General features: G+C 38.2%; 7 protein-coding genes and 1 pseudogene across 7 annotated transcripts in view; 1 reads left to right on the top strand and 7 right to left on the bottom strand.

Annotated features, from left to right (window-relative positions):
- The window catches only part of LOC145785558 (uncharacterized), a 10,163-nt gene extending 5,393 nt beyond the window's left edge, over positions 1 to 4,770 (bottom strand). The window contains exons 1-3 of the mRNA XM_082597255.1: positions 4,638 to 4,770; positions 4,154 to 4,304; positions 1 to 670 (exon numbers count right to left, since the gene is read on the bottom strand). The exon at positions 1 to 670 is cut by the window's left edge and continues 359 nt beyond it. Of these exons, the coding sequence (XP_082453381.1) occupies positions 1 to 670; positions 4,154 to 4,304; positions 4,638 to 4,716 (900 nt within the window). The 5' untranslated portion in view covers positions 4,717 to 4,770. The remainder of the gene's footprint in view (positions 671 to 4,153; positions 4,305 to 4,637) is intronic.
- Positions 4,771 to 32,144: 27,374 nt separating this feature from the next.
- On the top strand, positions 32,145 to 54,248 carry LOC145769336 (translesion synthesis protein REV1-like). The gene is made up of 19 exons (XM_082580949.1): positions 32,145 to 32,389; positions 33,695 to 33,900; positions 34,621 to 34,705; positions 34,908 to 35,015; positions 35,369 to 35,439; positions 37,588 to 37,813; positions 38,326 to 38,466; positions 38,537 to 38,751; positions 38,959 to 39,102; positions 45,095 to 45,231; positions 45,798 to 45,905; positions 46,423 to 46,632; positions 46,932 to 47,041; positions 47,393 to 47,436; positions 47,633 to 47,733; positions 49,485 to 49,586; positions 52,544 to 52,802; positions 53,146 to 53,290; positions 53,721 to 54,248. The coding sequence occupies exons 1-19, from the start codon at positions 32,145 to 32,147 to the stop codon at positions 53,959 to 53,961; spliced, it is 2,898 nt and encodes a 965-aa protein (XP_082437075.1). The 3' UTR covers positions 53,962 to 54,248.
- Positions 54,249 to 54,671: 423 nt separating this feature from the next.
- Positions 54,672 to 70,170, bottom strand: LOC145769344 (uncharacterized). Its single transcript, XM_082580958.1, has 12 exons — positions 70,030 to 70,170; positions 69,229 to 69,271; positions 65,191 to 65,269; positions 64,777 to 64,895; positions 64,481 to 64,538; positions 63,765 to 63,855; positions 62,814 to 62,832; positions 61,929 to 61,969; positions 59,492 to 59,547; positions 59,071 to 59,136; positions 55,319 to 55,426; positions 54,672 to 55,145 (listed from the first exon to the last, which is right to left on the bottom strand). Exons 1-12 carry the CDS (start codon positions 70,119 to 70,121, stop codon positions 55,105 to 55,107), a joined length of 813 nt encoding a protein of 270 aa, XP_082437084.1. The 5' UTR covers positions 70,122 to 70,170; the 3' UTR covers positions 54,672 to 55,104.
- A 3,004-nt stretch (positions 70,171 to 73,174) lies between these two features.
- On the bottom strand, positions 73,175 to 75,921 carry LOC145785462 (uncharacterized). The gene is made up of 3 exons (XM_082597147.1): positions 74,994 to 75,921; positions 74,145 to 74,655; positions 73,175 to 73,313 (listed from the first exon to the last, which is right to left on the bottom strand). The coding sequence occupies exons 1-3, from the start codon at positions 75,919 to 75,921 to the stop codon at positions 73,175 to 73,177; spliced, it is 1,578 nt and encodes a 525-aa protein (XP_082453273.1).
- A 249-nt stretch (positions 75,922 to 76,170) lies between these two features.
- Positions 76,171 to 77,367, bottom strand: LOC145785363 (uncharacterized). The gene has a single exon (XM_082597053.1). It carries the CDS (start codon positions 77,365 to 77,367, stop codon positions 76,171 to 76,173), a length of 1,197 nt encoding a protein of 398 aa, XP_082453179.1.
- Positions 77,368 to 84,176: 6,809 nt separating this feature from the next.
- On the bottom strand, positions 84,177 to 100,304 carry LOC145774559 (tRNA-dihydrouridine(16/17) synthase [NAD(P)(+)]-like). Its single transcript, XM_082585830.1, has 12 exons — positions 100,098 to 100,304; positions 94,746 to 94,902; positions 92,718 to 92,830; positions 92,159 to 92,292; positions 91,268 to 91,404; positions 90,828 to 90,946; positions 90,267 to 90,362; positions 88,924 to 88,997; positions 87,611 to 87,674; positions 87,330 to 87,437; positions 86,258 to 86,393; positions 84,177 to 86,003 (listed from the first exon to the last, which is right to left on the bottom strand). Exons 1-11 carry the CDS (start codon positions 100,296 to 100,298, stop codon positions 86,259 to 86,261), a joined length of 1,338 nt encoding a protein of 445 aa, XP_082441956.1. The 5' UTR covers positions 100,299 to 100,304; the 3' UTR covers positions 84,177 to 86,003; position 86,258.
- A 4,609-nt stretch (positions 100,305 to 104,913) lies between these two features.
- Positions 104,914 to 106,704, bottom strand: LOC145785269 (general transcription factor II-I repeat domain-containing protein 2 pseudogene; annotated as a pseudogene).
- Positions 106,705 to 140,851: 34,147 nt separating this feature from the next.
- Positions 140,852 to 144,179, bottom strand: part of LOC145785167 (2',5'-phosphodiesterase 12-like) — an 11,939-nt gene continuing 8,611 nt past the window's right edge. The window contains exons 10-11 of the mRNA XM_082596892.1: positions 142,533 to 142,687; positions 140,852 to 141,942 (exon numbers count right to left, since the gene is read on the bottom strand). Of these exons, the coding sequence (XP_082453018.1) occupies positions 141,820 to 141,942; positions 142,533 to 142,687 (278 nt within the window). The 3' untranslated portion in view covers positions 140,852 to 141,819. The remainder of the gene's footprint in view (positions 141,943 to 142,532; positions 142,688 to 144,179) is intronic.

Here is a 144,179-nt window from a genome sequence, read left to right as displayed (position 1 = left end):
GTCATTGTCAATTTGAGTTTCAGAGCGACTGCTTGTGGAAGATAAACCGTTGAGTTCCTTGCCACTAGGTGAGGACCGCAAGTCAGTTAAACCGACTGAAGAAGCATTGGAACCTGAAGAAAGCGAGCCACTGCTGGTTTGGCTTCTGCAATACAGTGTTTTAGTTAAACAAAAGTCTCCATTCTTGCTATACATGCCCTTATTTTCCAACACTCCAGAACTAATTGACTTTGGTGCGGCCAAAAATACATTTTCTTTTAGACGTTCTTCTTCAGTTGAGCTTATTGTGGCTCTCTTAAGATTTAATTCGTCACAACTGTTTCGAGTTCCACGGGACACGTAAGGTAATTTTTTCACGTTTGGATGCAGCACCATGCTGCCATTCGAAGTTTTGTTGTTATTTTTCTCAAGTTTCCTACCAAATTCTTTGAGCATCTTCACAGTACTATGATCAGTGCTTTTCTTAACACAGTAATTGTTATTTTTCTCGTCAAATGCATTAAGTGACGTCTGTTTGTCTTCAAGCTGATTGGGTAGATCTGTCGAAAGTAATGGAATTGCAGTTCCGTGAATGCCCACCGGTATCTCTGTGTTTGGAGAATTGGATTTTTCTGTGCAGTTTTTATCAAGGCCACTGAAGTGTTGTAGTGAAGTGGCATCTAATCTGCAACTGAAAAATAAATTGAACGTTTAAACGTGCATGCACTTCTGAATGTGTTGCACCAAACAATTGAAAACCTGAGTTGCACAACTACTTAAATCACATTTTGTGGAAACATGAGCTATTAACAAAAATATGCTGTATGATGGTCAGTATGTGTCTTTGAGAAAAATTTGACTAAAAAAACGCTCAATTTTTCTAAAACACACGCTGGTGTTTACATAGAAATAAAAATTGAACAACATTGAAAGAACTTTAACTTGCTTTATCTCAAAAGCCGTATTTTGGACTAAAGTGCAGGCCTCGAAATTCACGGCGGACACGGCGGACATGTCCGCCGTCACAGCATGTGATGTCCGCGGGAAGTACCCTCTAGATCGGTCATATTTGTCCGCCGAGAAATATCGCAGAAACTAGCGATACAAATCGTCATTGCATAGCACGAACAACTGTTGCAAGAATATAATTTGCGCTGGGAATGCGAAATTATCGCATTCCAAGCGCGCATCTAGAAAAAGTTAATACTGTATCTTTTAGCTTCCATTCAAGCAGAAAAACTTTCGAATTTTACGTTGCTTTAACGATTGATGACATTGAATCAGCGTAACAAAGGTGAATTTTTTGCTAAGAATCGATGGGAGTACCGGTACTTCTACACTAATCACGCGCAACTTAGTTCAAGTCTTACGTCACAATGTCTGGCTTTGATCTCCGAGTAATATTGATAAGGCAAGGTTGGTTACAAAGTTAGATTATAAGAGTAGGCTACTACAGCAAGATGCAGCAAAACTTAAGTTTTGGTATTACAGTAAGAAAGAAAAGGCCCAGGGAAAATTCTGAAAGTGAGAATGAGGGCGATGAACCTACTACTAGGAAATTTAGTGGTGATAGACGCATATATTAAATGAACAACGAATGTAAGGATTAGCTTTGTCCAAGATCACAACATATCGTTTACCCCAAGCCATCAATTTCCGATCATCAAGGCCATCAACAATATGAGTGACAACGAAAAAAATCAAAAGAGGTTGTTTGAAATCGCATATTTCATCGCTAAAGAAGAGCTCGCATTTACGTTTTTCCCTCAACTAGCCGGTCTGGAGAAAAGACACGGAATAGATCTCGGTATCACGTATCTTAACGACAAGCACTGATCTCGTGGAGATTGGCGCACGTCTTTGAAGATCGATGCTATTGAAGCTCTCATCATAAGCATATGTTTGGATGGCCTTGATTGCGCTGATTATAACTCCGAGCCTGCCGTGGTCTCGTGGAATACTGATACTATTTTGAAAAGGCGACCGCATCATGGAGAGGGGAAAAATAATTGTGCTTTTTCTAATGTTTTGTTTATTCTTTTCGTCACTTTCGCTCACATAACATGTAAAAATAAACCTAAAGAAAAAAGCCTATAGTGAAACTTTGCACATCAGAAAATAGTAGCGTTACGCGTTAGAGTTTTCCGACTCGTGCCCAGAGCATTGTGACGCAAGAAGCCACACGACCTCGTTCGGCGGAAGTTAATCAGTTATGCGGCGTATTATTTTTTTATTATTTATTTGCATCAGACACAAAAAGTCCATAGAATTCAAATTTTTAACAATCATCATCATCATATTTAGTAGCTACACGGCGTCAAGCGCACGTTGTTGGTCTGATGAAAGCCTTTCAGAGTAACTTTGCTGAAATTTTAAAAAGCCTAAACCGTAGCTATGATTCTCAAATGGCGAAGATTTATCAAGATAAAGGGATTAAGTATGACGATCGACGTTAAAACTGGTGTGTCCGCCGTGAGACTTAATTTGTCCGCCGAGATAGCTGCTCAGACCGGACACGTTTGTCCGCCGTCAACAAAAACGAATTTCGAGGCCTGAAAGTGGTTCTTCATCTCAGGTCTTGAATTTCATTTTGTACTTTTTTCATATCAAGGCTTTTGAGCGGCAATATCAAGATATGAACAATACTTCAATCGTTAAGTCCAACTGAAGTATGTAATTAAGTGTTATGCCATGTTTCTGTTGCATAACTGCAAAATATGCAACAGAAATAAAGAATACCTGAAAATCAGAAGGGCCCAAGTCCACATTTTTGCCAAAATGAGTTATACCCACTATCGTAATACTAACGCCTAGCGCTACCTTATGAGCAAATGAAAGATCCAAATCCACGCTTTGAAACGTGTTATCGAAGGCAAATAAATTTGTATGATTAGCAGAATGGCCCAAGTCCAGGACTTCGGCCATTCTTTCATAATAATTTTTTTTATATCTTACATTTTTAGGCCATATACATTCTTATTCTTAGACCATTCTTTCATAAATTGACGTTTCAAAGAATATGATGGGACTCGTTCGAACTAAATTTCGGATCCTTAAGCCTAACGCTCTTCCTACCTTAGAAGCTAGTCAGTGCTATACTAGCCAAGTACCGATTAAGGCTGCGAAGAAGCAAGATGTTATTAAAATGAAAAAATACTTGCGCCAAGAAACAAGAGACATGATAGACCAACTCGTTACAACGGAAGATGCATTCTTTGATGCACAAAACTCGGACTATGAAAACTAAAGAGTTACTTTTTACACAAACTGCTTTTATCTTACGCAATGAACTGAAAAACTGCTTTTACTGTACATAACAAAAGTCTCAGATTTCTTTCATGATGAATGTATTTTGATATGACAATGGGGAAAGGTCAGTGGCGTACCTAGCGAGAGCGCCTCCCCCCCCCCCCCCCTGCGTGGCTTTTGTCACTGCATCTTCAGCTAAGAAACGCTCCGTTTTTTGTCCCCAAAAAGTTGTTTTTCAAAACAAAAAAGGTCTTCAACCTCGAGAGGGGCCCCTTAAACGTGGGGCTCTTTAAGTGTGGGCCCCCTGCAATTGCAGGTATTGCAGGGAGTTACTATGCCAGTGGGCAAGGTGCTATCTATCAATATATCCAAGCAAAGCGCAGTGCATTACCAATTTGTGCGGTCCTGAATATAAGAAGGGTCCAAATCCAGTGAGTTTGATGATCCGCACCGCATTAACTATAACGCACAGCAACACACAATACAGCTTTTTTGTTGTCTATTCCCATGAGTAACTACCCACATTAACCAGGCTTTGATATCTTTAACAAAAAAAAATTGTGAAGTTTTTTTTGATTTTCTCGAAATAGTATCACTTGGACTTGGGCCCTTCTGATTTTCAGGTATTCCTTTCCAGACAGGATCATCAGGAGAATATGGCAAAGTTAATGGTAGAAAAAAAATGCCGCAACAAGATAAAGATTCATTTTCTATTTTTAGTCAAATTCTGTGACAAAAACAAAGTTTTCAAGAAACGTTTAAGTTTGAATGTGTGTAATCAATAAAATAACATCAGGAGTCAACAAACTACTTTTTCAAGTGACTACATTTTACACAGGGGTCTAGCAATATCAGCAAAAAAAACATCACAATCAGAAATCATTTTACAACAGCCTTTAGTAGTTTAACCTGTGGTAAGTTGTACCTGTCATCGTCAGAGAGATTGGGAAGATGATCTTCCACTGGATCTCTCAATTCCTCGTCTGAAGAACTGTCGTCAGAGTGAGAACATCCATTTCCGTTTAACTGATCTAAGCGATTTGTGGAGGAAATTAAAACTGTCTGGCTGTTTAAATCTGTGGTAAATCAAAGAAATTGAAATTAGTATTTATTTATTGGTACTTTGATGTTTACAGTCTGTGGAATTGAGTTGGATCAGTCTACAGCAGAGTTTCAACTTTGTAAAAGTAGGGCGACATTGTTTGACACATTTAGCGAGTAGCCTAGTGAAGCTAACTGCTTAGAAAGTTGAGATTAAAGAAAAAGCCACATTTCTTTTGCATGAATTTAAAAAACTATTCGGTGAAACAAATCAGCTCTTTCTAAATATCTTTAAACAACAAAAACAAAGTTGTAAAATATCAATTTTGCTTTTTTCCTAGAATATATTTGCTTAACGTGATTCTTACCTTTAGATTTGTGTGACGCAATATTCACCAGTGAAGAAGCAGTGGAGTGCTGCTTGTAATCTCTAAGCTGCATGAGCATCAGTACACAATGTGTTAGTTTATGATATAAATTAATATAGAAAGTACGGACGAAAAACCTAAAAAACAGATGAATTGGTTATATTTTATAGCTAAGATCTAACTAATTTTTTTGAAACGAGAGTAGAGAAGAGTTTGTAGAATCTTTTTGTGCACGTCGCAGGCTACTCATTCGGTGGAATCTTTACTGGTTCAGTGAGAATGGTTCCCGTGGTGTTCTGCCTTTATGAAACCTTGAATGTTGAAGCATAATGTTTTCAATCTTATGACCTTGAAGGTTTCTATAAAACAGTGGACTCTCTGACGTCGTTTGAATTCAATTTTTATGGCGATGGTAGGCCTAATGTTTGCTCTTTGAAAGTGACCTAAAAATCCTGATCAAGTTTCACTTTGCTGCGTGTGGCATATATGCTTCGAAGACGTCTGGTGAGGCCAATTCGTGCGATACGAGATTGTATTAAACCACGCTTACAACCTGTAAATATCAGCACCAGTATTCTGGCTTGAACAATGAATTTTATTTGTTAAAGACATTATGTTTAATGTTAAAGAGAAGTAAGAAACATTACACTCTTTATTTGGGTAGACAGCGATGGAGCAAAGCCATGATCGTTAGATATCTTAGATACGACAAACTCTGTTTAATTAATCTTAGCTGGACTGCCTAGAAGCCAGAGCATTGGCGTTCAACTCACCAACGATTTGTTTCAATTGTTTTCCTACTTCTTTGATTTGATTTACATACAGCAGTGGTACTTTCCATTGGAAACTCATTTAATGTTGGTTTACATATTATGTCTATCCACAAATCCCAGCCAGTAAATCAGACCATTTTACATTGATTCAACGTTTGCAGGCGTTGTTGAAACATTATGAAAAGCTTGATTTGCTGGTTGAGAAAGTCTAACATTCCTTGTTGTTTGAGTTAATTTCCTAATTGTTCACACAACAATTAATCACTTAATTAAAAGGTTATCCAACAAGGACACAGGAGGAGATTGCAATAATGCATATAGAATTTTACTGGACCCCACTGCAGACAATGGGACAAGCTTTAATCAACGTTTCTTTGTAGTGTGATAAACAACCTATTTTTCTTTCAAAAAGTGATATTTTCGTGTGAAAAAGATTTTTCTCACTGAAGCACAATGCCCTGCTAGAAACATTTCAATTTGCTTTTGTTTTCCTCTGAATAACGTCATTCACCTTAATTGCTTTGTTGTCATCATGTCTTTGTGGTGAAGCAAAACGTCTACAATTAACCGATCAATATCAAACGACCCTTTACAAGCAAGCATATCACAACTTATTCTCTTCTTCGGTTGAATCTCTAGGGCAAAGAGTCTGCGGTATCTAATTTCTTTTTAGGATTATTGATTTTACTTCTCCAGGTGAACTACATCATAAAGAGAATGCTGAAGTTTAAGTGTAACAATCATTGGTTCACTAATTACTAAAGATTAAACAGCCAATCACAAGTTGTTAATAGCGACTCAGTGTATGGTGGTATTCCAGAAAATAGGCAGCATGATCTCCGAAGATAAACAACACCCATTCGTCCAACGCACCTTGCTTATGTTTAACATCTTTGAAGCCGATATTTCATCTGCTTTCTTAAAATAAACTACTTCAAACTAAATGTCGAACTAAAAACCAACGTATTTATTTTTGCAACTGTAAAATTACTTTCCTTGTTTTCCTAAGCTATCACTGTTTGTGTGTTTGCCACGAATTTTGTTTGGGCGCATTTTTGAAATTTTGAATTATTATTTCAAAAATATTTTACGTGGTTTTTATAGGCGATATACACCAGTAAAATATAATGTATGTAAAATACTACACATCACACCAGTTGAAGCATTGGTAGTAGCCTAGAGGGCGTTCATATTTTATTACACAACTGCATAGCAACGCTGACGGGGAGGGCCCTAGGTTATCCGACCTGAGACAATCTTTGGAGTGCTCTTTCTTTGAAAAGTGTCTTGTTTGTACCAGACCCAAATTATCTTAACTCTGAATCTTCAAGTTCACTTTGACAAACCATGATTGTAATGCAGCCATATTTGACTGTTACTAACACTGATTATAGCTTTACATATGGCCGAGCCATGTGTTACTTAGGTCCAGTAGCCTAATCAAGAAATAACCAACGTGCTATTTCAAATAAAAAGTTTTACGATGCATGAACGTGGTTACAGTTTTTGTCCTTTGTCTTTTTCTAATAACCCAATAGTATTGTCTGTTTTCAGCAAGGTCGATTTACTGTCATTGCTGTCCAGGCCTACTGCTGTCATCTTATTTATTTCGAAGTCATTGTGGAACTTATTGTTAGTTTGTTGTGTAGGGTAAAGCTCCCTTATATCAAGGTGCACATTCGATGAAGCTACCCTCAGTTTGTTTTGTGTAGCCTTACCATAGGTGCTATTTCAAATAAAAGTTTTGAGGTGCATGAACGTAGTTGCAGTTTTTGTCAGTTGTCTTTTTCTTATAATCCAACAGTATTGTTTGTTATTTAGCAAGATCGATTTACTGTAAATGCTGCTCAGGCCTACTGCTGTCATCTAACTAAGCGATAACACTAATAATACGCTGATCAAAGTCTTAAGGTGAAACATGCTAGCACAAACAAATTACATTTCACCACTAGCAAAATAGGTGCTGTCGCAACTTTCTCTATTTTTAGCATGATAATCTACAGAGTTGTTCAAAAATTTTACACAACATTATACTATGTGTGGTTTTGCACTGTATGAGCGTCCTACAAAGCTAAAGGTAATCGATATAATCTTCAATAAATCTCTCGGACACACAGATTAACACTTTCCCACAAAGATCGTGTGATGTGACGCCACCATTGAAGAGTTCAATTGAGCATCATCACTTAACAAAGGTGTTTTTACATTTACTCAACGTCAGAAAATGCAAAGGTTAAAGTCACAATATCACCTGTTGCCAAACACAAAAGACAAGGCCCAGCCTGCAAATCAGTCTTTTTTACATTGATTCAGAGTCTGCAGACGTTGAATTAATGTAAAAAGGGGAGGTTTGCTATAAAGAAGATGACTTTAAGATTTCCAGTTGGGACCAGTTAACCACAGGAAAGAAGCTTTGCAGAGCCAAGTAAGTGACTCATTACGTAAAAATAGTGTTTGCTGTAACTTACATCATCGTTCCCAGCTAATCTTGGTCGTTTGGGTCGCTTGAATGATTTAGCAAAAAAAAAAACTACATAATTCCAGTTGGGACCAGTTAACCACAGGAAAGAAGCTTTGCAGAGCCAAGATTATACCCCAAGGTGTAAAACAACTGAATAAAAAGCCGTGATGACTTTACATTCTATTTCCTGCCGACATGAAAGCTCTTTTAGCTAACAAGATTAACTAATAATCTTCTTGAAATAAACAGACCTAGCAATTAGAGGAGATTTAAACTGTTACCGTGCCAGAGATCGATAATAACTCAAACGACTGACCCTTGAGTTGAGAGACGAGTGTCAACAAGGTTAAAAGATGTAATCTGTCATAGTTTTGTTAATTTAACGTTAAAATAGGTTGCTTTGAGGAAATTCTGAAAAGAGCTAATCACTAAAAAATGACACACCTGCAAATAAAGTTAGTTTGTATTTGGTTAGCGAGACTCCACTGAGCAATGGGCAGCAGTTTGTTACTTGAGCAAATAGACTTGTTTACATCGTAGGGTTGTACGTCTGGTTGACATCAAACTGCGTGCTAGAAGGGTAAAGTTTGCTTGGCGATTGGTGGGTGTCTCACAAGACCAAATTGCATCACAATTTTATCAGTTAATGTTAGAGTAACTCAGTGTCTGTTATTTTTTATGTAATTAAATTGTTAAACACAAGAGTCCAGTCCAAGTAAATGCTACAGGACGCGTTTAGTAAAATTATGCTCTGCCTCTCTTCAGCTGGGTAAACGAGCAGCATGCAGTAGAGTGTCTGGAACAAAGACACAACAAAAGCAGCTGGGAAGGGCATTGAAAAAAATCTTTTGATTTCGATTTCATTCAGAAAGGACCAATTGCCGTTCTATGGTATCTTTGTTGGATATTTATAATTCGCTCTGTGAAAGTGTAAATTTATTTCGAAAACATTGGAACGTATAAAAGATTTTGACATATTTGTTTGTTTTGACAAAAACTAAAATGAATGCTATTGTTTCGAGCGGCTCTATTTAAAGCATCTTGAACTCTACAACTTATTTCATGATATTTTTTCAACATCATAGAAAACCACTAAAACCAATTAAATTATCAAGCACAACAAAAATTGTTTAGCTCGAAATGGTAAATAACTGGCAAAAAACGTTTCAGTTGCATCCCAGACATTAAAATCCGTCATTTCTACATTGATTTAACGTCTGCAGACACATTAAACATAGCAAGTGACTTTGCAAAAAACTTTGATTACTTTCAGTTATAATTGCGCAGAATGTTTAGCTATTAAATTTCCCTTTCCTAGTAACGACGTTTCGTGTAAACATCTTCCAATTTCTTGCTACTTCATGCTTTATGGATAACTTTGTAGTGTCAATACTTAACACACCACCATCTATTCAATCAAGCAAGGCCATTGGCCATTGAGAGAATAATTTAGGCCCAAAATCAAGACATATCTAAAAAAACAACGCACTATAGGCTACATAAAGAATACTCGTTGTTTTTTTCAAGTTTTCGGACTCCTTCTCTCCTTGGATAAATCACGTGCCCCAAATATCAAAAAAGTACCACAAAAGTATCACTTGGGCCCTCCTGTCAATGCCATTACAACCAAAGCCACTGTAGAATTCCTGTTATCATAAAGCACCATTGTTTTCTATTGGTCACATTCGTCTACAATCCGTAGCTGCTTGTGGAAAGCACTCCTATTTTGTTTCACTTTTATTTCCGATTGCTTAGCTTAACCTAGAGCAGATTAAACCTTACAAGAACAATATTCTCCTTCAAGCAATGCACATATGCTGGCAATGTCATTGTACCATATTTCCATAAAAACAAGGTCAAGCTGGCCTCACTGCACCCCCGACCTTAATAAGATGACACGACCAAGAAAGTGTTTCTTTACATAAGCCATCAAAAATTATTGCAAACTAGGGTACGTTCTGTTGCTGATTTTCTACATTTCATACGCTTGACTATTTTACTTTTTTAATCAACTTTTGAAACAAGTTTAATCACATTAAACTTGTTTCAGTAATTGCACAGTAACTTTAACGAGATTACTTGAAAAATTGCCTCATTTTGAAGTTTGATTTTTGTAAACCTACGTTGACACTGTTTTTGTATCAAACAAGATGTGTTTGAAAACGTTTTTTCTCAAACTTTAACAGCACTACAAAAGTTGTAGAAATTTATAACTCGAAGTCTACCAATTAAAATATTTGAAAAAACTTTTATTTGGGTGAAACAAAATTATTTACAAGCCTAAGCAACATATTTTAAAACTAAATAAAGACAAAAAAACGTCATTTGAAAACAAAACCAAACCTTGTTGAAAATGATGACAGGCTACTTTGAAGTTAAAGCTTAACTGATTTTGGTGCCAATACTCACTGCAACAAACCGTTATGTAAAATTGTGAGGTTAGTTCTATAAAACCTCATAATAAGCAGTTAGTGATTATTTGCACTGACTTCACTGTTTTCAAAGGCCAAAATCTCGTCTTGTTACCTCGATAATGTATTTCAAGTAAATATTAACGACTCCACAAATCTGTCGCGTACTATTTCTAACTGTCTTTGTAGCTAGAGGCAATTGCTTCACCAAATGGTGGCGACATAAAATGTAATTTCGGGTTAAAGTCTTTTCTCCCGCAAAAGTCGATGATTTTGTTTAATTCGCAACTGCACGACAACGCTGATCATATCAATTGAGCACAAAATTATTTCGTGTTTTTGCAGGTGCGCTTCGTGAACACATTTCAATCTCATCCACTACGCAAAACATTTGCCTAACCGCTTCCTTTAGTTTAGAACGAATTCATGAGAGTTTCCAAAAGTTCAAATTCCATCTTTCGACCATAGCCTACTTTTACCATTTTAAACGTAACGCGTAAAATTTGAAAGGTATAGAAAGAAATGTTCAAAATGGCTTGCTTCTTTTCGCAAAAACCACAAATTCTAATAAGCCTAGTTTGCCTGCATAAGTAACTAACAATTATTAAATATAATTACTAGATAGCAGCGGTTACCAAAGCAAAGTAGTCACAACTTGGCACAATTGTTGACACAAATTTCACAAAAGTGATCGAAGTTACTACTGAGCACCACTTGTACGGTTACAACAACCTACTTATCAAGTCGGATGTTATTACCAGTTCTTTGTTATAACTAAATTTACTTCATCAAAAGGCTTCCTTAAATAAAATCGTCCCTGTTTTGTTTTAAACGAGGGCAGATTACAGTTTCTCTGCTTTTTGAATCTGATTGTCTTAGTTCAGTCGCCGGAATCTCGTCTGCTTTTTCAGTGATGCTTTGCAAATGTCTGTCTACTTTACAGGACTACTATCTAAATCTCCCCATCTTTTACAGCATTTTCATTTCAACATGAGTTCAATTGTAGCCTAATTAATTTCAAGCGCTTTTTTACAGAGATATTTTTACTAAGTTAAAAAATCAATTTCAAGGTTTTGATAAGACAGTGACAAGAAGTTCAATCGGTAAATAGCAAATATTTTGAGATTTAACCTAATGAATTTTCCACTTCGTAAAAGCTTCCGTTGTGCAGTACTGTGAGCAGTAATTAATACTTATTTTAACAGTAGCCTAATGCCCGCGCTCGTATCTCGTATGCCAATCCCGGTTCTCCTTCGCGCTGTCAAAATTTCTTGGCAAACGTTCGTATCTTTAGAAAACAACTGCCTGTGGATAACTTTCTGAAAACTATCTGATCTATTTATTGTCAGTACAAACTAACTGGTCAAAAACAATATCTACATTTACGACTTTGTACTGAAAATTTATTATTCGTTTTTGAAAGCTTATGTACGGTAAATATTCTTTAATGAGATACACCTAAGGCTGCTTTAAGGATTGGTCAAAGTTGTTTGTTAAATCAACTTAGTTCATACTTAAATAAATTACATTTTCAGCTAAAAATATGTTTTAAGCTCATGACTCTACTGTTAATTAACTTAGCTGAAACATCTCATATTTTCGTCAGTGTTTCTACAAAATGCTTGATTACTATTTAAATTCAACAAGACAACAGGAAGGAACGCTTGAGTTGGGAGGGTTTTTAAGAAAAAATGGGAGAAAAAGACGAGTGGCTCTTGGTGAAAATTGAAAAAAGGGATTTTTTTTTCTATCTAAAAAGAAAGCTAACGCAGTAACGCTGTACTTTGACATCACGAAAAGACGAAACGTAGAATTGAAATCCTGATTAAACTATATTAGTTTGTAATCGAAAAATGATTTCTTAAAATAGAATCAAAACAGATTTTGCGGCTAGAAATCAGTCCGAAAGACAAAAACATTTACAGGATCTATTACAAAAAAGGGTACTCTTGTAGCCTACGTTTCTTTAACAATAGGCCTAGCTATAGAATTATGCCTGGACGACACAATGACACATGAAACAACTCTACACCCAAAATAGCGAAGCATTGTATTTGGCATACATTCAGTTATTGAAATGCCTATTATTATTCAACTATGCCAGATAGAAAATATAGACCGACAGATGGGCATTGGGCAAGCGCTTGCCTGAATCAAATTTGTTTAACAAACAGCATTAGGGTTCACTTAGTGGTTGGTCCGAAACATTAAACAATCTTAGTCACATCATGTTCACATCTATCTTCTGCTTGAAGGTTCAGTATTGAATTACGTAATAATCAATACATGACCAATTTATCATTCACGAAACTCAATAGCATCTTATCTCTTTAGGATAACGTTTTCGATTCAATTACAATGGAACCAACGCGTAGTTGAAAGCAAATCGTTAACTAGAGTAGGCTAAGAGATTTTTAATAAAAAAAAAATTATCATAAAACTTTCAATTTTGTATTGTTTTTATATCATTGTTGAGTGAAAATGTTCCATCATTTTTTCATTCAACTATTGTTATTTTTTACACCGGCGTAAACTTAATTATAAAAATGAAGTGTGTTGTCTCTGTCTGGTTTTATATTTATAGGGTACTGTACACCGAATATCTTCGTTCGACTATTCGCTTTCTATATGTTTCGGAAGCGGGATTCTATTTTTCATACAATTATACAGATAAATGAGGTTATGGACTTGTAGTAAATTTATGTCACTTGGCAACACCTAAGAATTTCATCATCTGTTCACTTTATCTTTACATCCTTTCTATGGTCACATCCACAATGCTTATGCAGCTTATCTTTAACGTTTTCACAAGAAAGAACATAGGCGGTAACGTTGCAATGTACTAATGTTATAACTTTGACCTCAACGAGAAACTCACCAAGCTCTAACGAGAAGGAATGATTCGGACAATAACTAGTTTTCCTGCAAGGTGATCTTCAATCTCGCAGTTTCATTAAGGCCTGTGAAATCAATAGATTTATATCCATTTTATTTGAATAAGCTTGACTTGAAGATAACCTTACAAACCGAAATCGGCTTCTACGGTGGTTAAACATACCTGAACTAACACTGCCCATAATAGATTTTTTTGTTGTAAGGTAAATACCCAGACAGCAAAAACCTTTTTAATGCAAGAATATGTTAAAACGAGGAAAATCAACTTTTCTGTTTCGTATAAACACTTTTCTGTGAAAGTTTTGGTTCTTTGTTTCCCTCAGTTGATTAAGGCAGTTATCCTGACTGCGATTTCTTCGTGAGCACAGTAATGTCCTTAGTCAGCTGGCCTACACTGATGGCTTAAAACATAAATCAAACCTATATTAATGATCTGCATCAAAAGAAAGATGTTAACGATTTTTTAAGACTTAGTATTGCAATCCGATTTATCTGCTACTCGAATCAAAGAATAAGCTTAGTCACTTAAAAAAATAAATCAACGATGTTTCGACGTCCAGCGACCTTTAATCTATGTAATGAAATGCTTTGGCACATTTCACTATCAGCTAAGACTGAGCTGCTAAGTGATTTGGTGCCGTGAAATGATATTGCAGGAGTTTGAAAATGCTGTGGCTGCGGCAAGCACAGCAGGCTAATTCTGGGATCCGAGATATATATAGGTAGGCTACAGTATTGACCCATTTCAGTGCTGTTCTCCTTTCAACCTATTTTTCACTTTGTTATTTTTATTGCTTTTTTGTTTTGTATATAGATTTAGTTTTCTTTTTTTAATTTCATTCCATAGTTTTTCTGATTTCATTTATTTCATTCATTCTTCCTTTAGTTTCTCTTCTGTGTGAGCCAGATTGACAGTGTCATTTGCGTAGCGTATGTTAATCACAGTTTCTTTTTTGCAGGCTACTTACAATGCGAAAAAACTTGAAAGGATAATTTGGGCCCGGTACAAATAAAATCTTCGGACCAAAAACCAAGACACTCCTTAGAAAACGCACTATATTAAAAATACGCAGTAACTTCTTCAAGTTTTCGGGCTCCTTAGAAAGGTTTGATGCCCCATAATCATCTTGGGCCCGGGTCCAAAAATGCTCCCTCGGCCCCCCTGTCAACGCTACTGATGATGCATATGTGGAAAAGTAATTAGTCGCCCCATTGTTTTGCATGAGTTGTTCCGTCTGGTCTATCCCAAATATTAATCACGACAACAAACAACGATCTTAGTACTGACTCTTGAAAGTTACTGGTCTTCCAATTTCCAAAACATGATCATCGATGCCTCCCTTCCAGATACGAGCCGATTCACACGGCAAAACTTCCATTTTGCTACACTCGACTGCCGAGAAACAAAACCTCCCTTAGTCAAATTTTCATCAAAATTGCTATTTTTATTTTATTAATCAAAAATGTGGTTGTAACCTGCTGCTACATTTTCTTTTCTTGCCACCAGTCTCTTATTTTTTTAGTACGGTGTTTCAAAAATGGTAGTTTGACCATCTATGGTTTGACACAGTTACGCTTATTCTGCCATTAGCGCGAAAAACACACTTGATGAATAATTTAGGAAAGATTTGCAGACTCGCGTCCAATTTTGCAAATAAACCAAAAGATATAAAAAAAATCATCGCTCTTTGACACATTGGGTCGAATCGATGCAACATGAATAACCTAATGTTTGTCTTTTATGGGCGGTTCCAAGCCCTTAAGAATAAACATGACTATTTGCACTCCTTGCATAACACATCAAGAATAGCACACAACAGTAAAAAAGAAGCCGTATGCTCAGCTAATGCGGCACTGTCACACGCATAGAAAAGCATAATTTTTATCAAACAAAAGAAAACTTTACTTGCTTTTATGCAGGCAGCTGCTGTCAAAACATTTTGAATCGGCTTGAGCTACCCGATTGGCAAATGATATCTTTTGTTGATATTGAATGTGCTGTAGAATGGTGATTACAAAAACCTAGAGTTCAAAGAAAGGGTTGACATTCACTTTTGCAGTGTGACTAGCGTTTTATCGACTCAAGTTAGCTTAACAAGCATGACAAGGACGCTTTCCTCTCGAGATTGCAACCTAGAACAGTGATACTTCAGCTACCGGTACCTCAAAGGAAATGAAAAAAATGTCTTGCAAATAAAAATCCTGCTGGTAAAAAAAATCCCATAGTGCCTGTTTTCCTAAATGCAAATACTTTGTTTTACACTTGTATCATGACATGGGTAATAGATTTTTTATATTGGAAATTGCATCATGGGTGAATTTTTATAGAATATTTTCATTGCATTTAATTCCTTTCCCGGAACTATAACTTAGGTGTTTATCAGCTAACATAACATACAGCAACAAAACTTGTGGCACAGAACAAAAACTTCACTGAGCGTACAGTGCAAGGCAAAAACTCTATGAATAGCTGAACATTTTAGATTACAAGGTGTAGGCCTAACATCTCTTTCAGTCATGTCGTATTCCGTTTGCTTTCAATTATGTTTCTGCTTTATTTCAGTCTCGAACGCGTTTTTATTCTTTATGTTTGATGATGTCAGTTCTGTGTTTCTCTTTAATTGTAGTCTTTTTCTGTATTTATTACAACTTTTTTAATGACCAAGAGTAAAACAAGACTCGAGGAAGGACAAGCAAGATATTAGAATTTCCTTTTATCCTATCAAAGGATGTGATCCAAACCGTGTGTAGCAACCGCAAGAGAGACTATCTACTATCTCTTATTACACTGTTGATATCTGCATTACATCATCACTGTAATCCACTCCCCTTCAAAAATCAAATAATCTTCAGCGTTATCCTCAGAGTAACGTTATAAGACTTTAAATCAATGTGAATTAGATCAAGTTGTGGACTGTTTCACTTAGCTTTGTGACTCCATAGCCTATTTGTTTTGAAGCTATTGACAAAGAAAACTCTACACCTAAAAACCATTTACCAAGATCAGCAAAACTCAAGTAATAGTAATCTAACGATCAAACAAGTTTTATCAGTTTTAGTGGGTGACTACTAAAACACAGATTAAGTCTGATAATGGACGCTTTGCAATCAAACTAGTAGTTCTGATATACTTCTTGCCAACTCAGTAGCATCAGTTTTGACCCCACTATTGTTTACTTTAACCCGATAACTTCAAGTAGCGATTAAGCCGTGACATCATGACAAACAAAAGACAAACGCTTGATAAGCGTCAATGTGAGAATATGAAATACAACGTAGGAGGCCTATCTACACACGGTTTTAGATGCTGTCTGTACCATGGCTACCTGGAGATGGCTACCTGTATCTTCATCATAAATTAACTTTGCAGTTCATAAGTTCTGCCGTGTCTATTTCAGATTACAAATAAGTTCTTTTCGAAATCGATTCAAATCCTGCAAACATTGAATCAATGTCAGAAATAACTGATTTGATATCTGGGATGCCTGGGGAAATACACCAAACGCTTTGTCACTATTTAAAGAAAGTTCTATAGGCCTATTGGTAGAACAGTGCAAATAAAAAATATTAATAGAGAAATGTGGACTGACGAACATGCTTGTGAATACGAATACGAGTAGGCTACACTTCCAAATTGCCTAATGCTCCTTACAATAAAAAAAATCCGGTTTTAGGAGTTTGGAACAATCACACTGAGAACTATTTAACCTTAGGGTTGCTCGAAATAATATATTTTCAAATGGTGTTATTTCGTTTCGATGCCAAAGTTTATGCCTTGACTTCAAAATACGTTTTTATGAAAACTTCATTATTATAATTCAAGCTACTGTAGTTCGATTTGTTATGTCCTCACAAAGATAGAGTAAGAATCGCAGGAAGTCAAAACTTCATATTTTATAATGATCTTGCGACATGTTTTTCAAAGATTTAATATAAGAATTTCCACAATCAATCAATGTGTAGTACAAATAATGCAGTATTAACATTATTATCTAAAATGGTTTGCAAGGAAAGAAGTATTGAAAGTCGCAGACGTATAATGCTTCCAAATTAAAAACTAAAGATGTTTTTTGTAAGAATGAATTTTCGAAGCTTAGCCATAAACAATAAACAGCTTGCTAACTTCGCATAACGGAGGAGAATATTTTGAGATAAAAATACATGGACTTTGAACTTTCTTGGTTTAAAAAAAAATTGGTTATTTGGACAATAAAATCTGTTACCAAAAGCAACTAATACGTTGACATAACACATAAAGACCTGCTTTGTGATGACGAAACTTCAATTAATGGAACCGTTTGAAGCACATCACAGAATTTCTTAACCAACCGATGAGGTCAATCGATCTTTCACATCTGTTTGTTCCCAATAAATTAAATATAAATTCGTTCAACAGTGTTTAAACAAAATTCTATTTTAAACTAATTTTGCTAATCGAAAAATCCTTTGCAATAATCTTCGTGGTAGGACAATTGAACGGCTACTTGTAACACTGCCAGAAAAAGTCTGTATTTTATTGATATTTTTCTATTTTAATGTCTCTTTTATCGGTCGCTGCACCACATCCATCTCTTCAATCAAAATTTGAAAGAGTTAATTAATTTTAACTTTTAAAAACATGTGGTGAGGAGTTAGAAATAGTCGACTTTATCAACCGAGTTGTATTTGCATCAAGTTTTCATTTGCACAAGTTAACTTAGCTTATAAAGTAAATCAGTTTAGCTATCATCAATGTGAGAGTAATTATCTGCCGCCTTAATCTGGCAGCTTTGACCTACAATAACCTCTTCAAGGCAAGGAAACCATCAGAAGAATGACTGACTAAGTTACAAAAGTAAAGAAAGCTTTTACAACAAGCTGATGGCTTAAGACGTTATATTGATCAAAAGTTAAATACAATACAAGTATCTGATTACTTAAAGTTCTTGATTAAAAACAAAAAACAATGAAAACGATTGATTTAATTTGAATGGCTCAAAGAGTAGTGCTTTAACTAGTCATGTCTTTATTGAGATACAGTCAAATATTTCACTCTCAGTTTCACATCTATAAATTCTATTCATTTTCATTCGGTCTGGCAAACAAATTCCTAATTAGGTGTTAACGTTTTAATTGGTGATGTTTCGTTCTTGACAAATGCAAAAAGAATTTCTTTGAACGGCAGGATTTGTAGTCACAAAGTACTGAAACATCTTTTTCTAATTAAAACTAATTTACAGATTGCAACGTTTAAGAAATGTTAAAAATTGTAAATCTAACGCTATGAAACAGTTGGTACCGAATGATAACGATCAACGTACCTGCCTGGAACTAAGCATGAGCTTTGTCACCGAATTCTCCACTAACACCCCAATTCTTTAGGCTACTAGGTTTTCCCAAAGTCGATGTTTTTTAGGTAAAATAAAGCAAAACATAATTTGCAACGAAATGAAACATTTTTTTTTTCTAAACTTTTGGTGTTTTTTCCACGTACGTCCCAGACTGTCCGTTTCTCCACGCTCACAACGAAATGAAACAAAAGCGTATCCAAGGGAGCGCTTAAATCAGGTGCCCCTTAAAAGCGAGAAAAATACATGTATGTTTTGTTGTTGCAAAAATTTCTCGTTCGCTTCGCTTTGAACTACGTTGTGCCGTAAAGTAAACGTAAGTCAAGGAATAGGCTAAGTTATCCAAATCCTTCTGCGGTCGTAAAAAAAATTCTTCAAAACTTAGCTTCAGTTTTAACCACACTTTGTAATCGAAACTTCTATAAGAATCTAGTTTTAATTTGATACACTGAAATTAAGACTTACATCAAATATAGTTATTAGCCTACTTTCTAAAACCTCTACAGCGTGTTTCATCCTAAAAGGGGATCATTAGAAGGTCCTTATGCAAATATAAATTAAGATTTTTATTGTTTAGATATACTTTATATAAAATATACTGAAATCTTTTAATACTTTCAAAAATCTTTATTTTTGTTTTCATGAGTTACTTAAATTCTATGATAATCCCAATAGTATTCTGTCATTTGATTTGTTTGTTGCAGACTGTACTGACGAAGCCACACTTGTGTGACGAAAGCTTTAATTTAATAAACTAGAATTTGTAGATTTAGTGTGGTAGCTTACTGTCTAATTTTTTAATTTGATAAATTTGGCCAAATACAAAGTGTACGTTTTGAACAAAGCAAACATTACAGGGCCACAAAGTATATACGAAAAGCGATCACAATTTTCCGGAGAGCAAGCACTCAAACATGCTATAGAGTATAGCATGTTACTGGTGTCACTCTATTGCTGTAGTAAGCTACACACTTATGCCCCTATCAATTAACTATTTTCTTCTCAGACTTTGCGGCGTTGCTTAAAGCTCCAATAGGCCTACTCTACTGTGTAGTGTGTAGAGTGTAGCCTACTACAGCAATAGAGTAACACCAGTAACATGCTACTCTAGTACTCTATAGCATGTTTGAGTCAATATCTACAACCAGATAAGCGCCAATTTGATAGTCCAGTTTTACAAATGCTTCAAAACAAATTTGATAAAAAAAATCGTTAACACGTTATGAAACGTTCCATTGCTATTAGTTTTCAAACACAATTTATCGACACAGCAGCACTTTCAAATTCGGCGCAATTTGCCGCCAAGTGGTTCAACACTCAACAGTTTTAAGGACGGATCTAACGGTAGGCTACTATTTCCTTATTGAGCCAAGTAGCTCACTGGTTTTATAAATAATACTTGCAACGGCTCAAACTCAAGCAAAGGCTCAAACCTAATCCTACAGCTGAAGTCAGCTTGCAATTGATGGAAAAGTGGTAGCCTAAATAATTTATGCCACTGCTGGTCTTGCCATTACGTAATAATAATCACACTAGTAAAAATTGGCACGGTACATTTACATCAAGCGAGTAGCAGCATAGCCCAATATAGCCTATATAATTTTGTCCATGTTGTGGCTTTTTGGCATTATAGGCTATACCTCTACACCAAAGGCTAGGTTATTGCAACAATTCGCACATATTCAGTTGATTTGATTGATTATGAGAATCTTTTTCCTCAGACTGAGAAAGCTTCTTTGCAAGCTTAATCCTCGTAGGTTCATAACGTACTTGTAGACAGTTTGACTGACGTAGGCATGTGAGCGTTGAAGTTTAAAAGTGTTGTTACCTGTGAATTGTTCTATCCAATTAGGTACCGCTGACCAGAGTCGAAGCGCCCCTTGATTTTGTTGTTTTTTTCTTCGTGCAGTCGAGCACCACCAAGTGAGGTATTGTAGAGGACGGTACAAGTGATTGATGGACCATCTTTTCTCAAACTGTTAGGTTTGATAGCGTGTTCAATGATTTTAATTTTTAGGCCTTCCAGTTTAGAACCTACTTTATAGTTTACACACAATTACACATGTAGGCCTACTAAAAAAAACACTGTGGATTTTCCCCTTTTATTTTTGCATTATTGCTTTTATGTCATTGTTAGTTAATTAGTAATTTCGAAATTACTACATAATATTTACATATTATAATAATATTGTATTTACTACATTATGTAATATACTATTTTACTATAATATACTAGTAGTTACTATAATACTCTATATAATATCATTCTCTCAAGAAACAAGTCTACGATCAATGCATCCTTCCAACCGCTACATATGGTGCAGAAACTTGGAACCTTACAAAGAAATTAACACTTAAACTAAAAACTATGCAGAGAGCACATGAACGAATCATGGTGGGTTTAACATGGCGAGATAAAAAGACTGCCGAATGGAAATTACGAGATATATTAAGCACAATCAAGAAACTAAAATGGTCCTGCTGGGCAGGTCATTTAGCAAGATATCAGGACAATAGATGGACTAAAAAATTAACAACATGGACACCACGAGAAACCAAAAGAAAGAAAGGAAAACCAAAAGTGAGATGGAGGGACGACATTGACAAACAATGCAATACAATCAATTGATAGCCTACCAACTAGCACATAATCATGTAAATTGGCATGAAAAGGGGAAGGCTTACGCTCTGCAGTGGGCTCTCACAGGCTGAAAATGATGATGATGATGACTATAATACATTATATTATGTACACATATTATGCTATATAATATTTACATTCAAGTAAGCTAAAAAAAAAAAAATTAATGTTTTATACCAGTGGTTCTTAAACTTTTTGAGACACGCCTCCCTTTTACAATTCTAACAAAATTCGTGCCCCACCTTGTTTCAAAATCAAAAAACCTTAAGCAGAACAGCAATTCGTTTCCAGGTGAGTTGCATTAATGCGAAGGGTGTAACTGCTTTTTGGATAGGCTACTAAATGTTTAATTCGCGGATTAGTAGCAGAAAATGCACATCTCAGATCGGCTTCACAGTCAAGTTTGTGTCTAGATTTTGTGTTTATGTTCATGGGAGTAGAAAAAAACATTTCCACACAAGCAAGTGGATGAAAATGGAAGAAGGGTGCGTATGGCCACAGCACCCATCACACTCTTGTAAATGTCTGTAGGCTACATGCTTCACCTAGAGCTCAGTTAATGGCATTGCTTCAAAGTCGTCCCTTTCAGTAGAATTTCATGCTAGCTCCAAGAATTTCTCTTGTAAATTGTCTGTGGGGTTTCTTCTACGGAGCTATCATGTGAGCAATTCCGAAAGACGCTTCTACAACTTCCGCCGCCGACTCTTGGCGAAAGCACTCGCTACTTGCAATCTTCATTTTTTTAAAAGAGTCTTTCTTGCATTGGAAAAAAGCTAAAGGTTTATTTTGATGGTCAAGGTGTTTTTTTTTTCAAGATGACGCTGCGAACGAGTTGGTCTCAAACCGTCGTTGCTCAGATTTTGAAAACATATGACGCATTGTGGTACAACTTGGTCATTTACTTATTAACTATGGTATCTATAAAGTCAAAATTCAGATAATCTTCGTCAATACCCTCTCTTTTTCCACTCATTTTATTTCAATAGAGTTGATTAATTAAAAATAAGCCTAATTCGTCATCATTAAGTTCCTTCCTCTCGTCGAGGGTTGAAGGCAATAAGACGCCAAGTTTCTCTGTTGTGAGATTTTTTTACTGCAGTTTTGTAATTAAGTCCTGACCAGTCTTCTATAATATATCATTAGTCCAAATTCTTGGTGGTCTGCCCCTATTTCGTTTGCCGTTCATTTTTCCTTCTAGTAGTTGTCTTTGAATAGAATTATTGCGAATCATGAGGCCAAAATATTTCGATTTTCTTGATTTAATTGTTTGTAAAATTTCCATGTTGGTTTGTATTCTGGATAGTACATCTTTGTTTGTGATTTTATGCTTCCATGAAATTTCAAGCATTCTTCTATAAATCCACATTTCAAATGCCTCAAGTCGTTTAACCATTTGTGATGACAGTGTCCATGTTTCTGCATTGTAAAGTAACGTAGTCCATATATAGCATTTCATAATTCGTTTTCGAGTGTTGATGTTAATTTTGCGTGTTGTTAATGTCTTTTTCATGTTTACGAAGCCTAATTAAATCAATGTTAAAAAATTTTTACGCATGGTGCTGTTGTAGAGTTCGGGATAGCTACTGCTGCACTTCTAGCTGCTGTCACTTGTCAGTCAATCGTTGCCATTATTATTACAATTAGAGCTCGTGGCTGCTGTGCCCGAAAACCGTTGTGTTACGAGAGTTAAGGTGTCGCAGAAACATTTAGCAACGCCTAAAACATCACAAAGAATGCGAGATGTGACAACAACACGCTCTACAAACACTGTGCCACTGTGACACTAAGTTTCATCTTCAACAATCGACTGTCCAGCGTAGTTGTGAAGATATGTTTAGTAGGGTGGACCGTCGGAAACAGATCGCTTAGCAACTCGAGTTTCTTAGGAGGTTTGTCGATTAAATGGCGAAATCGAAAACCATTTTTTAATTGAACGCCAGGAAGACGGCGCACAACTGGGACCTAATCGGTGAATCACCCCATTCCAGGGATATTGACAGGGTTGCCATAACGTCCTTATTTCGAAGATTTGTCCTTACTTTGAAGAACTCTATCTTAGAAAATATTACTGTCCTTATTGCTAGGAAATGTCCTTCTTTTTGACTTGAGTCCTTATTTTGTCTTATTTTCAACAATTAGTGAATAAACTTAGTGGAATGACAGCCAAATCCCTACTACAGTAAAAGTAAACCTAGACCTGAGTTGTCTTGAGATGCACAAAGTATTTTTTTACGAACAATGAGTTGCTGGAACACATTGTTTCTGGCAAACAATATGGCATGTGATATATAATGGCTCGTATAAATGCTGAGGTTTGTTCAAAAACGTTTGTTTTACTTTGTATGAAAATTTAATTTTTCTGTTGTCCTTATTTTGGGGTTTATGTCGATGGCAACCCTAGATATTGCAGTGGCGTATATTCAGAGTTTGTGTGCCGCACACCCATCAAACATGGTTGATTCATCAATCATCATACAGTTAAACATGCAAGTAGGCTACTTGGTAGCCTATATAAATGGTGAAGGCAGGGTATACAAGTAGCCTAAGTACTTGGTAGCCTATATAAAAGGTGATGGCAGGGTATACAAGTAAGTAGGCTTCTTGGTAGCCTATATAAAAGGTGAAGGTTTGGTATGCAAGTAAGTAGGCTACTTGGTGATGATGAAGGCGTATACAAGTACGATAGCCTAAGATGATGAAGGCGTATACAAGTACGGTAGCCTAAGTACTTGGTAGCCTACATAAAAGGTGATGGCAGGGTATGCAAGTAAGTAGGCTACTTGGTAGCCTATATAAAAGGTGAAGGCATGGTATGAGCATTGCAGATAAGGTAGATATAAAAGTGAAGGCAAGGTAATATGGACTACTCACAGTACTCAGGTATCAGGTATATATTAGTGCTCAGAGAAGGCAAACAGGTAGGGTATTGGCCTACTGACTGAAGCAAGTATAATTGGGTTCTGTTTCAGTGAAAAGTTTATTCACAATAGTGGAGGGAAATTTAAAACAAAATTCGCAATTTATTACAGGTATTCAGTACAGTAATTCGTAGTGGTGGCGGTAGCCTACGTCGAATTTTACATTGATTGATTGAATACAAGTAATCAGTAGGCTACCGGTGGCAGTTTACCAATTAATTGCAGTTAATTGGTCTGCAATAGTTATAACATGGCCGCATATACTCGATCTGCTGATCCGGTGTTCGGCTTTGCCAAAGAAATGAATGAACTGGTTCTTCCCACCAGTGGTGACGTTCTCCGATATTGCGCCCAAGTGAAAGAACAATACAAAATCATGAAGAAGAAGGACACCGGAGATTGCAAGAAGGAAATGGGGCTGCGCGAAATGGCGGAAGCAGTGGCGACTAAGATAACAAGCATCTACAATTTTGCCACAGTGGCGATCATTACGCGTGAGGGAGTGATCAAGAAGATTCTGAAGCAATGGGCCATGGTTAAGATGAAGAATAAAATCCCCACGGCGAGAAAGACGGCTGAATGGAAAGCTTCAATGAAGGCCAGTCTTTGCCTCGACACTCTTTTCGACGTCGTTGACGACAAATCGCTGCATTCACGCGAGGTTGATTTTGTTAAAGACCAACGCGGAGCACGCATTGGTTTCATTGAAAACGTCGATTGGAAGGCGGAAAAATCTGAGAAGAAGAGGGACGAGCGGAAGGAGCAATTGCTTTTGAGAGAGAAGCGAGAAAAAGAGCGGGAAGAACGCGAAGAATGTACTCAAGACTCGGATGACGACAATACAGAAGAAACTCCTAGAAGGCGCTTCCCTTCAGAGTGCTCGATCGGCAGAGAAGAAATCGAAGAAGAGCAGGAGCGATGTACTTTCGATCTTCGTACAGTTGCGCGTGAGGCGGAAAGGTATGGAATTTCGAGTAGAGCAGCAGCTGCCCTCGCCACCGCAACATTACTGGACACAAAAGATGATTTCAATCGGATGATGGTAGTGGATAAAAACAAGCTCGTTCGTGCACGAAAACGGCTTCGTTTAGAGATGAATCACTTTGCTTCAATTTCGCTCGGCACAATAGTTGAAGGCCTTTACTTTGACGGCAGAAAGGATAAAGCCCTTACATTGAATGGCATAACTGGCTATCGTCAAAAATCAATCGAAGACCACTACGTGATGCTGAAATACCCAGGAGGTGAATATATCGACCACGTTTCCATTCAAGGGCGTTCAACTGGAAACAACATTGCCAAAACGATGTTGACTGCTCTTGAAGTCAAGGGAATTGACGTGAAAGGCATTCAGGTCGTTGGCTGCGACGGAACTGCCGTCAATACAGGTAAGCACACAGGAGCCATCACCAGCATTGAGCAACATATCGGGAGTGCGGTACAATGGTCGATTTGCCAGTTTCACCTCAACGAACTCCCGCTTCGGCATCTCTTCGGCGAGTTGGACGGGAAATCATCAGGACCGCAAACCTTCAAAGGATTTATTGGCCGTGTCGTCGCTAATGATAAGTACAAAATGGGAGAATTTGCAGTCGTCGAGTTCGAGAAGATAAAATCCAACCTGACAGAAGTCGATGAGGTGATGGATATTAGCGGCGATCAAAAGTATCTGCTCGATATCGTGTTGGTCATCGAGGGAAGTCTGCCTCCAGAAAGCATTCGATTCCGTGATCCAGGAAAACAGGGTCATGCACGATGGCTTACTCTCGCTTCAAGGATATGCCGACTTTATATCTCGGAGCCAGAACCAACAGAGGCGCTGATAGAAATGACGAAGTACATCGTTAAAGTTTACGCTCCCATGTGGTTTACTATCAAGCGAAACAATAAGATTCACTTCGCTGCTCGGTCTTTCCTTCGGTTGGTTAAGCTGACTCGCTATCTGACAGGCCAATTAAAAAAAGTCGTCGACAGTTGCCTACAGACAAACGCCTTCGCTGCGCATCCGGAGAATGTAGTGTTGGCTCTTCTGCATGACGAGTCTAAGCCAATGCGTAAGCTCGCAGTTCATCGGATCCAGAAAGCAAGGGACGATTACACGGGTGGGATACGTCGTTTCGAAATTCCCAAAATAAACTTTGAGTACACAGACTTGACAACAAACTCGTTGCTCCGGTGGAGCGAGCAGAAGCTCACTGAGCCACCAATTTTACGCGATTTCAGCATCCAACAGCTCACAGAGCTTTTCGTCGAGACCGATTTTCCTACATCGATTGACAGTTTTCCGTGCTGCACACAAGCAGTTGAGCGCGCAATCAAACTCGTCACCGAAGTGAGCGATGAAGTCATCGGCCATGACCGCAGACATGAACTCATTCTGACGCGAACTGCTGCTCGCTCACAGCGTTCACGTTTTGAGTCAAAGAAAGATTACGTTCTGTGATTGTTTTTGACTGTGTTTACGTCGTTTTGTGTATTTTTTACTTTTTTAATTACCGCACTTTTTTTTTTTTTTTGGAAAAAAAAACCGTTTTTTATTGTATTTAGGTGATATTGATTTTTTGTGCGGCGTCTTCCCGCCGCCCGATCTAAAAAAATTTTTTAGATTAATTGTTTGTGACCTAAGCCTCCTATCTGAGCCGAGTTGCTAAGTGATTTGACAAAAAAAGTGCATTGACGGCCCACCCTAATGTTTAGTCATAATTCAGGCAGAGTTTTTCAATTTCTTGCGCCCCCCTTGTGAGCCTCACACGCCCCCCAAGGGGGCGCGCCCCCCAGTTTAAGAACCACTGTTTTATACAATGATAAATAGTAGCCAAAAGCTGGAAAATTGTTCTGTAGCTTAAATATCAAAATAAGCTAGTATTTGCTTTAACAATGCAACAGTCTGTGGCGTACGCAGGGGGGCATTGGGTCATGCCTCTCCCTTTCAAAAAAATGTTGATTTCTTTTAGCGTTGTAGTGCAAGCATGTTATTGTTTAAGAATGATCTTGGGTAGCAGAGCCGTAGTAACCGCCCCTCGTATCCTCCCGGGAGGAGGGGCCATGCTGTTTAGGGGCCCACCGCTCCTTAATTTAGTTTAAGTTTTTTGGCTTTTTGAAATGAAAAAATGTTGTAGCCTAAATATTTTTGCAGAAGCTCGACATTCAATAGCTTACATCACTCAAGGCTCTATTTACCGTTTCCAAAATCCTGGCTAGTGGGCGCACATCTCTGTTTCTGAAATTTTAAATAACAAATGTGACAATACTGCTAAAAAAAACTTGACATTTTATAGCTTAAGTTGCATCCATTGTTACTGCATTGTTGATCATCATTTGGAATGACTATTTTAAATCAGCGAAACCAGTATAAATCTATGCTATATTTTTGAAGTTTACAGAAGAAATAATAGCCTACTACGCTCTCGCTTTCCTGAAAAGTGTGTTTCAATGGTTGATAGAATAAGACTTGTCCAAAACTAAATGCTCACCAAACGACGAAGATGTCCAATAATGGCATCCAGAAGCGTTTTCAGGGATTATCCAGCGTATGCGTTTGCACTCGAAATGATTTTTTTGATTAAAAAAATTTTTAGGAGCGGAGGCTTGCATAAGGAAGGAAACTCCAGGTGGCCACATTTTTTTCACTAAGTTATAACTTACGGTACCTTATTTTCATTTTATTTTTCAAGACAAGCACTGAGTGATTCTTTTCCCTAGTTTTTAGTTTTTGTGAAATATGAAACAACAGACTGGTAGGCCTACCGTATAAAAGAAACACATGATCGACTAGATTGGCAAGAAAAGGGGAAAGCCTTCGTTCAGCAGTGGACTACCACAGGATGAAAATGATGATCATGAAAATCTTTTAGTTATTTTAGTTAACTGTGGAGTGTGGAGTCACTCCGATGTTTTTGATCCAAATTCACAATCTATGGCTTGAAAAACATTTTACATACCTTTATTAAAAAGTAGACACCTAGCCTACTAGTAAATTGTGGAGGGGGCGAGATGGTGCTCACACAGCCCTGTAAGGTAGGGCTTCTTTTTCGTTAGGCTATATAATATATAGCCTAACATAAATCAAAATATAGTTATTACTATCTGAATTTTTAACAGCCTGTTTCACCTCAAACGGATCATCAGAAGGGTCTTATTCAAATAGAATCAGCTCATTCAAAGTGAAACAGGCTGTTAAGAATTCAGATAGTAATAACTATATTTTGATTTAATTCGCTCTGCTTTGCTTTTTTGCTTAGCATTGAGCACTTTCTGTAGTATTAATAGTTTTCATTGTTTTAGCCTAACATAATATGTTATATAGCCTAATATATAACCAGTGCCGGTCTTAGGGTATTTCAGGCCCTGTGCGGAATATGCTTTGCGGGCCCCAATGACAATGATTCAATTCAGTAGCGTAGCTAGATATTGTGAAAGGGGAGGGGTGGTTTGACGGTCAGCGGCGAAGCCTGACGGCGTGACCGCCGAAAGCGACACCCAGCGGCGGGGGGTCTGGGGGCCTTCCCCCAGAAAATTTTGAAAAATTGCTTTGAGTTTGGGGCATTCTGAGAGCATGTTGAAAACTTGGGTATGAATATTACTGTAAAATGGTGCTGTCCGGTGGCATAGTAAAAGGATAAGATCATGCATTCTTGGACATTTTTCGGAAATAAAGCCATTTTGAGTCTAGAACTCTAGATGCAACCTATTTCGTCCCCTGAAAAACTCGTATCCCAATTTCGCACCCTGAAATCGGAGTAACAAAATCAAATTTCGACCTATTTCGTCCCCTGAAAAGATCGAGAGAAATTTGAAATGCTTGCGGTAACTCCGATCAGCAACTTCGGCTATGTTGTGTTTTTTTTCTCGATCTTTTCAGGGGACGAAATAGGTTGCACCCGTTGAGTCTCTATATTTTCTTGTTGCTAATTCCTTTGTTGAATTTTTCTATTGGAAATGACAAAATTACTGCATTTTCTGAGTAAATTGCGGGCCCCCTAATTTGCGGGCCCTGTGCGATCGCACGGTTTGCACACTCCAAAGACCGGCACTGTAGCCTATATAACATATTATGTTCAGAGTGCAATAACTTTTGTTTTAATTTCCGGTGGCGTAATAAATTGCATACGATATTTAAACTTCCACAGGTTCGATTTAAGCTTTAATCTAAAAACATTGCCAAAGCATGCCAGTTTAGCATGTTTGTGGAGGCTTTTGACTCAAGGTCGGTTACTGAGATTGAGGTTTTTCAATAGTTGAAGTGTTATTGCTGGAAATTTATTCTATTTATTCCGAAGAATGGAGAACAGTCCTTGAAATGCGTTGCTCAAGCGCACACCGCAAGAGACAAACTAGCTCCGCACCCGGTGCCACTTGATGTTGCGCCGGGTGAGTAACCAGCACTAAGCTAACCAGGCGGACTCTTGAAGACAATAGGCTAGTTGATTTCGCAATTATCACGCAGAAATGATTCTAACTTTTCTTGCCGGCTTTTCTCTTAATTGTCTATACGAAAATGCTATCTTAGTTATTTTTTTTAAAATGGAAGTTGAATTCCGGTTGAATTCTTATGATTTCGGTGTGCCTGGGGTTCAAAAATAACATTATAGCCGAGGCTATTGTGAAACAATAGGCGCGGACCATACAAATAGCTCATCACGGGCCGGATTTGGTAGGCTACGCGGGACGAACTTTGGACACTACCGGTAGCCTACTCCTATTCTACAAGTTGGCTAATGGGACTGTATGTAAAACTGCTGGGATTAAGCTCTCGAAGAAGCTTAAAGAATGATTCAAGTATTGTATTGTAATAAGTATTGCGGAATAAACTAACAACACTAAATTGTTTCAACTGCTCGCTGCTTAGTGAATTGTTTTAACTGCATACCGCCTTTCGTAAAACTTGACCATTTATACCATTATGATGTCACCATTGAGAGTGTGAAGTGACTAACCCACAGCGGAAACATTTCTCAACTCTGAAGACACGTGTTTTCTCCTCGGATGTCAACTAACCTACCCAGACAACAAAATCCGTAATTTTTACATTGATTCTACGTTTGCAGTCGTTAAATCAGGGTAAAAATGACAAGTTTTGTTGTCTGGGTAGTTCTCCTTTTTAATAACGATTCAATGTCCGACAACATTGAATCGACATAAAAACGACAATATTGCCAGCCGATGTAAATTAGCACTTCGGATTAACACTTTGTTAAAATAAACGTCGGGAATTACAAACAATTAAGACTTATAGCTGGTGATCGCAGCTGGATATTTTGCATAAGTTACAATAGCAAATGTTTCCGCACAATACAACAGTGGTGATTATGACGCGCTGACCTAATTCTGCACCACTCTTTGATACTACATATTTTCGACAGTTAATCCACGATCATTCTATTGCGAAATTAAATAATTGGCTAGAAGAAACCGGCGGCCGAATTGGCCGACTGAGGAGGTAGCACCGGCGGTCATTCAAGCACTACTTAGCGGCCATGGCCGCGATAGCCGCCGGCTGCTTTAAGGCTTAGGTCCCTCGCCAGACATCACGTGGAGGTTCCCATTTCTACTGTTTTTTTTCTGCTGAATTTTTGCAATAATGCATTAGTTTTGCTGCAATCCGCCCCGATAGCTCAGTTGGTTAGCGCGTGACTTCTGGAACAAAGAAGCATCAAGATCAAGCGGCGCTGGTTCGACTCTCGGGGTGTGCGCTTGAGCAACGCACGTTAAGAACTGCTCTCCATTCAGCGTCGTCTAATGGATGGAATAATTCCCCGGCAACAAGACTTCAACAATCGGAAACTTCACTCTGTCAATCTCGGTGACCGGGCCTGCGTCAGTGATTCAAAGCCTCTACAAGTATGCGAAACTGCCAGGATTAAGCTCTTCAAGAAGCTTTCCCAATCCGAGGATAAAGATTCAATCAATCAATCAATCAATGATGAGAAATATAACTGAACTTTTGTTATTGTTTGGTTGAGCAAAGGCAGAGTTGCCAGTTTTACTATTTTCTCACTGGAATGGCCAAATTTTATTTAGAAAGCACTTGAAAATTTTTGCATTTTCGGCTTTTGTCTCGTTGATTTATTGTTGGATACACACCTGTAATTTTACGCGAAGGAACTGCAAGATCAAGCAGCACTAGTTCGGCTTATGAGATGTGAGCTTGAGCAACATGCAAGAATATAGATTGTTCCCACAATTCATCATTCATTTCGTAACGAGTAATGCCAATTGACATTCACAAAATAAATGCCATTTATATTCGGGACTTTGCTTCAATGGGACTAAGACACAGAGTAAAGTTTCAGATTTTTACTCAAAAAGTATTTGTTTTGTTTTATTTTGCACAACTTTCTCAGTTTTTGACTTCTTTTGGGCTTGTTGCCAAATTGTCAATAATCAATTTAGGTCTTTGTTTGAGTGGGAAACTGGCAATTGGGATGACAATTTAAAAAATGTTTTTCAACAAATTGCCAAGTATCCTTAGGTTGGTGGGCAAGGAGTTAAGTTACATGGTAGCCTACCTCTGGACAATTCAATTTATTTCCCATGCAATGTAGGCTAAATTTAAAGGATATGTCGATGAAAGTATATTTAAGCGCGGCCACCAAACCTAACAGTTTAAAATAGATGAATTAGTTGAAAGAATCAGTTGCATCTACATACCTAAAGCAACTGGAGGTGTGGCAGTTGATAAAGCCATGCGGTATTTGTATTTGCGGTATTTGTACGGAACGGAATTGTGTTTATTGTGACAACAGTAGAGTAGGCTACTGTTTAACACATTTTAATGCAGTTGCAAGAGTCTTGAATTTCAAAGTGTTTTCAGAATTGCATGTTACTGTATTGCACTAGTAGAGAGAAGCTGACTTGCATAAGGTCTGGCTTCCTCTTTCATTTCAGTAAACTATGTACGGTACCAGTGTGTTATAGTGCTACTTTCCGAAAAATAAACCGGTGATTGATAGATGGTTACTAATTCCAGCATTAGGCTTTGTTTTTTTGTATATGTATTAAAGCACTTGTGCCTTTTTTATTCAGTGTTGTTCAATATTGAAGGATTTATCTATGTGCAACTTGATAGCCTTTCTGCTATAATGGGAGGAAGAGGAGATTTTAAGGTAATGTCTGATGGGGGATGGAGTGGCATGGGTGGATATATGAATGCTAAAATACAAAAGCTAGATCATCAGTTTACAGAAAAAAGTAAAGGTTTGGAACAGCTTTCAAGCCTTTTTGATGGAGTTGCCATTCATGTTAATGGCTACACTAATCCCACTCATGATGAATTAAAAACGATCATGGCCCAACATGGAGGAAAGTTTCATGCATATTATTCAAGGTATGATTGCTTGTTTTTCTTTATTGTAAAACTCGGAAATATCAGCTGTGAATTAAAACCTAGAATTTAGAAAACAATATTTGAGTGGCAACCATTGGAAAGTAACGGAATGGCCCGATTCGATGAGTCCGATCCCTATTCAGTGATTTTTTTAATTATTTGGTGCCGTAGCCTAATTATCATTGCCGTTTTAGGGTTAGGTGTTAGAGGTTAGGAACTCATCGAATCGGACTCACCGAATAGTAGCAGACCCAGAAAGTAATGCATCATGTCTCAAATCAAAGCCTACTTTCAGTTTAGGCTAGTTTGTAAAGTTAAATTGTTGGACAATTGATGTAGACCAAGGGTCTCAAACTCAAATTGCTCTGAGAGGGACAGAGAGGAAGTTTTATTTTGTCTGTTGCGGCGAATGATATGGTACAATTATAAACAATACGAATAAAATAGCACCATAATAATCTAGATTTCACAACAGACAAATGGGGGCCAAATGAACACTTGTAAGTTAACCGAGGGCTGTAATACACATTATCAAGAAACAAAATAACACAGTTAAAACGCAATAAAAAAGATTAAGAACATACCAAGAACGTTAGATTGCAAGAAAAAGTAGCCTAGTAAGAACAAAGAGATGGAAAAACACTGTATAAACACAAAGAATGCAAATGAAATGACGGACCTGAAGAGTAAAAATCATGCAATCAACTTTCAAAAAGCATGAAAAAAACTAAACCCTTAAAGAACTGACTTCAGAAAATACCAAAGTTATAATATGGTACTATTGTGATAATAACACAATAATTAAATAGGCAGAGTGTGTGAATGTGATGTAACAATGCAAGTTTCTCTCACTCAATAAAATGGCACAACAGTAGTGCTAAAAAGTTATGTGAAGTTTGATGGGCATTTTCGGATTTTTTGGGCAGTTCTAGAGTGCATAGTTCTAAATCTATAGGAAAAAATATGTTGTAGTTATTTATCATTTTAAAGATTAAAAATGCATCATGGGCTGCACCAAAAGTCCTCACGGGTCACATGCGGTCCGTCCGTAGGCTGCGTATTTGAGACCCTTGATGTAGAGTTGTAGACAGTGGTAATCAATCGAGGCATGTTATGTTTCGATGCATATGTACATTTTTTTCCTTTTTTTCTATAATTTATAACATAAATAATTAAACTATTTATAAAACTGCACTGGAAAAGAATGAAAAGCAATGAATATGTGATCATGACTGTTAAAGTAATGTTGTGTTACTTTACTTACTTAGACTAGCTACATTTGGTTAAGTTTTACTGTTTGTGCAGTTCTTCCACTACACATGTGATTGCTTCAAACTTACCTCGAGCAAAGGCAAAAGAGATTCGTCCTAATCAAACTATTGTGAGACCAGAATGGATAGTGGATAGTTTAAGTGAGAAAAAACTTCTACCGGTGCATCCATACATTGTGGCCATTCATGGCGGATCAAGAAATCAAATGACTATTCATGGATTTACTGCTAAAACCAATGGTAAGGTAACTGGGAAGTCCATAGACCTTTGGGACTTGGGTCCACTATGACTTATCAATGGAGTCCACAAGATTTTCTTATTATTTTTAAGCTGATTAGAAGTATCTCTGACTGGACAGTATAACACTATAACAGTGCAAGAGCAGTGGTGAATCCAGGAAGGTGATTGGAAAGACCACCCTCCCTAATCCAACTTCAATTGCCTTGCCCTTAAGCTGAAGCATTTTATAAAAAAAAGCTGAGATTTTTTTCAGCGACAGGGCATTGTCCAATTCCCTTGTTTGTCAAGTTGTCGTTCAAAATAAGCTCTGTGTCTTACAAAAAGGGTGTATTTCACCAAAAAATTCTGAAAAAAAAACGAGGACAAAGACCCCTCATTTTGTGGTTCAATTTCCTAATGTTTGTTGCACTGGATCTGCACTTGTTTGGTAGAGCTGAGTACGAAATGCTTGTTTGAATTTTTATGTTTTTTAAAGTACGGTAGTGTTTTGGCTTTTGGTTGTCCATAGAACTTAAAAAAATATAATTCAAGAAACCTTAGGTTAGAATGAGTGTGTTTCTGTTGCATTTTTTGTCTCAATACTGATGACATACCATACTTGTATTAGATGCTCACTTGCCTAATGTGAGGAAGTAGAATTAACAACGTCAACAAACTTTAAATTTTCCATTTTTTTAATCTTATCAAATATTATACCATATCAAATACTGATGTTTTAGAAAGCAACCATGAAGAAACCCCTTCTACTTCAAGCAAACTAACTTTGAAAAGCCATTCACCTTCAAAACAAACGGCAAGCACTAGGTTTGTGTGAAAAAAGTCTTAAATGCATGGAGATTTTAGTTGCTGAAAAAGTGAGCTTAAATTTCTAATGTAACGTTCTCAAACAAATAGCTATACAGCAAAGTACATGCTCTAAAACTCTACCTGTTTTTGTGAAATTAGGTCTTTGGCATACGTCTTCCATCTTGTTTGTTCATCAATATAATACAATGTTGCCTTATAGTCGGAGCATACTTCCTACGGCAGATTCGTCTTTTTTATCCGACTTCTATTCCCACTCACGTCTTCACTTCCTATCAACATGGAAAACTGAACTTTCTGATTTTGTCAGGTAGCTATTGCATTGTTACGAGTCAATTGCAATGTATGTAGGCCAGTTAGGGTTCTGTTCAAGGATTTTTATGTATGTATGATGGCTAGCTTAAATCCAGGATGGTCAACACTATGTTTAAATCTTAGCTTTCATGAAGTGTGTGTAAACTCACGATTTAATAGTCACTGAAGAAGAGTTTAGTATCTACTTTGGGCTATTTTTTTTTAATTAGACTGACCAGGCGTTCCAACCATTTTGCTCCTATAAATGTAGCATTTCTTGTATTTTGTGGTTAAGTGCTGTGTAGCAGAGTTGTTGATAGTGGCGCATGAATATTACTGGAGTGGTGACGATGACGTTTTGTTTGTTAGGTCGCTGACAACTTCCCACACTCCCAAGCTCGCTGGTCGTCTTGAATTGATGAAAAACAGTTCTACTGAAGGTAATGATTGTAGCTTTCGATAGCTTAATTGATATGCAGTTGCCGTCATAGGCGCCGACTCCGGAGGGGCGGCGCCCCCCGTGAATTTAGCTCGGGGTGGCTGCCCCCCCGCAAATTATTTAAAAAAAATCCTAAATCAAATGTTTCTAAGTTCAGATTTGCGTTAGTTTGACCTTCATTGCGGATCGATCTCATTTAAAAGATCTACTTGTTGCAACAAGAGCGCTGCTCCTAAGATAACAAAAGAAACAGAAGTACGGTAGCTGATAAACGCCAGCATGGTGCCGTTGAAGCAAACAATGATTGAAAAACGTTTTTCTTGATTTCTTCCGCTTTTTTTTTTTGGGAGTGTCAATAACGAGGTGCAGTTTGCTCAGTTTAGTATCTACTCGTATTAAGAGCTAAAGTTCAAAGTGACCAGCATATAATTCGAAGTAGCCTACAGGCCTCGAAATTCGTTTTTTGTTGACGGCGGACAAAGGTGTCCGGTCTGAGCAGCTATCTCAGAGGACAAATTAAGTCTCACGGCGGACACACCAGTTTTAGCGTCGATCGTCATGCTTAATCACTTTATCTTGATAATAATTCTTCGCCATTTCAGAACTCTAACTACGGTTTTAGAAGGCTTTTTAAAAAATCAGTAAAGTCACTCTGAAAGGCCTTCATCAGACCAACGACTTGCGCTTGAAGAGTCAAAGCGCCGTGTAGCTGGTCAATACGTCACATAACTGATTAACTTTCACCGAACGAGGTCGTGTTGCTTATTGCGTCACAATGCTCTGGACAGGAGTCGGAAAATTTCTACACCAACGCTATTTTCTGCTGTGCAAAGTATTACAGGCTTTTTTCTTTAAGTTTATTTTTGCGTGTCATGTGAGCGAAAGTGAATTTTTCTTGGGTCTTTTCTTTCTTACTGTAATACCAAAACTTAACAAGTTTTGTTGCGTCTTGCTGTTATAGCCTACTCGTATAATCTAACTTTGTAACCAACCTTGCCGTATCACTATTACTCGGAGATCAAAGCCAGACATTGTGACGTAAAACGTGAACTAAATTGCGCGTGATTAGTGTAGAAGTACCTGCACTCCTATTGATTCTTAGCGAAGAATTCACCTTTGTTACGCTGATTCAATGTCATCAATCGTTGAAGCAACGTAAGAATCGAAAGTTTTCCACATTGAATGGAAGCTAAGGGATACAGGATTCACATTTTCTAGATGCGCGCTAGAATGCGCTGGAAAATATATTATTGCAACAATTGTTCGAATGTTCGTGCTATGCAATGACGATTTGTATCGCTAGTTCCTGTGCTATTTCTCGGCGGACAAATATGACTGATCTAGATGGTACTTCCCGCGGACATCACATGCTGTGACGGCGGACATGTCCGCCGTGAATTTCGAGGCCGGAGCCTACATTATAAAGCTTGGCGATATACAATGGCAGAAAGACGCAAACAAACATCAATGCTGACAAACAAACATCAGTATTTTGAATGTAAGCAATCAGTCGGCTAGAAAGTTTGCCCCCCCGGCAATTTTCAAAACCCGGCGCCTATGGTTGCCGTCATAACAAAATAAGCGACAAGTTGAAGAAACGATGGTAATGTGAATTTAAGCAACGCAGTTTACAAGCGGCTCCGTTGAGCTGGCTGAGCGGCACCTAATGAATAATAGAATAATATAAATTATACAAGCTGCAACTCAACAAAATGCGAAAAGTTAACCTCAAGGTTCAGAAAATGCGTTTAAGTCCGAGAAGAAAATGTTTCTCTTGATTAATTTCATACTGCATATAAAATGAGTGCCGAAATACAGAACGTGCATTTACGGTATATGGTTTGCATTGTGATACAATACAACTTGAATGCTTTGGGCATCAAACTGCGCAGTGATTGACCTCTTGACTATATAATGTACACAATGGCTGAGGCTACCAGCGGCATTAGAGCAATGCTCATGTCAAAATGTTGCGCAGGCCGCTGTGTGAATTGCGATGATAATAAGATACTTTTTGTTTTGCAATTACTGCAACTCCCAGCCCCTTTTCATGGCCATAGCTAGTTTTGTTTGCTTAAAACGTCTTTAACTTTATTGAAGGAAAATCATAGTCAACTGCACAGAAGTTAGGATTTTATGACCATTTTAGATTGTCCTAATCAGTATTTTGGTGGGAAGTCCATCCTTCATATCGACATGGATTGTTTCTTCGTCTCGGTCGGCTTATTATCCAGGCCCCATCTGCGGGGGCGTCCCGTCGCTGTGACTCACCATTCACCCAATACCCCATCTTCGACCCGGCAACGCAAGGGCACTGATCCTGAATACGAGAAGAAATTTTACATGAAAAAAAGCAAAAAAGAAATAATTGCCAGGTAACTGTTTTCTCTTACCAAGACAGCTTGTTTTACTAATTTAAATCGATTCTCTTGCAGTTGGTCTATGGTAAGAATCTCACCACCATAACAACTCGTTGAGAAAATCCGAAAATATTGCACACGCAGACAATGAGAAACACTTTTATTTTAAGATGTTTTGTAGCTAACTTAAAAAAATGCAAGAATGTTTAAAGTTTGTCAACTTTCTTTGTTGATGACATGCATTTACATACATTTGTAAAAGGTGTGGGCCATTTCTGCCGTGGGGCTGTTTCCGCAAAGCTGACGTTACTTAGTGGAAAGTTTTTAATTGCGAGACATAAGCAGTTTGTATAGAATCTTTCGAAAAGTACATTTATACTCATAAAATATTTAAATGGGAGTTTATTTGTAACGTGATTTACCCGTAAAATACATTGACCTTGTTGCTACTCTTTCGGATAGCCTACTTGGACTTTTCATACATTGCCCTACACCGAGAGAAATGTGGTTTTTATCTTGATTGACAGCTCAAGCGAAGCAGAAGACGTGGACAGTGGCACTACTCCGTCATATTCAGAGATCGCTTCTTGCAGCTACGAGGCACGTAAGGCTGGTTTGAAGAACGGAATGTTTTATGGAAAGGCCAAAGAGCTCTGTCCTGACCTCATGTGAGCGTTCAATGCAGTCATGATTCTTGTACTTCTTTGCACTCATATCTTACATGTTAATTCGTCACAGAGCAATTCCGTACGACTTCGACGCGTACCGCTCCACCTCTCAGAAGCTTTACGAAATTCTGACATCCTACACCCAAGACATCGAAGCAGTCAGCTGTGACGAAGCTCTGCTTGACGTCACGAGTCTTGTATCAGACGCGGGACTCTCCCCTTCTTCCATCGCCAATAACATACGAGCAAAGATCAAGGAGACAACCGGATGTGACGCATCAGCAGGTTGGTCATAATTTTCTGTGTTCATGCATCCATTTCGTTCAAGCGTACATGCTGCTGCAATGGGAACCACCTACTACTTATTAGCTGTTTTATTTCTCATTGTAGTTTATTTAGAAAAGCACGACTTATTTCAGTGCACAGACGTACTTTGATCTAATAATTTCCTCATTTTTTTGAGACTGATGACCGTTGTTTGCTCGGTGTTAGGTATTGGTCCAAATATTGCTTTGGCTCGAATGGCAACTAAAGTTGGAAAGCCAAATGGGCAACACGAAGTCACGCTTGAACAAGCACAAGCATTCATCCGTGACCATCCCGTGAAAGACCTCCCTGGAGTTGGCTATTCCACAGGTAGGTTCTGTTTTGATCTTTAGCTTGTAACTTTATTAACATTCACCCATGTGGAGTATGCGCTAGAAGCATAGCTGTTGGAGAAGGGGTGAGGAGGCAGGGAAGGTCACACCAAAGACTTTGAAAAGTGGTACTGAATCATATTCCTACTTGGCACAGCGATGGAATAGAATCGGGTAATAATGTACTCAGTTACGACTCTATGCGGCTGCACTGACGGGTTTGCTACTATTCGGTGAGTCCGATTCGGTGAATCTGATTCGGTGAGTTCCTTACCTCTAACCTCTAACCCCAAACCCCTAACCCTAAAACAGCTATGATAATTAGGCTACGGTACCCGATAATTTAAAAAAAAAAATTGAAAAAATCCCCGTTAAGGGATCGGACTCACCGAAACGGGCCATTCCGTGCACTGACACAGTATGCTTTATAGCGCGCTGATGAGCAACTCATTCTGCGATGGATACAGCGCTATATAATAACATTAACGCTTATTATTGTTATTGTCGGGTGTATTAGAGATGTTAATAAGTGGAGAACGGAATGAAGAACGAATGTGGGAGAGTTAGATACTTGGCGGAGCAGAGGAGAAACATGCAACACTGGGACATGACGAAATCGAAATTGTCCATTAATTTCGTCTGCGGGATATGTTGGAATACGGTGACGCACTAGCAGGTGGTGACAGCAAGGATTCGAGCTGGATGGAAAGTTTAGAGATCTATTAGACGCCATTTGCGGTAGAATATTATATTGCAGGTTGACCTTATATGGAGTGTTTGAAGAGTTTGAACTCGCTACAAAGAGGAATGCTGGGCTCTGAAGAAGAAGGGTATCAGGCGAACGCAGATGACAGATATGAGAATGTTTAGAGTGATGTGTGGCAAAACTCGTGATAATCACCAATGCTATATTGAAAGAGTGGTCTGGCCTTGAGAGTATTGATGAACATTTAAGCCTTGTTCGCACTGACAGGCTTGTGCTGTGCCTTGTATTGAGCGGAGCTTTGAGCATTGTGAAAGTAGGTTTACATTGTATGTACCAGAAGGCTCCAGGTCCCGACAAGCGGGTGTTGCTAGTGGAAACCGTCACGCTTGACTGATATACTGAAACGCGGGAAAGCAATTGACTGAAATATCACCAATGCTTGGGAGAAGCCCTGCAGTTACTGCTCAGTTTAAACTACCCGAAATAAGTGGTTTTTACTTTCGTGTCGTAATGAATCGCAATAGAGCGAAAGGTTTAGTTCTTTTGATGTGGCCACGTCGAAGAAGAAAGAATAAGCAAAGGAGAATGCGAAAATGGTGGGTGGATCCTATCCTTCAACGAAGAAATTAACTGGGTGAGTAGGCTATTGGGCTAGCTTACTGCAAACTTTCGCCGAATGATATATCAAATGTATGCTAATTCCATGTTATTCAGGAAAATATCATCGTCTGGTACAAGAAATGCGACTAGAAAGAGAAAGTGCGTTTCATACGTATTTCAGGATGACACCCAGCCAATTTGATGCATTGTTGGCCAAAGTCGGCCCAAAGATTTCGAAATTAGATACGCAGCTACGGAAGTCTGTATTTGCTGGGGAACGACTTGCGATGACTTTACGGTAAGAATAATATTTCTTTAAAGCGTAGGCCTATGACACAAAGAGATCAATATAAAGCAAATGAACAGGGGTTTTCTTCTTAATATTATGCTCACTTGAGGAGCAGGGGCATTGACAGGGGGATCTAGGTGGTACTTTTGGACCCGGAATATTTAGGGGGTCCGGATTAAAAAGATTCTCCGCGACTTCAAACATTATCAAGATCTTACCAATAATCAGATTTAAAGGAATTGTCATCAGAGGGTAAAACAGCCACTTCAGCTCTCTGGTGGGAAAATAGCCACTTCAGCCACAGCACATCAATAAAAGTTTGTACACAACCTTTACGCTCATAGCATTATCGATGAAGGAGTCCCAAAAGTACATTGGTACCGGGCCCGAGAAATCCTGTGAACGGTCCTGTTGAGGAGTGTCCGCCGACAATAAAAATGCTTATTAGTTTTTTGTGTTACAGATACCTTGCTACCGGAGACTCGTACACAACAATAGCGGCATCGTATAGAACTTCGAAGTCTCTTTTAAGCGCGGTTATCCCGGAAACGTGCGGTGCAATATGGGAAGAGATGTGCAACGATGTTATGCCGCAACCTCAAACTGACGACTGGACTAAAATTGCCGATGACTAGTACAAGTTCTGGCAGTTTCCCAACTGCGTTGGTAGTGTGGATGGCAAACATGTATTATAACCCTTCAGGCCCCTGTTAACTCTGGATCCCTGTTCTACTACAAGCGCAGTTTCAGCATTGTTCTCTTGGCCGTAGTGGATGCGCAATACAATTTTGTGTGTGTTGATGTGGGAGCGTATGGAAGTCAATCTAATGGAAGTGTTTTGTCCAATTCTGTGTTTGGGTCTAGACTTGCCAGCCCAAATTTGGGCCTACCTTCTTCTCGTTTACTGCCAAATACAACTAAACGACTTCCATTCGTCTGTGTGGGTGACGAAGCGTTTCCACTGAAAGAGAACCTGATGCGACCGTACCCCGGAAAAAATTTGGAGTTCCGCAAGCGCATATTCAACTACCGCTTATCTAGAGCGCATAGGATCGTAGAGAATGCGTTTGGCATTCTCTCAAAAAAGTGGCGAGTATTTAGGCGCCCAATTGGAATTGCACCCGAACGAGTTGATGCAGTGGTCAAAGCGTGTTGCTGCTTGCATAATTTCCTGCGTCACACCAACACTTACTGCAACGAACAAGACTTCGATCGAGAAGACCGGATGGGAAGGATTACCCCCGGAAGATGGAGGGAAAGTGGTTCTACTTCATTGCAAGACCTAGACAGGTCTGGCAGAAGAGGCACGACAGCTGCCGCAGCAATAAGAGAAGTCTACGCAGATTATTTTGTGAATGAGGGGGGCGGTTGCGTGGCAAACAGAAATCGTAAACAGATGGTCAGCTTAATCAAAACCTTCACTTTTCTATTTTTACATATATCACGCAAAAACTTGCACAGCAGCTATTTATATTCGAATTCAATGTTGTACAACACTTGCAACATTTGCATTTTGGCTTTGGTTGCTTGTTGCGGCGTCAATCTGTTCATTGTCGGCAGCAAGCTTAACAGAAACAGCCGATGTTCGTCTAGATCGTCTTCTGCAAGTAAATAAAATGTTTCTTGAGTATTTTTGTTTGTCTACATGCGAGAGATGCTACCATATCAAGTAGGGCAGCTTCTATTTTGATCAATCAATGCTTCATAGAAACAAATTACAAGAATGCTACGCCAGAAACAGCTATATAGCCTACCGGTATCAATACCGCACCTTTGCTCTCCTCCAAAAACTCGAGAACTTTGAAATCCACCGCATCCATTTCTTTTTTATTTTCATTGCGCCTTTTTTTGGCTGGTGGAACTGAAACCTCGGGTTCAGGAGAGTGGGTAGACACGTCCAGCTGGCTCCTTCTGCACTCACCACCACTGGACATGCTTGTGTTGTGCAGTTCGCTGGAACTGTCTACCGGTTCCAGTTCGAGCACCACCTCATCTTCTTTGCTTTCAAGGAAGTTAGTTGAAGTTCTGCATGTATAATGAGTTAATGGCACGCCAGTTAGCAAAGTAGAGTGCAGGATTTGAGCATTTCTATTCGGTATGTTGTCAGGGACCTACATTAATAAAATTAGTGGAGCTATGACGTCACGTTTAAAAAAATCAGGAAATGCAGTGTCTTTTACATAACGTAGGTGTTAGATTTTGTAGCAGCGTTTGCTCAAATAAATTTTTCATTAAAGTTTTCGTGAATTGCAAAAAAGGCTACACTTTAAAGTTGTCAACAAGCTTCATAAAAAATGTTTTTATAACTTCATTAATTCACATTTCCATTACCGTCGTGGCGAAATATAGGGGTCTATGTAGCTCATCGCATCCGCAAATGTCCATTTCGGAATGTAGTTCGCTGCAGAACCCGACTTGTGTGCGTCATACTCCCTTTTTTTTTTCACGTACAACCTCCTCAATCTCGTCCATTCCTTTTTCAATTCATCAGCTACAAAAAACTATGTCAACCAAGCAATACACAGTTACACACAGACAAAAAGGTATAACAGATGCTCTCCCCAATTTCCTGAGATAAGAATATAGCCTAGCCTATATAATTTTGTTTATTTCTTAACTGCAGACAGTGGCACACCATTTCGGCCTAAATGGCCTCATCAATGCAGTAGTACACCGAAATGACCACAAAGATATTTTGTGTTGTTGAGAAAGGTTCTTACATCAGCTACAACGATGCATGAACTTTAATATAAGTGGAACTACACATCTACATAATAAACATCCTTTTGATAAACCATTGACCACACAGACTCAATTCTTAGCTTGCATCCAGAGATGAGGAACATTTCCTACTTGGCAATGTCCATTGGCATAAACTATTATTTGTAGAGAGTAGGCTATCCCTGAAAATTTTTCCATCACTATTTTAAGCAAACCTGATTTGAATTTTATTTTAAGATTTTATGTTACTTAAATTCAAGTCACATTAGTTGTAAACACAATTTGAAATAGTCATACAGTGTGGGTGCAGAAGTTGTTCAACACAGCAGTCTGTAATACGTAGTGCAAAAAATTATTGACCTATAAATAATCGGCCTATAAAATGAAGTGTGTTTACAACAAAAGTATTCAAAAACCACAGAAGTGAAGTTTTTTAAAGATACCACCATATAGCTAGATTTAGATGTTTATATAAGTTGTTAAATTTTCCAAAACTGATTATGTTACCATGATCTGAGTGATACTGCAGTAAAGACTTACCAGTGTGTTTGTTCTCCATTGATGAAGCTATTTTTGCCCAACAGTTTTCTCGAACTGCTGGCATGTGGTACAATGGCAGCTTCTTGTCGTACAGTACTGGGTACTGTTGCACCAAATTAATTAGCGTTTCAGTTTCAATGTTTGCCATAGGTATATGCTGTTTTGCTATATGCTTTTGTAATAACTGACTACAATCTCTGCAAAATGTAGACATTGTATATCTTTGTCATACTAATAATATCTCAACGCAAAACTTCAGTAATGGACTTCGGCAGCTAACATACTATTCAGTTATATTCATAACCAGTCACAAAACTTAGGAGTGCCGGTATATCATTTTAAATGATTAGCCTACATGTTTAAAGAAGCCTGATGATGAATTTAAAATTTCAAAGCAGCTTTTCTTCTACGATGTAAATGTACATAAAATGTTAGTCACCCTACACTTAACTTGATTCTGTATTAGTAAAAGCCTAGGCCTATTTCATCTCTCCACTCTGCTGTTCTATATGCAGCTTAAGTTGTCAACCTCCACGTGGTGAGCCCTGGATTCGACTAATGACAACAAACCGACAAGTAGTAGCAAAGACAAGAAGAAGCCTCATCATGCAGCTTGTGTACCTGGAGGGCAGACACTAGAGAAGCACCGCACTTGCAAGGAAGGTTAAATAAAATGACATATTTCGCCTCCTATCTCAAGTCAAAACCTTTTATGGAAGTAATTCTGATTTAAAGCAGTTTTTGTGATGTCACAGCACCCACGAAGGTCCTGCTTGCCTTTCAACCTCTGTTTACAAATCTTGCCTTCTCGCTTGTGACTTGAGCCGAAATCACTCCGTTGCAATTTTCGCTCAAGCGTACAAAGAACGTCTCAAGCGACCACGTCACAAGCCGCGCAGTGTGAACAGCCGCACTGAAAACCATTGAAGCGAAAACGTTTCAAAGAACATCACGAGACATGGCACAGCAGTGTGAACAGCAGCACTGAAAACCATTGGAGCGAAAACGTTTCAAAGAACATCACGAGACATGGCACAGCAGTGTGAACAGCGCTTTAAAAGAGCATCGATTGAGATTAGGCTCACATTCTCTCATTACTGTCCTATTAACGCTGACCATCTTTTTTATTCCCAGCTGCAAGATTGCGTGAACTTGGAGCGCCAACTTGCGGCAGTTTGCAAACTATTTCCCAAGAAGATTTAAAAAAGGAATTTGGAACAAAGACGGGGGAGAAGTTATACAACTTGTCCAGAGGAATTGACAACAGAGAGGTGGGAATACTTTGCGAAAGCTATCTGTTTTTTTTAAACCAAATTCAAAGTCGCCACCGGTCCAGTAGATGGACTTGTATAATTACATAAATAAACCAAGGCAAATTGGTTGATCTGAATGTGCGAATCTTCATACCGGAATGAGCCCCTTTTAAAGCTCAGCCTGGGCAGTTTCGCATACTTGTAGAGACTTAAACCCCCATCATCATCAAGATCGACTGACGGAAAATTTGGCTTGCTGCCTGTTAATTCATGCCTTTTGTTTTTGTATATCATAGAATGATAGCGCGTTGTTGCTGCACAGTGCACACAGGTTTAGAGTTTTGATTTATCACGCGGCCTGGTTGTCTTTCAATGGCCTGGCTGTATTATTGCTGTGGGCATTCGCTTAATATATCCTGCAACTTGTTGTCTTATTGCTCGCAAGAATTAAAAGTAACATTTTCATTTATTTTTACCTTCTTATACTATGCTAAAATGTATTGCATTAGCAAGGGCTCCATCTTTTTAACGTTATTATTACGCTCAATTATGGTGTAATAACATGACCTTTTATTTAATCGTAGGTCCGTCAATCGAAAGAGAGGAAGTCTGTGTCAGCGGACGTGAATTACGGTATCAGATTATCCTCCATGGATGAATTGGAAGTTTTCCTATCCAACTTAGCCAAGGAAGTGAGCAGTCACATATTCTTGAATGCACTTCATTACCTTTCAGGAAGAGTTTAATCGAAGTTTATGTACAATCGTGCCTTTCAAGCGTAGTTACATACTCTAAACTGCAATTTGTATTCTAACTGTGATCACTTCACACTGTATACTTCACTATGAAAAAGTATGGAACACTGGGATGTGTTGCTTTTCGAGAAACACTCTTGAACGAACTTGTCTGTTGTATTTGAATTAACTGAATGAGCCGCGGATTTGGTTTTTCAGTTCATTTACTGTAAAAATAATGAAAATAACGAAATTAAAAAAATATTAATTAAAAAAATATCAATATTTTGCAACTGCTCACAAAAGATGATTTTAATATTTCCTGGTGCCTATTTGTATGGAAGCACTGAAACGGTTTGAATCGCAAAGAGCTGAAAGTGACACTTGTCTTCAGTTGATGAAGTGTTATATACAAAACACACTTGTTTTTTTCCTAATGCCTATTTCTCCTGAATAAACATGACTCCTTCTCTAGGTGAGCGTTCGGATGAGGAAGGCGGATGTTGTCGGGAGGAAGGTAACACTCAAGTTGATGGTTCGACTCCCAGACGCGCCAACGGAGACTGCCAAGTTCGGCGGCCACGGGGTGTGCCAGTCAATGTCCAGGAGTAAGAACGTGAACGCGCACACCGACGACTGTGACGTCATTATGAAAGAAACAATCAGCCTTTTCAAATCCGTACAGGTTTGTCGAAGCCAACTGAAACGGGATTCCCTGTCAACCATGATTTGATATTTTCATTTCTTAATTTACAAGTTATTGGAAAATAAACAATCCTTGAACACAGAAAATCTTGCAGCTCATAGATAAGAAGTGTAGTAACCGTAGTGTACATGGTACAAAATGTTTAGAAAGGCACCTTGCACTTTAAAATTCGTGGCATCACGAATTCCCAGGAATACTTTGTGACATCGTTTGCTCCAAGAGTCAGTTACTTTGGAGGTTCAGATGTGAGGTTACAAATGTCATGAACTTCACTGCAGGTTTCCATTTCGGATCTTCGGGGAATCGGCATTCAGGTCACCCAGTTGAAAGCCTCCAGTTCCCGCGAAGCTGAAGCTAAATCCTCCATCATTCGCTTTGTCAAGCCACAGTAAGTGCGATGGAATATATGTAGCGAAAGCTGAAAGCGACAAATGTGTTGGTCATCTTATCAGCTCGCTGTTTGAAAAGCGGTCCCATGCTCTCGTTTATTCCAGTTGGGGAAGATACCTGCTTGGCCAAATATAAATTTTTTGTTTAAATTCGTATGACAGAACATGCGTTCGAAACATTGCAGAACTGCTCAGTACAACAAGTACTTTGCAATTATATTCCAGTAGTTGGTCCATCCAACCAGCCGATCTTATGGCAGCGTTGGATTTCGTTTATTTCATGTCTGTATTGGTCGCTGAGTATAAATTATAATACATTTTTTTTTTCTGACATTATTTTTCATTTCAAGAATGAACGTGAACGAAGACCTAGATGAAATTCCACCCGGTCAAGGTAAGACAAAAAGAAGACATTTCTAACGTTGGTTCTCTCAATGCGTTGTGCCAAAAATATTAACGTGATGAAATTAACATTCATCGGCTTCCACAGTTTCTCGATATCAAACGTTGTCAACAATTTCAATATTCCTCGTCAAGAATCTTCGTTTTATACTTTCATCATTTCTTAACTGCTTTAATGTTTAAACCAGTTGCCAGTGAGTTGGTTGATGGACAATATAGTCCAGGAACTGACGTGATGGAAACACCTGAAAGACTGGATGAGATATCTTCCGGACAGCCATCTAGCCAGGTCAGAGAACTTCATAAATTTATGGATTGTTTTTTCCTTCGAAATTCCATTGATCTTGTTGTTTGTTTGTTTATTGGCCGCTGCGAAAAATATGTACAATAAATCAAAACACAATGTACAGTAAAACTGTTGAAAAGTTTACAATAAAAAAAACGAGTAAAAAATGATGGTAGCATCACAGCAGCGGGAGGCTGCGAAGTGACCGTTCAAGGTCTTCAAGTCAAGCAGCCACCCTTAACTCATCAATGATAATTATAATTGAATAATTGAGACAAAGAGATAATAATACATAAATAACGGTGAAGCTGTCCAAGAAGATAAGAAATCAAAAAACTGATTAGTAGGTTAATTTAGCATTTGTTTAATATGAGTCAATAATTTTCTTTTTGTACATTCTTTTAAAAGTTGTGAATGAGGATTTGCGAATTTCATCTGATATATTATTCCAAATTTTTGCGCCAGAGTATTTTATTGAGCGTTGTAGTTTTGTGGTTGTGTATCGATAATAATAGTAATCTAGGTTGGTCGAGTTTCGAGTAGAAAAGTTGTGAATTTGGTTACATTTTTTAAAGTAGTTTTGAAAAGTGTCAGGTAATAAATTAAAACTAAGCTGATACATAAACTTAGCAATTTCAAAGTTGTACAGATCTTTTAACTTTAGGATATTTAGTTGTTTATAAAAGGGTGTGACATGGTCAGCCCATTTACCTTTCACAACAGCTTTGACTGCCTTATTTTGCAAAACACCAAGCTTTCCAATATGTGTTTTGTATGACGACCCCCAAATTGTCAGTCCGTATATTAGGTAAGGATGCACAAGAGAGTAGTAAAGCTGAAGCATAGCTTTGGTAGATAAACAATGTTTTAATTTAGAGAGTATGCCAACAGATTTGGAGAGTTTGGAAGATAGAGCATCAATATGATCTCCATTAAGCCAACTTGTGGCGAACGATGAAAAAAATTGTCACTTTAATATACTTAAAGATAATAATAATTTGCCGGCACTCAAAAAGAAGTACAGTATTTGTGACGAAATAATTGTTAACTAACCGCAGTGCTGTATTTTTTGACTTGGCTTTACGTTCTATAATAGCCAAAACGTTTGAGAAATACCCCGCTAGACAGTGGCGTAGCCAAGGGGGGGGGAGGGTTTGGGGGTTACAACCCCCCCTTTGACACGCGTGTGACGTCACGATATTGAGAATGATGCTTTCAGTCTAAAAAAATTGCTTAATTTTAAACAAAATTGCATTAAAAGAGCAAGTTTTGCCAATACCAAACATCTCAGCCAGGAATAAGCAACAAGAAAACATAGAAACTTAGCTTTATTTCCGAAAAATGCCGAAGAAAACATGATCTTATCCTTTCGCTATGCCACCAGACACCACCATTTTACAGGAATATTCGTAACCACATTTTTGCTGAAAATGCTCTCAAATGCACCAAATTCAAAGTAATTTTTCAAAATTTTCTGGGGGAGGCCCCCCAGACCCCCCGACGCTGGGTCGTCAAAACCCCTCCCTTTCAAAATTCCTGGCTACGCTACTGCTGCTAGATAAACTCTTCCAATTCCAATTGTTCTTCAATTGAAGCAAAGTATACATTTCGTAGTAATTTGATACTCGTTAAGAGCATTGTCTATGGAACTTACGAAAGATATCAAAGTATGACACGATCTACGTTTATTGAAAAGATAGTATTCAAGTTCTGCACTAAATAATTTCTTTAAAGGTTAAATGACGGTTTTGCAGAATGGAATCAGTCAAAGTTTCCTTGAAGCTTTGCCGCAAGATCTCCGCGCGGAAGTTGTACGGGATTTAAAAGCCCACCAAGCGGCGCTTCAGAGCAACAAGGTGACATATGAAATTTATAACCGTGAGCAATACGGCCAATCGCAGACCCGGAGGCAACTTTCCAAAAGGTACCATTAAAAAATCCCCTTTGAACTTTGTTTGGTAATTACAGAAGAAAAAAGAGCAATGCCAGTGGTGGGAATCAAACCCAAGGGGAAAAATGGGGAATCCGGGAATGACATTCCCGGGAAATTTGCCGGTTCGCGGGAAATTTTTACCGTAAAAATCACGTTATTAACGTCTTCATACGAGCGTCGCAAATGCGTATTTACAAGAAACATTATTTACGAAATAAATTTTGGTATAAAAAAAAAAAGGAAAGAAAAAAGAAAAAAAAAGAAAAAATTGTAAATTCCAGTATACCAATGGTAGGCCTACTGCTATTTTGCATTCATCAAAATATGCTGGCGTTTGCACAACAGAAAAAATTTCAGCAGTCAATGGATGCTTTTAGCGGATTAGCCCTCGCAGTGAAAGTGTTAATTTAATTTCTCAGCGGGAAGTTTTTCCCTTCTATCCACTTAGGGTCGGCGTTTTCGCTTACGTCATGGTGCCATGCCAACGGCGTTTCATTTTTTGTTGGCGTTTCGGCTGTAATATGAATTCAACGTGTCCAGGCCTTGAATCAACGTGGAAAGACTCATTGAATAGCCAGTTTGAACTGAATTTCTCAAACCTGCTTGTAAACACACCAGCTTTTTCCTTACGAAGCAAAACCATAACGATGATTTATTGAACCTAAACTATTGCTGATAGTTAACAAAAGCTTTAGGGAATTCACCGAAGCGATACAAGCTGTATACGACTGTAAACGTTGTTCCAAAGTTAAGCAACAAAAATTTGCGTGTATAGACGCTTGCTCGGTGACGCAAGCAAAACGCGCCAGCGTCTATTAACGCTTGCCGATGCTAAGCGGCTATTCGACTGCCCGTGTTGGCGTTATTATTACTATTTGCATAACTCAAGTTAGCCCTATATTCAGTTCAGCGTGTATTTTCAGTAATTCTTGGTGATAAAATAATGGCAGCTACGCCAACGTTTAAATCAAAGCTTCCGATTAGGTGGGGCTATTGCAGAGTGTCTATGCGAAGGGACAGGTTTAGCGAACATACCCGTCAGCAACATCGAGGTTTTCCTATTAAAGAATATGGTCAAATAAGTCTAACGGAAATGTTTTCCTCATCTACTCGGAAAATACCACATCTCCAAGACGGGAGAACAATCAAGGACAACAACAAAAAAACAAACGAAACAGGTGTTATTACTAGTAGTAAAGAAGTCGAAGACAGTGACGTCGAGTTATTGGAAGCGCAACATCCACAAATAAAAAAGATATTAAAGACATTAGCGACGAGCTGCTCATTCACTGGAATGGGCCACACATAAGCAAGTGCAACAGCATCGTGAAACAGGCTCTTGGTCTATATTTCAAAGGAAAACCATGGCATTTTATTACCAGTGACGTTCGCTCGAAAATGTACAAATTGTCTGCTGTGGTAGACAGACTAAACAGCGAGAAATCGTCACTATCTTTTATGTCCCAGTAGTGTATTGTATTATTTGTAGTAATTTTGCATGGACGAAACTTGCTTGCGGTTTCTTTGATTTAAAAAAACAGCTGTTTTAGCGTTGTAATTTTGATTTTGTTGTCAAGTTAATGGTGTTTCATTCTCCGTGTAGCGGACTGGTTATTTTGTAAGTTATAGTAGTAATTTTCGCTGTCTTGTTTTTGTCAGCGAAACTTGTTGTGCATTGATTTGTTCATCCGCTTGACCGTTTTTTGTGCTATATGCCTAATGCCTATATCATTTTTCCTAATTGGTTATGCTATTCATGCACATTGCACAATGCACATAGTATGCAAACTATCAACCCGTTCGAGCATGAAGTGTTGTTATTGTCAACTTGTCAAGTACGTAACAAGCGGCTCGTGATGGCGTATTGTTTCATGACATTCACACGGTGGTCAGTGAGTCAGTGGATCTAATTTGAAAGCATGCAGCGTCTAATTTATTATACCTATTTTGTTCCAATTTATTCCGATCAACGTGGGCATATCAGGCACAAACAGTGCGCCATGCCTGCTTACGAATAAAACACGATACCAAGATTGTTTATTGGAACTATGAAGCTACAGATGGCCGTAGATAATATATTTTTGCGTGAGGTTTTTCGCCAGAAAACGTGTAAATGTGTAATTATGACGTCATTATCGTGATTGTAAACCACGGGAAATTTTTTCACAAAAAAAAACAGATTCCCGGGAAGTCAAGCATTTTTTCCAGCCCTGAACCTACGTCAATGAAATGACTACCATCGCCCTAACCCTCCGCGCCAAGTCAGTCGGTTGCAAACCGATGACTTAATTTAGGTAGGATTTACGTTTTCCTCAGTTGCTCAAAGGGGATTTTTTAATGGTACCTTTTGGAAAGTTGCTACCCGAAGTGATTAGTGACCACCTGGACTTCTGTGATCGAATAGATTTAGTTTAAGCGCAGATTACATGCAGAGACTCCACCTTATGGTGTAGTTTCGTTGAAGCGATGCAACTTATTAAACTTTTTGATATATTTGGAATATTTTGTGTAAGGTTTCTGATCTGTCTCTTATTTTGAGCTACTTACCAACCAACAATTAGAACACCCTTTGGCTGACAATAAGGAAGTTTTCACACATCTGTTAAAACAAGCCTATCCAGACGCTAGTTTTGTCGCTTCTACTTTTTTGTCGACCTTTGCTATGTTGACGTGCATTGTTTTTGCTGTGATGGTTAGAACTGAACTAGTCTAGTTGGCCAGGGCATAAACACTTCACAACGTAATTTCTGAAAGGTATGCGGAAAAGGAAAGTGCTCAAGTTTTCAATCGTTACAATTTAGCAGCCTGATGCCTTAAAAATCGTTTATTTTTCGACAATCTACATGTAAGAATAAATTAATTTCTCAATCATTTCCCCAGAAACCTACCCTTCCTACAAGCTCCAACACAAACTCGCCTTCTAAAAACAAACCATCAAAGAAGGTGAAGTTTAAAAAGTCTCCTAGGAGGCGGAAACGTGCCATGGCCAACCCGAAGACCACAACGAGCCCCAACAAGCTCATTACCGACTTGTTCCCGGTCAAAAGCGGAAAATCTGTGTCTGTTAATTCCGTTGAAAGAATACCAGCTCGTCGGGCACTTCTTGCTGAGGCAGGCGACTCACCATCATCATCATCAGGTTTGTAATGATTTACCTTCTGTTTAATAAAGTTCATTGTTCAATAGCGATCAACGCCTGCTGATTTCCAAGTTGAAAACGCGACTGTTATTTTCTTAATTCTTCATCGTTCCTCAAAGTCTATAATGTTTTTTATGGTAGGAGACATTAGTGACGAAAGCCGCATGGTCAGAAAAGCTTGCTTTTAAACATGTTTGTCGGATCGAAATCGTTCTGCCAGTTAGTCTAGACTAGGCTACTGCTAAACTCTTTCCACTATCGAATGGTGGTGTAGCCTACTTACTTTATGACTCTTTTGTTCACTGTCTTAAAATTAGAATGTCTGCCTACAAGAATTTTTCAGGGGTTAAAATTCCACCTCGTGTGCCCTCACCCCCGTCACTTGGCGGAGCTACAACTATCCCCGAGTCACGTGACGCCATAAGACAGTGGAGCAAAAGTTTTTCTGAATCACCTCCGATGGAATCTGACGTTAACGACGTTATACGGTTGGTGGCATGTATAAATTGCAACGTCAGTGTCATATGTGCAATAGTGCGTCTGACTTCAGATGCGGACGACATTTTTACTGTTATGACCGGTAGCCTGACTGTCAGCAGGAAAACAGCTAGGTCTTTTCTATGCTAAACTGGGTCGCTCATTGCTTATAGTTCTAGTTGGAATGTGGCCAGTTGGTGCTCCTTGCTATTTTTTTAGTATCTCCTAGTTATGCTACTCTTAACGGAATATGCTGACGCCATTTCTTGGTCTTCTGCATCCTCGTATGACGTCTGTCGTCAACCCATGCGATTTAACCTTACAACCCCACAGAGTTGTCATATAACAGTTGATTCGCCTCAACGGTTGTAGTGCAGCCCGAGTTTGCCCGTAACCTTTGCATCATGTTTTTTTTATTTATTTAGTAAACTTTATTTCCAGATACCTCGGCCGACTTGTCATTGAGTCACGTGACATAAGCGGTGCCTGCCTTGTTCTCCACACCCTGCGACGTTCCATTATGACGTTAATTGAACACTATGACATCATGGACACGCAGTGCGAACACGACAGCAAAGTGACATCATGGGTTGACATGTACAATCGCATAGCAACGAGCCTCTGTGACGTCGTGAAAGAAAACTATGACGGAGCCATATTAAGCGTGAAATTCATAACTTAGACGCCTGTTTCTAAACATTTTATCATGGTTGTAAACATATTTGAGTTTTTTTTTCTATTTGTAATATGCTGGCATTGTAACTTCTCTTCAAATCCAATTATGGTTTTACCCAATTATGGTTTAATCCTTGTGAAGTTGTAAAAGCCTTTTGTTTGTTATTTTCGTTCATACAACTTATTTGCACTTGAAGGTAATCACTGAATGCTTTGTGCCACGAAAATCACGTCGAACTTGTTACTATATCCAAGCTTACTACTACCATACAGTGCAATTGCTAACTGTGGGAAAAGATACTGCACAAGTTCAGCTTCCGCCTGCTTTTGAATGTTCATCAGAAACAGAATAATTTGCACTCGTGATTGTAGCTCGACAGCCTTAGTCGAGTTCTCGGGCTGTTTTACACCAAATAAAACTCCTTGTGGAATTTATGCTAATGTTCGAGTTGTGAGATTTTGGTTTTGTTGTAAATATTTATTGGTAGTAAAAACTGGAACGGCAAATCAAAACATAAATGCGCAACAACCGTAGAAAAAAATCAACAAAACACTATTATACAAACGCTATTTCAGCAGCATGTTTGAAGATGGCAAATGATTCTGCTGATCATCATCAGACTGCAGGTAATATGAAACACATTACGTTATAATGGCAGTTAAAATATAGTATATTATAAAAATGTAATAAAACTCTCATCGCTTAACTTTATGAACGTACAGTAGCTGAAACAGTTCGAATTTACCCCAATTTGATGAGCACTATTGTAGGTAATTTTGTGGGATTATGTTAGCTTTCGTAAGCATAGTCTAAGAACAGGTTTTCATGTACAGGTGTACTAAAAATATCAATCATTTCGATGGTATTCAAGTTACTCAGGAAAAGAAACAAAGGTTTTTTCGACAATTATGGACAAAACTAAGTAGTGACATCATTCGCAATAAGCCTCAACGTGATTGAACAATATTCTGAGAAACATTTGTTTCACTGACTTGACAATGTGTTGCTCTTTTTTTTTATGAGTTGGAAAGATTTAACCCCTTTAACCTAATTTCCTCTACAACCCACTGTCATGAAAAGTCGTTTCCGTAAGTACTTTTGAAGCTTTTTTGGAACTTGAAAAGGAGCATGGATAATTGGATATTGCGTTCACAAAATAACACAGCTGCTTGTAAATTCATTGGAATTTTCTGTAGAAAAATAATGATTCACAACTTTTTTAAATACAGTACCATATGTTTAAAAACATATTAAATCAATCTCACATTTGAATATTTTACTGCCACAGTATTTAAATTTTGTAAACTCTTTCATTTCTACGTAGAAAAAATAGTTGGTTAAAAACACAGAAATTACAATTTACCTTGAATCATTCCATGAGATTTGACTGATGGTTTCATTGCATCCTTGCTGTCCCCATCTTTCGATCTTTTCTGCAATAAAGCTCTTGAATTGATTTCCATTTTCGAATCTGAAAAGCAACTTGCTGTAACAACCTCTCAATATGAAATTAGCTGTGACAATTCCTGAACGCAGCCTTAACAAGAACTGTGTAAGAGTTTTACAGAAGCATAGGTTAGTTTCGGGATTTTGTTCTTTCACGTTGATGGAATACACAGTAGACCTCCCCAATCCCCAGACTTTCTTTTGTTTTCATCTATATTGTGACTTTTCTGCATGGGTTTTCAATGCTGATTTCAAAAATATGCATAAAATTTTTTTTCGATTAACGTCTGGGAAGTTATTCGCTGTTGCTTAGCAACAACTTTTCATAAAAATTACAAAAATCTCCTTTAAAACCCCTTTACTTTTAACCTAGTATGCTGATATCTAGATTATCTGAAAGCATTTCTTCTGCTGAAGAATTAAAAAAAAAATTATTAAAATTGGACAATCGGTACCAGAGTTATGACCGTTTCAGTACCCAGATTACGCAGTCACGCATGACTGATTTTTGTTAATTTATTGCCAAATGATACTAGAAAAATGGTGAAAGTTGCTGTCAAGGTGTTTTTGAGGGTAAGAAGTTCAAAAAATATATTAAAAAGTGTTTCAGAGCAACAGAAAAAAAGTTATTAAAACAGTGATACGAACAGTCATGCATGAATGATTTTGTCGCAGTCGCTTCATTCCTACAACGAGATGTATTCCTTAGGCACCACAAATGTTAAATGCCTGGAGTCATATACAGTATAACGTGGAACCGATCATCTCAATGTAGCTAACATCTGGGTACCCATTGCACTTGATGTTAGAATACACGCTTCATTGCTCGGAAAGAGCTCTGATCAAGTGCAAGATGGTCACGGTCCGCCACAATTTCAATAGCATCTCTCACCCAGCATAATGTAGTCTATGTATCTAAATCATGTGGCAAAAAATGGATTAAGTCAGCTGAACTTAACGATAACCTTCTGTAATGCATTTCAGGTTTCACTATTGATCAGTTAGCATTTTCTACTTGTATCTTGTATGATTATATAACGTATTGTATACACTTCTACTGCCTAATATTCCGTGTGTTTTCATGTATCCATCATGGATCTGAGGAAGAGTAAAATGAACAATGGTGGTTTGCTTGGCAATTTGCAGCCTTTAAAACATTTTAAGGAAGGACAATTTAGACCAACTACTGGAGATGTTCTTCAGAAATACATACATCATCTTCAATTAAATCCTCGTAACCACCAGAGTGGGAAGCTCGCAGCTTGGGATACAGCAGTATGTCTAGCAAAAGTATGGCAGCCTGCTTGCATTCCACTGATGACAAAACAAAATTATTCGTTTGGTTGATGAATACAAGAAATACAAACATGCCAAAAAGGAATTTGCTGCCTTAATTAAATTTCAAGAAACACTGACAACACGATTTATGATATCTGTTAAGAATGCCAAAAATCTTATTAACAAAAACAAAACAGTGCTACCAGAAGATAAGGCAGAAGGTATACAGTTTCTTAAATTACTTGAAACAAACCAACCAGCATCTCTTGGACCCCTTGATAGAAAGAGGTTGAAACGCTTCAAGAATTATGCATTGAAGAATCGAATAAAGGTAATAAAGTATGATGTATGTTTGTTCCCAGTATGCTTAACAGCCTAATGATTATTAAAGTAACATACCTATTAATTTTTGATACGGATGCATAAACAAGACATTTTTTACAGATAAATGCAGATTCGACTTAATTTATTGGGAAGATGACGAGCAGGGTAAATTAAGTCCTGAGGTAGATGGTTGAGAATCTGCATTTATCTGTAAAAAACGTCTTGTTTATGCATCCGTATCAAAAATTAATAGGTATGTTACTTTAAAAATCATTAGGCTGTTAAAGCGTACTGGGAACAAACATACATCATACTTTATTCGATTCTTCAATGCATAATTCTTGAAGCGTTTCAACCTCTTTCTATCAAGGGGTCCAAGAGATGCTGGTTGGTTTGTTTCAAGTAATTTAAGAAACTGTATACCTTCTGCCTTATCTTCTCATAGCAATGTTTTGTTTTTGTTAATAAGATTTTTGGCATTCTTAGCAGATATCATAAATCGTGTTGTCAGTGTTTCTTGAAATTTAATTAAGGCAGCAGATTCCTTTTTGGCATGTTTGTATTTCTTGTATTCATCAACCAAACGAATAATTTTGTTTTGGATATTTTGTTTTGTCATCAGTGGAATGCAAGCAGGTTGCCATACTTTTGCTAGACATACTGCTGTATCCCAAGCTGCGAGCTTCCCACTCTGGTGGTTACGAGGATTTAATTGAAGATGATGTATGTATTTCTGAAGAACATCTCCAGTAGTTGGTCTAAATTGTCCTTCCTTAAAATGTTTTAAAGGCTGCAAATTGCCAAGCAAACCACCATTGTTCATTTTACTCTTCCTCAGATCCATGATGGATACATGAAAACACACGGAATATTAGGCAGTAGAAGTGTATACAATACGTTATATAATCATACAAGATACAAGTAGAAAATGCTAACTGATCAATAGTGAAACCTGAAATGCATTACAGAAGGTTATCGTTAAGTTCAGCTGACTTAATCCATTTTTTGCCACATGATTTAGATACATAGACTACATTATGCTGGGTGAGAGATGCTATTGAAATTGTGGCGGACCGTGACCATCTTGCACTTGATCAGAGCTCTTTCCGAGCAATGAAGCGTGTATTCTAACATCAAGTGCAATGGGTACCCAGATGTTAGCTACATTGAGATGATCGGTTCCACGTTATACCGTATATGACTCCAGGCATTTAACGTTGGTGGTGCCTAAGGAATACATCTCGTTGTAGGAATGAAGCGACTGCGACAAAATCATTCATGCATGACCGTTCGTATCACTGTTTTAATAACTTTTTTTCTGTTGCTCTGAGACACTTTTTAATATATTTTTTGAACTCCTTACCCTCAAAAACCCCTTAACAGCAACTTTCACCATTTTTTTAGTATCATTTGGCAATAAATTAACAAAAATCAGTCATGCGTGACTGCGTAATCTGGGTACTGAAACGGTCATAACTCTGGTACCGATTGTCCAATTTTATTAATTTTTTTTTTAATTCTTCAGCAGAGAAAATGCTTTCAAATAATCTAGATATCAGCATACTAGGTTAAAAGTAAAGGGGTTTTAAAGGGGATTTTTGTAATTTTTATGAAAAGTTGTTGCTAAGCAACAGTGAATAACTTCCCAGACGTTGATCGAAAAAATATTTTATGCATATTTTTGAAATCAGCATTGAAAACCCATGCAGAAAAGTCACAATATAGATGAAAACAAAAGAAAGTCCGGGGATTGGGAAGGTCTAATACACAGCTAGCCTACTTCTAGGTTTATATGTGGTTGGGGTATAGGCTACATTTTAAATTTTTGTGACCGTTTCCATTAACCGAGTAGCCTATTACTGCATGGGGTGAAAAAATGCAACAAAATGGCGTAATTTACTCGAATAGCTTCCAACTGCGCAGTGCTTCAGTAACTTTAACCACAGGTACAAAGCAAGCACGACGTAGCCTTTGTTCATTCTTACCGGTTTTTACGTTTCATTCACACATGATGACAAGTGCCACGGTAGCCTATATCAGGCTACACGTTGTCTGGAGGTGACTTACCAGGTTTTGACGACCTTTGTGTACTTGTATCTTCATTTTCGGAATCGTCAACTCGACGTACAAGAGCTAGAATACCAGCATAATAGTTTTGAGCACTCCTAACTCGAAGTGGGTAAAGACTAAGAGAGCTAGCCGACAAGTGACGTTTGGATAAAAATCTCTGAATGGTTGAAATAAACAAGTAGCCTAGAACAGTCTTTAAAATTCGAAGACGAATCTCGTTCCGTGTAGGACTGTAGGTACTTAAAGTGTTATTTCTTTAGATCGACTATTCTTACAAGCGGTTTCTGAGATGGGCGAGAACTGTATTATTTGCTACAATACTTCCGCTCAACAGCAAATAAGTTACAAAGAAAAGCGAGTAATTATTCAAAAAAACACGCGACAACTACAGTGAGCCTGGTCAGGGCTGTTGATTTACCTCGGTGCTTTCGACGTGGGACAGTGCCGACAGTTTCTTCATGGATGTGGTGAGACCTAAACAGTTCAGTTTATTGTTTTGCTGGAATAATATAATAAGAATTAAACAAGATATTAACGGTCAAAATATCACACAAGTTCATCACAAATAACAACTAAGGCAATTTTCACATGCAGAGAATGACCGAAGTGTGTGTGACGACTTAGCAAATCGTTTGACAAAACCACACGGTGCTGTGCAAATAGCCCGAAAACTGTCATTCACTAGCGAGAATGTATTAAAATGAAGACGTAAAAGAATGATACTTCTTATCTGCCAAGCTAAGTCTACATTCTTCACAATGTAAATATTAACGACCTGTTCTAGCCTGATGTCTACTTTGTTACTTCAGTCTTCTTTGCTTCACCAAACGTTTAACATCAATAAAATTGGCACAATAGGTGAGAGTCGTTTTAGAGCATTTCAAGACCCCTGATCCCAAAAATGCACTTATATTTTTCGAATAGGATGTAGTTTTTCAAAATCAGATAATTTTCAGGTTATTTTTCTTGTGATGTACTGATTCATAACCATGTTTATGCCTCCCTTTTATAAATCACAGTTCATTTCAACCCTTGCTTGTGTTTTAACTTTTCTTATTTGGTTGTTTTGTGTTTTTGTTTTACTTTATTGCTTAATTTCACTCTGTTTACTGCATTGAATGAAAACATTCTTATGAGAACATTCTTATGAGAATGAGAACATTCTTATACCCCGAGACAGTGTTTTTTTTAAGGTGTTTTTTTAAGTAATGTGTTTTTTTAAGTGTTTTTTTAAGTAATGTGATTGCGATGTAACAATACGAGTTTCCCCGTACGCAAAAATGGCGCGACAGTAGTGTTAAAAAGTCGTAAGAAGTTTGATGGGCATTTTCAGGTTTTTTGAGCATTTTATCTTTCTATATAGAAAAATATGTACTGTGAATCCATCAAATTTCTCCAGCGGTTTTCCAAAATTTGGACTTGCAACTACAGTAGAAAAGTAATGGTTGTTTCTCGCTATGTCTTAAGCAAATATGGCTATTTTTTGGTATTTAAATGAAACACTTGCGGTCTCTTAAAACTACTTAGCGGTCACCCAAACCAAACCTTAAAAAAACCCTGCCCCGAGACATCTATCAAGTAGAAATTTTACTTTGCAAGGGGCAGGATTATCCTGACTTTATTGCAACAAATGTTTTGTGATATAGATTTTTGTGGTTCAAAACTGTATCTTTTGTACTAAACCTATACCTTGAAAGCACAACTCACGATTTAAATATAATCTCGCTAGCAAAAATCGCGGTGAAGGATCTTGCACTATTGACCATACACGGAAACACACAATCCTGATCAAACAATAAATCATCATCATCATTGTCAGCCATTGTTGTTCTACTGCAGAATGAAGGCCTTCCCCATATCTTTATAATTTTGTCTGTCTTTGCACGTTTGTGTCCAGTGTTTGTCGAATTGGTAGAGTTCATCTCGCCATCTTGTTTTCTGTTTCCCTCTTTTGCGTTTATTGTCAAGCGGTATCCAGTCAGTAGCTCTTCTTGTCCATCTGTTGTCAGTTGTTCGCATGATATGTCCTGCCCAATTCCACTTTAAACTTTTTATTGTTTGAATGATATCTTTGATTTGTGTTTGTTGTCGTATCCATTTGGCTGGTTTCCTGTCTTTCCATGTAGTTTTTCATGTGATCTTTGCGCAGTACGTAGTTTGAGTGTTAGTGCTTTCGTTAAGTTCCATGTTTCTGCTCCGTATGTCATTGTTGGGAGAATGCATTGATTATATACTTTTCTTTTCATTGAGGTCGGTAATTTACTTTTAAATATTGAGCTCGCTCTTCCAAATGCCTGCCAACCAAGTGTAACTCTTCATTTAATTTCTTCTTCTTTATCAGGTGATGTGGTTACTATTACTACTGTTACTACTACTAAACAATAAATACTACGATATTAATACTACAAAAGTGCTCAATACCAAGAAAAAAGCCAAGCAGAGCACATTACATCAAATATGATATAGTTATTACTCTCTAAAACCTCTACAGTCTACAACCTGTTTCACCCTAAAAGGTGGATCATCAGAAGATCCTTATTCAAATAGAATCAATCCTAATTATATCTTTTTTGCATGGACTATGTATGTGACATTTTTATAGATATATTTGCATTACCGAAGCAGTTGCTGGTTTTAGAACAATCTGTCCCAAGTGATAGCTGAAATGTGAGAAGGGCATCAGATGATCAGTCTTTTGAAAAAGTGCCAAACGCTTGCAAAATTTTCGAAATTTGACAAAAACATGCGACACAAATTCAAACTCCACAGCTGCTGTTGTATAAAACCTACTTTGATGACGTGAATAAATTTTGCTTAACTCGCCAATATCAAAGGCAAAATAATTGAAAACTCACTGGACATTGCGTCGCTTGGCTCGAGGGGATTCTCGGCAAAGCTAAAAATATACGATGTGATGAAAACCATTAAGTTGAGCTTAAGATTTTGGAAAGCAAGCACTGGTCGATGTTAAAATGCGTTTTGAATGAAAAAAAAGAAATACAGCTAAAAATGAGGTATGCTTGCTTCTTTGCGTATTTTAACACGTAGGCTTCCAGACGACGAAACAAAATCGCGATTTTGCTTGTGAATCATGCCTCTTCCTTTTCAGAAAAAGGCCTTCTTCATCTAGGGTCAACCAATTTTGTGAATTTTTAAAGCAATTGCTCCTCGATCTAGATAGCTCCTTTCATGGCCACCTAAAGATACGGCCTGATTTGTCACATTTTGCAGAAATTTCCAGGTTTTTCTAACTTTGGGCGAACGTTTAAATAAATTTTTCTAAAAGTTAGATTTTTACGCTTTCTTTATTCTTTTCCCCAGATGACACAATAGGTTTTAACATTCTCACATGTTGCAAAACAAAGAAAATTTGATTTCGAAGATTTTAGTCAGACTGTTAATTTTCAATAACAGTCTGATTTTGCGTATTTCAACTTACTTTTTCTCATTTGCTACTGCTTCCCCAAGGCAACAAAAAAGTTTTTTGTCATTAGGAAACCGCAAAAAGTAAAAACATCTCAAAAAATGTCAGTCAAGCACTAGCAGTAGCTGTAATCAAAATCTGCAAAATGTGACAAATCAGGCCGCATCTCTAGGTGGCCATGCTCCTTTATAGAGAAATATTTGCGAATCGTGCAAATTAATAAAAAAATGAGTGCATCCTAGACTCATTGACTTTTGTAGCTTTGTAATAAAATTACAAGAAAAAAAACTTGAGACATAACTTTGGAAATACTTACCACGCTCTTTTCATTAAACCTGAAACAAGAAACACTTTTTAGCGAACAAGGTTTTAATTATAACCAGTTCGACATCAAGTGGCTGTGTTCTATGCATCGTATTTTGCCCAAATAACATTTTTTCATGAATCGTTTAACTAAAAAAAAACTAATTAAAAGAATTAAATTAGATTAATTCTTATCCCGTCCGCCACGTTAGTTCAGTGGATACGTGCCCGGCTCAAGATCACGCGGCGCAGGTTCGACTCTCGGGGTGTGCGCTTGAGCTACGCATTCTAAGCACTGCTCTCCATTCAGCGGCACCTAGTGAATGGAATAATTCCCCGGCAACAACACTTCAACAATCGGAAACTTCACTCTGCCAATCTCGGTAAACGGCCCTGTGTCAAGAGCCTCTACAAGTGCGAAACTACCAGGAATGGTTATTCAATCAAGGCTTTGTCAGTCCGAGGGTAAAGATTCAAAACCAACCAACAACCTAGCACAAAAAGAAATCAAGCATTTTCTTTTTCTAGTCGTACAAAAAATCATTTTAAAAATGGAACCGAATTTCATTCCTACGTTAGCACCAAGCTTGAGGGAATGGATTTAAAATAATGTACCCGGTTGCAGCTATGCCCAGACTGTCTGCATTGTAAAGAACTAAGAGTAACGAAATATCTGCTGACAAATACAAGGCTATGTAAAACCACATTCTTATGATAATTCCAATAACAAAATGAAAGCACCTACCAATAAACCAAATCCAACACCAGCATTAAAATACTTCGCTAAAGAGACTTGGTTATGCACAATATGTCAGTTGTGCTGAAAAAATACATTGAAATTTGATGTTTACAGCTTTCTGGTTGGATTCTCCTATTGGTATACGCTATAGTATATACAGTTCACTGATGCATCAAATATCCACGTTGAGAATCTTAATGTTTGAGTAACCAACTGCAATGATACCTGGATTTCTTGTACGGGAGTTGAATGGAGGGAAGAGAAGGGGAAACCCCTTCGACGTCAATCGTCGGACTGGTCGGCACAAGAGAGTCACCTAGCAGTAAAAAAAAGTTCGGCTCAAGTCGTGATTTTTTAAATGTGTCAAATCCGTGAAAGCAAAAAAGGATTGTGCTAGATTCCCTCAATCAATCAAACTATAAAAAGGAAAAAACGTTCTGCATTGAAACTGTATGGCACAGACAAGTTATTGTACAAATAAAAAAGGTAACTTATTTTCCAGAATGTGCGCATGATTAAGAGAATGTATAAAAATGATACAAATTATACCAATAAACTGTGTACAAGCACCGTATGGCACACTGGTACAGTGACTAGCAAAAGAGTATAACCAGTCAATTAGGCAGCCATTTTGTTGAAATGCGAAAAACCTATCTGATAGATAATCCTGTGCGTTTTCCAAGTTTGTAAGAGTTTCAAACACAGACTCGGCCACTGGACCAAGTTCAAAGCAATACTTTATGCTGTAGCTTATCACCTTAGTCTGCAGAAGATTGGTGTTTGTACTCGTCTGCAGACGTTGACTCAGTGACTCACTGCGAACATGACGGATTTTGTTGTCTGGGTAGGACTATTAGCCATCAAGTCCCACTGACTACAGCAGCTTTTCAATTGCTTAAAAAGATATCGTAAGGCAAAATAAACAGTTTTAAATTACTTACGTGGACCGCTGAAAGAACGATTGCCAAAGTATTCGTTCATAGAGTTGGTAGAAGATACCTTGAAAAAAATACTTTGTTTATGTATACCGTATAGAAAAGGTGGATCAAACTAGTACACTAGACTATTTTAACCGTTGTAATGTGTTTTGACTTTACAATGAATTAATTATAATTCAAGACTTTGATCATTTTTTTCTGCAATTAGTGCACTTTGCTTTTAGTGCAGTCATCATCATGCTGTACAAGATGGTTATATTGCTTTATTGTGAATAAGAATTTTTGGAAAGCATACTCACATGATTACTTGAATATTCTTCGTTGGTGCATATGAAGAGTTTGTAAGAATGTGAAAATGGAATAAATTCTTTTCCATTCTCATCATATAAAGGCACCTCACAACTCCACTGTCGCATCCCTTGAAAATAACATATATGCAAAAAGCTAAATTGGCAGATGATTCCAAACAAAGTGTAGTTTCACAGTACTTAATCCTTACACTTCACATATATATATGTGAAACATAGAAATGTTGCTTAGGTGCATGCAATAGATTGTGCCAGTGAATAAAGAGCCAAGTTGGAGTTAGTGAGAATAGAACCACCAAGGTTGATTTTGTCACTTCCTTATTGACAAAGATTAGCTCTTGTGTTGAAGATACGGAACCACTAGATTAAATCAGTTTACATAATACAAGCTTGAGAGATACTTACTGAAAGAAATGGTCACTGATTTAGTTCGAATACTTTTAATACATTTAGGAATTCCCACAAGAATATGATCGATTGCAAGCTGAAAATAGTGAATCAAATCAGTTGATCAATGCAAATGATCAATGTAATCATATTAAGTTCTTCCAAGTAGATCACATTGATATGAGCATAGTTTTAACTGATTCCTCACAACCAAAGCACAAGATAATATTGTGCAGAGTTAATGTACCGGTAGCAATGACTACGAGTTTAGGAATCAGTTCAAAATTGTAACATGACATCATAAAAAATTACTGTCACTTCACACGAGCTCTTAAAAGAGCGACATGCCAATACAGTAGTCCCCGCTTATTAAGCCCACGGGCCACGATTAATGAATTTGATCTACTAGTCTGAAATTACTTCCATTTATTCCTGTAAAAAAACCTGTTTAATAAGCCCAAATTTTGACAACATTTGCTTGAATTTGTGCAAAAAGGCGTTATAATTTACTGTGTGTCACAATCAATGTGCAAGGCCTCGCGTCGGGCTGCTTTGCGTCTTGACAGAATGTGCTGTTTTCATTGTGGAATTTTGAGCGATGCGTTATTATCGGGTATTGACCTGAAGTAACCTTTGAATGAGAAATCTGTAACGTATTTCTAGAATCGTCTGTAAGTATGCAACTCTGGAATGTTCTGTTGTTTTTCATGATTTCTGAGCGTCGTATGTCATGACGTCATAAGGATGTTTATTAGTAAATGTCCGATTGCGAAATATTTATTATGCAAGAATCTTTTACCCTTTAAGTTTACTTACGTGACATTCTTTAGACTTCTTTAAGCTTCTGCTTGTTGACATTTATTGCAACTTGACAGAACAATGTGACATTACGTAACCTTCTCGATGTTACTAGACCGAAACAACCTTCTATAAATAGTGGTGTAATTTGCGTAATGATTATTATGGGAGTTGTATTATTATGAGTTGATTATGAGAGTTGTGTTATGGGTTGTGGATTGGTAGTTGGTGCAGAAATTATTGTTGATTGAGAGTTGAAGTAATCGAATACAAGTAGATGAGAATTGGTGCTGAAATAAATTGTATTCGAAATTAGAGTTATTTGAGAAGCCGTTCGTTAAAGTCCTTCAAGAAGTTAGATTATCATTTCACTAGCAGAACCATTCGACATTTAATTGACTGCTTTTCGGTTTGACCCATTAAACTACGTCATTGAACCTTTCCAAGTCTTTTTCCTGGTAAGAGATAGAAAGAAATCGTGACACTGTGTTTTGTCTTGCTTTGAAAAGTTTACACTTTATTACGCTGCTAACTCAGTTCTTAATTTAACTTTTTTTTCACAAACTGTTTAATCAGGATCTCATTTCATTGGTTTGTGCAAAACACGGTTAGTTGCTCACACAACTCACAAAAAACGCAATTTTTGAAAAGAACCAATGGTTGTATAGTGTGTAAAGTTGTTAAAAGTAGTGTTGGGCGATATATCGAATTTTCGATACGATATCTTTTCAATATCGTTCGATATTTTAACTATTACTGCCCTAACTCGTAACTGCAAACCCCTACAAAAACGTTGCCAAGGCCAAACGGCAAAAGTTGAAATTGCCTCGACAATTGCTGTGAACGTTTAGCCTATTACGAAAAAAACTGTACCAACACATGTAAAATTAGAAGCGAAAAATATAAGAGTAGTCTCTCCCGACCGCACTGTTTGATTTGTTGTGATGTAATAATACCAAAAGTAGCGATAAAGCAAACAACGCGATACGCACGCTGTTACGGTAATCCACGTTGAATAACTCATGGGGAGGAAAAGTAAGTTAATTTTGGGTTGATTCAACGTTCGAGTCAGCACAAATCGATCTAATTTTCCCGGCGGTTATATTGCATAACAACAATGCCCAATGAGAAATTTACGTTTGTTTTACATTCTGGGTTTTTTTTTTCGCTGAGATTTTTCGGTCATTTGTCCGAAATGTCTTGAAAAAATTCGGTCATTTTTTTATGATGAAAAAATATCCTTTCAAGTAGCTGATAGTCTGATACAAACCAAAATTTGCACTTCCTGACTAGCTACAATGTTCATTAAGTTTCGCTGAGAAACGTTTTTTTCGGATATTTTGAGCAAATTGACTCTATATTTTTTCGGACATTTTGTCCAAATTGACTATATTTTTTTTTCGGACATTTTGCTAAAAAATCGGTTAATGACCGATAAATGACTGAAAAAAAAAACAGTTTACATTAATTTGACATCTAGCGACGTTGAATTATCATAAAATAACGTTAATTGCTCAACCAAATACCGGTAACAAATTAATAGCTCCCTGCGTGAAGATTGCTTCGATTTACGTATGCACTAACATAATTTCGGCACAATTGGGATACTGCGAGCATCACAAAGTTTGTTTGATGAAAAACTAGATTTCAGAATCGGAATCATCAGATGCTGTATCGGAGGATGAGGTTGTCGTGTCATCACTGGAATCGGACACATCAAGAGGCTCATCGCTTGGCTGTAAATCTACACTGTCTTCGCCGTTCGAAATGAAGCGTCCATGTGTTGCCGCTTTCGTGCTTTGATACCCATCTCCATGCCTCTTTCGCAGAGCTCCATCAGGGTATTGACTAAGGAACAAATGTATGGCTGTGGCATAACGACTGGGAGGAATGTCTAACTTTAACCCTAACCTTACAAGCGCTAGTGTGGCCTCGGCATTTTCATTGCCGACGCTAATGCGCCATTCATGCATCTGCGTCGGAAATCACCTCGGCAATTGCCGATACTAATTTCGAAGACCGAGAAACTCTTTTCTTAATTAGAACAAAAATATCGAAAAGTATCGAAATATCGAGTATTTTTTCAAATATCGTATCGTTTTGTTTTTTTCAATATCGCCCAACACTAGTTAAAAGATTTAGCTTTTTTTGGCCATTGTACAGTCGGCCATATTCAATTATGCATATACGAGTAGGCACCAGAAATTTATCCCCCACTTAATAAGCCCAAATTAGTTCAGTCCTGAAGTGAGCTTAATAAACGGGGACTACTGTACAAAAATGGATTGTCATTACTAAATATTACAAATAATTTGCACTAGCATATAAAAATGAATTTTTTCTTTAAATGTAGACATTGAGTTAGTGAATCGAATCCCAGGTTTAGTTTTTCAGTATCAGTATATTTTATTATGTTAGTACTGTATCATACAAATATTAAAATGCCAAAGATATTTGATAAAATAATTAAAAATTTCAAGTGACACAGATTTAAAATCATTAACAAATCATGGCCATAAGCCTTATTGCAGTTAAAAAAACAAAGTAGTTGCTGCACTTGCAGCGAAATAGCTATTTATCTACTTAGTATGCCCACTTCCAAATCTGTAGGCATGGGTTTGATGCCGTGTTGAGTCATAACAAAGACTTTTTAAAAGTGGTACTGAATCTTGTTTCTGCTTGGCACTCAATGAGATACACCACCATGCACTTTGCATATGCTACAATATCAGAATAGGCTACTGATCATAGCACACAAAAAAGTTGGGGATCAGCAAAGAACTGTGTTGTATTTCCAGACGTTTAATATAAAATAAGCAATAATAATAGTAGTAACCAACCAAGTGAGAAAACCATTTACCTCTTGTTACTTACTGATTTAGTGTATCAAAGCAATGCAATATATAGTAAGAAAGAAACGCAAAACAATCAACTAAGGAACGTGGTACAGAACGCTTAATTGATTACACGCGTTGGTGGTAATCAATTCCAGCGTCTGTACCAGAAAACGCTAAATGTTATTACGTAGTGAGGCAGGTCACAAGTTACATAAAATCAACGTAAATAAAATGACGACTATAAAAAACTGTAAAAGTGATTATATATATATATTTGCTCTTTTTGATTTTTTAAGCAATTGTTATGCAAAAAACTGCTTATACAAACATCATTTAAGAAACTCCACATAAAAAAAACAAAACTCATTGAAATAAATATCAATTTAACAATGCTACACTTGCTACTGTGTTACTTGATTACCTCTATGTCATCCTGAATTTCTGGTAAACAAGCTGGATTGATTCTAAAACAATGTTTAAATTGTAAAAGCAACTTATGTATTAATCAGAGTTAAAGAATTTCAATAGCATTTGAAAACAAATCAAGTTGTTGATATGCATATTGACCCACGCCTAACTAACTTTATTATCAGCATAAAACACTTTCGGCCTGCAGTGTTGGTTCCTCATAAAACGTACCCCAATGGAATTAAAAACTCATTTAGCTAATTTGATGAACAATATTTAACTATCATTGTACATTGCAACTATGCTACTGCTACTGCAAACATTGCTACTGCAACTAACTATCATTGTAACTATCATTATCATTGTATCATTTAACTATCATGTACTCAGTTGCGCCTCTATACGGCTGCATTGACACTGTCTGCTTTGTAAAGCGCTGAGGAGCAACGCATTCTGCGATGGATACAGCGCTATATAAAAACTAACATTATTATTATTTATCATAACATGAATATTAATTATTTATCATAACATGAATATTAACTGCTGCACAAGAAAAGCTTTAAAAACACAAAAAACAAAAAAGTTCAGCATTAGAAACCGGTTTGTGGAAAAAACACGATGGTTGTACGAAACATAAAATACATCTAGATGGAACAGGTATATATTTGGAGCAGTATTTAACAGATACATACTTTGGTACTGCACTTGTAGACAATGTATACAAATTACAAAGATTTGAGACTACAGTCCTTGTTCATTCTTATTTGTGCCATTAACAATAGATAATAATTTATCTAGCCCATAACCTTACGATGCACTAAAGTGAAGCTTGAACTTATAAACACATCCAAGATAACCCAATAGCCTTGTGTCGTCTGGGTAAGAAAATGGCTTCAATGGCATGTTGATGTTGCAATCATAATTTACATATACAGCCTAATTTTAAGTTAGTTGACCTAAGGTAAAAAATATGCACAAAATAGTGAGCAACATTCAATTCCATATGATGCACCACCATGGGCTCTGTTAGAGGGGGGGCCGCGGGGGTGATTACCTTCCCACCAATCGGAGTGGGGGGGGTAACTAATGCAAAATTACCCCCCCACTAATGTAGAGATAAAAATTTCATTTTTAATATATATATTTTTTACTTTTGTGTTTTATTTTCATGTTTTTATTTTGTTGCACAGCTTTTGAGGTTTTTGCTTGGAAACTCCGACTCGTAAGACAACGCCAAGTCATCTATGGCCAATCTATCCTGTCAAAAATATACGTATTACAATGCGTTATGTGTGACGTCATAGTTTCTCACTGCTACAAACTGTTTAATTTTGCTTTTACCACTCACGAACGAAACCCACTACAGTTGCACTGTTTCAATGTCTTTATATTTTCGGTTGTTGTAAAAGTTAATGCATTTTAGCTTTTATTTTTTTCTGGATTGAACGTAGGCCTAGACTCCAGATGCTGAAACTTTTCCTTTCACTGTGGATGTTACGGCATAGCCAATAGCCATAGGTTATCGTGTTGTATTCATGCAACTGTAAATTAAGTTATAGAAAACTTTGGCGTTAACGCTTTAAATCTTTTAAATCTAACCATTTAGCATCTGAAGTGCAAAATATGAAGGACTTGACCCATGGAAGAATACAGAGAGGAATTTTTGCATACAGAGAGGACTCTTCGAATACAGAGAGATCTCTTTCAGTCAAAATTGTCTCAAAACCTCAAAAAATGTGGCAAATGTTAAAGAGCTTTTGCTCACGATTTTAGATTTGTTGAAATAATTTTTCGATTGTAAATTGTGCTAAAATTTTGCACCTTCGGCGCGAAACATGCCGCCTAAGAGGCTGTATAAGAAACTGAAGCTTTCAGTAATGCGAAGTGGGTCTGGGGGGCGACCTCCCAGAAGTATATGTGATGCGATCATCCAATAAGCCCCCTGTCGATGTCAAAACATCGTTCCCGCCCCTGCTTAAATTACCCCCCCACTCTCAGGAAGTGTCCGGAGCCCCTGTGCACCACTAATTATTGCTGGCTATTTTTTTACATCAAGTTTCCTGAAAATACAAAAATTGAAATTAAACTAGCCATCACTGTTAGAGACTGAAAGACTTTGCAAATTTTCAAGCTATTACATACTAAATTTATTAACCGTTTTTCTAGTTTAGCACTTCATTGCTTTCCAGGTGCAGCTCATTGCTTCTCAACTTTAAATAAAGAGGAGTTATTATTTGAAAGAAAATTTTTATTGCAACAAGCTACCTTGAGTACCGTAGCCAATAAGTGTAGGCTACAGTAAATTACACGTTCACTAAAAATAGCAAACCAACCATTTCTAACAAAGCATCAACCTAATCCACAATATTTTTGCTTATACTGCAACATTTCAATCAATCAATCATTCAATTTTAAACATCTGAAGCAATATATGTACGAGGTCGAGACCAAAGTTTAGCCTACCCAATTCCAAACATTCGCCTGTTGTTACCTGCATCAAATCGTCAATTTCTTTGATTTGTTTTCATTATTTATCACCCAGCAAAGTTGCCAGATTTTTTAAAAGTTCCAGCCCAATTGCTGCAAAAAAGTACCGGTGGCGGTATCCCAATCGTCAAAAGTGGCCCAAAATATGACATAATAGCCATACTAGCAAAAAATATAGTCAAAATTGAAAAAAATGTTGATGAAAATCGAACAAAAACCAAATGAAAAAAACGCGACTGCCGAAAATTTCCTGCGACTTCAAAACAAAACTAACCCAACTCCTTGCTGAGGAGTTCTCGGAAAACCGTGAAACTGGCAATTTAGTTTTTTTATAGAGTTGCCAGATCCTTTCTAAAGTTTGAGGTCAAAAACGATGGGTAATAGAGCAGAAGTTATCTCGATTTTCAGAAAATGGAGTAAATTCGAAGTTTCATTTTTCACAAAAGTTTCGGAGTTTAGTTTAACAATTTTGGATTTTATTTAAATCAAATAAGTCCCAAATAGATCTGTTTATGGAAGAAAAAACTAAAACTGTGCTCATATTATTCGACTTAGCGTAGCCTAATGCATATTAGCGCACACCACTAATACCATTTACTTGCTAATAAAGTGGTCAAAGAGTTTTGTACCCCTTAACGAATTCGTGTTGTATCCATGCATTGGCTAGTGTCATGTTAATTCAGAATTTGAGTTCGGAGTCTGGTTTCGTGAAGCCGTGAAGTGAAGTACTGCGAGCCCAACACGCTAACCAGTCGGCAACAGTGGCCGAGTGGTTAGCGTGTTGGGCTCGCAGTCTAGAGCCTGCATGTTCGACTCCAGCCACCCGCACTTGCTGTTGTTTCTCTGGGCAAGAAACTTTACGATGATTGCCTCTACCCAGTGATCGATTTCGAGTAATGGGTAGTGTACGTAATGTTTTACAAGCCGTGTACAGCTCGGCTTGGCTAAGAGTTCTCCTTATTACGTCAGGATACACCTAGCTGCGTCCGACAATATCTGCAACCTCCACTTGTGTGTTAACGCGCGTCTTTCTCCTCACTGTCCAACAGCAGCAGACCAATTGTTCGGAGTTTTAGCGGTTTTCTATTAAAGAACGAAACACATATGAATAGGCTATTGGCACAGAATACGCTAATAATTTTGTTTTAGTTAGTTTGACAATTATGGGTCTATGGTACTATAATAAATTCACAATGTTATTTACCAAACTATTTTGTGTCCACGGTGCAGATAATCCAAAGTGACGCAATTAAGCGGATGATTCCAATACACAGCAACAAACAAAACAATACCACTGCAAAGGTCTAATACAAAGTTTTGCTGTGAAATAAAACAAATAACATACGGTAACTACATTTCAACTATTTCTTTTCTCTGCATTATGACTACTAGGCCTACCTCTAGCTCTGACGTTGCAACCATACTCAACAAATGAAATACTGTACATAAAACTCGGTCAGTGAAAGAATTTACATCATAGAAACGACGCTTTCGTTGGTGTTGTCCATCTGCCAATCTTCTTCGCCACACTCGACTTCCCAGAGATACCAATAAGATGAGGTCATCGTCTCTTCGTCGCCGAAGCGAAAACAATCCTTTAGCAATCCGCTAATTTGCATTCATCAAATGCTGGCATTTGCACAACAATCTAACCTCTTAGTGTAATTTATTAAGTTAAGAGTTTATTAAGTTAAGATCCAATTTACGCTTCATTTAACTGACCAGCGTGATGACGTCGCACACAACTTACGGCACAAACAAAAAGATATAGCCTAAAATATTCTACACTCCACCCAAAATATGGTACTACATCTAAACAACATATTTTACAAGCAAAATATTTTAACAATCATTTTCTTCATTTCTACACAACCACATGGGTGGCGCGCCTCTAAGTTGTTGGTCAGCAGGAATGATTAAACACAATTTGGTGATGGGACGTTTAATTTCGTTGTTTTTTGTTTTTACCAAAACCGACCGAACCACTTCATTTTTGTCAGGATATGTCTGTAGTACACGGCCTAAAAGCCATTGTGATTTCGGAACAGATTGATCAACTAACAAGACAATGTCATTTTGCTCCAGATTTTGTCTTAGCTTTTTCCACTTCTGACGATGAGCAATTGTTGGCAAATACTCCTTGATCCACCTTTTCCAAAAGACATCAGCGAGGTATTGTACCTGTCTCCAACGATTAGACCAGTTTACATCACTTTCCGTGGTCTCAGTCAAGGGCAAATTATTATTTGGTTTTACCATTAGCAAATCGTTCGGTGATAGCGGTTTATCGTTTTTTTCTACAAAGGTGATGGGAGTCAAGGGTCGAGAGTTTACAATTGCTTCTACTTCCACAAACAGTGTGCTCAAATTCTCGTCCGTAGCCTATATGTATTGCGTGGAGACAAAGACAACAAGATTTTTCGTACTGAGCGTATCAACCTTTCCCACGCTCCCCCGTGGTGACTGGCTGAAGGGGGATTGAAATGCCAGTCTATTTCCTTCTGAAGAAGGAAGTTTTCAATCCTTTTCTGATTCCAGGTGCGCATAGAACTTCTTATAACCTTTTCCGCTCCGACAAAATTCGTTCCATTGTCCGAATAAATGTGAGATACCTCGCCTCTTCTGGCGATGAATCGTCTCAAGGCGTTTATGAAGGAATCAATAGTCAAGGAATGTGCAATTTCCAAATGAACTGCTCTTGTTGTTAGGCAGGTAAAGATACATCCATATCTCTTAACTAAACTCCTACCCTGTTTTACATTGATAGGACCGAAGTAATCAACACCCGTGGCAAAAAAGGGGTGTTGATTTGTTTGCATGCGACAAGTCGATAAATCAGCCATCAGTTGCTCACCAGGTGTCGCATTCTGTTTCTTGCATACTGTACAGTCCTTTATCACTCCTCGAATGGCAGAGCTACCTTTCTCCACCCAGTATGCAGTCCGTAGCGCTGTGAAAGTATGGTTTATACTGGAATGACCAGCAGTCACGTGAAAATGTTGAATTAGGCTACCAGTTTAGTTAGCCATGAATTATGAGGCAAAATGACTGGATGCCTCAAATTGAAGTCTACTGGTGCCTCAGACAGACGTCCGCGAACTCTAAGGGTTTCTTCATGCAAAAAAGGGTTCAACTTAAGCATAGCATTAGGACAATTTTGTTTCGATGCATCTTTACCTTTGGACAAAAGTCGAAACAGTGCTGGGAAACATTTCCTTTCTCATGTTGTAGCAAACGTTTTTCGGCTACCTTCAACTCATCTACAGATAGCCGCGGAGATGCATTTACCTTTCCAGAAGGCCTTGAACCTTTCGACTTGAAATCGACTTGAAAGAAAATCAAAGTATCTCAGCCACCAGGCAGTTGCCTTTTTCAATCGATATAGCGATGAAAAACTACTAATCAAACGGTCGGTAGGCGTTTCTGCATTGAAACATGAAAAGACCTGACTGGTAGGAACAACTCGTCTTTCAAACATAGGAAATTCATCCGACAGTTCAGATAGTTTCTCCAGCTGATACGGCCAATGTTCAGGAGACTCGACCAGGAATTGTGGACCTTTCAACCACCGAGAAGATTCGACAAGTGCACCAGCAGACATACCACGAGACACATCGTCTGCCGGGTTGAGCTTTGTAGGCACATACCTCCAGTTCGCAATCTCACTGTGTCGCTCAATTTCCACCAGTTGGTTTGCTACGAATACAGGAAATCTCTTGCGGCTGTTGTAAATACTCTGTAACACCGCGGTAGAATCAGACCAGAACACTGATTCACAATCTTTCAACCTCAGCTCCTCCCGAAGTAGTACATCCAACCTCGCAGCAGCAACTGCGGCAAGCAGTTCCAATCTTGGAATTGTAGTGGCATTGGAAGGAGAGAGATGACATTTAGACATTAAAAACGTACAGTACGCGTTTGAGTTTTGATCGACCATCCGAAGATATGATACGGCACCATATGCTACACTAGAAGCATCAGCAAAATGGTGCAGCTCATATTTTGTGATGACTCTATCGCCGGGGGGTTTCAGACATCTTTGTACACGCATGTTCTCTAACAAGGGAAGACTGGCAAGCCACGCCCTCCAGCGGTTAGCATGCTCTTCAGCAATTGGCTCATCCCAGTCGTATTCATTCAAATTTCTCAAGATCAGCTTAGATTCAAGCGACACCGGGGCTACAAATCCAAGTGGATCAAACAAGGAGTGAGACATAGACAAAATCCCCCTCCTTGTATATGGTTTCTCAGGAATTTCCACTTTCACTAAAACTCGTCTCTTCGAACGTCCCAGTGGACCCCAAGAACACGCTCGTTAGCGCAACTATCCATAGCTAAACTTTTGTGAAACTGAGAATGTTGGTCGTTGGGAACCTCATCAAGCCCGTCTTCATTGTTAGACAGCCACTTGGTCAAATTGAAACCGGCCATGCTTACAATCGATCGGAGTTCCTTTATTAAACACTTAGCCCTCATCTACGGTTGCCACTGACAACAGACAGTCATCAACATAGAAATTATTGTTCACAACCTCTGAAGTTTTTGCAGAAAACTCATTGCCAAACAGATGCGCGGCATGCTTCAGACAAAACGAGCAACAACTAGGCGATGACGTTGCACCAAATAAATGCACAGTCATCCTACACGGGACAGCAGGCTTCGCGACATCACCGTCAGGCCACCATAGAAAACGAAGTGCGTCTCTGTCATCAGGCTTGACCTTGACCTGATGGAACATCGCTTCAATATCAGCAGTAATGGCTATGGGCTCCTTTCTGAATCTATTCAGAACACCAACCAAGCTATTGATTAAGTCAGGTCCCTGCATAAGGTTTTGATTAAGCGAATCTCCTCTGTACTTTGCTGCGCAATCGAAAACGATTCGCAATTTTTCAGGCTTTTTCGGATTAACAACGCCATGGTGGGGAAGGTACCAAAACAAATCGTTCAATATTTCGTGTTCAGGAACTCTTTCCGCATAGTCTCGCTCGACGTAACCTTGCATCACAGAAACGTATTTCTTATGATAAGTGTCATCATGTATCAAACGTTTTTTCAATGTCTTCAACCTGCCTTCTGCCATGGAGCGATTGTTTGGTAACTGAATATCTTTATTTCTCCACAGTAAAGGAAGTTGGAAATGTCCATCAATTAACTCAACAGACGTTTCCATCATATCCAAAGACACTCTATCCTCTCTAGAGTTAGGACAGTCTAACTTTCCAGGGTAAACATGTTCATGAGGTGGCAACAAGATCTCATCATCACGAGAAGCCGACAAGAACATGCAGGAATAGTCACACGTTTTCTCTAATGCGCCCGATGCTTTACAAATGGATGGGTCATACAACACCCAGCCTAGTGGAGTCTTCATAGCAGCAGGAGAGCCTCTTTTGCCGTAGCGACTATCTAACACAGACAGTAAAAATGGCGCATCGGCACCGATTAGAAGGCCAACCGACTTGTCTTCCAATTCGGGAAACCTTATCCCTTTCAGGTGGCTAAGCTCTTCAATTGCTTCAAAGTCCGGGACAGGTTTTGCTCTGACTGGTACCTTGTCAACAGTCAAGACTTCGGACAAACATTCCTCTGTTTCACCATTAAGTGGTTTCACAATCAGAGACAGCATCATGCCCTTCATTGTCTCACGTTTTGTTGCCATAGTCTGAATGGGTACCGTACTTCCCTTTCTTCCCCAGTAGCGTTCAATCTTTTGGCAACGCTGACGTCACAAAACGACATTTCCGAACCTGAGTCAAGAAAAGCGTAAGTGGTGACTTCCCTGCCGTTGCAGCTAACCCTCACTGGAACCGTGAGGAGGAAAGGCTTTCCAGAAGACCTTTCACCGTTTACGCTATGGCACGCGTTTGTGCATACTGTGGCATCTTGACCGCCGTCATGCTTGTGCAGCAACGTGTGATGTAGTCCCGTGCATCCTTCCACCGTACAGCTTTCCTTCGACTTGCAATCAGCGGCTATGTGCAATTTTAAAAGGCATCTAAAACACAAGCCTTCCCTTTTTAACATCGCAAAGCGTTCATAACGATTCAAGTCTAGAAACTTACTGCACTTGTCCAACCTGTGCTGGCCCTTGCACAAACAGCATTGTCCAAATCTATTAACACTAAGAGAGGGGGAAAGACTTTCTGATCCAGTGTTGAAAACCCCAACTTTGTGACGTCGGACAGGAGGTAGTGGCTTAGACTCCTTAGACTTCCTTCCGGGACCGAACACATGACGACCAAATAACGAGTCTGCAATTTCAGACTGCTCACGTACAAAAGCAGCAAAGTCACAAAACTTTGCTTGATGACCTGTTTTTCTTTGGATTTGGACAGAGGTCTTTACCCATTCTACAGCCAAATCATGGGGCAACTTCTCCACTAAATGCAGCATGGTCCCCAATGAGTTGAGGCTCGCATACTCTCCAATGTCTCTGAACGTTGTTTAGAGACTTGTCCAGGACAACGCAGAATTTGGCCAACCCCTCTACATCTTCTGCTCGCAACTGCTTAAAAGCTTTCAGGGTCTCCTCACAGCAGTTCGCTATGATATGAGGCTGGCCATAATCATAGTACAATCTCTGTCGTGCAAACTTGTAGCCCTGAGTTTCATCGGCTGTGTAATGCCCAACCTTTTCTCGAACACGAGGAGAACATTGCTGAAGTAGGTATACCAGCCGCAACTCGTCGCTTGGCAGTTTTGAGGCGATATGCGCTTCAAAGTTATGAACAAACGTTGAATACTGCAATGGGTCACCATCAAATTTCTGGATAATTGGCCTTGGCAAAAAGGAATCTTCTATTGGGCCTCCGCTATGACGACTATCTCTCTTTTCATCAACTGGTTGCCGCGATTGCGAAAACCCTACCACAGTTGGCTTTTCGCTTTCCTTTGTGTCATCAGTGGCAGGAACATAAACGGACCGTCCAGTGTCTAAATCTACACTACTGTCCCAATTACCATCCGATTGTTGGAGATATTTTGACGGCAGTGAAGCAGAATTATTTCGCATCGAAATAGGTGGACTGCGTTCAGTGGAATTGCGATGCTGGTTGACACTTTCAAAACCAGTCTCATCCAAAACCGTAAATTGGCGACCGCTCTGAGATTCTTCTTCCCAAGCTTCGGCTTCCAATTCAGCCATTTCAATTTCCCTATCCGCCTCTCTCATGGCGGCTGCCCGTTTGGCAGCTTCTTGTCTTTCAGCTTCCAAAAATCGCTCTGCTGTCTGTGCCTTTGCGAGTTTGGCCAATTTCACTCTACTCTCTCGTTGCTTGAAGCGTGTCGACGACGCTGCAGAGCTGCGGCTGCCTCGCGAAGAAACATTTGAAACGCTATCAAAAGCAGAAACTGAACTTTCGGGCAAAGGGGGATAACCTTCTTTAACTGACATTTTAAATTTAGGTCGGACGAACAACTTGAGATAAAGTGAATAACAAAACACATGCAATTTAAATCAAACTAGTCAACAATAATCACAATCAGTAGGCTATGTAATAGCAAATACCAATTAAATCGAATTAGTCTACACAACAATAATAGACTAAACAGTAGCCACAGAATCTTACAACACTATAAAGTAAGAAAAGGCACAATTACCATCAGTATGTAATAGCAGATGTCAATTAAATCAAATTAGTCTAAGTTATAACAACAATAATAGACTAAACAGTAGCCACAGAATCTTACAACACTATAAAGTAAGAAAGGCACAATTACACTAGTTTGAAAACTGATGTACGTAATGTTTTACAAGCCGTGTACAGCTCGGCTTGGCTAAGAGTTCTCCTTATTACGTCAGGATACACCTAGCTGCGTCCGACAATATCTGCAACCTCCACTTGTGTGTTAACGCGCGTCTTTCTCCTCACTGTCCAACAGCAGCAGACCAATTGTTCGAAGTTTTAGCGGTTTTCTATTAAAGAACGAAACACATATGAATAGGCTATTGGCACAGAATACTAAATAGACAGAACGCTAATAATTTTGTTTTAGTTAGTTTGACAATTATGGGTCTATGGTACTATAATAAATTCACAATGTTATTTACCAAACTATTTTGTGTCCACGGTGCAGATAATCCAAAGTGACGCAATTAAGCGGATGATTCCAATATACAGCAACAAACAAAACAATACCACTGCAAAGGTCTAATACAAAGTTTTGCTGTGAAATAAAACAAATAACATACGGTAACTACATTTCAACTATTTCTTTTCTCTGCATTATGACTACTAGGCCTACCTCTAGCTCTGACGTTGCAACCATACTCAACAAATGAAATACTGTACATAAAACTCGGTCAGTGAAAGAATTTACATCATAGAAACGACGCTTTCGTTGGTGTTGTCCATCTGCCAATCTTCTTCGCCACACTCGACTTCCCAGAGATACCAATAAGATGAGGTCATCGTCTCTTCGTCGCCGAAGCGAAAACAATCCTTTAGCAATCCAATTTACGCTTCATTTAACTGACCAGCGTGATGACGTCGCACACAACTTACGGCACAAACAAAAAGATATAGCCTAAAATATTCTACAGGTAGTACCAAATTTAAGTCATAAGCTAGGCCTAAGTAGAGTAGACAACCGGAAACAGACATTGCCGTCGGCTGCAGCGTGGGTCAGGTGTACGTCGGATGACCGATGTCGGATGGCGTACCGTACACCGATGCATAGCGCTCAAGTCCGCTTTCCCGCAATGCAGGATAAAGATAATAAAACAAACAAGTAGGAGTGGTGTCAGAGTTTCAAAAAGTTTGCATACCCGTAAGTTTCTTTTTCATAAAATCATAATACGAAAGGTTTGTGCCAAGTGTAGAAACATGATTAAAATAAAGTCACTAGTGTTTTTATTGACAAAATACAAGCTTCGAAAGCAGACTGACAAAGGGTGGCCACTGGCCAATTGTTACTGAGTTAGATAGCAAATTGTTCTATGGTGCTGTAGCTCATAGGCCTACACTTGGAGCAGCTGGGGCCCATTTTTTGTGTTGTGACATTTTATTTATTTGCTTCAGCTAAGTTATGCACAGTACTTCACACATCCATATGGATTGGAATTACATGTAGGCTAGTATAGGGAAAAGCCTACAAACTGCTCAATCTTCCTTGTACAACCACTTTGGCCTACAAGCAACATCATAAAATTTTGATCTTAGATCGACATTAGTAGGCTATTTAGCAGGGTAGCCTACAAATTAGGTTATATTCGGAGCAGGCGCGGATCTAGGAATTTTTTTCGGGAGGGGGGGGCAGAAAATTTGAAAATCAATTAAAATGAAAGAAAAAGATAAAACAGATATGAACAATGATAGGCCTACTACGACATATAGCTTACAATATGCCAGGGGGAAGGTGGGGTTAGTTGAGTCATGTTTCAGATTTTTCCTTATATTTTTTTACTTATTAAGGCACCTGCAGCTAATAATTAAGGCACCACCCCCTGGATCTCCGTTGTTACAAATCTTTTAAACAAAATTGGAAGCTCTGATTGGTGCTATGGTGAATTGAGACAAACTGGTAAAGTTTCACAGCCCAAAGTTGAGAACTTTTTGAGTTACGGAAAGTTGAAGTTTGGGGGGGCTGAAATTGAGTGGTTTTATTAATTTTCACATATTTTAGACTGTTCTGCAGTTAACAAACCGCTTTGACTTCCGTTGTTTTGCATTTTATGTAAAAGATATGTGCATGCTGATGCAGTAAAACCAATAAATTTGAACTTTTTTTCTAATTAAAGCAAGACTGATAATGATGATTAGACTAGGCTAATTTTGATAATGAGGCCCATGGGCCCCTGGGGTAACGTTGTTCACCCCTGGTTAAGAAAGTGAGGGTTAAAGACTTGAGTGACCTAAACAATTTTTGTTACACCATTAATCCAATTTGTTATTGCAATGGAAATATCATAATTTTAGAATCAAAATACTTTAGTATCCCTACCATATCTAAAAACACCATGTCGCTTTTTAAAAAATGGAGCATGGGGCGGGGGAGGGAATAGTTGTCTCTGTGTATTTAATTATTAGTTATGTGCCTGTGTTGTCGATTAGAATTTGTTTTGTGGTGTTGTTATTGTGAAAATATACCTTTTCCATCACTTTTGGTGCTAATTCAAACCGGGCCTTATTCACAACACGTGTATCTAATAAGGCCCGCTTGAGACTTTTTTTATTTTTTTAATATTTTACAACCCCTTTAACTTAGAAACTTGCTTCATAGATATGTTGTTTAGATAGACCCAAAGTATCCTCATTCCAAGTTTCGTTCAAAATTATGCAGTATTTAGAAAAATATTGAGGTTTGAAAATTAGCGGGCCATATTAGCTGCAGGTGCCTTATAGATACACCTGATGATGTACGGGCCCCATGTGAGCTGCCTATATGGGGCCCGTACACACTGTGTCCGCGGGCATCACATTGAGCCAGTATGGGCTTCCCATATTCATTTATGGGTTTCGTGTGGGTTGCTTCAACCCACATATTAATGTGGGCTGCCTATATGTAGGCTAATCCATAAATCTAATACAGGCTGCCCATATGTAGGGGAGATGTGGGACCAATGATACAAGGGGAGCAATACAACACAGCTCGTTTTTGATATCTACTCAAAATTAACTTTTTTTTGGTAGTTATTGGAACGTGATTACATAAACCTTCATTGCCATGAGGTTTGAAAGTTAGCTTGTTGCAAACGCAGAAATGAGAGACAAAAGTATGTTTTTGGCAGGCAAAAGTAGGAAAACTGTCAATATGTCTACTGTCTTGGAAAACTGTCAATATTATGTTCAGGTGTTTATTATAGCAAATGCTAAGTTTTTCATGTAGTAGGTAGGAAGGTATTCTACAAGATTGGTAGGTTTCATGAGAGATAATAAGTCGAGTTTTGTGAAATCATCATTTAATTCAAAGTTTTTGAGATAGGGGAGCTTTGAGACACTGTCTGAGAGTGTTTGCACCGATACTAGTAATATTTCATGTGAAGAAAATGCATTTCAAAACATGATTCCTGATTGTCTTTCTACTGAAGCCTATGTCTAAAGTTCATGCAAATGCAGATGGTAAATTTAAACATTTCATCGGTCGGCTTGCACATGGACCTAATCAAGATAATGACTATCAAATTGAGTTATTAAAATTGAATTGAGAAAACATCAGACAAAATGAAGGACTGTTTTGTGTAGGCTACCCAGAAAATGAAAATGTGACTTCTGTGTCTCAGTGATATTGTGTGTCGTCTGCCAGATCCAACCTTTGTTGCCAAAACGAAACGCTTGTCTGGTGCTTTGAAATTTGCAATGAACTTGTCACAATATCACATTGCCTGATGAAAGGCTTGTCTGTAACGACCCCTCCCCCAGTTAACTGTTACTGTTTAATTTTAAACAATTTCGTTCTTCCATTTGTCCATGACATCGCTTCGCGGACCCCTGGTTGAGAACCACTGAAATATAGGCTACATTAAAACAGTCATTTTTATTAATTGTGAATGTTTAAAAAATAAATTTTGCTTGAATAAAAACTGTTAAGCATGCAAAGTAAACTTGAAATCTGGTTTAAAACCCTGTATGCAGTGCCCATGACCAATTGGATATTTGTATGTTTGCAGGCATATCTACGGTACTTGATTGAAATGACTGTAGCCTATAAATGAAGACTAAAAACTATAAAACAGCCGTTCAAGGTTTCAGATTGTTTCAACTGACGTCATTTGGTTCAGCTGAGTCAGCTCCAACAAATGTTGCAATTAAAATGTACCGGTATTTGAAGTTGCATGAAAGAAAATAACAGCGTCTGATCGATGGATAATTTTAACCATAATAATAGCAAAAAATTACCTCTCCCCGGGATATGTTAAGTTTGCTGTGTGACTAATATCAGCTGTTTAGAAGTATATCAAACCATTTGATGCGAAAACATATAATTTCAACAATTCCTCACAAAATTTCGGGGGGGGGGGGGGAGGGGCGGGCCCCCCAATAAATCCGCGCCTGATTCGGAGTCTAAGCAAGTGAGCAGAGTAACAGCAAATTGTAAGATTGGCTACACACTTTTTCTCAATAGATTATTATCTATAGTTAGTAGGCTACATCGCAACAAAACTTGGCTACATCGCAACAAGCTTAGTGAGTGCTCACACTTTCACATTTATGTAAACCAAATACACGTCTGTAGGCTATTCCTTATTGTAGGCAACTTTAAACTTCTTTTTCCATTTAACGGAGACTCTAAACTTCTTAGATTACAAACATGGCCCCGACTTGTTGATTACACACAGCACACAACAGATCAACAACGCAGACAGACACAAAGTCATGCGAACGCAACGCAGTGCGAGAGAGCAAGCCCGAGGACCTGCACGAAACGCAGGGAAAACAGTGAGCCTGCAAGGTCGCCCGGATTCCAGAACCAACTACCTATGAAAAGACAGCGCAGGAGCTACATCACCTTCAATGAGCAAGCTACTCAAAGCGATTGATCATTTTTTAATAAAATAAGCTTGATAGACACATGATTTTAAACCATTGCAAAAAAGCTTAGAACGCTAATAAGCATTTAATCCACAGGCATTCAATATTTAAAAAGCGTTAGGCCTAGCTTGTTGAATACAGTAGGTGAGATGAACGTAGGCTAAGTTGATGCAACACCAATAGGCATACAGCATTAAAGAAAATGTACTTGAACAAAATACTGTCATTGTGTGCAAAATGTTCAACAAGAAACATCTAAGTGAATTTCGAAAAAGAAAAAAAACTCGCCCCTTATTTTTTCAAGTCTTCTGCTCATTTTTTAATGTTGCTATTTTACACCCATGGGCTATAGGTCAGAAACAGTGCACATTTGGATGTAAGCGAATAGACTATTGAGATTTTCAATGCCGAGCAAAAATGATAGTCTTATAGGCCAGTCAAAAAGTTAACTTGCTGTAGCAACAGCGTCTAACACTCTAACACATAGGGGAAGGCGGAACCAAACGGACATGCGAACTTTAAAGTCCTCTATTTGAGCAAAAAAGCAGATATATTGGACCTATTACGTATTAACATGTCACTTAACAACAACTGCCCAGAGAATGAAACTTAATGTGTTTTTACTTTTTTGTTTATTTAAGTTACAAACAACAATTTTTTTTCTGAGTGTTTGTTTTGCCCCGGGCATGGGCAAAACGGACACAGTGGGCTATATGACCGCTTTGCTTGGAAATTTATTTTATTAATTATTATTTTTTAAGATCAAGCGATTTTTTGTAAAGTTGTTATAATGAATATCCATGAATAAAAGTTATAAAACAGGCAGGTTTGGTGACCAGTAAAGTTAGTTTAATTAAAGCTATCGCCGCCATAAAACCAACTTCTTCAATATTTTTATTCAAGTAGAATGAAACTAACTGTTTGTCAAACAGTGTTTGACAAATACATCTTTGCTGTTTCAGATCTCCAAAACAAACGAGTAATCTGTTTGAAAACAATTTTCAAGCCAAAAAAAGCTACTACTTCTTTGAGGCTGTCACATGCAAGTGAAATCCGTTTTGCCCCAAACAAGCTAACTAAAAAAGTCTAACCGGTAATTATAAGTAAAACTAAAATATGTAGATTGTAGAAAGTTCATTTTTTGGAGTAGCCTATAGTGATCCATTGTTCAAAACCAAAAGAGAAGCAGAAATTTTTAAAAATCGCTTAAATATCATCACATTTTAGTTGACAAGTTTTTATAACAAAGTTATTTCGACCTCTTTACCGCCGAGTGTGGCACGAAAGTTCCAGATTTTTGTGTGGAATATTTATTCAGGTAGTTTTAGAAGATAGAGAAAACAAATTGGTAGTTTTGTTTGTACTTTTTCACAATAGCAAATGTCTATTTTGCCCCGCTTTCCCTTAAATGTTATTGTCGAAAATTCTACAAGTAGGCTACGTTTTACACCTTTTGTAGTTTTGTCGCTTTCCAACTTCCAATAAGTTTATTCAAGTAGTTTTAGAAGATAGAGAAAAAAAAGTTATATTTACTTGTAGTTTTTTCAAAAAAGCAAATGTCCGTTTTGCCCCGCCTTCCCCAATGTAGGCGAAAAAACAAGTTTCAAGACTGGACAAAAGGGATAAAGATCTTTTGAAACATTGTCTTCAATGATTAATACTCAGGTTACAAGATTTGCAGGTATTGGATTGACAATGCCAGTATTTCATGATATCCAATGTTTGAGCTTTGCCAGTGGTATCCTGGGCTGGATAAAACAATTTCTCCCATCTCTCACGACGATTTCCAACTGCGCATAGTGACATTGTTGGAGGAAAGTAGAGCCTGAAAAAATGTCATACAACAAACAGTGAACAGTTTCGATTTGATCCAGTTTTCAAAACCTTTAGTTGAAAAAGGCAGCCATTCAGCAGGAAAAACGCCTAAATTTGCAAAAAAACAAAAAAACTGCAAAATCAAGTAACACTGGTTCAGCGTTTGGATGTTCGCTTGTAGCTTTCTATTCAGTGACGCTTAGGTGATAACATGTGTCATAAAAGGATTGACGGATCCACACAGAAGCAAACTAAAATATCAACCTCATTGCGTTTTCTTTCCAACTTCTGTCGTCCAATTGGCAACACGTCTGATAGCACGTTGTATACTGTGTAGTACAACAAGATGAGCTTCTGTTATCCTTTGGAACAACTTCTTCCGATGCCAGGTGGTGCCTTCCTGATGACATAAAAGTTGGACTGATAATACAACGGCACCTCATTTCTTAAAAGATTGGATAAGATTCCTTGCAGCTTAATTCACGCACGCGGTATCTTTCTTCAATTACATAAAATGGTAGCGACGTTCGAAAGGATGTGGGTTCGACACCGCTCCAGAGCACGCAGCTGTGCCTCGGCAAAGACAATTAATGGCAAGCCAAAAAAAGGGGAGCAGCTGACTCGAAGACTATCTGTCACTTCGCTGCTTCCTGTCGTCTGTTGTATCGCATCTGTGATCGCAGTGTACCGTATGTTATCGCAATGGGCGCAAATAAAAACACGATTATTATACATCGTTAAATGTTAACCTCAAGTGAAAAAATGTTTTTGACTTAACTAGAAGTAATGTCCGGGTCGTTGAGAGGATAATTTGGGCCCGGTACCAATGAAATCCTCCGCCCCCAAATCAAAACAGTTCTAAGAAAACCGCCCTATATCCAACGACTTAGTGGTGATTTCTTCTTCAAGTTCCCAGGCCCCTTGGAAAGGTTACGAGCCCCTAAAATCATCCAGGACCGGGTCTAAAAGTACTCCCTGGACCCCCAAGTCGACGCTACTGAGCAAGCAAGACGCTACATAGATAGTTTGTGACATTTTATGGTTCAAACATCAGTAATATCATTTGCAACATCAGTAAAGTGTTCGGCTCCATACCCGAGTGGTGTTCGACCTTCGAAATGGCGTCGGTTAAACACCGCTCAAGAACATGTGGCTGTGTCTTTGGCAAGACACCTAGACACGCCGTCGATTGCGGAGTGGCGCCCCTTCGACCATGGCCCTTAATTTCTCTCATGTATGAACAGTACGCTAATATAGAGAAAAATGCCTACGACCTATTAGATGTATTTTGATTGCTAAAATTTGCTAAAGTGTTAAATGTTGGCATTATTCTTACCAAAAAAGACTCATTTTTGAAAAAGAATTCTTGTCGTTCTTTGTGCAAAGATGCCAACCATTTTGCACGGCGGTAATGGTTCTTATAAAATTTCCTCCCTTGTCTCTTCTGCATAAAAAGGCAAACATTATAAACAAACAAAAATCAAACATCTTAAACAAACCCATACGCCAAGCAAAGCTGATTCACTACCATATGTCGTACATATTTTTATTTAGAAAATGTGTTCCAATCGACCAATAAACTTTAAACATATACATTATTTATACAATCATACATACCGCAGGTTCAATATCGGATGTGCTCGAAAATCTTTTATTTCTTTCCGGGTCTTTCATTTTATGCCTTCAAATATATTTCAAGGATTAATTTACCAAACTATACCACAGTGCAACCTTTTATTCAAAAAATAACTTTTCAGGAGGAAATATATGTATAGCTTCAATGCAGATAATGTACGTGCAGTAGTTATTGGTTAAAGCGACAGGTTTGCGTCAATAATACACTTCGTTAAAGTGAAGTTACGTAAACGGGGACTTGCAAGTTTTCAGTTTGATAAATCGTTACAGTCACCAAGAATATGCTGAAAAATACTTGTCTATTGCAAGCGCATCATTACACAAGCCAAAGTCTCCAAACTTTTCAATGGCAAGTATTTCTAAACTCCAACATGGCCATATGAAGCCAGACATGTATTTCGTATCTTGAGCTTGGTGATCTTGTAACTCACAACCTACAGTAGCAGCTGCTGCTTAACTTCCACTGATTGTTACCTAGTTACAGTAGCGGATCTAGGGGCACTTGGTCCATATCCTTAAAATTGAAAACAAATACATGTAATTTTTGCCATTTGTGCAAAAAGTTCTTCCTCGTTAAATCGCATTGTTACATCGCACGCTAGACCTAACTGACGGTATTGGGCAATGAGCACTCGAGATTTCAGCAGTGAATTTAAGTGACTGAGAAGTTAATGCAATATTCCAACGTAAGCACATTGCGCACTCAGCAATTACATGAACCTATTCCAGGGCTCCTAGAGGTGTGAATTGAAATGTGCCTTGTGTATGGCACAGGCCTACTATGGCGGAAAGTATAAAACATCTCGTATGCGAAGTTTCTATGTATTAATGGAAAGCTATAGCCTATACCCTACACGCGCAAGGCAAGGCTATAAGAAACTTTGTCAAAAATAAATTATTGAAATCCTTCTTTGGTCGTAAAAGAAAACATGTAAATCCTAACTTTAAGTTTAAACTAAATCTTCTAGAGTAGACTAACGTCAGCTATTATTCAAATATGGTTTTAACTTGATCAATTTGATCAAATATATATAATTGAGGGCTTTGAGCAATAAACTCCTGTTGGGCCGTAAAACACAAGGTAAGATCAAGGTAAAATTTGTCACAATGTCTCGGGAGCAACTTCCTCAAAGCCCACCAAACTAGCTGCTTCTTTGGGTCACAATTTTACGGCTGGTATTTTCTCCTAGCAACTTTGATCAGTTGAATCTCTAGTAATTTCCCCAAGCAACTCTCAAATTGTTTTTTTACATTTGCCACTGAAGTTATGATGTTTTTGTTGGCAAGTAGCATACTTATAAAGGTTGCCGTAAGGTTGGCACATCCAACAAGGAAGTCCTGTAGACTCGACGTAATTTTCTTTGTTTTCCTGAAAAAACAAAACAAAAAAAGCAAGATAGTTTTCTGTGAAACAAAAATAATCACTATTAAACAAAACTTTAATTTTGAACACTGTGGTGCAAGGATGGATCCAAGGGGGGGCGGGGTGTGCAACTCCCCAAAAAATTCAAACTGCTATTATTTTAATAAACTAATGGTATTAAGATCTACTAGTATCACTTTATGTTTTGATAGATCATAGCATTTTATCACAGCATGTAACGAATTGATGCTGTGTAGATTATGGAATGTGTACCAATGGAAATAATCATGTGTTTTGTACTGCTCATGTTTTTAAACTTTGGAATATTTCCCAAAATTTCATCACGTTCTTGAATTTTGTTATGCCAGAAGTGTTTTTTACTCGTGCTTGTTTTTAAGACTTGATTTTTCATGCACACTTTCTCCGTTTTCAGGTCTCTATTAATATTAAACAAAAACATCTGTATTAACAACATGAATGCTTATCAGTATGCCATATACAGCAGAGATATATTTTGCCAGTGCCACACTGATGGACCTCCTTGAATGAAAATAGATTTCAGCAGCACCCCCCAAAAATTAGAGGCTGGATCCATCCCTGCTGTGGTGACCAGTTTAACAGCTTTTTTTAAAAAGCACGAAATAAATTTGAATTCCTTTCGATAAACGATTGTTGTGTTATTAACAAGGTATGCTGCGTCTGCGAAGTAGAAAAAAGTCGTGTTCGGCATTGTGAAAACTGTTCCATTCGGAAGGCAAACGTGTTGTATGCTATATTCTAATCCTTTCAGCCTTGAATGTGGCCATTCTAACATGCAATGATCTGGCTTTCCACTATTTTTCTCCCAAGGTAAATAACACCAAAATCGTCTTCTGCTGGCTGAGTTATCATATCTAACCTGGTGGGCTATCACTTGCTGAATTGAACTTGCTAACGTCGGACTTGCTCTATCACTACCTGCTGAATTTCGTCACTGGCCAATTGCTCAATGGGAACTTGTTCAACTATTAACATATAGCGGCTGAAAACTGGTGAACCGCAGAAGACTTCAGAACAAAATCAGATTTTTATTTGATGAAAACCTGACACAATCAAATTTTTCGTTGATTTAAGGTCCGCAGACGATGAATCAACGCAAATTAACATTGCACCGAGTTTTCTTTGACGGGCTAATGATTACCATGCGACGGAAACAGGGCCATGATTACAACGTGTCAGAATCAAGTGAAAACCTAGTGAAAGTCTGGAGAAACATTTCAAAGACAACAAACTCACCTGCGTGCAGGTGGTACCTTGCAGCCGTTGGCACTCCTCTCGAATGGCCTCGATTGTGTTCGCATGCTTTAGAAAATTCTTGTATTTTGGATAAATCTGAATAATTTAAAAGAAAATCAACTAATTGTTCCATTTTTTTTTTCCCGTAAAACTCGTATTTGTCCCTAATATATTTGTATTTGTCCCTAATATACATGATAGTAGCCCAGTGTATTTTGTCTCAACTCTTGTATTTCGGGTAGATCTGCATGTTTTCAATTAAAATCAACCAATTATTATGAGTTTAACATACATTTTCATGGCAGTCAAACCCTCTTAATCAAACCAAATTGAAATCGTGTCAAATTAGTTTCAGTAAGCAAGAGGTCCTCTTATGAGGCTGGAAAATTAGAGTGAAAAATAAATCGGGACCAGTGCTTGAGTTGAGCGAGTATTCTACTTAAAATTCAGCAAAAACCTGATCCATTTATCAAGTAAAAATTGATTGACATTAACGAGTTTCGAACATAAAGCCTCTCGACGCTCTATTGAAAGAAACTAATTTGATGCCATGGTACATACGTGCAAAGTGGGTGCCAGCAAATTAAACACATGCATCTTGACGTGCCTCATACAGGCTGTGTAAGCTTCAGCGTAGCCGAGATACTCCTCTATTGTGCCGTAAACATTTGATTCCACATCTGCAACAGAGCAAGCGATAAACGTTTTAAGATTAGCAACAACTGACATGTGAACTTCCAGGGACATAGCCACGACGCTTGGAGCAATCGTCACCGCAAAATTTTGACTTGCCCAAAAAATACGTTCTAATACCATTATAATTCATGTTCAATGGCGTTTGCCCTAACAACAGTTGCTTTTTGCTTTCTCTAACGTTTTCTTTCTAACTACGTCACTGATGTGAACTATTAGCTTAGAAATTACTCTTCAACGATTTATGTTTGTAGAAAACTATTTGCTACAAATGATGTTGCTCACAGATTTCTTTTGTGAAAATTAACCTTTAAATATCATTGGGTTTGTTAGGTGGCCTTCTGCCACCATTACACCGTCTGCTCCTGTTTCTTCCAAACATCTAGCAATGTCTCCATGGTAACGGATGTTGCCATTTGCAAAAACAGGAATGTTTACGTTGTCTCTAAGCAAATAAAAATAGAAAAATCATAAAAGGAATCACTTCATAAAGCAAGTATGATGATGTAAGGTATTTGGTTGAGTAGACAGAGTGCTAGCTGTCAGGTCAGTACATGGAGGTAAAGTACCTTGTAATATTAAGAAGACATATCATATATAACCACTGACACTGTTAGGCAGTGTTTCTCACACTGCGCGTTACCACACCTTAACATGCCGTTCAAAATTAAAAAAAAGTTGCATAAAAATTCGACTTGATACAGTTTTAATGTCATTTGTAAAATATGACCCTGTCTTTATCCTTGCATAGTTTTGAGGTTCAAAATATCTTTAAACTGCTGACGTGGTGTGCGATCTGCAAGCTGATGGAGCTACCATTAGACTTAAAAGAAATACCACTTCATTTTTCTCCTTCTAAAAAATCTTTCTATGCTTAATTATTTAACTGTTGTGGAAGCAATCATATCCCGTTCTCTTTTAAGAACGAGCAGTATCTTGGAGAGAAAATTCAATCAGAATAAATCAAGATTCGGAATGGTTAAAAACGTTTTTTTTTTACGTTTTTGTATATTATTTTCAATCGTTTCATACATTTCTTTCAAGTAACATCGTGTTTCGTTTATCACAAAGATAAACCGCAAAAGAAAGTGTTGAATTATAGCTGCTGAATAACTTATTATAAATTAATTTCAAGGTCAAGGCCAGGAAGTATTAACAATTAAAGCACCGAAAAGAAATAGGCTACATTGACTGTCTACTTGACTGCTTTGATCTGACTCCAATCTGCTAAACCAGTAACTTCTCCCTTCTGGTCACAAGTTCTTCCGTGTACAGTTATGAGATGGCAGCCAGCAGCTTCAAGCATTTTCGCATATGACACTGTCAATTCCACCTGGTATCAAAGAATTACAATAAAGATATAAAGATTTGCTGATATAACTTTTACATTTTTTTTGCTTGAGATTTTACCAATTATGTACGATGTATGTAAAATACTCAAAGTTTAGTAAATTCTCAGTTTAAGTACAATAATGATTACAACAAAAGCCACGCTGAAACAATGTTCTTGTTTGAATCATATACTGTCGTACAGATGTCAGAAAGAATAAAATTGTATCACTATGAAACGATCACATTTATAAGTATATACCATGTAAATTAACAGAGCTCTTCAGGTGGTTCAGGAGTAATTAGTCAGTTGTAGGTTAACTTGCAACATGGACAAAATACAGATGAAATTAAAAATGCACAAGTCATCTTTGGAAACTGCAACAACACATGCAACGCAATACTTATGCATAAACACTAAGCACAAACCTCTTCATAAATTCTAATTTTCGCAGATACACCGCTGTGTAGTTGGTTTCGGGATTCAGATATAATGCTATGAATCAGCTTCCAGTCATTTTGAAGATACGCTCCAAAAAAACCTAATTGTAAGTCAAGCAATAAGTCAATTTTTAGACTTTTTATTGTGTAGCCTATAAAATCACCATAAACTAAACTTCGGGCTGATACGATGAAAGGTTTTAGTGAAAAAGGTCTCTTTTCATAGTAAGTTGAACATTTTTGAAAAATAACATCAAAACTTCAACATTTTAGATTAAAAACTGATTACTTCACTTATCACAAAAGAATCTTTTCAAAATTTTGTGTTTCATAACAATGCAGCAACCTAAATTTGCATTTACACAAAGTTGTTGTACCCTTACCACACTCTGTGTCATGCACCATACATTCTGTATCTACCTTTTATTGTAAGATTGGAAAAGCTCTCATACTTTAAACCGTTTATTTATCAGATTACTTAAATGTCAATCTACTGCTAATTACAAACCCAATGCTATTATGCAGTATCTTCACTTCTAGCAGTACGTTTGCCTGACAATACTGTGGCAAAAGCCTATTTTTGTATTCGAACATCCAGATAAAAAACTATTTGGGTCTTAAAGATTATACATTTTATTGCACTAACTCTATTTGATGTGCCACAAGTTGAACTTACCTGCACTTATGTAGGGTGTAGGTAGGTAAGGCTTAATGGAAAAATGTCTTTGCTATGCATAAAGTTGACAACAGAAAAACACTCCGACAGAGATAAAGCAGTGCATCTGAACTTGCTCAAAATGAAAGGGAAATTTAATAAACTTCAAAAGTCATCATCATCTACCATTACTTTTGAAGATGATGAATAAACCTTAAAAGTATTCATAATGGTAGAAAATTAGGTGTATCCTATGTAGAGCTCGACCGATATCACTTTTTCAGGCCGATACCGATATTTATGAAATTTTCAGGCCGATACCGATATATATCAACTACGAAAAATTTGTTATCAACAAAGTTATTAAGCAACAAACCAGTCCAAGAAAGTTTATGCATTGGTTGCTGTAATGGAAAAATCATTCTTAACACTAATCACAAAAAATACCAAACAAAAAAGAAACAACCAAATGCAATATTGTTTTAATTTCAATTCAATATTCAAAGTAGAGGGCTTTTTTAAATTTCAGCGAAGTCACTATGAAAGGCTTTCATCGGACCAACGACGTGCGCTTGAAGAGTCAAAGCGCCGTGTAGCTGCTTAATACGCCGCATAACTGATTAACTTCCACCAAACGAGGTCGTGTGGCTTCTTGCGTCACAATGCTCTGGGCACGAATCGGAAAACTTCTGCAATGACGCTACCATTTTCTTCTGTGCAAAATTTCTCTAGGTTTTTTTCTTTGGGTTTATTTTTGCATGTCATGTGAGCGAAAGTTAATTTTCCATGGGCTTTTTCTTTCTTACTGTAATACCAAAACTTGTCAAATTTTGCTGCATCTTGCTGTGATAGCCTACTTGTATAATGTAATTTTGTAACGAATCTTGCCTTATCAATATCACTCGGAGATCAAAGGCAGACATTGTGACGTAAGACTTGAAATAAGTTGCGCGTGTTTAGTGTAGAAGTAAACTAGTACTCCCATCGATTCTTAGCGAAAAATTCACCTTTGTTACACCGATTTAATGTCATCAATCGTTGAAGCAACGTAAAACTCGAACGTTTTCCTACTTGAATGGAAGCTAAGAGATACAGTATTAACATTTTCTAGATGCGCGCACTAGAATGGGCGGGGAATTATATTCTCGCAACAATTGTTCGTGCTATGCAAGCACGTTTGAGCAACTTGCGTTTTTTCTAAAGGCATGTATGGCTGGTTTTGAGTGTGCTTTTGCTGGCCGATGTTTATCGGCGAAAAATAGCCGATACAATATATCGGCTACACCTGATATCGACCGATACTTATCGGCTGACCGATATATCGGTCGAGCTCTAACCCTATCATACAATTATCCATTAACCTGTCATTGCAGCATTTTGGGGACATCCCAAGTTTAGATCAGTACCATCACAATGGTCTTGCACAAGTAGTGAAGCTTTCAGAAACTCAAGAGGGGTGTTGGCACAAAATTGTACAATCAGAGGCCGATCTTCTTTGCAAGATAAATCTTGTAAGACCTGTTATAGCAACTGGGATGAATAACAATTAGAAAATGGATCTGAATATATATAAATCAACAGACAGAATGCTATACTATTACTAAAAAACAATATAATCAAAACTAACTACAGTAACCCCTCAACCTACAAAAATTTAATTTAATACTAGTACATATAATTTCCGAGCAAATAGCAACTATGAAAACACGGCCCATTGAGCCTTTTGTCTGTTCGAGAGCGTCGAACAAAGCAAGTCAGAAAAATTACAACAGGGATAATTGGCTTGTGGCGCCTAAACAATCATAACGAATTAAAGATGTCGCTTTTTAATCCTTCAATGCCGACTCTTCTTATCATTCGTCACAGTGAGACAGGTTAGTTTAACCAACTGATAAACGTTCGTCTAGCGAATGAGAGTCGTAACGACAACAATCTGCGTAGTATGAAAAGAACTGCAGACTCGGACATTTGGGTATGTGGGCTTAGCCGATCGACCAGCAACACAAAGCTAAAATCTATGGGATTATGACTGAAAGTCTCTGTCAGAATCCCACCTGATTTGTTCACACCCGGAGCTGGCAAAGATCTCGCTTCAAAAAAAATGGAGACTGTAGAGGCTGTTCGGGTTGATCATGACAAGACGCAACTGGCCAACCCCGACACCCCAGCTCGAGGCTAAAGCAATTATGGATGAAACTAGATTTTTCTGGAAAAAACATGCCTCTGAAACCTTATGGGAGCCGTGAAGAGAAGATGATACCAGGCTTTAAGACAGTAAAGCTTATTTCATTTCTGTGTGTTTTGTATAAGAACTTCAGTGTATATTGCATATGTACGGTAATGCACGAATGTCTAGTAGACATAGTCATATGTAGTTCTGTAGGCTATACCTATACCAAACAAATACATGTCCGGTAGGTACATAACTTAGCGCTTGATACTCCTTTGCAATCACTCAACCAGCGTGCGATTAAAAGCTTAAAGTGCCCCTGACAGGTTGGAACCAAGTGTAGTAAATTTTCTAAGCATTTTCTAGCGCAAAATTATGCTTAGCGAACTTTTTAATCTTAACCTCAAAGCTCGACTGGTTAGGGCGAAATTTATACAAAACGACAGTTCCGCAGCGCCACCACAGGCGAAACTCCATATTTCACTGCTCTGGGACAACTTTGGTGGTATTACGTCATCGTGGGTGGGCGTTGTTAGCGACGGATGAAACAAATGCTTTCTAGATGTAATTGGTGGATCACAATTTGGTCGGAGTTGATACAAGCGGTTGCTTTTTTCAAAGATTTATTGTTTTTTTGCAGTTTAATAAAACTGTGCTGGATACGTTCCTACAAAACTTAAAATATACTTGAAGTGAAAAATGAAGAAATCGTACGAAGCATCATTCATATTTAATTCATCATCATTCATCACTAATCATAAATAAATAAAAGTTCTCTCTCTCTCCCTCATAATGTGCCTTCAGTTGGCCATTGAAATCCGGTGTAACGGCCATCTGGACTTGAAAATTGTTTCGGATTCACCAAACAATGCATGACGGCAGCACAATCCGATTGTTGGTTCCGAGAGCACCACCTTGTAGTATCCACTCCAATACATGCCTGTAAGCGACTAATTACCGATACTGCCTGCAAGGAAATTAAATCACTTCGTTTAGTGTGCATTCTTTAGCGTTTAGGGTATTTTTAGCCTAATGTAGCATCCTTACTCTTTTGATAGGTCTCCGTTTTCTCCTTTCGGTTTATTGTTTTTTTCTCGAGTTCTTTCGGCTCCTCATAAAAAAAAGTCCTCAGAACTGCGAGATGTAAGTGTGCCTCAAAATTGGTCAAATTGGTAACACAGCTAGATGCGTCTTTCTTCAAAAGTTCTTTCGTCTATGGCACTTCATGGCAACATACACATTCATTGGGCTAGGACATAGACTCGCACTTGTGGCAAACGCACCACCTACAGTTCCCAGCACGCCACTCATTGCTGAGAAGATCCAAATCGGGTTGGTGGTGTTAACAAAATCATCTCCAGTGAAGTGAAGAGAACATATACAACTAGTTTTGTATGGTCCATCCCACTTTCGAACACTTGAAGAAAACTTTGACTATTTTCTTCTCAGCACCTTGTTTTGTTTGAAAGCATGAAAATACAGCACACGTCTTTGACTCTTTGTCACTGACTCTGTCACATAAACAGCAATTTCCAGGCATTAAGCCTACCTCAACCATAGATTAAGTGTACTGTCTGTGAGATACTGCTGTTACACTGCAAATGATTATAGCCAGATTAGGACCAATAAAAAATTATCCAAATTGTAGTCCTACAAGAGTTTAGAAAAACTGCAATTTCAATTGAATTGAGATGCTGTTTGATAAAAATAAACTCAATCTATTTGATCTAAACCTGATAGTAATAATAAGTTGACTTTTTCCTTTCGGTAATTCTCATTTTTCACATGCTTTAGACCAATAGAGCCCCACACATTGACGTTTTGGAGCAGTCGTACCATACCTTACCAACTCACCACAGAGAAAGAATGTATCCTTCCCACCCACGGTGACGTCACAGCAAGGTTGCCGTTTTTATTTTCACAATTGAATGAGTGCCAGATTCGCCGAAAGTGAACGAAAGTTTGCAAGTGAGTAACTTATTAGCCTGTTGATATTTTTTACTATTTGCTGGTCAGGGAAGTTTGTTAGTGTCATCTCTTTGGTATCTTAGGTAAATTTAACAAATTTATTTTCTGTCAGAGGCACTTTAAGTAAGTGACTCTGATACCACATAACTTGTGCGGTAACTCGCGGCCAAACGCTTATAATCCGACTCTTGTGACGTCATATTACTATTCGACAAACAAACGCAGAATTTTTGGTCGTTCGACAAGAAAGAAAAAATTGCAGCCCTGCTCGGAGTCATGACTGGTGTTGGTGTCACTCTTCTCGGTATCAAGGTGGCTTGATGTCTCTGCAACAGTCGAATTAGCCTACATCTGTCTTGACTTTTTCTCGCAGTGCGTCAGCATCATCCGTGGAAACGTAGTGCAGAAATTGCAGCCACGACGTCTTGAAGGAGGGATGAAGACATGATGCCATAACGCATTTCATGTTGTTGAGCACTTGTTGAATCGTTTTTTCACCCCTTCAAGGACTTTCACTTTCAACTCCTCACAGGTCACAAGATCACTGATCTCGGTCAACTTCTTCCTGCAAATTGTGATGGTTGGAAGCAAGACTCTGTAATATGCCTTGGACTCGCCCTGGAGAATGTATAAAGCCTGGCAGATAGGCTTCATCACACGGAGATATTCGCCGAAGAATTTGACGTTAGCTAGAAAAAACCAAAACTTTGCAACCAAGCCGATTATATAGCTGCTTGACCACGCCAGTATTGCAAAAAAAAACAAGCATTTTTTTTCAATTTAAATTAAAAAATAGCGGGTAGCGGGAGTGCGACTGAAAAAAAGTAGCGCCTCTCCCGCTACCGCTATTTTGAAAAAAAAATAGCACCGCTACTCCAACTAAAAAGTAGCGCCGCTCCGCTACAGATGTAGCGCGCTACTGCCCACCTCTGGTTGTGATGTAATAATACCAAAAGTAGCGATAAAGCGAGCAACACGATACGCATTACGCACGCTGTTACTGTAATTCACGTTAAATAACTCAGGAGGAAAAAGTAAGTTAATTTTGGGTTGATTCAACATTCGAGTCAGCACAAATCGATTTAATTTTCCAGGCAGGTTACATTGTGTAACAACAATGCCCAATAAGAAATTTACATTTGTTTTACATTAATTCGACAATTAGTGACGTTGAATTACCATAAAATAATGTTCATTGCTCAACCAGGTACCGGTAACAAATTAATAGCTCCCTGCGAGAAGATTGCCTCGATATACGTTTTTGGCACAATTGGGATACTGCGAGCAACACAAAGTCTGTTGTATAAAGAACTAGTCAGAATCGGATTCATCAGATGCTGTATCGAAGGATGAGGTTATCGCATGTCACTGGAATACTTGAAGACGCAAAACTGCCCATTCATAAACGCGCGATGCCATATGATCGCAAGCATTACTTTTCTTTACTGCCAAAGAACCGTTTATGTAATTTTGTACTACTTTTTTAACTTGACCCCATAGCTTTTCTAATTCCGATTTGTTGCCTTCATAAAATTCTTTACAAATTTTGCAAAGTACCACTCTAACTTTTCCTTCTGTTTCCTCTGTTTGATAACCTATAGCAGGTAAATTCTACTTTTTAACTGTATCTTCCTTCACCATGATTTATATTTGCAACGACACCGGTAAACAATAAGCATTCGATGAAAGAATAACTTTTGCGTAACAATTAAGTCAGTATTTATAAGGTTGCAAACTTTTTACAGTTCACAAGAGCATTGTCAGCACATAAAATAGCGTGCGTGATGCTCAGGGCTACTGCCGTGTGACACACGATAAAGAAGAAGCGCATAAACCTTCGTTTGATTAAAGCATTCGGCAATTGCCGCCGCAATCCAAGGTTTGTTGATTTGGCGATGGCAATGTTTTTGCCGTCGTAGATGGAAGCTAATTTCGAGGGCTGAACAACAGTGCAGTTCCAACTTTTAAACAATTCCCGATACGAAAGCCCATTTAGAACCTAACTTGTTCGTTAGCTGAGGAGTTACCGGTACGTTAATAATATTAATAATGTGACTATTCAGTATTCACCAGGTATTTGATGTGTTGTGTTCTTCTGGTGACTGCACAAGGCTATCACAGAAAGTTAAAGATGATACTCAGCTTTTATTTCTGAATTTTATCTGTCAGCATGACTGACTTTTTTAACAGTGGCAGTGACAGTATATGGTAATCTGGTTTTTTTTTCGGTCATTCATCGGTCAATTTAGCAAAATGTCCAAAAAAATATAGTTAATTCGGTCAAAATGCCCGAAAAAATATACAGTCAATTGAGTGAATTGACTATGTATGATTAAAAATGACTAAAACTGACCGAAATAAATAAAATTGACCGAATGTTTTTAAGTCATTTCGGACAAATGACCGAAAAGTCTCAGCGAAAAAAAAAACCCAGATGGTAGTCAGTATCAACAATGACAATAGCAGATGAAGCCGTTATCCAGCAATGGCTTTAAAATAATTTGATTATATAAAATTTTTGCTAAATAAAAATATTTAAAATTAAGCATTCACAATATGACTTTTATTTTCTCACCTCATCTTGGTATAATTTACTTGACAGCATCTTTCTTGCATGGTGCATAGGAGTGTAACAAAGATCAGCACCATTTTTACGAGCCATCATTCTCCATGCCAATTCACTTTGAGCAACCATTGGTGCAACAATATGCTTGGGAAACTTTAAAATTTTGTTGTAAAATCGATATCCTTCATTAATAATCAGCTTCTGATTCATGGTAGCAATGAGTGTTCTTTCAAATAAAATGCTGGTCTCTGGGCTGCTATTTGCAACACAACACAGGTGATAGTCAGTTTTTCAGACAAAATATACCATAATTGACATACCAATATGATATAAACAAGTCTATTTGAGCTATTATGTTGATTCTGTTATTTTCAATAAGTAGTAGGGGCTACGAGTGTAAAAACTTTCACAAAAAAATGTAAAATTTATTATATGAAAAAGCTTTGTCTGTGACTGTTTTTATTGCCACAACATTGACGAGTGTTATCGCAAATTTTTCGGATTGAACATTGTTGATACTACGTAGACCTAGGTCTACTACTCACGAACTAGTGCTAAGTACTATTTATTAACGGCTGTCATCTTATTAACTGTATTCAAGTCGGCCTATAAACTGACTGATTTTGTTAAGGTTTAAAGTTATATACTATGATTAGGCCTACTTTTAGTGTTTCTGTTTCGTCTTTTATGCTAGCAGTTAGAAGTTGTTGTTTATGCTTAGTTTTTTGTTTGTTTTTTTTCTCATAACTTACTACTTTTGTAGGGCATGATATTTTTTGATATTTGAATAAAATCACAGCAATTCACTTGACTGTCGCAGCAGTAAACAACTTTATGTTTTCATTTTTTACGGAACTTAAGCTTATCCTATTTTAACGCATATCTTGGTTTCAACGTAATGCCGATGTTTGACATTTGTCACATTAAAAACACGGGAAGCAGCTGACTCGATGACTAATATAGTCTTTCGCTGCTTCCTGTCTGTTGTAGATTCTAGTTATGGTGCTATTTTATTTGCATTGTCTATATTTTGTACCGTATACTTTTCTCGCAACAGACAAAATAAAAGGTTTCTCTCTCTCTCTCTCTCTCAAACAAAATGACCAAAACAATGATTTTCACATTCTTCAACACTTTGGGAACTTCCCTAAATGATTACTAAGTTAGGTTTCCAACTGTTTAGTTGTAAAATAGTTCAGTTTGTTTTTATTTCTAACCATCACAAACAAAATTAAATTTTTGCCAAACATAGCAGAGATCCAGAAAAAGGTAGAAGCGACAAAACGCGGACGATCGTTATAACGTGCATGATACCAAAGCAGAATAATCAGTTTAAAATATGGCACGGTCGCAACACCTTAATAGAATTTTTTTAAATTTAGAAGAAAGGAGAAAAAAAGGCTGGTATTTTTTTTTCTAACAATTTAGATAAGTAAAAAAAAACAAGACAAAAGACAGTTGTTATGTTGATCGACCTTGGTTGGTTAGCAAAAGTGTTGATGGTCTTGAAGGGTACACTCTTGATGCGTTAGCTCAAAAGTAGTAGGCTATGCTAATATGCAAATAAGTACGGTAGGCTATTAGTGATTCAAATTTCAAACTATAAATGCACAACGTTTATTGGAACTTATTGCTATAGGCTAGGCCTACCCAGTAGGCATAATATTGCTAGAAGAAATTCTGCTCTTCATGTAGGAAGGATTGCAAGTCGATATTAAGATAAGTAGGGGATAAATAGACCTTTCCCGCAGCCAACCAATGAAGCGTGACGTTGAAAACAAACCACTTCAAGAACTGAAATCGTAGTAGCGAAGCACAGTTTTTGAACGTTTTTGATCGAACCATCGCTCATTTTAGTCGTACATTTTGTACTAAAAGTACTTTTTTGACTGAGTAGGCTAGGCTATTACAATATTAAGTTATTTATTTCAGAAAAAATTTGAATTTACTACAGGGCCTTAGCCCATAGGCCTAACTACCGCCGGCACAGCGCTATAGCCTACTGCACGAGACCACTGAACGAAAGGACCTCGCATTGATGAATTTTATTTCAAAAAATTTGAGTTGACATCTAAAGTAGGTAGCCTAAATGTGTTATCATTTCATTTAGAATCTACACTAATATTTTTTTCGTGCAGCATTTCCGTTTATTAATTGATGTTTTTGTCCAAGCTTACCCTATGCTTTTGGTCACCCCAGGTTTCTAGCATCTTAATGTTTGTGTTTATATTGGCTTTTTTTATTCTTATATGGAACTAATATATTGACACAGAATGAGACAGCATAGGCCTGTGTATTTCTGGCAATTATTACTTTCTGTCGAATCACAATAATCACATCACAAGTTTGCAACACACACGCATTCATTTTAAATTGGACTACAGCGCAAGTGGAATCCCCAATACCATACATTTTGGTTAGACTAATACAATTTTATTAAATTATTAGCCTACTAACCGTTGCCTAAAATTTTAGTAAATTTTCTAACATTATAAATCTCTAATTAACTACAAACAATTTATAGTAGGCTAATGTAGCGATTGCATGGTTGAGTGGTGAGAACATTTACTCGACGTTCGTAAAGGACGTCTGTTCGACACCGCTCCAGAGTTTGTCTGCCTCCTCCTGTGTCTCGGCAAAGACACTTAAGTGGCATGCTAAAATAAGGATAGCAGCTGACTCGACAGCTAGGCTAGGGGAGAGTGGGTCTAGTCGGAAAGTTTTTTTTTTAAAGTGAACTTTAAAACAATTGGTGCATAACCTGACAACTTGAAGCGGCTTAAATTATCATCTATGATGTCCTCTATCATACAACCAAAAATAAGTATTGAATCAATTCAGCTTTTAATGAAAATTTAAAATAAACAAACATACAATTGATTTTCCAACTAACCCCATGCCTGGGGTTAGTTGAAAAACGTCAGTTTAATGCCCATTAATGAACTGGATACTCTTTTTTCAACCAACAAACATTTACATGGGGTTGTAAGCAAATATGTTTACTTGCTTTAAAATCCAAATGCAATGAATTCTACATCTAATCATCGGAAAAACATTTTTTAATAAACGCATTGTTAAAACTTGTAATGCCGCATATATAGCACTTTCCAAGTTATTCAAATTAAAATTTTACAATGTGTGTCTGCTTAAAACAGGTACATTGGAACTTACACTACTTATTATCGTACCACGACGATATACTCGTAACATAGGCTACTACATAGTCATACCGCTATCAAAACATTTTCCAAGTAACCCCACCCACTATTTTCCAACTAGCCCCATTAGCATATGACAAACTATTTTCCTAAAATATTCAAGCATGGTGCAATAAACTAAAATTTGTTTATTTCTTAATGTTGTAGAACACCTACAGCTGATACACACCAAAAAACTTCTTCCTATCTTTAACGATATCGACGCATGAGATGTTTTTAAATGCGCTAAAAAATTTACTTCGAAAGTAAGAAAACACAAAATTGTCAGCCAAACAAACATACCTTGACTCAACAAATCTAAACTAACATGGATTGTGTGTTTTTATAAACTACTTCACATGTTTGCAGTAAATATTTAAAAAAGTTATGGAGAGTTAAAAAAATGATCATTTTTCAACTAACCCCGCCTTCCAACTAACCCCACTCTCCCCTATATATCTCTTCGTTGCTTCTTATTGTGTTGCATTTGTGATCGCAGTGAAGGCTACGTAGGCACGTAGCCTAGCCTAGGCTACTCTATATGTTGTTGTAATGGAAGCAAAAAAAAAACGTGATTAGGCTAGCCCAGTGTTTCTCAACCTTTTTTGGCCCAACGCCCCCTTTATGAACTGGCAAAATTTTACCGCCCCCCCCCCCAACAAAAACGATTAATTATGACAAGCAAATATAAAACAAGAAATATTATTAATACTACAAAAAGTGCTCAATGCCAAGCAAAAAGCCAAGCAGAGCGGATTACATCAAATATAAGCTAGTTAGTTACCAGTCTCTAAAACCCTTACAGCCTGTTTTACCCTAAAAGGGGGATTATCAGAAGGTCCTTATTCCAGTAGAATTCTATTTCTATCAAAATAAGGACCTTTTGATGATCCCCTTTTAGGGTAAAACAGGCCGTAACGGTTTTAGAGACTAGTAGGCTAACTATATTTGATGAAAAGCAAATAAATATTTGCGAGCATGAAAACAGTATAGGCCTACTGGTAGTCAGTGTGAACCTCGGGCTTGGTGAGAAAGTGCCAGTTTCTTCACATCCGGTGTAAAGCCAGTGAGAAACATTCGAAGATCACCTCTTACGGATATGTCAAGTGGGTTTCGCTGTTTGGTATGTAGCAGAACAACACAGCTGAATCCTTTTTCCACCAGGTATGAGGTAGGAAATGCTACCACGAAGATACGAGCTCTTTGACGAAATCGTTACGCTGGGCGGTAGATGGGTTAAACCAGAATGCCCCCTAGTAATCAAAACGCCCCCTTTAATCCGAAGTAATCATAACGCCCCCCTGCAAAATCAAAACGCCCCCCTGGGGGGCGGTACCGCCCCCGTTGAGAACCACTGGGCTAGCCTATAACTGGACTTCATGTCAACTTTACTGGGTGGCTTATATGAAACTGGATAGGCTAAACCAGGGGTGGGCACACTTTTTGAATTAGGGGCCAAAATTATTTTGTTCTTAGACTGGCGGGCCAAGTGATCGAGCCGCCACTTACATATAGTTTGTCACACGAATAACAAAGGGACAAAAAAAACGGAAGATTAAATTAACAAATAACTGAAAAATACAACCAAAAAACAAAATCGAATTTAAATACGACGTCTGACAGGATTGTCAAGCTTTATTTTTTGCCAAAGCATCGAAATTTGGCATCATTTTGGTTGTGGCGATAGTCAGGATAGATTTGAGGTGCGCATCACTCAGCTGAGACCTGTGGCTAGATTTGTTAAAATTCATCAAGCTGAACGTCTGTTCACAAATATATGTGGAACCAAACAATACCAGCATTTTTTGTGCCACCTTTCGAATTTCTGGAAATCTGGTGTTGCTTAGCGATGCGTAAAACTCATTTAGCTTCAGGGCTTCGAATTTCTCCTTTAAAACGTAGTCACTCTGAAGATCGATCAATTCCAACTGCAGTTCTTGTGGTGCTGTTGCAGCGACTTGTGAAAGTGGAGCCGAAATAATCTGAAATGGTTTTTGGAGTTTTTCGAAATCAAGAAATCTACGGCAAAATTCGTGGTGCAAATCATTTAGTGATTTGCTGTATTTATTTGCATGTTTAGGGGCTTCTTTCATCGTCAGTAATGTGGGGAAATGAACAAAAGAATTGTTGGACATTTGTGCTGAGAATAAAGCCAATTTTGATTTGAAAGCCGTAACGCTTGTGTACATATCGTGAGCGAAGAGTTCTTTCCCTTGCAGCTTTGCATTCAGCTCATTCATATGTGTTAATATATCGACAGAAAAAGCAAAATCACAGAGCCAATCTCTGTCCTCCAGCTCAGGAAATTCATCAGCTTTCCCGATTGACTTCAAAAATGAGGTAATTGCCTCTTTAAGGTTCCAGACTCGTTTACATGCTTTACCCAAGCTTAACCAGCGCACATGAGAATGATAAAGCAAGTCCTGGTGATCAGAATCAATTTCCTCAAGAAACTTGATAAATTGGCGATGGTGAAGTCCTCTCCCTTTTATGTAGTTGATCAGTTTTACTACTGCCTTCACTACATGATTGAGCTGCAGTACAGATTTACACAGGGCTTCCTGATGGATAATGCAGTGCAAAAAAGTTATATCCACCCCAGCATTTTCCTCATTCATCTTATCTTGAAGTCTTTTTAGCAGTCCAACATTTTTTCCTGTCAAATTTGGTGATCCATCAGTGGTGACATTCGTAAGTTTGTTCCATGGTAATTTAAACCTGTCGATCACACTAGTGACTTTAAGAAAAAGGTCCTCTCCTCGAGTAGTCCCTTTTAACGACTCCATTGCTAAAAGTTCTTCTATTATCTCAAACTTGTCATTAATTCCTCTGACGAAAATCAAAAGCTGTGCCGTGTCTCTTACGTCATTACTTTCGTCCAGCGCTAACGAATAAAATACAAAAGAATCTGCTTTTCCTTTCAACTCGTTAGCTAAGTGCTCATCAATTTGTTCTATGCGGCGAGTTACAGTTCTGCGTGATAAACTGATTTGTTCATATTTGCTTTTTGCATCTGGACACAAGAGACTTGCTGTCTCTACCATGCACTGCTTGATAAATTCTCCATCGGAAAATGGTTTGCTTGCTTGTGCTATTTTGAAAGCCAGTAAAAAACTTGCCTTGGTGATTGACTCAGAAACTGCACTCTGCTGAAAAAGAGTGCTTTGCTGAATCCGAAAATTTGCCACTAATCTCTGAGAAACGTCCTTTCTTTGCTGAGTTGACAGGCTGCTATGATGGTTTGCATGATTGGTGTCAAAATGGCGGCGGATGTTGTATTCTTTCAAAACAGCAACGTTTTTTTGGCAAATAAGGCATACCGCAGTTGATCCCACTTCGGTAAAAAAGTATTTCGTCGTCCACTCCTTTTTGAACACTCTGCGCTCACTATCGACTTTACGCTTCTTCGCTGCACTCATTTTAACAATATAATTTATTAACAACTTAGCAATGTCTATTTCGCTTAGCATTCCACACTGACGAAACTGTTGATAAAAACACTAAACTAAGAAATATGGTACATTACTGGTTAAATTGACTAATAAAACTTTCTGTTTTTAGTGAACCTCCCAGCAAACTGTCCACTTGAAGCGGTTGACTGTCTCTTATCTATAGTCTCGTTCTGTTGCTCAACACAACAAACAGTTTACCAGCCTCATTTTTTTTAAAAAAATGAGGCTGGTAAACTGTTTGTTGTGTTGAGCAACAGAACGAGACATTACTGGTTAAAAGCAGAAAGCACTGTTGCGTCAAGCGACGCACAAATGTACCTGTGACATCATAATGCTCTACATTCTACATTGTATCGCTATTTAGAGACAAGAGGTATCTAATCCTCCTATTGAAACTTCACAATAATAAAACTTGCAACATGTCGATAACATCCGGCGGGCCAGAATACAAGAGCCGGCGGGCCGGATTTGGCCCGCGGGCCGTAGTTTGCCCATGTCTGGGCTAAACCATGGCCACCTAAAGATACGGCCTGATTTGTCACATTTTGCAGAAATTTCCAAGTTTTTCTAACTTTGGGCTAACGTTTAAATAATTTTTTCTAAAAATTAGATTTTTACGCTTTCTTTGTTCTTTTCCCCAGATGACACAATAGGTTTTAACATCCCCACATGTTGAAAAACAAAGAAAATTTGATTTTGTAGATTTTAGTCAGACTGTTAATTTTCAATAACAGTCTGATTTTGCGTTTTTCAACTTACTTTTTCTCATTTGCTACTGCTTCCCCAAGGCAACAAAAAAGTTTTTTGTCATTAGGAAACCGCAAAATGTAAAAACATCTCAAAAAATGTCAGTCAAGCACTAGCAGTAGCTGTAATCAAAATCTGCAAAATGTGACAAATCAGGCCGCATCTGCAGATGGCCATGGCTAAACAAACAAATAATTGAAATCCTTCTATGGTGGAAAAAAAGATTAAAAGGTAGCTTCGATTTCATATCTAAAGTAATCATCAAACTTCTGCGGAAATCTAGTTTTTATTAGATGAGTTTGGGCAAATGCGAAGTGCCTGCCCTAACGTCTTCATCAGTAGGTTATTCCGTTGGGCAATTGAGCCAAACAGCGGCCAAAATAACGTAAGCTTACAGTACGGTACCGTAACAATAAATGTTTGTCAACAGCTGATTGTACCAAGAACTGACAGCAATAGACAGTTAGACACCGGTGTTTCGTGGTATGTAGCTCGTGCGAGCTTTACATATGTCATAGGCTACTCATATCTACGTTCTATAATAGCCTAAGCACAGAAACAAATGGTCAATGGAGGCCTCATAATTCTATCGGAGCCCCAACTGACGAAGTTAGGCTACGGCCCTGATTGAATGGCAGTCCACCTTATTAGCCTACTTCAGTTGATTCATATTCAGTGCAAGTAGGCCATATAAGTGATAGGCTGTTTTGCTTTCACGAGTAAAGAAGCAAAAAAAGCTACAAACTGAAACCCACTTAGCCTACTTATTGTAGCAAATAAGACAGTAATTCTCACTTATTATTATAAAGACATAGTAGCTAAAGCAGAAAGAAATTTCAGGTCTATCAGAATTGCAGACCAACAGCGTTTTGCTTAAACATTAACAAACTAAAAGCAGTTCCTTCAAGCGCCATAGCTTATGCGCAGTTACTAAAGCCCATTAAATAAGTGGCTTATCATTGTATCACTTGGCTTGTTTTTCATGTAAAAGTAACTTGAATAAAATTTAATAGTCAGATCTTTGTTTTTTAACGTTGATTCCATGTTTTTACCAAGATCCTACTAACTACTCAACAAGTTAGCAAGTATTCACAAGCAATTTGGTGCTTGCCAATGAAGCAGCCACCGTGTTTGTTTTCAACGTCACGCTTCACTGCACAGAGCTGCGGGAAAGGTCTATTGATATCGACAGTCAAACAAAAAAGTAGAAAACGATATAAATTTATACAAATTATATTATATGTTCAACAAAGGGTTTAACTTCGGAATCCAAACTTTGAAAATTTGGGGGGCATTGCCCCGTTCGCCTCCCTGGCTACGCCTATGCCGCAAGGCATCACACCTTGTTACAAAGATGCAGTGCTGTATTCGCAAAAAAGCACAGGGTATACTGTCAGATTTGCCAAAATGATAAATAATACACAACTTGCAAAATACTAATCTTTATTCTACCGTAACATGAATTATATCAACATCAAAATTGGACGAGAGGTACAAAACTGTTTATTAGTAAGGATAGCAGAATCAGTAAGGATAGCATAGGCACTTTCTTTGGAAAACCAGAGGGTATACTATACTGTAGTTGCTCGAAAAAGCAGAGAGTATACTGTGTATACCGCCGTATACCCTCGAATACAGCACTGCAAAGAAAGTGTCTGTCATGTGGCGAGTGGAAACAATATCCGAAGATTTACCAAAGAGGAGTTCACCACCACCCTTCTCCTATAGTGAAACCACACAAGCCTATAGTCTAAAATCTAAATGTGTCAGCGACGAAAGGAATGCTTGGTGAATTAAAAAAAAAACATATCACGTCCAACAGGCAGAGACTTAAAAAATTGTTTTGATCAAACGTTTTACCACAAAATTTCGAATTAAACACAAAAGAAAATTTCTAATAACTAAGGGTGAGAGTCAGACATGAGTTAACATGACGCGAAAAAATGTTTCTATCACAACGGACTAGCCTACAGTATGACTGCAATTGGTTTCCTTAAAAGTCGGTTGAAATCCTAAATGTAAAAGTGTAGCTGCAATAAAGGTTTAAAGGGTAAAGTTTAAACGTAAACAACAGTAGCCTACGTTAAAAACGGTTTAAACTTCTAACCTTTATACCTTCATGGCAACTATACTTTTACATAAGGATTTCAAGCCACTTTTGAGGAAACCCACTGAAGTCATGCTTTGAAACATGTTGTGTAAATGGTGCACTGACAAAACCAAAGTTGTAAGAGGCTTCACTTCCGTATGACGCTTCATGACCAATTAGTGGAAAGGTGTCAGAGTTAAACAGAAAAGTTGTGACTATTTTAATGAAGTGAAGCAATAGTGAGGGTTGTAGCCGATCAACTTTACTTCACATCTATCCAGTGTGTTGAACTGTTTCACACAGCTTATCTCCGCAGGACCTCCAGCGTTGCTGGAACAGACATTAAAATAGATTTATTACATTCGTAGTTGAATGTTCGTAAGTTTTTCCGCAGCCTCTTGGGAACGAAAGCCTTGACACATTGTAGGCTAAGCCGTGAAATTGTCCGTAGCGCACAGGACAATTTCACGGCGTATATAGGATAATTTTCCTTATTGTCCCCGACAAGTTGACAACGCTATATATAACATGCGTTCTATCTTTCCTCCCACTAGGAAGTGGGATGGGATGAAATGGAAGGCACATTTTGAGATGAAAAATGTCAAGGATGGAAGATTTGGATGATGATGATGATGGCGTATGAGCGATCTTTCCAGGCTAGATTGGAGGGCAGGAAATCTTCAGCCACTCAGCAGTCTCGTCGTCCAGGATTCTCAGACCATGCGCACCGTGTGGAGGCCGGTGGATTAGGCAGTGGTGGATGACATGGTCTGCGGTCTGTTCCGTGGCACCACACTCGCATTCTGATGAAGGAGCCAGGCCCCACTTGTGCATGTCCGAACGAAAGCGGCCGACGCCAGTTCGCAGGCGGTTAAGCCTGACCCACGCAAGCCTTGCGAGGGACATCCCTGGTGGACGGGGATCGACGTCGGGTATGAAGTCACGGAGCGTGGAGGTGTGATTTTGCCACTCCGTGTTCCACATGTGGTTCGTCCAGTGTGCCGCACTTAAACCAAGTTCTTCTGCGTTCTTAAGGAGTTGTTGTGCGGCAGGCACAAAGGGGCGTCTTGTGGGTCCGTTGGAGTGGGACGCAGGCATCCAGTCACAGTACGCAGTGCGTCGTTGATGGCGGTATCAATCTGGTGGGTGTGAGAACTACGACACCAGACCGGCGCGCAGTACTCAGCGGTGGAATGAACAAGGGCTAGGGTAGCTGTACGAAGAGTTTTAGCACCAGCTCCCCAGCCGGAACCCGCAAATCGCCTCAAAAGTGCGACGCGTGTAGATAGTTTTTTGTGCAGTGACTTCAAGTGCCGGCGGTACGTGAGTGACCTGTCCAGGGTTATGCCGAGGTATGTAGGTTCGGCACAGTAGGGCAGGCGTTCCCCATCAATCTTGATGTTTATCTCACGCTGTGCCTCCCGGTTGTTAAGGTGGAAGGCCGCCGACACTGTCTTTGACTTGCTGAGCTGTAGCTTCCATTTCTGGAGGTATGCTGATAGTGTTTGCATGTCTTGGCTGAGTGTTTGCATGTGATAGTGTTTGCATGTCTTGGCTTCATCAAATACTTGTTTGCACTGGAATAAAACACCGGTGAAATTCCAACGAAAGTAGAGGCTACAGTTAAAAAGCCTCTATTAAAAAACATGACCTCTGTTAAAAAATATGACGCTTTAAAATAGGCTACAACTGAAGTAGGCTAATGAGATCACATAGTTCATATAAACACACTTTTTGTAATCGGCACGAAAGGCATGACCTACAGAAAAGAGTAGGTTACATATCGTTTCTTGTGAAGTTTACCAACAAAATTAGATTACCTATACTTAGTGTTTGAAACATGTGCTTAATGCTTTTGTCAATCAAGACGTATAGGCCTAGTTATGCTCAAAAACAAATGAAATCTGTATTGTATGAAATCGACTTGCAGTAGTAAGCTTGTTGACAGCTAGGCTGTTAAAGAAAAACATTTTGATAAAGAAAGGCAATATGTTTTTAGGCTTTCATAGGCCTATTGTGTAAAATATAACCTAATTGAGTAGCCTACCTGTATGATGAGTATTAGAAAAAACAAATAAGATTATGCAAATTTAGCATACTTGCAGAGGCTTTGAACCATGATTAATGCAAGTTTGCTCACCAAGGTTAGGGTTAGGGTTAGGGTTAACCCTAACTGACAGAGAGACGTTTGTGGTTATTGACGTATTCTTACAAATAAATCATATCCTCTAATTTAAGTGCCACTGAATAGAGCAGTGTTTTTCAACCACTATTCTGCGGACTCAAATGAGTCCGTCGATGTTCTGAAAGAGTCCGCGGGCACGTCAACTTTAGAATATAAAGTTTTCAATGGAAAATAAAATTCAATAATTACTTTCTACACTCGACGCGCAGTAGCCTATATCTTTAACTGGTGCAATAATTTCCAATGCGTAAATTTACAAGGCTTTTAACCGAATAGTGAGTTAAATGACATTTCTGAATTGAAAAGACAATTCTGAAAAGACATTTCTGAATAAATACAGTTTGTTTGCAATGACTAAAGAAAAACAACAAGTCGAAGAAACGGAAGTCTCCATCTTCAAGCAATCTAAGTAGTCAGACTTGTAATTTCTCAATGTAGAGAGAAGAAAAATTTCTCTGCTTAGAAAACGTTGAATGGTAGTTTTATTAAATATTTCTGGAAACTTCCTTGGTTTTATATTTTCTAAATGATATCGGTTGTTTAAAATAAATATTTCTTCAAATAGATATCAAGTTGTTTATGAATATGTTGAAAAAAATCAAAGCTGAAATCATATTTCTGCTTTCCTTTGTTCTATCATTAATTGCCTGTGAGCAAACAACAACATATCGGTTCTACGAAAAGAAATCATCTGATGACGTCCCAACATGTACAAGACAAGTTGTTGTTGTGAAGCAACATAATGAGAATCCATCTCGTGGACAAGTTGATGCATTAAGAAAGATTGTTGCAGAAGTTGTAAATGGTAACATTGCATTATTTTACATTTATTTTGCAATGCAAATTTACATTGGTTTTTGCAGTGCTCCTGCCATAAACCTCAGATAGAGAAGTAATTGTTTGTTCTTAGCTTGTTCTTCGTCTTGTGAGCTTCTGGGGCCGAGGGTCTATTGATTTTCCACTCCAGACTCACGATGTTCCCAGACTGCACTGGAAGGTTACTAGAGAGCAGCCATTGTTTGAGTTCATCATCCAATGACATGCATAGGCCTACTTTCCACTCTGTTACGTAGCTTGAAGATGGTACAGTCGTTGATGATGTAGTCTGCGGTCTGTTCCTCAGCACCACATTCACAAGAAGAGAAAGAGGCCATTCCTCATTAGTGAATAGATGCGATCTTGAGGATCGTGATCTGATCTTGATCTTAAAGATCATTTTTATTTCAGTGATCTTTATCTAAGATCGCTTTTTTTGTTTGTTCTGGAAAACCAATAAGATCACATAAGAACTGAAGTTAACCCTACTTTCAAGATAGAAGCATTTTTTAAAACTCGTACTGTACAAAGTAATTCGTGGCAACCAGGGCCGGATTTAGCTGATGGGGGGCCCGGGGCACTTTTAGATCGGGGGCCCCCCCTGCAAAAAAATTTTCATTCCTACGGCGCGAATAACCACCTCTGCGTCTACAGTAGCATCAATCCAGCACTGCACAGTATTTTGCACAAACTTCAAAGGCTGAAAGGAAGAAAAAATAACACAAAATCACATTTTTTCCGCGTAGGGGGGCCCTTCAAAAGTCGGGGGGCCCGGGGCACCTGCCTCCTCTGCACCCCCCCTCTAAATCCGGCCCTGGTGGCAACTAGCCAACTGGTGAAAATAATCCACTGTTATGACATGTGTGACATAAAAGTCGATTTAAAGTTGATCAGTGTTGGAATTTCAAAATCGAAAAAGCTTTCAGTGTTAGTCATAAAGAAGCAAACTTAGGTATAGGGGTGACGTATGATAAAAAAATGATTTAACTTTGTTTACATTTCTGTTTTGTAAATTTTAAAAAACGTTTGCTCTTTTTGGCGATGCTAAAAAACTAGACTCTATACTCGACTTTGGCCATGTAAAGTGGTTTATCGCAGAAAATCAACCAGACCAAAAGTTGTTTAGGGTCTGGGTATAAACAAATATACTAAATGTGAAAACATATGTTGCCTCCTTTTTTTATAACTTTTGTTTTCCAATGTGTTTGGAGCGGTTTTTCAGACCTATGAACTTTTTTGATAGCAGACAACTGTAGGCTACCAAGGTTGCCATAGAGATTGAAGTGAAAAAACTTTAATTTTGTCTGTTGTGGGAATAGTAAGGTAGGCTGCAACTATAAACAATACGAGTAAAATAGCAACATAACAATCTAGATTCCACAACAGACAGGAAGCAGCGAAAGACTATATCAGCTGGGAAATGTAGATGGGAAAATGGTGCAATAAATAATGATATGATCCAGTAAAAGTTAAAACTACTTTTGTAGTAACACAAACAATTAATAGCTTCCAATATGAACCTTACAAAAACTTGCAGAAAAATTATGCAGTTTAAAGGTATTCTTTTAAAAATAAAATAAAAAGCATAAAACCGTGGTTCCGGTAATTGAAAATTTTGTGACTCTTTCAATGTTTAAGTAACGCTCGGCCTTGGGCGTGACGTTGCGATTCTATTCAAACTACGACAACGATTGATAGTCTAATTGCAACAGTTATGAACTTATTACAATTTTTAGGTCAGCAATCGCGTAAGCCTAATTAAAAGCAAAAGATAACAATATCAACCATTTTAACCAGTTGCTTACAGCAATTTTTTTTGCAGCCTACTCAATCAAAAACTGCTCTTTTTCAAATACACAAAAAGAGATCTTGAAGATCTAGAAAAGCCGTAAATTATTGGCAGGAAAACCGCAAACTAAGCTACTTTTTTCCTGTCTTTTAAATGTGACATTGTCGTCTTCATCGCATGTTGCATAGTCGTTGAGTCATAACAACTTTTAGAAAAATTAATATCAAAAACTTAATTTCGTGATAATAATTAAAATCTAAAGCAATTGAGTAAAACTTTGTCAGCGACATTAAAGTATGTCATCATCGAAATGACAAATAAGGACCAATGTTGTAAAATATGAAGCAAACGTGTTTAACTGTTTATGCATGAAACATCAAGTAATCCTATAATTTTGTTTGTTGAAAACTAATTTGCTTAATGCTCAAGTTTAAATTTTTTATGTTTTCGTTTAACATTGTGTGAAAGCTAGTTGATTCAATCAATCAATCAATCAATCAATCAATCGTTTATTTATCAAAAAACAAAACACAAAAGTGACATAAAACAATAATACATACAATCTTTAGGTATTTTTATTGATAGGGAGACAACGAAACGACCATACGGTCAACTAGTCAGTTGCCACCCTGGAAAGAATAATTTGAGTTATGAAACTAATCAACAATTTAACCAAATCGGTTACAATCAAAAAAGAAAACACAAACAAGCCTAATACTTCGATTAGTAGCTTACAATTAATTGTCAGCTTCATAAAATTGTATGCGAGATTTTCCAACAAATAGTAATCATGAAAATCAGTGGACACTGGACACCATGACAATAGACATTGTTGAATGTAAGAGCTTAGGCCAAATGAAGACCCACTTATCAAGTATCATAACTTTGCAAAGCTGATGCTTTGCTATGTTTTTTTAAATCATAAAAAGATAACTTTTTGAGATTGCTTGGAACCTCTGACCACACCACTGGTCCAAATACTTGTATGGATTTTTTGCCAAATTCTGCATTAGTGCGATTAACAAAATAATTATTATTGTTTGATTGATATCTAGTGTTATGGTTGTGGATGAGTAAAAAACTTGTGAAAAATGTACAGTAGGCAGAAGGGTAGGCCACAAGTTCATGCAGACTCTGAACATGCTTTTTTTTTATTTCTAGTGTACATATGTCTTCCAGCTTTAAAATATTCATTTAAAAAGATAATGGACTGGTATGGGCTCTATAATCGCTTTTTGTAATTATTCTTATTATTCTTTTTTGCATTTTTCTGAGAGGGTCTAGAACTTTGTTGCAAGCTTTACCCCAGCTAGTAATGCAATATTGAAGGTGGGAGTAAATTAAAGTATAATAAACGGTTGTCGATGTGTCTGAATCCGCATAATCTCTCAGTTTTAATAGTGCCCAAGAACTAGTCAGGTTCGTTATGTAATTTCGTTCAAAATTTTTGGAGATTAGCAAACCTATACATTTTCGGAAAGCTTAGACCATGAGGAATCCGAAAAACGTTGATTACATTTGCAGAGATGTCCCCATGGTCGCCATTTTGAATTTTCAAAATGGCCGCCGCCAAATATATATTTTGATATATCTCGGCTCCTAATAAACTTAGAAACTTTATCAAACATGCTAATTCTATATTTTAAGGGTCAAGAAATGCATTAGAAGCATACCTAGATACCAAGCGTTAACTACTTTGCAATTATCCGCCATATTGGTTTTCAAAATGGCCGCAGAAATTACATTTCGTTACATTACTACTTATATACAGTGTTACGTCGTATTTGTCCGTAATTAAGTATAAAAAATGAAAATAATGAAATTAAAAAGGATTTATTCGTATTTGTTGTCCGCGTACTGGAAAGGCACCACACATGGAACAATCACTGCAGTGTATCAGAAAGCAAATGTTCCAGGAGAACTAGTCGCACCAAAGCTCGAACTTACTGCAGGTAAGAACTTATCAATCTTTCCATATCATGTGCACATTAAGCCATGTGCCAAGCCAAAACCAGAACTTCACAACAGAGCAAGGAGGTTTGAGGCCAACACCACAGGTGTTGCTCAGTCAAATGAACTGACCCAGTTAGGGTGGGTCACAGCATCTACTTTGCCCAGAGCAAGAGAAAATGATGAACAGAGCAAGATCCCCGGATGGGCAGGATACAAGTCACTCATCTCATCTTGCCAACCACTCACTCACGTTGGTGCACTGCCCCTATGCTACCTGAAGCTGCCACGAGTGGCCTACTATGCTGACTGTGATTCTACAAGTATCCCAGCAGAAGACGTTAGTCGTTGGTCAGGGGTACCCAACTGTGATAACCTTCGACATGGCCCTCTACGAAAAAGCAGTATAGTTGCTAGACGCACGGGTCGACCTGAAAAGAGAAATTGTTTCAAGACTGGGTGAGCTGCATGCTGTGATGGCTGCACTAAGAGCTCTCGGAACTTCCATACAGAACTCTGGGGTTGATGATGCCTGGATCGAAGCCGATGTGTATAGATCTGCGATCACAAGACAAATTCTCAAGAGTGCGCACCACAAGAGAACTCTTCGTGCACACATCCTCACTTACATAGCTTTGAAAAACTGGCCTTGGATCAGTTTTTCACAGAGAAGCCACATCTGAAGATTATCTGCTCAAGATCAGCAGATAAGGTCCAGGAGGCATGTACATCGTTATCTGATAACAGAAACATTACTCTTGAATCCATCTCGACTGCTCATGACCATCTGGAACGAATCCTCATAGATGAAGATGTGATGCAGCAATCGAAAGCATGGGAAACGGAAAAGTCCTCTAATGGAATGTTCAAGTCAATGATGAACTATGTTCACTGTGTGGAAACGATCTTATTCTTTGTCGAGGCATCCCGGAATGCAGATCTCAATCTCCATTTGCAAGTTGGTGAGAAACTGAATAAGCCCTAGATCGGATAAAGTACAAGCGCATTTGGCCACGGTATATTGCAGATATGCATGACCTGAAGATCAGCTACCCAGAGACTTGGTGCGAACTTCAAGAAGGCAATGTGTCTGTTACCAAGGGTGAGATCCCATTTGCGTCCATTGGTGCAGATCGTGCATGAGAGCAGTTCAACAAGATGATGAAAGTCCGCTCTGGACTAATTGGCATTTCTAACAACACGAATGCCCGGCAACGGTTTTTCCTGGCTGCACCAAAGATGTCGCGCCTCTGAGAAAATTTCAAAGAGCAGTTTGGAGACACTTCTTCCAAAAAAAAGTCACCTGAAGTACAACCAGCCATTGTCAGGAAAGAGCATGAAGCTGTTGACAAGATAAAAGCTACCATACTGAGTCACGGAAATCCATTCGCAGTTGAAGGTGATGAGTTGTATAACTTCATCACACACGCATGTGTTCTACAAGAAAATGTCAAACTGATCCTGACCGTCGATGAGCAGGGACAACAGCTCTACAAAGAGTTATACTGCAGAACGCATTAATGGTGATGTCAGCTTATGGGCATCAGTTAAGAAGCAGAACAATCCCATTTACATGTCAAGAAACAAGTAGGAAACAGTCAAGGTTCGTGACCAGTCGGTCGATCTGAAAGAAACAAAAGATCCCTACGGGCGCTTCATGGTCCTATCCAGATCAAGCCGGGACAATGACCAGAAGAACGCTATCAGTAACTATGAGTTCACCCTCACACCGAGAGCATTATTCGCTCCAGATGGATCAGTTCTACCATGCACTGATAAATCAAAGCTCATCCATTGCCTGCAGCATCTGGTTGAAACTGATGGAACAGAGCATGATGCGCATGAACCAGCACCGGGTGGACAGAGAGTTGACACTGCTAATGCAGAACTGTTACCATCGGCATCGCACTTGAGTCAGAAAATTGCCATTGTCAATAGCATGGTGGTCGTCCAGAAGATGACAAAGAATACGACGGGGCCATCACGACAGTCAAAGATCTTAGCCAACATTTCAATGACAAGCTCATGACGTTGACAGCAGAGTTTGACGAGATTATTCTGGTGTTCGACACGTACAAGTCTGACTCTTTGAAACAGAAAACTAGAGCAAGACGACGAAAAGACAAAGATCCCGTCTAATACCAAATCATGGATGACACCAGAATCAAGCACATATACCACTGAGTAGGTTCCTGTCCCATGACCAAACGAAAGCAGATTTGACACAGTATCTTGCTGAAGAAGTAATCGAATACAACAAGCATTCTCCAAAGCTGGTGATAACTTCAGCGTCAGGCCACACCTGAAGCAATCTTCAATCATCACGTTTGAAGTGAACAATCACGAAGAAGCTGACACCTTGATGATCTGCCTCGCAGCATCACAGCGGAGTCTTGGTGCGCAGTTATTCTTCTTCAGTCTGGACACAGACGTTCTTGTCCTTGCTGCTGCAAACTACGACCAACTCTGCAAACACTCGTCCATTTCCATGCTATCAGGTACACTGGTGATCGCACCAATATGGAGAGCTGTAGGACAAGAGAAGGCAAAAGCATTACCCGTATTCCATACTTTCAGTGGAGTTGATAATGTTGGCAGATTCTCAGGATTGGATAAAACCAAATGGTTCCAACAGTACTTGAAGGCAGGAATGGAAACAATCAGTGCACTAATATACTTACCTGAGGACAGCACACTATCTCCGAATGTTAAAGAAATTCTGGCAGCTTTGTCTGCACGATGTACTGCCCGAAGGGTGTCCACATAAACAACAATTCAGAACTGAGATGGCACCTGTTTTGCAAGAACTTGGCGGAGAATCAAAACTTGCCTCCAACAATTGGTGCATTAGAGGAGCACGTTGAACGCGTGCGAGTTCAGAGTCCTGTCTGGTGCCACACCACTGTCATGTGGCAACAGCTTTTTGATCCACTTCGGCATGGCTACCATCAGCACGAAAGTGGGATTTCACCTATCACCACAAAGATTCTACCTGCACCACAAACTATTATTCAGCTAGACCGATGCCAATGCAAAACCAACTGCTCAACCCAGAGATGTTCGTGTCGAAGAAACAACTTGACCTGTACCGACTTGTGCCTGTGTGGGATAGCCTGCGAAAATGACGTTGATTGTAATGCTGGAAATAAGACTCAGGACAGCAGCTGTTGGAAAATGTTTGTCCCAAATATGACAGTGGCGTGCAGGCTTGCTTCTAATGAAGTTCTTAGTCAACATAACTTAGTACTAGCATGTTATTGTTGAATGAAGTCTATATCTCAATTAGTAAGTAGTAATGTAAAAAAATATAATTTCGGCGGCCATTTTGAAAACCAATGTGGCGGATAATTGCAAAGCGGTTAACGCTTGGTATCTTTCTAATGGATTTCTTGACCCTTAAAACATAGAATTAGCATGTTTGACAAAGTTTCTAAGTTTATTAGGAGCCGAGATATATCGAAATATATATTTTGCGGCGGCCATTTTGAAAATTCAAAATGGCGGTCAAGCGGACATCTTTGCAAATGTAATCAACGTTTTTCGGATTCCTCATGATCTAAGCTTTCCGAAAATGTATAGGTTTGCTAATCTCCAAAAAATTTGAACGAAACTCTTTTTTTTGACATAGTGAACCTGACTAAACCCTTTGCAACATTCCCACAGACTTGTTCTATGTGGTGTTTCCACGTTAACTTATTATCAATATAGACAACAAGGTACTTGATTTGATCTTTTTGCTGAATTGGTTTACTCCCAATCTTAATGTTAACATCTCTTATTTGTTTTTTGTTTGTAATAAGCATGTATTCTGTTTTTGTAAAATTTATTGATAGCCTGTTAAGTTTCATCCAAGTGAGAACTTTTTCAAGTTCTGTGTTCACATTTTGTTGTAAGTCATTCTCACATTTGTTTGCCATCATTAGATTTGTGTCGTCAGCAAATAATTTAACAGTCATTTTTGTTGAGTTTGGCAGATCATTTATCTATCGTAGGAATCTTTATCTCCAGACCAGCAAAGCCTCTTTATAAGCCTAATCCTGGCACTCATCGAGATTGACTTAAAAAACACTGACATAAACGTCGCCTATTTTCTTTATAGAATATTCATCAAAAAAGAAAATATCTACAAGTTGCAATGACATTCTTAACAACGGTGATGCAAAAGGAAACGGTGTCTACTACATCAACAGTCGTCATAACATCTCATACCCAGTTTACTGTGATATGAACATCAATCATGGAGGCTGGACATTGGTGGCATCCATACATGAAAACAACATCCACAACCCCTCAGGAAGATGTACAGCCGGCGACAAGTGGTCAAGCGAACATGGAAACTATCCTGGTTCACAAATCGGAGCCGAGGCATGGTCTAATTACAAGATGTTTGGTGATGTAGAATCAGCAACCAGTGATGATTACAAAAATGCTGCTTACTTTGACCTTCAAGCTCGTGACATCATGATATGGCAAGTTCCCAATGATACTCCTTTGGATGAATTTAGCTCTGCATCGTATTTGCAATATCGATCAGCCAATGGATTCTTATCTCAATATAAAGGAAACCTTTTTTACTTGTACCAGAAGTTTTTTCCGATAAAATCGGGAATGCATACCTTTACCACAAACAATGGCCCAACAATACCGGTAACTTTTGAAAAAGGAAGTGGAAGTGTGCTTTTCGAACTACTTCCAGAAAATGTAAAACCTTTGGTTGATATCGGGTACATTCAGGTAATTGCTTTTACGTAGAGATTTTATCATTAAAACTTATTGATTTGTAATGTGTTTTTTGCAAAGTTAAGTTCTAGACCAGGGGTCACCAAACTTTTTTCTCTGAGGGCCGGATTGCTGCGAGATTAACAGCTGCGGGCCGGATGCAAATTGCGAAAAGATATACAACTATTTATAATCTCCACTGACTTGAATTGAGCACAACAAATAACTAAGTCAGGGGTGGAATAGCAAAGTTGTGATGAAAATCGAAAGGTTGCTGGAAAAGTTATCCCCTGCTATGATAAACTACAGTGTATCGTGCTCTTGAAAAAACATTACATCTTTCCAAATTTGGCCTAGGCTGTCCCTATTTGTGGTGGCCTAATGATAAAAACAAAACACCAACATGTAGGCTGCCTGGTGGAAAAATGCACAAACTCAACATATAACAACGAACTATAAGAACGAACAACTTTAACAAAGAAGTCTCTATTACACAAAAAGGCAAAGCCAAAGACGGTTGCTAATGCCAAGGGAAGCACCTGTACAGAATTGTTGTGCAGCTGTAATTTCCGCAGCACGTGGCGGGCCGGATGAAATCAGTTCGCCGGCCGGTTCCGGCCCGAGGGCCGTAGTTTGGTGACCCCTGTTCTAGACGATTGATTTTACTGATATTTCTCTTTAAACCAGTAGGCTAGTAGAAGATCAAATCCCAAAACCTTACTTTATTTATTCTACAACAATGTAGACTACCTTACAAAAACTAAAAAAATTATCAAAATTATTCCTTTTTAAAAATCAACAAAGTGGTTATGAGTGACTTCGTCTCCAAGTCATGTAATCGTAGGCTACTATTTGTAAAACAATTTGCTGAGCGAAAAATGATGCCCTCAAACCTAAACCATGTGTGTAGAGCGGCTAATGCATTTTGTTTCAACCGTAAGCTATAGCCTAAAGACTTAAAAAATGCCGCTTGTATTCCAAAAAATCAATCAACGTCTCTTGTTTAGTCAAACATCTTCCAAGACAGCAAATCAGCCAGTTTTTACATTGGTTCAACGTCAGCAGTAAATCAACGTACAAAATGACAGTTTTGCTGTTTGAGGTTGTCATTTGTGATACCTATTGTCGATTGATAAGCTGCCCAAACTTTTTAGTTTAGAGCAATCAATTGGGAAAGGAACGCGTATGCCTTGTGTCCTGGCACAAGAGCAAAACAAAATCACGGAGATTTGGAACATACATGCATTGGATCCACTGCTGACAATGAGGACATCAGATACTGCGGAGATTTTGCTGCCTATGCTTTTGATCAATATGGCACTGGGAAAGGATGGAATGCTCACTTGAAGCTTTTGAAATCTACTTATCTTATATTTTATCGTTAAAATGCAAAGTTTATTGTAATGCAAAATTTAGAAAAAATATCCATCTGTCAATTTCTAAAACATTCAGAGATTTTTCTACTTGCTTTAGTTTTCATTACTTCCGTAACAGATTGATTATTATGCTTGATCAGCTGTGTCTTCTCTTATGCACCCTTTCTTTTTTGTTCAATTCTATCTTGTGTTTTTATTAGTAATTTTGGCATAATATTCAGTCCTGCAGTTTGCTTGTTTTAGTCCAGGCATTTAGGCTACTCATATTTTAATTAGAAACTGAAGGATAGACACCCACTTGATGTTGCCGGTTTGTTACATTCTAAAGCAGTGGTCGGGAACCTTTTTGAGTAAGAGAGCCATTAAAGCTAAATTTTTGGAAATACATTTCCGTGAGAGTCATATAATAGGTTATATAATAGGTTAATAGGTTATACTGTAATGCTTTAACACTTAATAGGCCTACAATTAACACGTGGTGGCACTGGTGAAGTTTTGAAAGTGGGAACGCGTCTTAGCAAGAGGAGAAAAACAGTGGGAGGTTTGGGGGATCTTCCCCACCAAAAAAAATGAAAAATTACAATTAATTTGGTACATTCTGAGCGTATTTTCCGCTCTAAATTGTAATGAAAAGTTAAGATAAAACTTTTGCGGTTTTCACTTTAGAAGATTGGATTTTTTTGTGAGCCAGATGCCGCCGTCAAAAGAGCCATGGCTCGCGAGCCATAGGTTCCCGACCCCTGTTCTACAGTATAATCTGGAGTAATACAATAGAATGTTAATATGCTTACTAGGCTACGATAATTTTGTCATGTCAATCTACATTTCTTTTACACCCGTGCGTTGTTAATACAAACCAAACAGTTAGTTAAATAACAAGTGGAGTATCTGATTTTTTCAATTTAATTCCTGGAAATACCAACTTCACCGAGCTCACTTTAGGTATGTTTGAAGATGGGTTGCCCATTCAAGGCCCACATTGTTTGCACCAATGAGTTGCATTGGCATTGTGATCCTTCCGGTTTCAACTTTCATCTCACATAAAGTTAAAATAAAACAACACGAAAATTAACGAGTGTCAGGATTGACCAGATAACCATCACTCTATATATCTATTGATTCTCAATAGTGTGGAAAAAGTTAACATTTTATTCGCTGTTGTTCTTGCAAGCCGATAGTAGCAAGAATTGACAGCGATAGACAAGAGTGTTTCGCCCATTTAGTTGGGGTCATCGTCAAAACAAGTTTTATTTTTTAACTTGTCGACTTGCGTGTAAGTTACACGTGGTGTCAGCGGTAAGTCCACGGTCCGTGGTACACGGACACGGTAAGTCAGCAGCATCCATTGCTCATCTTTATCTTTTAAAATTCAGGAATTTAGAAGAAATTTTTAACTTTTCATTTTTGAAATGCAAAATGAAACTTCAGTGAGCATGATTATAACAAAAACAGAACAACCAACGGTTTGATAGATAGCATACTTTTTGTGAAAGTTATAAAATCACTGAAAAGCCCGACTCAAGGTCACCTTGGTTTGGTTTTGAATTTTCATCCTCGGATTGACAAGACCTTGATAGGTTATTCCTTGGTAGTCTCGCATACTTGTAGAAGCTTTTGACGCAGGGCCGGTTACCGAGATTGACAGAGTGAAGTTTCCGATTGCTGAAATGTTGTTTGCCGGAGAATTATTCCATTCATGAGGTGCCGCTGAATGGAGAGTAGTTCCTAGAATGCGTTGCTCAAGCGCACACCCCGAGAGTCGAACCAGAGCCGCTTGATCTTGAAGTTTCTTTGTTCACGAAGTCACGCGCTAACCAACTGAGGTATTGGTGCTAACCTTGAAGTATGGATTGTTAGCTCATGGTCAATTTTGAGATTCTTGTAGTTATGTGCAAGCTGTATCGTGTACACGTGTATTGCTTTGAAAGCATACAAAGTGATATTGCTTAAATTATAAATGACGCTGTAAGATTTATGGCGTTTAAATTCCGTTGTTTTCCCTGTGTTACGCGTAACGTATTAATCACACGAATTCTTTAATTGACCCGCTCGCCAGCTGAGAGCTGCTGGAGGCTTTAACATCGTGGTGCACTGCTCCAATGCGATAACTTCAGTTCCACGATTCTTCCTTTCTCTTCTTGGTTGGCTTAGTTGCAGGGCGGACGTGTTTCCCGTTACCAGTTTGGCTGTTTTTCTTTTCAGTCCAGAGTGTCTTTACAGTTATAGTGCAAAGTCAAATTTATCTTATATTTTTTCATTTTATGTATATTACAGATTTAATTTCTGACGAGGACACACGAAAACGTTTGAGCTGTTATGTTATATATTTTGTTTTGTGTGTAACACATTAGGTTAAGCCCGCTAAGATTACTTTGTTTTTCTTGTTGGTCACAGCGGTAAACCATAACCTCTTCGTGGGAAAATTGTAACAGAAGATTCCAGAATCCGTTCGTCTGTATGGAATGACCAAAAAAGAAACACTCCTTTGAAACCGTCTATTCAAAAAGTGTATTTCTGTAAAATTAGCCACCTGGCTGTCAAAAATGGCGTGCAACGCGATACACCACTAAAAACTTGTCACTACAGAACAGATTACTTAGATAAAAGACGGAAATTTTATCCAACTGGCAAGCACTAAGCAAACAGTCAACTTTGCGACCAACTTTCAAGCAACCATTTTACGAATGACTAGAATCATTTACGATATCTCAAACTCACGTAAACAGTAACTGTGACGCAATAATGAAAGACATTGTCACGCAATTCAAACAGTTGTTCAAAGTCGATGATGCAATGTTTCATCAGGTGTTACGAACGATGGTGCAATATTTGGACATTTTCTAGCAATTTCCATGACGTAAGATGCCAGCTAGGTTAAATAGACCATAACGGTTTTATATGACGTTTGATTTGGTGAATAATTGTCGGGAACATAGCGGCCCCTAGTTATGACAGTCTAACATGGCATAACTAAAAAAGAATTTAAGGACAATTTTGAGCCAATGAATAAAAACACACGGTACACAAATTGTTTGAATCACTCACGTTTAAGTTAATACGCAAATAAAAAGGGCATGCAAAGAATGAACAGCAATAAGAATAATACGCGACGATACATGAAATTGGTACCATAGGTACACGCTAAAATGACGCTATGTACAATGGTTGCGATAATAACCGACTGTTCTGGGCTCAGACAAGTGTCGGCCACCGCAGACAAAACCAGGCTCAAACCCTAACACTTAGGTGTTCTTTACGGGGGCGAGACACGAAATATCCCTCAACACGTAGTCTACTTTCACTTTCCCCGTACTCTCATCATAGTTGCAGACGGCAACTTTAGCTCTACGAACCACAGGCTTCCCTTTCCTAATTTGTGGAACTACCTCATGCACCCTCCCAAGTTGATACTTCCCACGTTTACCAATGTCTTGGAGAGAACCTACCACTACAAGTTGACCAGGCTCCAAATTCTCGGCCAATTTTAGCCATTTTTTCCGGCCCTGAAGACCTGGCAAGTAAAAATCTATCCATTTACTCCAAAACTGCTGAGAAAGTGACAAATTGAACCTTCTTAGTTGGTCACGATCATGTGGTTTCCCAACAGCACAGTATGGGTCTAAGTATGGGGTCAAAAGTGAGGCAGGGGTGATGACAGTAAAATCCCTAGGGTCGTCACTCAAAGGTACCAAAGGGCGTTCGTTTACGATCCGAACGGCACTGCCTGTGTACGTAAGCAGTTCAATAAAATTGGGCTTACGTATCGAACAGTCCAAAATGTGAAAAAAGTACTTGGTCATATCGGCCACGAAACCAAATCTACTCAGCCGAAATCTAGCCAAGAGATCTACCAGAGGGTTTAACAAGTCAGGACCCGAAAACATTACATCATTAACATAAGTTCCTCGAAATTCAGATTGTTTTAAAGCCTTCTTCCTTAAAGCAGCAGCTCTATCTGACGCCAACACAAAATTGTTAGTTAAATCAATATCTTCCTTCAACGGTACAGGTATCTCAAATCGACCATCTTTCAACTCAATATTCGGTTCAACAAGTTCTCTAGCCAAAATGTCATTGCGAGACAAATTTACAGGTTTCATTTTGCAAGGTCAAATCCTGAATGACTTTATTCAGGTCTGCTATTTCCATATCACGAGACTCAATTTTACGTTGAAAGCCAGAGATGACATCCGACTCTGAAGACGTCTGTACTCTGCACACGTTAGCAACGCTTTCATCTAAGGGTGACTTACCACCACAAGCCAACCAACCGAGAGGAGTGAGCAAAGCATGTGGTTCACTACGATTCTCACCAACACGCTCTTCTTTTGCCCACATCAAGTAAGCGTTGTCGTTGCCAATCAGTACATCTACAGTACTACAATCATTCAAATGAAACATATTCACGTCATGAAAATGACGAAAACCACTTAAATCCTGCTTATGCGGTAAAGTTTTACATCGTCAGCCCAAGCTGGGTTAACCACCGAAGTTATATCACAAAACAGTTCATTCGTCTCTAACGACTGAATGTTGAGTTTAACAAGGTCAGCACAAGTAGGTTTCTGACCAGCCAGGGTATCCATTTTAAACGACGCTTTGTCATACGGTTTAACGCCAAGCTCGCACACCAAATCACTCGAAACAAAGGTCAACTGCAAACCAGGATCACGCTGACAATACACCAACTTCGATTTGCCAGTCATTGGATTCAAAACACGAGCTGCAGTAACGCGGTTAAAAGCTGCTTTAACATTTCCAATCTTAACATTACGCACAGGAACTCTGGCACCAGCATCCTCTTTGCCAATCGAATCCAGAGAATCACGTGACGTCACATAAAAATCATGCAGAAGAAAATAGTGTTTCCTATCGTTGTTAGGGCCACACTTACGACAGTTGTTTGCATGAACGCAATCCCTAACCATATGCTGGCGCAAACAATTCAAGCATTTGCCAGCTTTCACAATGACATCTCTCCGATCTTTAGGTGTCTCAAGCGCAAAAATTCTTTACAATTAGACAAAAAATGATATTCAACTTGACCACGTGACGAACAATAAATACATGCCGGCATGTCTCTACGTCTGGCCACACCACCGCGGGGTGCGCCAACAGCAGTCGAGTACTGCAAACTCCCTGAAATCACATTATCATGGGGTTTTACCGACGTCTGCCTAACCGGACATGAAGGCAATTTTCCTTTGCCAAACTTTTTAAAATGCTGCGACTCACCAGAATCGCCCATTAGCATAATGCTAAAATCAGTCGACTTGCGCGTTTCCTCCCGTACTACAAATTCAAACAAACTCTGAAAAGTAGGCTCATCAGTACCACCATACTGATCACCTAAAAAGTCAAGATAACGCTGCTTAGCGTCAAACGGGAGTCGCTTAGCCAAATCCAAAACAAAACGTCCTTCCACTTTGTCACGCTGACCATAAGCTTGCGCGTAAAGTAGACACTGCGACAATTCATCTTTAAACTCTTTCAAATCACTGGAAAAGATCGAAGTCAATTTGCTACCATAGCGATACTTCCTAAGTTCCGGTTCGGCAAAAAGACCTCCACGAACTCCAAATTCGGCAGCCGTGGCCGAGTGGTTAGCGCGTTGGGCTCGCAGTCGAGAGCCTGCATGTTCGACTCCAGCCACCCGCACTTACTGTTGTTTCTCTGGGCAAGAAACTTTACGATAATTGCCTCTACCCAGTGATCGATTTCGAGTAATGGGTAGTACCAAATTTAAGTCATAAGTAAAGTAGACAACCGGAAACAGACATTGCCGTCGGCTGCAGCGTGGGTCAGGTGTATGTCGGAAGGCGTACACCGATGCATAGCGCTCAAGTCCGCTTTTCCGCAATGCAAGATAAAGATAAACAAACAAACAAACAAAACGCTGGGACAAGCGAGCTAACGACATTTCTATCCTGTCTTCTTCTGACAAGCCAAGAGTGTCGGAAACCAAATTAGCAATCGTTTGCGCAGCTGTTCTAACACAAGCTGCTTGTAACAAAGTCAAACGAGTTCCTTTAAAGGGCGAAGCTGCCATTAAGGCCGTGACACGATTTTTAAAGAAGATAAATGGCATATTATTACCATCGTAACCAATCAAGGCCGCCTTATCGAAAAACGTCCTACTAGCCTATTTTGGTATTCAAAAAAGCAATCCTGCTGTTGAGAACTCGATTTAGCGGGAGAAGACAAGCTATATCCCTTAAGGGGCTGAGGGGGCTCAGTCACATGGACAGCCTGATCACGATCCTCACACACGTTAAAATCAGGAGACGCGACATGCCTCTCACAACCACCCAGATTACGTGTAGCTGGGCGATCCAAAACTAGCGGCGCAGAAAACTGTGAAGGGGGCAGAGCATTACTGCTAATGGCGGCCCCGTGACCTGTACGCTCTGGGGGAGAAGATCGGCTATAATTCGCAGGCCTTGGCTCTAGGTCCTTCGTAAGACCCTTAGCCGCGGCCCCGAGACCTCCTGAAACAGCTTGAAAACGTGTGGATTGCACTGGTCCACTTACAGATTGAACAGGCGTCCGGAAAAGGTTATGTAAATTAAACTGTGATTGATGTTCACTTCGGGAATGCCTAGAAGATCCCCTCTTAGAGCTACGCCGAGAGCCCACCTCTGATCGATATTCAGCTAAAACTACTTCTTTACGTTGTTCAGCCCTCAACTGAGCGTCTTTGAGTGCAAACTCAGCAGCTCTGGCTTCGGCCTCAGCTCTCGCGGCAGCCTCAGCTCGTATGGCCTCAGCTCTGGCGGCGGCCTCAGTAGCTCTCGCTTCGGCCTCAGCTCTCGCGGCGGCCTCAGCAGCTCTCGCTTCGGCCTCGGCTTGTATCTGGAGCTCCTCTCGTTTTAGCTGTAGGTTAATTTGTGCAATTATTCGTGACGAGCTCCTAGACATCCTAGTGCTTACATTTGAGGCGCTATCCTCAGGATGTATGTCAGCATCTAACATATCTGAGAACTCACTTTCTTTTTGTTCGAAGTTATTTTTCAACGAGTTAAATTTGGGATCTACCCTATCACGAAGTTCTGCCAAAATTGCAGAGTTAAAAAATTTTACTCAAAAGTGCATGGAAATGCCGTAAATCCTCTTCCAAAGTAGAGAACTTAGATCTAAAAATTAACAGTTCCTGCTTATCACTCAAAGAACCTAGGGCTACAGAAAGTTCCCCAATTTGAGTCAAAATATCCCTTCTAAGATGCCGGGCCTCGAACTGACTTAGCCTCATCGTTACTGGGTCCCTCTCCAGAATGGCCTGCCCGACCGCAAAGAACATCATCAGGCTTAAACTCAGTCGAGTCTACGGCGGTCGAGTCCCTGTCACCACCGAGTGTAGACATATTAAATGTTAGGGCTAAATTTAACAATTAAAAAATTAAGTTACACAAACACACAAATTATTATTAGGCTACAGTAGTTATAAAAAACTTAACTGCAAAAACCGTAAAAATACAAAAAAGAAATTAAATGCACAATACCGTAGTTGTACGGGTATATGAAGTCCTAAAGTTCCACAAAACTTGCTTGGATTCGTTCACTTGAATCTTCAAGCACAGATCGATTGTCTTTAATCTTTTTTCTTGCCAATTAATGTCAAAGTTGTTTTCCTTCAGAACCAACAAAGAAATGTCTTTAATTTTTAACTTGAAGTTCTTCAGTACCAACTGAAAAGAAATGTCTTTAATTTTCTTTTGCTTCTGTAGACTACCAACCAACAAGATCTTCTTTTATTATTTTGTGCTTCTAAGTTTCAACTGACAACAACGTATTTTATTTTTTATGTTTTGCCTGTGCTTCCGTACAAACACTAGCCAGAGAATCGTCTATTATTTTTTATGGTCACAGCGGTAAACCATAATCTCTTCGTGGGAAAATTGTAACAGAAGATTCCCGGATCCGTTCGTCTGTATGTAATGACCGAAAGAAACACTCCTTTGAAACCGTGTATTCAAAGTTGTATTTCTGTAAAATTAGCCACCTGGCTGTTGAAAATGGAATGCAACACGGTACACCACTAAAACTTGTCACTACAACAAACTACTTAGATAAAAGACGGAATTTTCGTCCAACTGGCAAGCACTAAGCAAACAGTTAAATATGCCTCCAACTTTCAAGCAACCATTTTACGAATGACTAGAATAAGTTGCGATATCTCAAACTCACGTAGACAGTAGGCTAACTGTGACGCAATAATGAAAGACATTGTCACGCAATTCAAACAGGTGTTGAAAGTCGATGATGCAATTTTTCATCAGGTGTTACGAACGATGGTGCAATATTTGGACATTTTCTAGCCATTTCCATGACGTAAGATGCCAGCTAGGTTAAGTAGGCTAGACCATAACGGTTTTTATATGACGTTTAATTTGGTGAAAATTGTCCGTAACACATAGATATAATTTGGTACTGCAAATTGTACTTGTAACTTCAGTCTTCAAGCCATGTATAGATGCTAGGCCTAGCTGAAAATGATGGATAGGATCGGGTAGGCCTATGCTTGTAACACAACGTTAAAAGAGGATGAACATTTCTGCGTCATCTGCATACGGAAACTCAAAACCTGGTGAAAAGTAGATTAAATGCTCCTCGTGTGAATCATGGGCCCATTAAGCATGCGCAGAAGACGGATTGATGTTCGTTTGCCAAAATTGCAATTCTGATGGCGAGCTTTGAGATTTCCCACATCTTAAATATGGTAGCCTACTTTTTGGTACGCCTAAGTGTTTTCAAATCTGGCGTAACCGTAGGCCTATAGCCTACCAGCGTTTTCTTGTGTGGATAAGTAACATTTTACTTTCTAATGACATTTTCCTTTCCAATGACATTTTTATTTCTTTCAAGTTGGCAATTTGCTGTTTCTAAATATGTGTTACAACCGTCCCTTTGTGTTGTAACAAAAATACCCAGTAGTCTATAGGGCAGGGGTGGCCAACACGTCGATCGCGATCGACCAGTCGATCGCCAAGTCTCAACTGGTCGATCGCGCCAGATTTTGTGTTGACAAAATTTTAAAACGTGCATTTTTCAATTAATATTCCTGTGAGAAAATTTGTTGATCAACCCAGTCGATACACTTGGTTGGATAAATTCAATCTGGGCTTTACTAGACATAAAAACAAAATGCCTGTCTTACACACATATGGAACCATATTATGGTATAATACTAACAAGTAGGCTACGAACATCCAAGTTCAAAATCGAAGTAGCCTAAAAAATAGGTGTTTTGGTAAAAAAAATAGCAGTAACTTTCCAGTTTGATTGTTGCTTGCGTTAGAAGAGGAGGCTAGTTATTTACCTCGGTTATGTTCGTTTATTGCAGTCTAATCCTAGTCTAGCGTAATCAATACTACTAAACTAACTTCTTCTTCTTCTTCTTCTTCTTCTTTTTTGTATCATCTTATTGGACCGAAGATTTATTCTTTTACCTCCAAAGTTTCACGGTGTTCTCGGACTATATTGGAAGGCTACTAGAAAGCAGACAGTCTTTGATTTTATCATTCATGACGCGCATACCTTCCCCTCCATTTGGTGGCTTGAAGATGGTACAATCGTTGATGATGTGATCTGTTCCTCAGTTCCACATTCACAAGAAGAAGAAGAGGCCATTTCCTATTGGTGCATGGTTGAGTGGAAAAGCCCAACGTGCGTGCGAAGATTTTTTAGGCTTAACCACGCCAATCTCCCTAGCATCAGTTCAGTTCAGTTTATTTTTTGTTTTGTTGGCGAAAAAGAAAGACACAAAAAGCAAAAACACAATAAACACAAATAATTCGCACAACAAGGATGGCGGCGAAAGACCAAAAGGTCACCAAAGTCAGCTGCCACCCAAACATTTAAACAAAAGACCCAAAATTAAGAACATTAACACATACGGTATATAATATATAGCACAATACCAGCACTTAAATTTGTAAAAATTAACAATGGAATTTACAATACATTAATATTTAAAACTAACAACAGACTATAATTAACTAGAAACCTTTCAAAGAATAGAATCAGGCCGATGGGACGGGTGTCGGCTTCGGAGATAAACGAATGAAATCTGGTGGTATTTGACTTCCATTGAGATTTTCATTTAAGGCCCGCCCGATTATCCACCGAGATGTTTTGTTTGTCATCTTCCTTTAGCAGAAGTTGAGGGGCTGGCAGGATGGGGTATCTTGATTTCAGTTGATGGGAGAAAAATTAACTGAAACTTGAATATGGTAAATGAAAATGGTAAATGTGTGATAAATGTAAATCCATTTACATTAAAAGTGTTAGGCCTACAACAAAAAAGTTGATTAGTGACTTCATCACCGACCGGTCGATCGCTAGTAATTAAGAAAATTTCTGGTCGATCCCATTTGATGAGAAGTTGGCCACCCCTGCTATAGGGGATGGTTGTAACGAACGTGTGCTAATTTTTAAAGCGATAACGTAGCAGACATATCAACAGAATCAAAAAACTAAAGGTCTCATTTTGTAGCGCTAAACCAGTGTTTCTCAAACTTTTTTAGTCCTTCGCCCCCTTTTCGTTATTGAAAAAAAATTTCGCATCCTTAATTCGGTCAAGTAAAATAAGCATTGATAATAATAGAGTGATAGACAAATTTAGTTTTGGGAGTTTAATCAACAAAATTGACAGTAACATGATAATGTTCAATGTTCAATGGGATTGGGATGGATGAACTTGGCGATCTATACAAAGTTTTGAAATGTTTGACGACATCTTCGTAAGATAGAGCCGAAGATCACCCCGTTCATGAATTTTTTTCATTGAAAATATGAATTATTTTTCAAGCGATTTCTTTGCATTGAAAGCATCACTGTCACAGTCGAAAACCCCTTTTTAACCATATATGAAGTAGGAAACGACAAAATCCACATTCTAGCTTTTTTCCAGAGAAGATCATATTTGCCAGAAACTTGGCACCAAAACAAATCGTATCGATCATTTCTGAATTTCACCCTTGACTGATTATCTGTTTGCATATCAATGAAATGCTCTTGAAGTTCCACTTAGTTATATGTCTGTGGGTTCGGTAGAAAATGGTTGTACCACCCAGTTTGGAACATGGAGGTCCACGAGATCTGCAAAGCGAAGTTTTATGTCTTTATGAAGCATTCAATGTGAGCAGTATTTTTGCCGTTATTCTTCTGTAATAACATGCTCGCTCAAATTGAAAAACTGAGTTAAGACATTTCGACCCAAATTTTGTTTGAATAAAGATAGCTTTGCAATGAATGAGGTAATCACGCTTTTGCACTTGATGAGAGTTATCATTTCTCCTTGAAGCCTTTTGTTTACTTCTTTTATGGCATTGAAAATATCCGCCAAGTATGCAATTTTATTCTTTAAGGGTATCACATCTTCAGCTAATGTCGCGTCAGTGCTTGATAGGAATTTGATAACTGAAACAAAAAGAGCATAAAAGCTGCTCAAACAAGCACCTTTTGAAAGCCATCTTATCGCGGTATGCAATAAAAGACGTTCAAATTGTCCATCATTTTGGCAACAAAATGAACGAAATAATCTGTCGTTGAGAGCATGCGCTTTTATCTTGTTGACGCATTTTATCACAATATTCAGTGATTCATGCAGTTCAGGACTGAGATTATGGGCGGGCAACCAAATGTTGACGGTGAATTACACAATGTATTGCAATAAGTCCAAGAATTTCTCCTTTCATCAGTGCAATGAACCCTCGATGCTATCCAATCATTGCCGGAGCACCATCATTTGCGCATTGTAGAATATTCTTCAGTGACATTCCCTTCTCTTCGTAGAAGTTTTTCACTGCATTAAAGATGCTTGATGCCCAAATATGTGTAGGAAGACTGAGCGCAAAAATCATTTCTTCTTGTTCTCATGTTATGAGCAAAACGCACATATCCATACATCAGCAATAGGCTGCATTGTCAGTCAAGGTGGATTCATCTATTTGCAGTGAATGGTTTGCGCGGTGGACTGTTATTAGCGCGTTGGACTGTAATTGGTGGTTTGATAAATTTGCCCCCTTTGAGTGTTTTCGCCCCCCGATCGCCCCCTTTGATTTTTTTGCCCACCTGGCGCTCGAAATCGCTCCTAGGGGGCGATTTCGTCCAGTTTGAGAAACGCTGTAGCAGCGCAGTTTGCTGTGAAGTTTTTAAAAGGTGCCCACCAAAGTTTAAAAATTATAACGTATAAGACAAAAAGTGGTACTTTCATACCTGTTCTCCCTACAGTAGCCTAAGCCTACGTTCGGCTTGATACATTAGTAATAGCCTATTTATAAGAGAAGTGCAAAATATCACATAGGTAAAAGAAATTTCATAAGCTAAGTTCAGTAGCCTACCTTAGTCGATTAAAATTGACAGCGATGAAAAATCAAACTAACAGACTATTGTTTGATATGCTAACTACACCAAAGTGACCAGGCAGGCATAATATCTTTAATATACGGTAGCTACTAGCTACCGTACTTTACAGTAGATTCTACCAAGTTGCAAGGTTACGAAAGACAAATTTTAAGTAGACATGCGAGGAAACAACGTCAAAATTGTGCTCAAACATTCATAAAAATTGCAGAAATTCTTTATAAACTTATAGTTTTGAAAGTTTCCCACACTCTATCACATTTTTTACACTCAGGGTAGCCTACAATAACGCAGTAAAAACTTAAATACCAACGTGATTTGTGTCTTAGCTATTCGAGTAGGATTCCAAAGATTAGACGGTGGATGGGTCGGATTGTTCAATGGATATCAATACAAACTATCAAGCACCACTCAAAATTATGAGGCATGCATACAACTTTGTAAAGGGTTGGGAGCTGATTTGGCAGTTTATGGCGTTCAAGATATGAGAAGTAGAAGGTGACAACCAATAGGCCTACTTTGCACATAGCTATTTTGCAAAACTTAAAGCTATTGCATTACAAACAAAACCAGTTTGTATATTCAAAATAATAATAATTACCCTACACTGGCTGGCGTACATATATAAAAATAGCTTAATTTATCTAACAGACGAAAAAATAATTGAAAAATACAATATATGTAAGATCCCCAGGATAAAGGCGGCTACGTCCGCTTAGTGGTTAAGCGCCCGACTCACGATCAAGCGGAGCTGGTTCGACTCTCGGGCTGTGCGTTTGAGTAAGACATTTCATCAGTGCTCTCCATTCAGCGGTAGTACTTAGTGGATGGAATAGCTCACAGACAAGAACTTTAGTAACAGGTGGGAACGTCAACTTTCCAATCTCGATGACCGGCCCTGTGTCAATGGTTCAAAGCCTCTACAAGTGTGCGAAACTACCAGGAATAACCTATAAAAGGCTTTGTTTATCCGAGGATAAAGATTCAACACCAAAACAATATCAGAAACAACGAATAAGATGGTAGCCTAACCATAGATGGATAATAAGCTTACACCTGGATATGTAGGCCTGCTTCATCCTGCTGCATTCATTACGCAATACGCATCCAGTCATGTATCTTCATTTTTATGTAGTTTTTCAATTGGTAGGCTATATGCAATTAGCCAATTACTATGAATGTAGGGTGCCACAGGCGCCCCTCAAACATTAAAATTGCGTCCGATACACCTGAACTTTTTTTTATATGTGACACTTGGTAAAAAAAGCATATGTAAGAAATTTCAATTAGTTTTGATAAAATTTGGACGTGCAGATTAAGTTTAAAGTTTTTAAAGGTAAATTTTCACAATTTCAATAGTAAAATCCTCTCTAGATCATCAAAACTCAGACATTTCTTCTCAGTTACGGAGTATTTGAACTTCGAACACTTTCTGGTGAACTTACTTACTAATTTACAATCGTACAGACCATGTGTCAATTGTATATGTTCAACAATTTATGAAAAATGCCTAAAAATATGAGGTTTCATGCATTATAAAAAAGGATCCACGTAAAGAAAATGCCTATTGAGATGAAATTACTACAGCATTTGAAGAATCAGAAGTAAGATCATTAACTAATCGTTTTTGTTTATTGAAAACTTTAAAAATCAAAATCTCAGCTATGTTTGCACGGAACTTGGACTCAAAAACAAAAATTTGGATCTTTACGCATTAAACATAGTCAGTAAAAACGTAACACAGAAAGATAAACACAAAGCACAATGCTTAGAGTCCAGACATCCACTACTTAACAAAATCACAATACCGTAAAATTTATGGAGGCCTACATTTATTTTACCGCTTGCAATAATAGTGAAATAGAAAGGTAAAATGACAATTAATAATACACAACTATCTAGTATCTAATTACGAAGTAAAATGCAGCATAATAGGCTAATGGTATGCTATGACAGGCTGCAAATAATGCTGATTGCAACGTTGTGTAAGCTGACAACACTTTATGGAGTTATACAGTCAGTACTTTGACAATTACATGGTTAAAAACCATGTACCCTCAGACTGTAGTTGTCGAGTACGTTGATTAGGTAATACCTTTCTCGCTTTTTCGACTATATACTTGGAGAATGTTTTGGTAGCGTTCTTCAAGGTTTGAAGTTGACAAGAAGTTCTGGGCCAACTTGACGCCTCCGCTCAGCGGCATCATTAACGATTCTGAAAGGATCAACTTTCTTTTTTGCCTCAACATATGGTTGTTCTTCATGCCACTCATCGGATGACTTAGAAAGAAATGAGGAGTTTATCTTCATGAGATGAAAAAAGTTCCACGAATCGGGACCGACAAAATCAGGCAGGAAAGCATTTTCACTAAGTTCAGTGACATCTGGAAAAATTGGGTTTCCAAATCCAATTCCAAATCTTTTCAGTAAAATCCCATTATTGTTCTGTTGTTGCAATTTCTGAGAAATTGCATCCTTGTCAGCATTAGAAATATTGGCACTAAACAGTGATAATGGAATCATTTCCTCTGTTAAATACCACAAATGTTTCTTAAAAGCTTTGAGTGCGCATTGAGAAACTGTTGAATCAATTTCTCTGTATGCAGACAATGCTTGTACTGTAATAATTGTAGGTCATGCAGCGGAGCATCACAGCTAATGGGGGATGTAAACCACCATGATACATAGAAATAAACTGTAAATTGTGGAAACCTCTTTAACTTTTCGAGTTGAGATGCTTTCATGATGGCATTTTTTTGGGGCAATTTATGAATTTTATCTTGTAAGAGCACAATTTTCAGTGAATATATGCTTGCTCATCCACCTGGCTCTGTGTAATGCACCAGGTCTTTGGATAGACATATCCTTCCTGGTAGGTGGCTCAATGTTCAAGTACAATTGACACAAATTCAAAAGTTCTAAGTAAAAACAGAGAGAGACTGTTCACCAGTTCTAAGTAGTCGCTTCTTAAAAATTTGGATGATTCTGGATGGAGCTTCATCTGATTTATCAGCTCAGACAATTCTTCCGCTTGCTGGCAAGCAGATCAATTTCCTCGTGCGATTTTGATGTATGAAAACAACCTAATGCGCCATCAGAAAGAGTTTGAAAATTGCTTTTAAAACGTTGAAATATGGAAATGTTGGGTCCACTGCTGCTTTCAATTTTGAGTTCTTCCCAAACATGCGTCAGTATTATCTCCCCAATATGATGCCTGCATGCTGCCCAAAGTAGGCCTTTTCCAAGATGATCTTGTATTTGGATACAGGCCGCAGTTTTGTGGCCCGTATTATCTTTTCTTTTCTGCCTTATCTTTTCTGTCTGCTATACTCTCCCAGATTAAGTCACAACTTGCATGGGTTTAATACTAAGCTTTCCTGGGTGCTGCAACACTGAATCAACAGAAGAAGAAATACTAAAGCCCTTATTCCAAGACCCTGAGTGAGGTCAAGCCAGCTATGTTGATTCAATGTTGCAAGATGGTGAATCAATGTAACAGGCGCGGAGCTGTCATGCTTGACCTCAATTGAGATCTTGACATACTGGCACTGGTCTCCTTACCTAATTCTTGAATTTACCTTGTTTCAATGTTGAGAAAAAGATGAAAAATAGCAAAAAAAATGATGTTCAAACTAGGGAAATCCCCTAATTTTACTGTATTTCAGTTTAGACTTTCGTTTTCAATCTGCACATCCAATTTTTGTCCAATCTCAATCAAACTTTGCAAAGTGCCTTAATATGTGAAATGTCACACCAGAAAAAAAGTTCAGATGATTTCGGCCACATGAGGGCGCCTGTGGCACCCTAAATTGTATAGTGTCAAATGTCGATCGAGAAAATTGTCAAATACCTTTGCTGCAGCAAGCTAAGATGAGATTGTAATGAAATAAACTTGCTTGCTGGGAAGCAAAAAATGTAGCTGAAAGGATGAATACTGAAAAGCAGTGATAAATATGATGAAGTAATTAAAAAATTAAAGCAACCTCTCAAATACATGTAGCTCTACACCAAGTGAAATTTGCATGACTCTTAACTCTTTCTTTAAAAATAATGTCTAAAAGACATTGTTCAACTTTAAAGTAACTACGGACAGTGGCCAGTGTTTCGATCTTCCGATCTCTTCAGCGTAGTAAAATGAAAGTAGACAGTTGACTTGAAGTTTTGAGATGATGGTCTCTAAGAGTGATTTTAATAACCCAATGAGAATAATTTTTATTTTCGGACTCCAGCGAAATGTAATTTTACTGCCAATTATAAAGTGTGATTTTTTAATAATAATAATTTTTAATGATGATGTCCCTTCATTTTCTTTGAATAAATATGAGGTTTAAAGTTATACAAAATCAGTGGTTAAAAATTGTTGTAGATCTGTCTTTATTCAAATACTGTTCACTGTGGTTTCAAGATCATCAAAAAGGCTCTAAATCCAGTTGGCTATATGTTTATTGGGTTGAACAATGTAAACTCACTTAAACGTACGCAGTGGATTAATGGAGATCCTGAATCCGACGCTACGTCTTTGTGGCTCAAAGGACAACTAGATGATGGAACGGCACCAAACTGCGCGTTTATGCCCCAATACTCCTTGCTTTGTCAAGACCACTCTTGTACTACTCCCTTCTATGCTTTGTGCGAGAAGCCATGGAATTAAAAACTTACTAGCCTACTAAAATCTTCTCAATAAACAAGTGATTTTTTCGTCATGAAGCATGTGTAGCTGAATAGCCACACACAGTAGGCTCATCATAAAATTTAAACTAACGATCGAGTCGTCGCTCGATGAACCTTTTGTTGTCAGTTCAAACGCCATGAGAGTTGGCCTTTTACTTTGATGGCCTTTTACTTTACTTTTGGCCTTTTACTTTGATGTGGTCATTAATGGTCTACGGACCGCGATCCTTTCTGGTGATGCGGTTATGAAAGTTTGTTGTTTGATCTTCAATACCAGCATCACAGATAGGAGCAAGGCAATAACTTGACGTCCATGTGTAAGTGATTAAGTTGTACAAGGCTTTTCCCGACAGGGTTAAGTGATAACGACAAAGACGAGTTTAACTAACAAAAGAGTAATTAAAAAACACACTACCTCAAATGTAGCGTGATACCTCAAAAAATGTACCTCAAATGTAGGATAATGATGTCGCGATCAACCAGTTTAAACTTATCTCTAGAGTCAGATGTGAATACCAAACATCGTAGAAGCTCTGAATATGAAAAGTAACAATCGTCTTGAAATAGACAATATTGTTGCCTGTAACTCGTCATTTTTTAGCGTTGTATCTTGTATGTCTTGTAATCTGTTTCTTATTACCATCATAGATATCTAAAGAGGGGGATACGAAGGCTCCGCCACGATAGCTCAGTTGGTTAGCGAGAAAGGTGTTTTGACCTCTTTGTCGCCGAGTGTCTCACGAAAGTTTCAACTTTTTTGTGCGAGATATTCATACAAATAGTTTTAGAAGATAGAGAAAAAAAAATGGTTATTTTTATTTGTAGTTTAAAAAAAAAGCAAATGTCTATTTTGCCCCGTCTTCCCCTACGTTTTTTTTTTTTTTAACAAAACCTTCGCAGAAGGCTATAGGTGTAAAGCAAGTACGGGTAGCAATAGCAAGTAACAATGGGCATTGAGCATGCAGTGAATATCCAGGCCTGGTAATAATAGCGCAATGCAGGTTCAATATTCTCGATCGTAAAATGACAATGGTACCGGTAGTAATTTCACAAACCTTGTTATTTTACGATCGAGATTATTTATGATAAACAGAAGCCCTCCTATTGTCAGACGTAATAAAAGCCTTCGCACCCACTTCTTTAGATATTCTTGATCACCATTTTTGAGCCAGTTGTTGAGCCTCTGCTGTTCGATTCAGACCTTTAATTTGTAGTTAGCGTGTAGTCAATAATTAAATTTCCAAATGTCGTTTTCGTTTATTATACTGCAGATAACCAATAAACCTATTAACGTTACCAAATTTTATATGTTTGTTCAAAAACAAAACTGTATAAATACAGACCCATAGCTTAGTTCTTCTACGGAACTATTGAATAAAAACTTCACAAGTAGGCTACTACACGTGATAAATGTTGAATAAAAGTTTTTTCGCGCTGCAAAATATTAAAGATCATTTCAAACAATGTAGGCTATGTCACAAAGCATCTGAAGCATAAAAAGTTAAGTGCAAAGCAATGTCAGCATGTTGTTGTGGAGTAGGTAAAATTATACAAAACTGAAATCAACAAGATTAATATGCACAAAGACTAGAGACTAATATTGCACGTAAGTAATTAATCATGATCATATTCTTATCATATTTATCATGCTCATATCAATCTTTGGAATCCACGCTTTGAGCGTGCCTTATTGTAAAACGAATACCATGACTTTGTTCGGAAAAGGCCTAAATAATAATGTTCAAACAAAAATACAAAAACTTTTTCTGAAACAAAAGTTATCCTTTTGGCTGTTAAGTCACACACGTCATCAGATATAATGAGGAAAAACGCATAATGATGAAATTTTCACAAAGGCTGGAGGTAGTTGCTATCAACAAGGAGGGGGGACACTTGGCAGAAAGCACTGCAAAAACATCAACACTGCAAGTTACATGCTGGTATAAAAATGATACAGAGCCATGCATAGAAGCTACGTCAAAAACCATTCAAGTTCGCATTTTTTCTTGACAACAACTACGGAAACCAACAGGTATTTAACATTTGTTTAGAAACTTTAAATAGTAGGCTACTATTGTGATATTAATATCACTAAATAGTATTAGTTATGAGTCTTTCCGAAGCTTTCAGGACAGCAGAAGGTGCTGCGACCTTACCAGATCCTTGCTTCCAGACCCTTGCTATGGTGTGCCAAGTGATATTTTTCGCTTTGATGGTCGGCAATGCAGCTGAACAACAAGCATGCTTCTTTCTGTCGTAGGCCGTATCCACAGTCAGCAAGTAAGTAAAAAAACGCTGTGTCCAACTGCCAGGCCGTGTGCACTCACAAAATAGCAGTTCAACGGAATACGGCTGGAGCTTAACTTCCGCGTCGAAGTCACGCGTTCTTGCCAGAAGTCCACATTAAATCAACAACTTGAGCGATGTGATCGGAAGGGGCGATGATGCTTGGCAGGGCGGTGTACTTTGTCACCAACTCATGTGGAGGCGCTTCCAATACCTGAAAGAAATCATTTCATCTATTTTTCCCCAAACATTTTATTCTTAATCAATATCCATATTAAGACATCCATAACAGAATGTGGCGAATAGTGAAACATAGAGTTCGAGCTTTACATTCTTAGAAGTGATTAAATAAACAAACAACAACAAACTATTTACCCGAAAAAAATTGAATCCCAGACAGCAAAATCCGCCATTTTTACAGTGATTCAATGTCTGCAGACTTTGAATCAAAGCAAAAATGACAAAATCCGATATGCACTTATCTCAGACAGCAAAATCCGTCATATTTTGAATCAATTTAAAATGACGGATTTTGCAGTCTGAGATACGTGAAACAAGCAACAGTTCAATCTTCCACTCCATCAGGCTATTAACCCAAATCCTTTGCTGAGTGCCAAGCAGAAATAAGATTTAATACTACTGTATACATAAAAGGTATTTTGCATGATCCTACAGGGTATCGAACATACGTTTACCGATTCAGAGGCGGACATTCTAACCACTAAGCTAAAATAAATCATTTCACTGCGTACCAATAAACTACCGAAAAAATATCTTGTATGATACTATGAAGTATCTCCAAACCTTATCTACGTTGATGTGCAAGCCAACGAAAATATAATCCAAGCAGTGGTTCACATGGGCAACGTAGCTGGTGTATTTAGGGAACCCACAGGCACTGATCAATTTCAAATCATGTTGCAAAGACTGACTTGTTGAATGATACTCGTTTGGTCCTCCTGGATAAAACAAACACCAAAAAATTATGAACTGCAGATTGGCTGCTTTACCAACACCAATAAGACTGAAAAAAAGGGATCGGCTAGGCCCAAGGGAATGCTGAAACAAGGAAAGCTAAGTTTCATTACTATGTTATCTAGTGTAGTAAACTGTTTTCACGTTAAACACAGCATCTTATCATTGAAATAAAAATGTATGGTATATTATTCTCTATCATCTAGGAATGTTACGTAAAAAAGGCTGCAATGATATAAGAAAGGTAGCCTACAAACGATTAAAATGTAGAGGAAGCAATTAGGAGAAATTTTCTTCGTACGTACTGTTGCCGGTTAGAGAAACGTAAACAATTGGCCCTTTTGAGATTTTAAGATAATTGCCTCAATAACTCGTAATTATTCTTTAGATTTTGGCTGAGTTGCTCCGTTAAACCAGAACACTTAACTTACATTTTAACTATGCTGCCTTCCAAGATTGTCAGCGCCATACCTACCTCAAGGTTTTGATATTTCCATAGCTTAAAGTACGAACGCTTTTGGCAATATGTTACATGCCTGATGAGCAAACGCACTTAAAATAAGTCTAAACCCTTGACAGCCTGTTTCACCCTCAAAGGAGGATCATCAGAAGGTCCTTATTCAAATAGAATTCAAGGGTTTAGGCAGGGGTGACGAACCTTTTTGCGGTCGCGGGCCACTTTGTCAATTACACATGTGTTATCGGGCCACACAACTTTTTAATCGTTAACCTACTATGAAATCTTTTAGAAGCGACTCAAAATATTATTCATGAAGAGTAACAAACGGCAGATGAAAGTAATAAAACCCACACAGTTGAAATTATGTTACTCAGAATCAAAACATACAACAGTAAAAAATAAAAGCAAATCAACTTGAGCAAAAAGGATAGAGCAACAGTAGGCTATACTTGCACTGATCACTGGTCTACACGATTTTTGCGCCATAAACTTTGAAAACTGATTTAGACTAATTTTGGGGTGCTGAATCCGAATCTGACCTCAGATTCATCCTGTCACGTCAGGTTTGTGAGATATGAAAACAGAAAATTGTGACTTTTGTCAAAAATGAAAGACTCGATGTTGCGTTTATTGCACATACACGTTGTGCTATATCCAGAAATCCAGGCCATAGCCTATGGTGCATAAGTAACTGAAATACACCCACCAACTATAATTTTGATACTAATTTGTTTTCTAATCAACATTATTAACAAGGCAGTAATAATCAGCTAAAAGGGAGGCTAAAAGTTTAACTGACCCCCTCCCCCGTCAATGTTTTGCATGAAACCACAAAGATTTTTATGGCAATGATTGTCCAGTAACCTTATATAGGCTGTTTTGGCCTGTCTAACACTAACCTTTCGTTATAGCACTGCATATGTTGGTAGTAAACGCAACGCCAAATCTTCCACTTTTGACAAAAGTAACAATTTGTTGTTATCATATCTCACAAACCTGACATGATAGGATAAATC

This window comes from Aplidium turbinatum, chromosome 1 (assembly GCF_918807975.1).
Source record: "Aplidium turbinatum chromosome 1, kaAplTurb1.1, whole genome shotgun sequence".
Lineage (NCBI taxonomy): Eukaryota > Metazoa > Chordata > Ascidiacea > Aplousobranchia > Polyclinidae > Aplidium > Aplidium turbinatum.
Note: the sequence above shows the minus strand (reverse complement) of the source record. Positions and strands in the feature narration are given on the sequence as shown.

Coding starts and splice junctions, on each gene's coding strand:
- LOC145769336 (XM_082580949.1), top strand. CDS start 32,145: ATGGGAGGAAGAGGAGATTTTAAGGTAATGTCTGATGGGGGATGGAGT. Junction 32,390..33,694: donor TTTCATGCATATTATTCAAG/GTATGATTGCTT, acceptor CTGTTTGTGCAG/TTCTTCCACTACACATGTGA. Junction 45,906..46,422: donor TATCCAACTTAGCCAAGGAA/GTGAGCAGTCAC, acceptor CTCCTTCTCTAG/GTGAGCGTTCGGATGAGGAA.
- LOC145769344 (XM_082580958.1), bottom strand. CDS start 70,121: ATGCCATTGAAGCCATTTTCTTACCCAGACGACACAAGGCTATTGGGT. Junction 55,427..59,070: donor ACAAAGGTCGTCAAAACCTG/GTAAGTCACCTC, acceptor GTTGCTTTTCAG/ATTCGAAAATGGAAATCAAT. Junction 55,146..55,318: donor ATCTCATGGAATGATTCAAG/GTAAATTGTAAT, acceptor ATTTTTCTACAG/AAAATTCCAATGAATTTACA.
- LOC145785462 (XM_082597147.1), bottom strand. CDS start 75,921: ATGTCTCACTCCTTGTTTGATCCACTTGGATTTGTAGCCCCGGTGTCG. Junction 74,656..74,993: donor GTTCAAGGCCTTCTGGAAAG/GTAAATGCATCT, acceptor ATACTTTCACAG/CGCTACGGACTGCATACTGG. Junction 73,314..74,144: donor CACGGGGGAGCGTGGGAAAG/GTTGATACGCTC, acceptor AATGCAAATTAG/CGGATTGCTAAAGGATTGTT.
- LOC145785363 (XM_082597053.1), bottom strand. CDS start 77,367: ATGGCAACAAAACGTGAGACAATGAAGGGCATGATGCTGTCTCTGATT.
- LOC145774559 (XM_082585830.1), bottom strand. CDS start 100,298: ATGAATCAGAAGCTGATTATTAATGAAGGATATCGATTTTACAACAAA. Junction 94,903..100,097: donor GTAAATTATACCAAGATGAG/GTGAGAAAATAA, acceptor TTGCTATAACAG/GTCTTACAAGATTTATCTTG. Junction 92,293..92,717: donor AAATTAGAATTTATGAAGAG/GTTTGTGCTTAG, acceptor CTTTGATACCAG/GTGGAATTGACAGTGTCATA.